Source organism: Somniosus microcephalus, chromosome 9 (assembly GCF_052327205.1).
Source record: "Somniosus microcephalus isolate GS21.2 chromosome 9, FLI_Smic_1.0, whole genome shotgun sequence".
In the NCBI taxonomy this organism is placed as follows: domain Eukaryota; kingdom Metazoa; phylum Chordata; class Chondrichthyes; order Squaliformes; family Somniosidae; genus Somniosus; species Somniosus microcephalus.
The window spans coordinates 34,805,149-34,949,327 of NC_140995.1; the positions used below are offsets into that span (position 1 = coordinate 34,805,149).

Below are 144,179 nucleotides of genomic sequence, written 5' to 3' on the forward strand. Positions count from 1 at the left end.
ACTGTTTCATCTGGAAAGGGTGTTGGGGGTGATAGAGGAGTGGACCAACGTGTCACGGAGGGAGCGGTCCCTTCGGAATGCTGAAAGGCGGTGAGGGGAAGATGTGTTTGGTGGTGGGGTCATGCTGGAGGTGGCGGAAATGGTGGAGGATGATCCGTTGAATGTGGAGGCTGGTGGGGTGAAAGGTGAGGACAAGGGGAAGCCTGTCATGGTTCCGGGAGGGAGGGGAAGGGGTGAGAGCAGAAGTGCGGGAAATAGAAGGGACATGGTCAATGGCCATGTCAACCACAGTAGAGGGGAATCCTCGATTGAGGATAAAGGAAGATATGTCGGAAGCACTAGTATGGAAGGTAGCATCATCAGAGCAGATGCGGCGGAGACGGAGAAACTGGGAGAATGGAATCAAGTCCTTACAGGAAGCGGGTTGGGAGGAAGTGTAGTCCAGGTAGCTGTGGGAGTCAGTGGGCTTGTAGTGAATGTTTGTCAATAGCCTATTCCCAGAGATGGAGACAGAGAAGTCGAGAAAAGGAAGGGAAGAGTTGGAGATGGACCATGTGAAGGTGAGAGAAGGGTGGAAATTGGAAGCAAAGTGAATGAAATTTTCTAGTGCAGGGCGAGAGCAGGAAACAGCACCAATACAGTCATCAATGTACCGGAAAAAGAGGTGAGGGAGGGGACTTGAGTAGGACTGAAACAAATAATGTTCCACACATTTTAATGGCTATAAATATAGATATACTGTTAACACCATGATTACATTGCTTACAAATACTAGCAGATTTCCCGTGGTGTTGCTGATGGGTGGCTTGTCCTGGGTAGCCTAGCCTGCACATAGCTGATGTTAAACTACTAAAATGGAGCTGTGTTTAAACTGTCCTGTCCCTTTAAAGCCACTGCTCAAGTACTCCCTGTGGGAAAGTGATCTAAATAGGCAAGTCCAGGTAAAGGTAGCTGCCTGTAAACACCTCAGGTCACTTAGTGGTTAATTAGTAACAGTTTGTACATTTCTGGCAGAGGGCCAGCATTCAATGACCGGCTTTCTTTCTCCTTTTTACAGTATGATATTTCAAAGGCCGTTTGGAGCTGGACAGACTGCAAGATGCAAGGTATTTTTACATATCCCAGTGGCTCTCCTGCGGTATTGCTCACAGTGAATTGTAGGATACAAGTATAGGAGGATTATAACATGTAACAGAATGCATCGTGGTGGCATGTGTTTGGTGATGGTGGTCCAAAATGAAGAAATGAATGTTTTTTTTTATTCGTTCACGGGATGTGGGCGTCGCTGGCAAAGTCAGCATTCATTGCCCATCCCTGATTGCCCTTTTGATGGTGGTGGTGAGACGTCTTCTTGAACCGCTGCAGCCCTTGTGGTGAAGGTACTCCCACAGTGCTGTTAGGGAGGGAGTTCCAGGGTTTTGACCCAGCGACGATGACGGAATGGTGATATATTTCCAAGTCAGGATGGTGCGTGACTTGGAGGGGAACTTGCAGGTGATGGTGTTCCATGCTCCTGCTGCCTATGTCCTTCCAGGTGTTAGAGGTCACGGGTTTGGGAGGTGCTGTCGAAGAAGCCTTGGCAAGTTGCTGCAGTGCATCTTGTAGATGTAAGAAGTCACACAACACCAGGTTATAGCCCAACAGTTTTATTTGAAATCACAAGCTTTCAGAGCGCTGCTCCTTCGTCAGGTGAAGTGGATACCATCTTGTAGATGGTATACACTGCAGCCATGATGAGTCAGGATGTGAGTCACTCACCGCAGAATACCCAGCTTCTGACCTGCTCTTGTAGCCACAGTATTTAAGTGGTTGGTCAGTTAAGTACCTGGTCAATGGCGACCCCCCCAGGATGTTGACGGTGGGGGATTTGGCGATGGTTATGCCATTGAATGTCAAGGGGCGGTAGTTAGACTCTCTCTTGTTGAAGATAGTCATTGCCTGGCACTTGTGTGGCACGAATGTTACTTGCCACTTACCAGCCCAAGCCTGAACGTCGTCCAGGTCTTGCTGCATGCGAGCATGGTCTACTTCATTATCTGAGGGGTTGCGAATGGCACTGAACACTGTGCAATCATCAGCAAACATCCCCACTTCTGACCTTATGATGGAGGAGAGGTCATTGATGAAGTAACTGAAGATGGTTGGGCCTAGGACGCTGCTTTGTGAAATTGATGAAGTTATATGCAAATTGAAATGAAATATGATTAATTTAAATATTATTAATGCTTTGGAAATAAACAGAATGTGAATTAAAAATAAATTAATTCATAGAGAGTAGATTAAATTGTATATTAATTCGGAGTTATTGTATATATTTTATATTATTTTTATAGAGTATACATTTTCGTGTAATCTGCATATGTCTTTCAGTTGAGACATTAAACCAAAGCCCTTTCTGCCCTCTCAGGTGGGTGCAAAAGGTCCCATGGCATAATTTCGAAGAGGAGCAGGGGTGATTGATCTGTCTGTTGAGACAAGGCGCAACTTCTAACCAACAATTGCTTTGTTTTACATAAAGTATATGAATGAACAGTATACCTTTCTCTCAAGTTTCCTACACTCCTTGGTTACGAAAAATAATAAAGCTGCCACTTTTCTATCTCTCTAAATGTAGGCCAGGTAGTCAAAGTTGAGCTGGTTCAGACTTTTAAGATGTAGGTAATTGGTGCCTGCTAGAACAGCTCACTCTATGGGCCTAACCCACCCAACGGGAAACTGATGGGATCGGATCAGCTGCCCCTTTTATATCCCACCCAATTTTATTTTCCATTGGAAAGTAAAATCAAGCGGGGAGGAGAACTATCTTGAGTAGATGCCTACAGTTTGATATGGGAGCAGGAGGCCAATGGAATGAAATGACACCGTCCCCCCTCAGATGTGATAAGGAAACCATCTTCTCACAATGGCACAAAATGCTTGCGATTGTAAATAACAACTGTACCTTATTTACCAATTAAAACTCCTAAATCACTACTGTTGGGGCGAGATACAGGCTGGTGTCCTGGTGAACAGAAAAAATGTTGCATGTGACCTGGGGAAGTAACTCCTGATGAGCTGAATCCAGTGTTACAGAAATATTACAAGTTAAAAACTCCAGCTCAGGCAACCCAGGTAAAATCCAAATCTCTGGAAGTGAAAGACGGGTTAGTGTGTCAGTGGGACTCGCCAGCAGAACTCAGAATAGTATTTGATAAAAAAAGGCAATTCATTCTGGCAGTGGAGGAAAAGTGTCCAAATTTTGACAGAAGCAATGGTTTCCACACTAGAGCAGAGGAAATGATATCTTGCAAAACACACCTGAACCAGTGCTTGTGGGACTGGGGGATGGTGAATATATAGCACCTGCTGAACAGAAACTGGTCTAAATCTAGTAAATTGCTCTTGTGTATTGCAGCACTCTGATACACAGAAGGCAGGTATCAGATTTCAGGCGCTCCAACTATACAGTCCCACCAATGATTCACTAATTGCGTGGGAAGTAAAACTGGGCAAATATTACTTGATATAACTTGGTATAAAGCTTTATCTCATGAACTGTTTGGCTTCAAGTATCGATTCCCATTCTTACCTGATCATTTCGGAAAATACCTTCATAGCCCTTGGCTTCAATGAAAAAGAAGGGTGGTTCACAGAATGGAGCAGGTTTTGCGTAATATTTGGCCCAGCATTAGGTACTGGTTGACACACACAGGCACATTGACATACGGTTGCATGTTGGAACTGGTTTCCACGCCCTGTACTCCAGTGCCGTTCCCTGCTTACGTAGCTGCTAAATCTTTCAGCTTGCAGCCCGCCACTGAGCACACTTACACAGCAAGGTTGGACTGGTTGTTTCAACATCCTGAAGAGAGAATTAAGTAAACTGTAACCAAACTATCATTAGGGCTGTGCTCCCAAGCCTCCCGCACAAAGTAAGTAGATATTTCAACTAACTTGTTCTTTTAAACCTTTCACCTGCTAGTTCTGGTCATGTAGCTGCTCTCAGACTGGCACTTGCCACCGACTTATTTCTGAATATTGCTGTGATTAAATGACAGCTAACTTTGCTTTGATCAAATCCAAACCAAATCTCATCTATTTCATTTGCAAAATGGTGAAAGGCTCTGAAATGATATTTTAACTTGTACTAATAGGTGCATTGGTGCAAACAGATAGCCAGGATAATGCAGGCAGGACAGCAGTCTGATCAAACTCAACTCCAGTTTCTGTGCGGCTGGAAGCGTGGGTGTGGAACAAGACATTTCTTGTGTCGCAGTACATCTGCTCTGTTTAAACAGTATCGTATTATTACAGATAATTGTTCAAAATAGGTCGTTTGGTTAACGATTGTTTTAGTATAATGAGAGATCTTTGTACAGTGTAACCAGCTTATAGCAAGGTCACTGGAGCCACAGACAGTATTACTTTATATGCAGTTTTTGCTAAATCAGGATTACTTTACTTTTTTGTCGTTTGACAGCACTTTGCTGTTCCCCAGCCCACCTACCCAGCGCTGCGATGGCCATCTGTATCCCAATGATCTGTATGAAGCTATTAGCTGGTACACTCATTGACTGACGAATATTAAACATACACTCCTCTGACTGAAATGCCAAGTATGTTTCAAACAGGTACTGAAACTTCAAACATGCTTTAACAAGTAGTCCCTGAATCTTTAAGATCTGAGAGCAGCCAAGTTTGTTATACTGGGTGTGAAAGGATTGTGCCAGTTGGTCCTTAATAGCTGTCATTTCACCATGATCATTTATCTCTGGTAAAACAAGAGGAGAAAAACTCATTCTTATAAAGGATTTTATAAGAGTTTTCATGATAAGGGGTTTCCACTGTATATACTTCTGGTGTATATTCCCTTGCTGTTCAGAATTATAATACTGCTTTTTCTTCCTCCAGTAGGTACAGAAATTCAACCCTGGATAGCATTTAGTATTACATTCTGCCAATATGAACTTATCTACCCGCATCTCTTCCCTGGGTGATGAATACAGATCTGAGGATTATGTTGAGCCTCACTATAAGGAATGGTACCGTTTAGCTATTGATACATTAGCAGATGAAGGAATTCTTGCCTATAAGGAATTTCTAGCAAAGGAAGGACTGTGTGAGTTCCTGGCTGAGGAAGAGCTTTATTTCATCAAGGACAACGTTAGAAAAATCTCTCCATCAATCGCAGCCTATACTCTCGAGAACGATAGAGATGGCTCATCCTCTGGCACCTACTGGCCTGTTCAATCTGATACAGATGCTCCAGATTTAGACTTGGGATGGCCTTATGTTATAAAAGGCTTAGAGACACAAAGCAAAATTGATCTATGTTTTCATCCGCCTCGAGATGACTCACCTACGATCAAGGAGATAGTAAGGAAACTAATAAAGAATGGACGGCAGGTACCAAAATAATTTAATAGTTAAATAAATGTTACACTGAAATTAAGGTATATGGTCCTTTGGAGGCAAGAACTGCACAGGCACGATGGGCCGAATGGCCTGCTTCTGTGCCGTAAATTCCTATGATTCTATGAAATGACTGCTGTGACAAGGTTACTGCTAAGGTTAGGAACGGGCTTTGGCGGAAAACATGTCAAGCTCAGAGTTTTTTTTTAAGAGAAACAGAAACATAACTGCACAATTGTAGAGATTTATGTCTTTTGCAATCGTGACAAAAAATTCCATGTGTGAAACATTTAAGGGCTGATGTTAACTCCCAGCAGGAAGCTGCTGGGACTGGATGGCAATCCCGCACTGGAGTCTTTGTCGGAGTCCTAGCAGGTTTTAACCGCTGGACCTCAGTTGAATGTTGGCCACTCAGCCGTTTCCGGTGGCAAGTGGCAGCTGTCCAGCTGGGGGGAGACGAAACTCAGGCTGCCTGCTGGCACCGAGAAAAGGCTGCTGGCAGCAAGCTAACTGCAGGACAAGGGGAGGGGTGGGGAGGTGGTGCGAGAGGGAGGGGGATTGTTGCGAGGGTCTTGCTGTTTGGAAATGAAGAAAGCTGAGGCCTGAACTTTCCTCGTGGGGCCTGGAGAAACACTCCTGCTCCTCCAGGCCCCACTAAGGAAGGTTTTTTTTAAACTTACCTCAGTGGGATCTGCTGGCTTCCCGACACGGTCACCTGACAGGGTGGCCGGTGTGGGCACCCCACTCAGGACCAGGTTAAAATTCCATCAGGGTCCCATAATAATAATAATTCAACTTTATTGTCATTGTACAATGCACAAGTACATGAACAACGAAATGTGATCTTGCAAGCTCCCATGAGTCCAGTACAAATAACATTAAACATAAATAGCACCGTCCTGGGAGAAGCAAAGCCGCTGCGTCTGTGCGTGCCGCCATTCCATTTCCACCATTCCGACAATCTTCAGTCCAACGCCTGGGCCTGCTCACCAGCCGCCCCTCGCGGGGCTCCTTCTGTGACCTTCTTACCAACTGCCCCTTCTCAGGGCTCCTTCCGTGACCTTCTGCACCTAGATCTTCCCTCCAGGTACTAACCAGGCCTGGCTCTGCTTAGCTTCCAAGCCTTGCCAGTGACCCTGTCCCTAGTCCGTCATGAGACCTCCTGATTTGCATTTATTAATGAGGTTCCTGTTGGATTCCAGCCAGTGCATTTCACACCTAATCTAGAGCCGTCTTTTGTCTCCACAAGTCCTATCACCATCTCGTCTCGTTTTGAATACCTCTTAATGTCTCTTCTTCTCTTTTGTTCTCTCCCAGCCTGGCCTCTTAATCCATTTCATTTCCTGTGCTTCTTTAGTCTTGACAAAGGGGTTTTCACCCGAAACGTTGACTCTATTTTCTCTCCACAGATGTTGCCTGGCCTGCTGAGTTTTTCCAGCATTTTCTGTTGTTATTCCTGTTGGATTCCTGCAGGCACCGCATCTGCCACCAAACAATGGGGTAGATCTTGGCTTTGTGTGATAGTGTAAAACAGGTGATAGCAAGTTGGCAGCTCATTTTTAGCTCTTTCCAGATTTTAATCTCCACTGACTTCAATGGAACGAAATGTAGCCGCTCCATTTTAACGGCTTCTCTGCAGCTTTCCTGCCGATTGGGGAGAGTTAAATTTGCACTGTTAGTTATGCGGCACAGCTGTAAGGATTGTTGGTTTTGATCTTAGTTTGAATACATGTACCCTATTTATACCTTAAATGTTCTTCTCCTAATGGAGAGCTAGGAGTGAGTGCTTAATGTAGCAAACAGCTCAACCTCCTCTGCTGATAATTGTCACGCCTCTTGTGAGGATCAGAGCGGGGTCTGCACAGGAAGAAACAGGATATCAAGGTGTGCGAATAGACAATGTGACAGCAGCCTTCAAGAAAGGGGCTGCAACTCCATTTCCTTCACACTTCTTTCCTCAGCCACCCTGTACCTTGTTAGAATTCATACCCACACCAACCCTATAGCCAACCACTGAAAAGCAACCTGCATCTAGTGCCAGGCCCTTCACCACACCCGATACCCCTCACCACAACCTGCTGACATCAGTCCTTCCCCTGCCTAGCACCCCCGCCACCAAAAATAGCAGCCTGTGACACCTCGCCATCTTCCTTTCACACAACACCTCATCACCCATCACCTCCGTACCCAAAAGCAAGCAGAAAGGAACAAAGACAAATAAGCAGCAAGGAAGAGAAAGACAGAGAGACACACACAACAGAGGCAGGCAAAGAAGCTGCAACACGGACATGACAGCGACAATTAAGGGATAGACAACAACACCAGCTTGCATTTATATAGCACCTTTTACGTATGGCGCCTAGATGATATCTTCTGACTTCCCATGAGCAATGACAATGGGAGGTCCACTAATGATTTTGTTTAAAAACTAGCCACTCTAAATAGCTGGCGGCCTGTGTCAGTGAAGACAGAGCCCAGATTGTAGCCATTTTTGTCAAGGCAGAAGGCAGTGTATTTGGGGGCTGACAGAAGTAAGGCTGGCAGTCTTTCAGCTGGTCAGAGCACTCAGCAATGCTGCCAGCACAGATCCTATTCCCCTCTTACTTTCATGAACCTCGACAGTAGCTGCTCACAGGGACGACAATAAATCGATATCCTGTGGTTCCTCTTACTGGCAGGTGGAAAAGTATTTTACTAATGGTGATTAAGAGTAAAAAGCAATGTTGCCGCATAGTGCAGCAGAGGTCAGAAGCAACCTGGTTTTAAAAAGACATTACTGAATGCAGAATAACAACAGAAAATGCTGGAAAAACTCAGCAGGCCAGGCAACATCCGTGGAGAGAGAAATAGAGTCAACGTTTCAGGTTGAAACCCTTTGTCAAGGCCTGACCTGAAATGTTGGGGTCGATTTTCAGTGTGCCGTGTGTAGTGTATGTACCCGTCCACCTTTAAGGGAACTATTGAATGTAACCGTTCACCTTTAAGAGAACTACTTTAGGTGTGGCACTATTTGTTTGGCTTCTGTATACTGTAATACCGACAGTGACCACACCAGTATATAAGTGTTGTGGCAGGATAACTGGGGCAGATTCGCCCTGACCTCTGAATAGTAAAGACCTGTTTGTTTGTTACTCCTGAAGTCTGTGTCGTTATTAACTGTACAACCCACAGACTTTACAGTGGCGACGAGTCCGATCGTACCCTGCGGCAAGACTACCAAAGCAAGAAGAGCGTCGAAGAGAGGCAACCGCCCTCGTCGTTCTGCTGGGAGAAAACACGAGGCTGCAGCAGGAGAAAGGTGGAAGACTTTAGCAACAAAAGCTTCCGTCTACAACAGGCACTGACTACCCTTCTACCACGGTACGGAGTGAGCCGATCAGCAGGGAACAAGGCGGCCGAAGAGACTGTGAGTAGGGGAAGGTGTAGAAGTATCCGGAGGATAAGGGCAGAGCACTCGACCTCGGTCGAGGGGGAGCTGAGCCGGTCAGAAGTCGGGTCCAACGGCGTCGGGTGACAGCCGGACCGCGATCGGCGGGAAAGATCCGGGCGGCGACGAAGCCGCGGAGCGCTGAAACCGAGCGTGTGGGAGAGGCAGAGCCGAGCAAAGGAGGCTGCGCGAGAGCCAGCCCAGCGGCTGAACTGTTCTCCACCAACGGGGTACCCAGAGCCGGTAGAACCGAACGTGCGGGAGTGGGAGAGAGACACAGCCGAACAAGGGGAGCGAGACTGCGCGAGAGCCAGTCCAGCGGCTGAACTGTCCTCCGTTAACGGGGTGTACCCAGCGCCGGTAGAGCCGTGCGGGCAGGAGGAAAAGACAGAGCCGAGTAAGGGGAGCTGTGCGAGAGCCAGCCCAGTGGCTGAACCTGTCCGCTGTGGGGAAAGCGTACCCCTTCCACCAGGAAGAAACGCGGAAAGCCGCCATTAGGCGGAGAAGACGACAGAGGCGGGAAACCGCCATTGAAGTGGGCGGGGAGAGAAAGGAAGAGCGGGAAACCGCCATTTTCACGGGAAAAACCGCCATCTTAACTGCCATTGAAGTGGGCAGAGAGAGAGAGAGAGAGAGAGAGAGAAGGGAAGAGCGGGAAACTGCCATTTTCGCGGGAAAACCGCCATTTTAGAAATAAACAGATAATAAATAATACTTAAAGAAATACTGTGCTGCTCCAAGGAAAGGAAGATGCCTAAGCGAGGGAATATTAACGATTTTAATTCTGAGATAGAAGACTGGGCCACGTACGTGGAACGCATCGAGATCTATTGTGAAGCCAACAAAATAGAGGAAGACGACAAGGCGATAACATTGTTAAACTCGATGGGCGCAAAGACATACGGGCTCTTGAAGGATTTACTAGCACCAGCTAAACCGGCGGATCAGTCTTTCGAAGAGATTGTGGCTGTTCTGAAGGACCACTTGAACCCCACACCGTTGATGTTGGCTGAACGATTCAAATTCTATGCAAGAACGCAACGGAAAGACGAAAGCAACGCAGAATACTTGGTCGAACTGCGTAGGCTAGCGAAATACTGCCAGTTCGGAGGGAATCTGACAGAGGCACTGCGAGACAAGTTCGTAGGCGGATTGTCCAAGGAAGGGACGCAAAAGCGCCTACTCGAAGAGAACGACCTTACACTTGACAGGGCTGTCCTTATAGCCGCATCACACGAAGCCGCAGTGAAAGGAACGGCGGAAATGCAACTAAAGGCGGCGGCACTCGGGGTGGACCAAATTACCTCGAGTACAACAAAATGCTATCGTTGTGGGAAGACAACACACGACCAGAATCAATGCTGGTTTAAGAACCAAGAATGTAGGAAATGTGGCAAACTGGGTCACATCGCTAAGGTATGCCGGTCAGGGAAGACCAACAACCAAAGGAAGCCATCACAAGAAAAGTACAACAAGGTATACAAGGGGGCTGAGAAGAGTTCAGACGAACAGAATCCAGACTCAGATCCAAACGGCCAGGAGCTGGGTCGTCTGAGTATCCACCATGTGAGTAAGGAAGCTGACCTACAAACTATCTGGGTCATGCTAAAAATAGCTGGAGTCCAAGTGAAAATGGAGTTGGACACTGGATCAGCTGTATCAGTCATAAATCGAAGGGATTACCACCGGCTATTCCCACACATACCCTTAAGAGATACCAAGTTCGTATTGCAGACATACACGGGGCATAAAGTATACCCCATGGGAAAAATAAGAGTCAAGGTGAGAGATAGGGGTAAAGTACACCCAAGAATGAACTTGTACGTACTACCTGAGGGAGGACCACCACTTCTAGGACGGGAGTGGATCAAGAAAATAGACACGGAATGGCACTACCTACAAGCAATGACGAGTGAGGACTCGGTGCAGACAAGCAGCTCAGACTCTGAGCCGGAAGACGATAAGTCCAGCCCACGTATGAAAAACAAGGTTAACATGAACTCACTGACTAAGGTTGGAAAAACGATGGCGTGCATAAAGACAGAGAATTCTGAGTCTGTTCAAGTTACAGACATATGCATTACGGAGGAACACCGGGCTCGAACTCAACGTTATTTCAAAGTACGACAACAATTAGAACAATTAAGTTACCGTCTCGTACAAGAGATGAAAACAATGAAAAAGTTCTATGACACCGAATGGGAGAGTCTGGAAAGACAACAGAACCTGCTGGCTCAAGCAGAGAGCGACCATAGAGCCATCGTGACCAATTACCGATCACATCTCCCTTATGATGTTCAGGAGTTAGAATATTTGCATGATCTAGAGATACAGCATAAAGGCAAACCACGCTACACTGAGGATTTTGTTCTGCAATTGGAGACGGAGCTAGTGCAGGCAAGGTTAAGAGAAGCTGAATCGCAGTGTGCACTTAAAGAGATGCAGAAAAAAATCTTGGACATGGAAAAGAGAAACGCTTCTTTACCTGATGTGAATAATGTGGCCATGTTGCAAGAGGAGGTTATAGGGGCGAAACTGAAAGAAGCTAAGCAAAGGATGTTGGAACTTGAAACACAGAACCAAATCAGCAGTAACCAGCTATGTCGAGCAGAGAAGGAGTGCTATGGTCTACATGAGAAGGTGCAATATCTCTCAGCCCAGAATAAGGGTCTACTCACTCAGTTAAATGAAAGTAAACGGAAAATGGCTGAGATAGACTGCAAGAATAAAGAAGATTTGATGGCAGTGAGACTTCAAGAGGCAGATAGCATAGCAGCCTTGGCTGAACTCCAACAGGAAATTGCGAAAGAAGCAAATGAAGAGGAATCTTCAGGAAGCCAGGATTTTATTCCAGTTCTTCTCTACGACTCCTTACAAGCAGAGTGTGAGAAGTTGAAAGAACAGTATGAACAGGCCCAGGCTACAATTCTGGAGGGGATTAACTCGGCAACCTCCGAAAAGCTAGTTTCAGTAGAAGCATATGAACAACTAAAGGTTGAACATGAGCAAGAAGTCCAAAGGCTGCAGGAAATTCTTGATGAGCTCAAGGCCAAGACAGACTCATCGGTAGAAGTTCCATCCATAGATGAGAATTTAGAGGTGAAAGACATGGCAGAACATGAAAGACAAGATGTCCAAGAACTCATAAAAATATTGAAGGAAACCCAAGTCAAATGTGAGGCGGCAATGACCGAGGTTCAACGACTTGAAGAACAAATTCAACTGGGAATCCTTTCAGTGGAAGGAAAGGAAACTGTAAGAAACACAGAGACTGTAAGAATGGGCCCTGAACATGAGCTAGGGAGCATCAAGGCGCAACTTCTTCGAGCGCTTGAAACCAAAGTACAAGAGGAAAGGAAGGTGAAAGCATTGGAGGGAAAGGTGGATGAAATGGAGAAGACTCTGATCCACAGAGTCCCCGTGGAAGAGTTAACGGTCAGCCAACTCCTTCACATGCTGAGAGACAAGACTCCACAATGGGAACACGAGCTTCAATCTTCAAAGGGAAGGAATTCGGAGCTCCCAAAAGTTACGGAAATAACTGAGGTGGCAACACAGATTTTGTATTACAGTTTACTCTATGAAGAGTTCGTTGAATCACGTCAATGTGAACAGAAGAATGTTGAAACAGCTGCTTCAGTAGAAGGATTAAATAGCCTGATAACGCAATCCCCGATGGAAGGGAAGGTATTGAACTCACAAATGAGGTCAGTAGTGAAGGAATGGCAGACAACCCAGGAAGAGCGGGATGAATATGAATGTTTGAAGAAGTCTTTTCAAGAAAGATGGTTAGGGAAGGAACCACCGTCGGCTAACGTCCAGATGGATAAGAAGGAAGTAGAAGGGCCTCTCACTGGCCTAACTCAGGATGACCCCGAATATTACCATGACCTGCTGAGTGACACTGAATATTACGAGGATCTGGTCTGCTCAGTTTGTGATGAAAACTCCCAAAGTGCTGAAATCCGGATGAAGCACTTAAGGTCTAAGGAACATAGAGAGTTGGTGGCGCTACAGCTGGCAGCCGAGAAAGGAGCTCCGAGAGTTTCGAAAAGGCAGAAAAGAAAAAGAAGAAGCAGAAGATAATAACCGTCTAAAATATTATCACTTCTACCATCTCAGGCGGGACACTACGAAAGGAGCTAAATTAGTTGAAAAACCGGAAATTATCAAGACAGCCAGTTGATTGTAAAAGTCCGCACTGCTGGTTCAACAGGACGAAAGTTCAAGCTGTTACATCAAGAAAAAGGCTATGGAGGAGTCACGCTAGCCATGTGAACCGGCTACACCAAAGAGATGCTGTTTGGAACGAGTCAAGATCAGAGACTGAATCTATGAACTGTTCCCACCGAGATTATATCTGTAAATTGTTTTATATGAAGTTGAAGATATGTATGTTTAACGGGGACTCTGTAAGTAATAAGCTAAAAAGGGAGGATTGTAGTGTATGTACCCGTCTACCTTTAAGGGAACTATTGAATGTAACCGTTCACCTTTAAGAGAACTACTTTAGGTGTGGCACTATTTGTTTGGCTTCTGTATACTGTAATACCGACAGTGACCACACCAGTATATAAGTGTTGTGGCAGGATAACTGGGGCAGATTCGCCCTGACCTCTGAATAGTAAAGACCTGTTTGTTTGTTACTCCTGAAGTCTGTGTCGTTATTAACTGTACAACCCACAGACTCTACACCGTGAAGCGGGCTTTTAGGCGTGCGGGGGGCTAAAGTCCCAAATTCGGGGGTCCCGACACCATCCCGTCCAAAACCCACCTCCACGTAAGTTTCAAAGGAGGCGGGTACCCGCCCCGCACTGGGACCCGCCGACGCGATGCGGGAAGGGATTAGTGCAAATTAACTGCCTGTTAACAGGTAGTTAACAGGCAGTTTTTAGCCTAATCCTTATTTTGAGGGGTGTCATGTGGGATTCCTGACGGCTCCAAACCACGCCAGGTTAGTGCAGGCGGGTCGTCAGGTTGAAGGACTTGGAGGGGTCGCGATGTTGGTGTTCAGGTGAGTGATGGGTGCATGAGTGCAAAGGTAAGTGTGTTTGGTGTGTGTAATGAAGTTTAAATTACCTGTACTTACCTTAACAGCCTTTCTTCCTCTAGGTTTCGGGAGTCCATCACTCAGCCGGCACTGAAAACAAAATGGCTGCGAGCTGTCAAAAGTGACAGCCTTCAACTTTCATTGCCGGTGACAGTTCTAACTGAGTCTGTGTAGAAGGACTCAGGTTAGAAGTCAGACTGTCAGTGTTTGACAGCTTCAAACAACTGTGAAACGCTGATATTTCATCTGTCAAGACCTCTTGACAGATGAAATTTCAGTCTGTGATGTCACCTGTTGCCAGGTGACCCTTAATTGGCCTGCTGAGCCCGCTGGGCAGGCTCAACAAGGTCAATCAAGGGAAAATCGCGTGGATTGGCCGGATGTCGATGTAGGTGGGACTAAAACCCGAAAGTTGTAGTCCCGCCTCCTTCCTGACAGCTTAATGAAAATCGACCCTGTTGACTCTATTTCTCTCTCCACGGAAGTTGCCTGGCCTGCTGAGTTTTTCCAGCATTTTCTGTTGTTATTTCGGATTTCCAGCATCTGCAGTATTTTGCTATCGCATTACTGAATGCTGATTCTTTTCATGATTATTATTTATTTCCTTATCAAGATTTAAGTTAAAATACGTCAACACTTGGTGCCTTTTTGTCACAAATACCACAAGAGGGGATTTCAAGCGGTGCAGTATCAGCACCACCTGATCTCTTTGATGGTATTACCCACTGTCTCTCTTTTCTCTGGACGTCCATATAAGCGACAGCACCTTATAGTCGGTATTTAAATATTACCTTAATGGAGGCCAGGCCAACAGTGGTTGACATCTCCACCTACTCCCCTGTTTAAAAAGCGGTGTGCTGATCAGGGCTAAAAGGAGCCCAGATTTAAAATATAATTGTGCTCTTTGTGTTGGTGAATGAATTGTTCTCACACTCCAACTTTGTACGCAGGGAATTCATTGTAATCGAGGCCAGTTTCAATCTTATGCAATAGTGCCTGTCCTGTATCGCTATACTAGGCCCGCGTTTCTTCCTCTCCTACCTCGATCCACCAGCTGAATAACACACTTCAGATAAGATTGCAACTGAATACCATCACCCACATCTTTTAAAAGAAATCTGCCTTCTTTGTAGGCTAAATGCTAATTATATTGGAGAGTGCAGGGGCATTAAAAGGCAGTTCCATTCAATAGTGTACAAATTAGAGTCTTTTGTTGGTTCCCTCAGTGGCTTGGCTGCTAAAAGTCGATGTACATCTCTTTCCAAAAGACCAGCAGGTTGTAGGTCCAAAGCCCAGTTTGCTGATTTTGGCTTGGGTGGTAGTAGGTGTACTGCAAATAGACTTAATGACCCTGGACTAGGGAGGATGGATCCAATCAACCATAATTCCCATTCTGCTTGTTAACCAGAGACTCCCGCTGGAAAGTGAGGATAGAATCAGGCTTGGCTGTGATTTCCCCCTCCCTCCCCACCACAGTAAACTGGCTGTCAATATTCACACGTGAATTCACACATGGGCTTCTGAGCAAGGTGTCAGAGGTCACTCAGCACCCATGGTACTTTACCTTAGCATCAGCTTTACCTTTAGGAAGGTGGAAAATTGAAGGAGTTTTTTTTTTGCTACCAATTTTCTACCCCCTTCTGAAAGTCTTAACTGGGAAAAGGATCCATTAGTGCCATGGAGCCTCCGGTGCCTCGCTCCGGCCCCAGTCTTCATCTGTGAACCTTGATGGTGAGTGTCTGCAGGCTCTTCAGGCACAAGAGACATCAAAGCCAAACCTAATCCTGCCCTCACTTGATGTCCACACATCCATCAGGGGTCATGATCAGGAGTAGGAATTGTGGCCCATTTTTCCAATGCAGGAGCATTGAGGCTAACACTCCCTAGACTGAGACCTTCTTCTTCTTCTTAGGCAGTCCCTCGGAACCGAGGATGACTTGCTTCCACGTTAAAAATGAGCTCGCAGGTGACTGATTAGTCCAATGCGGGACCTACAGTCTCTGTCACAGGCGGGGCAGATGGCAAATCCAGCACAGACCAAGGATTGAACTTGTGACCTGTATGGCTCAACTAGTCACTGGATGAACTCGCTGAACCATCCTTGGAATGGATCTTTTTTTTTTTAAAGTCGTTAAAAAATTGGAATTCTGAACCACCATATTAATATTATAATTGGAATTTGAATACTTACACTGTCAGTTTGTAGTCTGGAATTGCTTCAGAAGGTGGGCGAAGGTACCACACAATTTTTGCTTAACTAGTTCTCAGGATGTATACGATGCTGGCATCAGAGGTTCTAAGGCGGCCTGGCATCAGGGTGAAGAGGACCCACAAGGTAAGTTTGCAATGTCCTTTTCTTTGGGCCTTGAGGCCTTCTCCAGCAGCAGACAGAAGGCCCCGTGTAAGACTGTCAAGCAAACAGCAGCAGGCGTCTCAGGTCTGCAGCTGCACCTGTGTTCCTATCATTAATTCTCAGAGCCAGGCCCTGCCCGGGGGTGGGCCTCCACTGTGGGTATGACCTTTGCCACACTAGTGGCACAAAGCACCAAATTCGATCACACTACAGCCTGGAAAGGCAGAGTGCACTTCTGTTGCCTGGGCAAGGGGAAACATACTGGGGGTGAAGGCTCAAAAGGGTTAGTATTCGGAAAGAAAGTACGATAAAAATATGAGGAAAAGGCAGGAAATCGACCTAGCATAAATAGCTCCAGCTGAAGAATTAGCACTGGCACAGGCTCAATGGAATGAATGGGCTCCTTTACTGCTGTAATTTCTAAGATTCTATGAATACACAGGTGCCATTAATTATTTTTCTATAGTTCAGGCCTGTTTGCTTTTGGAGTACAGGTGACTTTTAGTTTAATAGTAAAATTGAAGCACTCATTTAACTGTATATCGGGGGCGTCTGAATGTCCTGTGGAGAGGCGGGATGTTTAATTAGCATATTTAAATCAGACTGCCACAGCGCAATTGGAATCCCGATTTAAAATGTACCGCTGCCGCTCCAGTTTTCCCAGGGTCTGGAAACTCGGCCGTGAAAGGGAGCCGGGAGCTGTTGGAACCACAAGGTAAGTGCCTCTTTCAGCACTCCTTGTGGGTCAGGAGGAACAGGAGTGCTCCCCCCCAGGCTCCTCATGGAGGCCTTCGGCCTCCCCCTGCGCTGATTGCCAGCCTCCCCCTATCCCCAATTGCTGAACTCCCCACTCCAGCCCCGATTGCCGACCACCCCCACCTGATCTCGCTCCTCTCCCCCCTTCTGATTGCCGGGGACTGTCCTCGTCATCCGCCCATCGGCCACGCTGTCCATTTGGCCGGCTGCCGGCCGGGGGACAGACCTACAAAATGTTAATGAGGTCCTGCTGCTAAGATCAGCAGGACCTCCGTGTCCCCGGCCTTGCCGGGTTCTTCAGGCGTCTTCAGCCTCACCCGCACCCTCCAGGCCTCACCGTAAATATCAGGGCCAATGTTTCTGCATAATGGCTCCGTATGTGTTATATGTACAACTTAGTGAATATACTAGTAACATACCCCAAACAGCTTCCCTGTATTTTTACATTTTCCTATATCACATGTAATAATGTAATAATGACACCACATCTTAGCTAAATTCAATCATTCTTGTATTCTAAAATATATTGCTGGAAAAATGATATAATGATTGACAGTTCTAGTGCCAAAGACTAACTAATTTTCTTTATTTTAAATTTCAAACAGGTCATTGCTATTGTTATGGACATGTTCACTGATGTGGACATCTTCAGGGATGTGCTTGAGGCTGCAGCAAGAGGAGTTCCAGTCTACCTAGTGCTCGATGACTCCAACTTCAATCACTTTACCAATATGTGTGAGAAACAAGGAGTTCACCTTCAGAGGCTCATGGTAAGGGTTTCTTGCTTTGGAGGACCTTAGTCCTTACTCACCTGAAGTGAGTATATCCTGGGTTAGAAATTTGTTGCCGCCTGGTTTTGTTTGCAATGGCGGCGATGCAGCTGCAAAGCTTGCCCAATACAGGAGGTGCAAGGCCAGTCAGAACTTGGGCCTCGGGCCTCAGCTGAATAATCTGGGTGAGCTGCTGGCACCTGTCGGCCCTCCACAGGCTGTTCACCTGAATCTTGCCTTGCTGGCAGCCGCCCGGAGAAATATCCTGGGGGGGGGCGGGGGGTGATCGTAGGGTGGCAGTGGCCCTCAGGAGGGCTGCATTTGAGCCAGTGATGATGAAGGAACAGCGATATATGGTGTATGACTTGGAAGGGAACTTGGAGGTGGCAGGGTTTCCATGTTTCAGGTCAATGGCTAGGACGTTGACGGTAGGGGACTTGGCGATGGTAATGCCATTGTATGTCAATGTAGTGTCAGCTGTGGCTCAGTGGGTAGCACACGTGCCTGTGAGTCTAGAAGGTTGTGGGTTCAAGTCCCACTCCAGGGACTTGAGCACATAAATCTAGGCTGACACTCCAGTGCAATGCTGAGGAGTGCTGCACTGTTGGAGGTGCTGCCTTTCGGATGAGATGTTAAACCAAGGCCCCGTCTGCTCTCTCAGGTGGACGTAAAAAATCCCATGGCACAATTTCGAAGAAGAGCAGGGGAGTTACCCTGGTATCCTGGCCAATATTTATCCCTCAATCAACATCACTAAAACAGATTATCTGGTCATTATCACGTTGCTCTTTGTGGGAGCTTGCTGTGTGTAAATTGGCTGCCGCGTATCCCAAATTACAACAGTGGCTACACTCCAAAAGTGCTTCATTGGCTGTAAAGCGCTTTGAGATGTCCGGTGGTTGTGAAAGGCGCTATATAAATGCAAGTCTTTCTTTCTTTTTAATGGAAGATGGTTATGCACTCTCTTGTTGGAGATGGTTATTGCCTGGCACTCGTGTGGCGCAAACATTATTTGCCACTTATCAGCCCAAGCCTGGATGTTGTCCAGATCTTGCTGCAGCAGGTATGGACTGTTTCATTTTCTGAGGAAGTGCAAATGAAACTGAACATTGAAATCATCAGCGAACATCCCCATTTCTGACGTTTTGTGGAGGGAAGTTCATTAATGAAGCAGCTGAAGATAGTTGGACTTAGGACACTGCCCTGAGGAACTCCTACAGCAATGTCCTGGGACTGAGATGATTGGCTTCCAACAACCACAACCATCTTCCTTTATACTAGGTATGACTCCAGCCACTGGAGAGTTTTCCCCTGATGCACTGACTTCAGTTTTACTAGGACTCCTTGCTGCTACACTTGGTCAAATGCTGCCTTGGTGTTAAGGACAATCACCTCACCTCACCTCTGGAATTCAGCTCTTGTGTCCATGTTTGGACCAAAGCTGTAATGAAGCCTGGAACCGAGTGGTCCTGGCAGAACCCAACCTGAGCATTGGCAAGCAGGTCATTTGTGAGTAAGTGCTGCTTTAAAGCACTGTCTATGACACCTTCTATCACTTTGCTGATGATTGGGTGTAGGCTGACGGGCGGTAATTGGCTGGGTTGGATTTGTCCTGCTTTTTGTGGTCCGAACATACCTGGGAAATTTTTCACATTGTCGGGTAAATGCCAGTGTTGTAGCTATACTGGAACAGCTTTGCTAGAGGCATAGCTAGTTCTGGAGCACAGGTCTTCAGCCCGACAGCTGGGATATTTTCAGGGCCCATAGACTTTGCTGTGTCTAGTGCACTTAGCTGATTCTTGATGTCACATGGAGTGAATTGAATTGGCTGAAGACTGTGATGGTGTGAACCTCAGGAGGAAGCCAAGAAGGATCATTCACTCTGTCTGGAGGTGGTTGCAAATGCTTCAGCCTTGTCTTTAGCACTCACGTGCTGGGCTCGTCCAGCATTGAGAATGGGGATGTTTATGTTGCCTCCTCCTCCCATTTTGTTTTTTGATTGTCCACCATCATTCGCGACTGGATGTGGCAGGACTGGAGTGCTTTGACCTGATCCATTGGTTGTGGAATCGCTTAGTTCTATCTATAGCATGCTTGTTTTGCTGTATAACATGCATGTAGCTCTGTGTTGTAGATTTATTTTCAGGTACGCTTGATCCTGCTCAAACATGTTATGGAGACATGAGTAAAGGAAATATATTGGGTAATACTGGGGAAAAAAAACTAGCTTCCAATTTGCCCTTTGAGTTTCAGTGATTTGAAAGCTGTGTAGTTCAGTTCAATTTTTTTAAAATTTGTTCTTGGAATATGGGTGTCACAGGCAAAGCCAGTATTTATTGCCCATCCCTAATTGCCTTTAAGAAGGTAGTGGTGAGCCGCTTTCTTGAACCCCTGCAGTCTGTGTGGTAAAGTTACTCCCATAGTGCTGTTAGGAAGGGAGTTCCAGGGCTTTGACCCAGGAACTGCGACATATTTCCAAGTCAGGATGGTGTGTGGCTTGGAGGGGAACTTGCAGGTGGTGGTGTTCCCATGCGCCTGCTGCCCTTGTCCTTCGAGGTGGTAGAGGTCATAGGTTTGAGAGGTGCTGTTCAATATTCTATGAGAGTGGAAACACATCCTGAAATATTGTTAGCGTGGACAAGTCAACACATTCTATTCTACTGGCTAATAATACATATGCATCATATTTACAATACAGAAACCAAAGCTGCTAATCAAACATCTCTGCCCAGTGTAATTCTGAGTAGACTGCTTAACATATTTGGACAGCTTGTAAGGCGCAATTAGACTTTCTATTGATGATAAAGAGCAATCTCAGTAATTTGTTTTATTTCATACATTGTTGTCACAAACTACAATAAAGTGATGAATGTTGAGTACGGCACAGTGAGAACTGCTCAAAGTTCCTGGTATATGGCACCAAACCACATAGCTTCATCTTTGTTATAGGACAACGGCATAGAAGATACCGTAACTGAAAGTGGCTTCATTCCAGAAATAATGACCTCATCAGGTTAATAACACCGAGGGCTTGTTTTCTCCCAGAGTTAGTGTCAGCATGCGTTTTAACTCTCTGTTTCATTGGATGGATGGCAGAGGTTTTAGGCAACATTTCAAAGATCCGATTGTAAGAACTGCATTACTAGCTCACACATTACTTCCCAACCAACAAATAGCTTTCTTCCAGGAATAACAAGATTAGTAAGTACCTGGATGTAAAAAAAAACAGACCAGCATTAAAGCAAATTCTGTATTGAGACCTCTTCAGAGAGTCTGAATGGAAGGTACCTTAATGTTAATCAGTAAAACTCAAATATATTAGTACACTGAAGGCAGCAGACCTCCAGCAAAAGTGTTATTTAACCGTAAAAATGTGACATTTTGCCCGAGAAGCTTCTGATAATTAACTTTTCTCGAGATCATCTGTTGAGGCATCTGTGCCCACTGTTGCTGTAACATTGCCTTCTGGTCTAGACAACCAGGTGCCACACTATGTAATGTATTGACTCAGTATGCCATTTCAACTCGCTTGGTAATCAAAAAGAAAGACTAGCATTTATACAGGGCCTTTCACGACCACCGGACGTCCCAAAGCGCTTTACAGCCAATGAAGTAATTTTTTTTCTGAAGTGTAGTCACTGTTGCAATGTAGGAAATGTAATGTGAAATCTTAGGCCATCATTAGAGCAATGTCAGTGACACATAACTATAAGAATAGAAATGTGTTTATTGTCAAAACAGCAGCATTCAGAAACAAATGACTGGGAAAACTCTGCTAAACTGTGCACTGGGGAATCATATATTCCATGTGTACATATCTGAGCTACAGGGGAGTCAAGGGTTATGGGGAGCGGGCGGGAAAGTGGAGTTGAGGCCAAGATCAGATCAGCCATGATCTTATTGAATGGCAGAGCAGGCTCGAGGGGCCAAATGGCCTACTCCTGCTCCTATTTCTTATGTTCTTATGTGTACTGACATTTCTAAGAACATGTGCAGGGAGGAGATGTAATAAATTTTCTGCAACAGTTCCTTTATCAACATTTCCTAATTATTGGGGGAAGAATTTCCATGGGATTCTCCAGATCTCTTGCCTTGCATTCAGCCGTTTTTAGCCTTCTACATTGTTTCTCTGGGGGTTCTGCAGAAGCTATGGAAATTCTTGGCACAGGGTTTGAAGAGGGTGTGGAACAGAATTGTTAGATCCGTGTGTTAATGGAGACACGGAATGCAGAAGTTGATTTAACAAATGTTTACTGAACAAAGTCTGGAGGTGAACTAACTACACAAGACGCTACACAGGCTTATATACCCGAGTGGTCACTACTGGTACTACAGTATACAGGGGCTTCAAAAACATAGTTCCTCTTAAAGGTACATACACTACAGTTCCTCCTTTTAGATAAATAGTACATAACATTTTAAGTAATCATTAAATAACATTTTTACAAGAACAATAATATACACATTTGCTGAAGTTAATCAATTACAAATTCAGTCTCTCTGGAGGCTTCCTGACTCGGTCCGGATAATGCCTCGGTGGTGTAGTAGGTTCTTTTGACAAGGTCGATTCGGCATCAATGCCAGTGTCGGGTTCATCTGGTTCCAGTATCACCGGATCGGAGGTAGATACTATGGGTATCTCTGCTTCATCACTAGGCGTATAGAGTTGTGGTGTAGGTTGTCCTTTTTCGGATGACTCTATGATCTGGTCAGCATGGCGCCTTATTATGCTTTCTCCAATGTCCACGGTATACATCAGCGGTCCTAGTCATGTGCAAATAGTTCCAGGCTGCCATTTCTCGGTACGGTAGTCCCGGGCCAAAACTGGTTGACCTATCGGGAAGGTTCTAGTTGGCCTTTCATTCATGCTTTGAAATTGCTGGTTCTCTACGTCCCTTCTGACGTTTGGCTTGACTAAATCCAGCCGGCATCTTAGGCTTCTATTGAAAAACATCATGGCGGGGGTTTGGTTTGTAACCACATGTGTTGCATTCCTGTACGCAAACAAGAAGTTATCTACCTTATGTTGTAGATTTATGTCTTCATTACCCAACGCCTTTATGGCCTTCTTGAAGGTCTGGACAAACCTTTCAGCCAATCCATTGGTGGCGGGATGGTATGGGGCGGACGTGTAGTGCTTAACCCCATTGTTTTTTAAGAACTTCCTGAATTCTTCGGATACAAATTGCAGTCCATTATCAGAACAGATCTGTTCAGGCAGCCCATTCCTGGCGAATATGGTCCTTAATACTGTGATGGTTTTTTCCGTGGTGGTGGAGGACATCTTTATTACCTCCGGCCACTTGGAGTGTGCATCCACCGCGATTAAGAACATTGAGACCATAAATGGACCAGCAAAGTCGATATGTACCCTTTGCCATGGAGATGAGAGCCACTCCCATGGATGTAGAGGGGCTTGTGGTGGGGCGTTTTGGACCTTCTGGCATCCTAGACAGCTCTTGGTCATTTCTTCGATGTCTCCATCGATACCTGGTCACCACACAAACGCTCTGGCTAAGTTCTTCATTTTCACTCCACCCAGATGCCCCTCGTGAAGCTCCTTTAGCACTCTATCCTTGAGTTTGGGTGGAATCACCACTCTGGATCCACACATCAAAGTTCCTCGGCACACTGACAGCTGTTCTCTTCTTTGCGAGAATGCTGGCAACAGTGGTTCGCCATGTGCTGGCTATCCCTTCACCGTTAAATCGTAGACTCGTGAGAGAGTCGGGTCATTTTGCGTTTCCTTTTCAATGGTAGAATTTGTCACCGGTAGACATTCCACTATGGTCGAGTGGAACATCTCCACTGGGTCCACTGTAGGCGCCTCTTCCACCGTTGGTAACGGTAGGCGCGATAACCCATCAGCATTCCCATGCTGTTTTGTTCCTTTGCATTCTATGTCATATTGGTGTGCCCCTAGGAAAAGGGACCACCTCTGTAGCCTTGCGCTGTCATAATGGGAACGCCCTTTTTAGGGTTGAATATGGAGACGAGGGGTTGATGGTCAGTCAACAAGGTAAATTTTTGTCCGTGTAGGTAATGGTTGAATTTGTTCACCCCCCACACCAGGCTGAGTGCCTCCCTGTCGATCTGGGCATAGTTACGCTCAGCTGAGTTCAATGAGCGTGACGCAAAAGCTATCGGCCGCTCCGAGCCATCAGGGAATCTATGCGATAATACCGCTCCCACGCCGTAAGGGGATGCATCGCACGCCAGTCTGATTGGCAGTGATGGGTTGTAATGAGCCAACACTTCCCTGGACGTGATTAAGCCTTTGCATTTATGGAAGGCACGTTTACAGTCTTCGCTCCATTTCCAAACTACTCCCGTTTGTAGCAGTGCGTTAAGAGGGTGCAGAACCGTCGACAAGTTTGGTAAAAATTTATGATAGTAATTTACTAATCCCAGGAACGACCTTAATTGTGAGACATTTTCAGGCGCTGGGGCCTTTACGACCGCTTCAATTTTTTTCAGGTGACTTATGCAACCCTTCTTCGTTAATGACATGGCCACAATATGATATTTGTTTCTGGAAAAATTCGCACTTGGGGCGATTTGCTTGTAGGCCCCGTTCTCTCAGCCTTGTGAGCACCTGCTCCAAGTTGGCAAGGTGCTCGTTGTCGTTTTCTCCTGTTACAAGGATGTCGTCTAGGTAGCATTGAGTCCCCGGAATCCCTTGCAGGACTTGCTCCATAGCTCTTTGCCAGATAGCCGGAGCTGATGCCACTCCGAAAACCAGTTGATTGTACTGGTACAGACCTTTGTGTGTGTTTATCATGAGATACTTTTTAGAGGTCTCCTCAACCTCCATCTGTAGATATGCTTGTGCTAAGTCAATTTTGGTGAAACGTTTCCCTCCGGATAGTGAGGCAAAAATATCTACTATCCTCGGAAGAGGATACTGTACCGTGTGAAGAACCGGGTTTACAGTCACCTTGAAGTCCCCACAGATGCGAACTTTTCTCTGTTCTTCAGATTTATCATTATTCAACGTTTTCTTCATGACCGGGACGATGGGTGTTGCCCACTCGCTCCAATCTACCTTGGGTAACACGCCTGCTTTTTCCAAATTCTCCAGCTCTGCCTCGACGGCTGGACGAATTGCGTATGGCACTGGCCTTGCCTTAAAAAACTTGGGAATTGCCGCATCTTCCACTTTTATTGAGGCGGTGGCGCCTTTCAGGGTTCCTAGTTCCTGTTGAAACACTTCTTTGGCGTTAGCCAAGATTTCTTTTAATCGTCCAGGTATGACGTCATCATCGTTTTTTTTCTTACTGGTTACCGTCAGTGCCTGAATGGAGTGCCAGTCTAAACGTATCTTTCTGATCCATTCACGTCCCAACAACGGTGGACCACCATCTTGCAGAACGTATAAATACAACTTCTGTATTTCCTTGCCGTTGTATACAACAGGCACCCTTATTTTCCCTCTGGAGTATACTTTCTGTCCCGTATATGTCTTCAAGATAATGGATGTGTCTTTCAAAGGTATATGCGGAAATAGCCGCTCGTAATCCCATCGACTCATGACGGTCAGAGCTGATCCTGTATCTAGCTCCATTTTGACTGGGCACCCCGCTATCGTGAGGGTAACCCAAATGGTCTGGTAATCTTCTTTGGCAATTACATTATGTAATTTGAGACAGCTTAGTCTCTTGTTTCCGGAGTCGCTATCGCTCTTCTGGTCTTCGGAGCTACTGTCCGTCATCATTTGTACCTTTCTGTACTTTTCCTTATTGACCTTTTTACTGTCAGCGGATTTCTTTCCAGATCTGTATACACGTGCAATGTGTCCCATCTTTCTGCATTGCCTGCATGCTTTGTCCTTGAACCAGCAGTCCTTCTGGTCATGGGTGGATCTGCCGCAGCGATTACATCTCTCGAAACCCCGTGTCATTTCATGGGTGCCGAAGTCCTGTGGCTTTTGCTGTATCTCTGCAGCTCCTCTTGCTGCTGCTTCGTATGATACAGCCACACTGAAAGCCTTGTCCAGTGTCAAATCTTTCTCAGAAAGTAGTCTTTTCTATGTTCCTTCACTTAGGAGACCGCAGACGAATTTGTCTCATAGAGAATCTGCCAGTCCTGCCCCGAATTGACAGTGCTTTGACAGCTTTCTTAATTTGGTGAGGTAATCAGCGTTACTTTCATTCTTGTGCTGATTCCTCCTGAAGAATTTGAATCGTTCCGCTATCAGCAGCGGTGTTGGGTTTAAGTGCTCCTGTAAGGTATCAACAATCTCCTTAAAATTCTTGTCCATCAGTTTGGCTGGAGTGATCAAGTTTCGTAACAGCCCGTATGTCCTTGCGCCCATCAGATTTAGAAGTACCGATGCCTTTTTATCATCCGCTACTTCATTCGCCTTGCAATATACCTCCACTCTTTCCACATATGTGGTCCAACCTTCTATATCACTATCGAAAGCAGTAATATTGCCAGTCTTCGGCATCTTGAAAATCTAAAATGGCGCTTCCCGCGCTTTTCCTCCGTCCCCGATGGATCAACATGGCACCTCCTGCACTTTTCTTTCTTCCCCGCCGAGTTAAGATGGCACCTCCCGCGCTTTCCCGCCGCTGCCGCTGCTGCCAACGCTGTTCTCCGCAGTTCCCGTTGCGACCTGCAGCTTTTCGCGGTATTTCTATTTTTTTTTTTATATATCGCTTCAATAGTTTCTCCGTTACTTGGAGAACCGTTCCCGTTGTGGAGCGGACCCTCTGGGACTTTCCCCTCCCTCTGCTTGGTCCGAACGCCGACCTGCTTTGCAGCTTCTGCTTCCTGACTCGCTGCCCGGCCCCGTTGCAGAGCCATTCGATCGAGCTCTAGCCCGTCGCAGCCCAGGAAGGATCAGTGCACTACCTGCCACCAGCCCGTTCAGCTGGTGAAACCACAGTTTTTTTTTTTTCTGGCTTCGACCTTCGTCTGAGGAATCGATCCCCTTGAGGTGCTGCCGAATTGCAGGTAAGTTCGTTTCTAACTCGTCGCCACTGTTAGATCCGTGTGTTAATGGAGACACGGAATGCAGGAGTTGATTTAACAAGTGTTTACTGAACAAAGTCTGGAGGTGAACTAACTACACAAGACGCTACACAGGCTTATATACCCGAGTGGTCACTACTGGTACGACAGTATACAGGGGCTTCAAAAACATAGTTCCTCTTAAAGGTACATACACTACAAGAATGTTGTTCTTCTGAAACTGAAGACTGGCAGATAATTAGTGCTAGCACTCCTCTCAAGTCAGAAGGTTGTAAGTTTGCTTCAATAAACTAGGGTGACACTTCCAGTGCAGTACTAACAGAATGCTTCATTGTCAGAGGGGCTGTCTCAAATGTATCAAACAGCTATAGCATTGTGAGAGCACTGTTACCACATGGGCTGCAGTGGTTCAAGAAAGCCCATTATACTGGTAGGGAAAATAATGGAATCCCTCCTAAAGGAGAAAATAGAAGAACAGAAACCAAAAATATAATAATGAATAGTCAGCATGGATTTCAAAAGGGAAAGTCTTGCTTAACCAACCTTACTAAATTTTTTGAAGAGGTAACAGAGAGAGTGGACAATGGTAATGCAGTAGATGTCATTTATCTGGATTTTCAAAAGGCCTTTGATAAGGTACCCCATAATAGACGGATGAACAAGGTCAGAGAATGCGGAGTCAGGGGACAAGTAGCAGAATGGATTGCTGGCTGGCTTCAGGATAGAAAGCAGAGGGTAGGTGTAATGGGTAGCTATTCACAGTGGCAGAAGGTGGGTAGTGGTGTTCCACAAGGATCAGTGCTGGGACCACTGCTGTTCACAATTTACATTAACAATTTAGACTTTGGAATCAAAAACACAATTTCTAAATTTGCAGATGACACCAAATTGGGGGGGGGGGGGCGGGGGGGGAGTCAATACTGAGGAGGACTGCAACAAGTTACAGGAGGACATTAATAAACTTGCAGAATGGGCATATAATTGGCAAATGAAAAGGAAGGCTTGAAAGACTTGCATTTATATAGCGCCTTTCATGACCACCGGATGTCTCAAAGCACTTTACAGCCAATGAAGTACTTTTTGAAGTAGAGTCACTGTTGTAATGTGGGTTCAACACAGATAAATGTGAGGTATTACATTTTGGTAGGAAGAATAGGGCGGTCACCTTGGACCACACTTGGAGTACTACGTACAGTTCTGGTCGCCATATTATAAAAAGGATATAGAGGCACTGGAGAGGGTTCAGAGAAGATTTACAAGGATGATACCAGAAATGCGAGGGTATACACATCAGGAAAGGATAAACAGGCTGGGTCTCTTTTCTCTTGAAAAAGGGTGACCTAATAGAGGTCTTTAAAGTTATGAAAAATTTTGATAGAGTGGATACAGAGAGAATGTTTCCCCTTGTGGGGAATAGCATAACTAGAGGCCATCAATATAAGATAGTCACCTAGAAATCCAATAGGGAATTCAGAAGAAACTTCTTTACCCAAAGAGTGGTGAGAATGTGGAACTCGCTACCACAGGGAGTGGTTGAAGCGAATAGTATAGATGCATTTAAGGAGCGATTAGATAAGCATATGAGGGAGAAGGGAATAGAGGGTTATACTGATAGATTTAGATGAGGAAAGACGAGAGGAGGCTCGTGTGAAGCATAAACACTGGCATGGACTGGTTGGGCCGAATGGCCTGTTTCTGTGCCGTATAGCCTATGTAATTCTCTGCCCTCATTCACAATAACAAAATAGTATATAGTTGTAAATCTCTTGTTATAGTAATCATGGGTAGTCCAAGACCTGGGGTATGGCTTCCAATGTTTCCCGTGGCCCTGCTACAACATAACATTACAACGCTACAAGGTAACCTGCTACACAGGTCCGTCCTATGCTGTAATAGAACAAACTTACTAAAGTAATATGTCCCATGACTAATGTGAAGTAAAAATGTTACACACATCACTGATGCTGAAAGAAAGGGTCACTTTTATTTCTAACACCAGATCTCCGATTGCTCACCTCGGAGGACAAGACTTGATTTCAGATTGGTCCCCTTGGAGGACAAGACACATCCAGCAGTTTCTCTGGAATGTGTAATTAGATCCTGCCTGCCTAAGTAATCACTTACTTTGCAAAGTGTAATTTGAGCCATTCTGACTGTCAGGCTCCAGACAGAACAGAGCTCACATAGAACAGACAGGGCTCACCCTCATGGGTTAAGACCTTCTCCCACCCCCCCCAAACAAGTTCCTGCCCCCACCCCAACAAGTTCCTAACCTTCCTCCCACCCCTGAGTTTCTGACCTTTACCCTCCCCAACAAGTTCGTGTCACTGACCTTACCCCCAAGATCCTGACCTTCTCCCCCTGCTCAAATTCCTGACCTGCTCTCCCCCCCAAGATCTTGTCCTTCTACCCCTGCCCGAGTTCCTGACCTCCCCAAAAAGTTTCTGACCTCCTCCACCCCACCCAAGCTCCTGACTTCCCTAGCCAAGATCCTGACCACCTCCCCCCCGCTTCGTCCAGTCCAATGGTGTCACTTGGCACACAGGCACTGAGCTTTCTATGAAATCAACCAGGTCTAGGGGAGAACGTGGTGCGGATGTAAAGGGGGTGGTGTTGGAAGAACGTGATCTGTCTTACCATCTGGATCATGTTCTCGTTCTCATTCCTCCCCCTTTAGACCTGGATCACATTCTTCCCCCACCCCCACTGTGCTCTCCATGCTCTTTCCACCCCCCAAGTTCCTGACTTTCTCTCCCCACCGCCCCCCACCGAGTTCCTGACCTCCTCTCCCCCCGATTCTCTCTCTCCCCCCGATTCTCTCTCTCCCCCTGATTCTCTCTCTCCCCCTCCTCTCTCTCCCCCTCCTCTCTCTCCCCCTCCTCTCTCTCTCCCCCCCCTCTGATTCTCTCTCTCCCCCTCCTGTCTCTCTCCCTCTACCCCTCCTCTCTCTCCTCCTCCGATCCTCTCTCTCTCCCTCTCTCTCTCTCTCTCTCCCCCTCCTCTCTCTGGCTCCCTCTCCCCCTCCTCTCTCTGGCTCCCTCTTCCCCTCCTCTCTCTCCCCTCTCTGATTCTCTTTCTCTCTCCCCCTCCTCTCTACCCCCTCCAATCCTCTCTCTCCCTCTCCTCTCTCTGGCTCCCTCTCCCCCTCCTCTCTCTCCCCCCTCTGATCTCTCTCTCTCCCCCTCCTCTCTACCCCCTCCGATCCTCTCTCCCCCTCCTCTCTCTCCCCTCCTCTCCTCTCTCTCCCCCTCCTCTCCTCTCTCTCCCCCCCTCCTCTCCTCTCTCTCCCCCTCCTCTCCTCTCTCTCCCCCTCCTCTCCTCTCTCTCCCCCTCCTCTCTCTCTCCCCCTCCTCTCTCTCTCCCCTCCTCTCTCTCTCCCCCTCCTCTCTCTCTCCCCCTCCTCTCTCTCTCCCCCTCCTCTCTCTCTCCCCCTCCCCTCTCTCTCCCCCTCCTCTCCTCTCTCTCCCCCTCCTCTCCTCTCTCTCCCCCTCCTCTCCTCTCTCTCCCCTCCTCTCCTCTCTCTCTCCCCTCCTCTCCTCTCTCTCCCCCTCCTCTCCTCTCTCTCCCCCTCCTCTCTCTACCCCCTCTGATCCTCTCTCTCCCCCTCCTCTCTCTCCCCCCTCCTCTCCTCTCTCTCCCCCTCCTCTCCTCTCTCTCCCCCTCCTCTCTCTACCCCCTCTGATCCTCTCTCTCCCCCTCCTCTCTCTCCCCCTCCTCTCTCTCTCCCCCTCCTCTCTCTCTCCCCCTCCTCTCTCTCTCCCCCTCCTCCGATTCCCTCTCTCTCTCCTTTTGATCCTCTCTCCTCCCCCCGCCACCAACGGATCCAGTAACCTTCTCCTTATGGAGCTGAGGAAAGCGTGGCCCACCGTGCAGGCCACAACTGTTGGGTACTGCGCCTGCGCAACTTCAGTAAACAGCGCGCATGTGCAGAAGGTGATCGGGTGCACATGTGCGGCTCCGGGATACTGTACAGTGCACATGCGCAGAAGGCCGCAAAAGTGTTCATGCAGATAATCACTTCAGAAAGAAATAGGGCCCATACTCTAGGGGGTGGTGGTGTGTGTCAGCTTCACCTCTGACTTATGAGTGGTTTGAATCGCTCCCACTCCCTTGGTTCTAGACCTTGGACTTATTTGGGGGTTGTGACAAAAGTGCAGCAGACAACTGATTTTGGTGCAAGAAACTTTGATCTTTATTCAACAATCTTAACACTCTAATAAAATGGGGAACACTTCGATACACACGAGGGAATTACAGTAGAAAAATACCTCACCCCTCCCAATCCCACTTTACTAGCTAAGTTGGGCTCTAGAGGACCAGGGATAATGCTCACCAAACGAATCCTTGACAGTTGAGCTGGTTCGTGGTTTCGGGGTTCACTGGATATGTTGGTTGGGGCTTGCCATACCCCGGATGCAGTAAAGGACTTCACCTGCATATCTGGTCAGTCTTCGCGAGTCCGCTGATGCGGTAGGATGCGTATTGGATTTATCAGGTGAGTACCCAATTTTCTTCCGTTAGAAATAGGGCTTAGAGTCTTTTTGAGTAAAATCTTACCCAGGAGTAAGTCAGGAATAGTTTGTAGAATGGAAAAACTTGCGAATCTTCGGTTTTCTTCCGAGCTGGTTTTCTTTGGTTGCGGTGCCCCAATATTACCCGGTTGACTGATGGTAATGTTCGGTTGGTTGTTTCGTAAGGCCCTTGTTGCCGCGAGGTGTCCGATGGTCACTGAAACTGTTGCTCTGGTTTCTTCTTGTGTGTTACTACTTCGTCGTCTTCTTCTTGAGAGAGAGAGAGAGAGTGGGAGAGATAGATAGATAGAGAGAGAGAGAGAGCGAACTGCCTCGAGATGCTTGAACTGCTCTGAACTCGAACTTGGAACTCCTCTTTACTTCTTGAACTCCCACCTTGCTGAACTGTACTGTTTGAACTGTCCTCTTGAGAAAACAGGCCTTCAATTATACTAATTGGGGGCCTCCTAATCTGCATGCCAAATCAGTCTAGGTTTATTGTTAGATTTTGGCGGGCTTGTTAATATTAAGTTGTTTAAAGCGGTTTCGGGATGGTTCCATGGGCTGTTGAAGTTTTAAGAATGTGTGAAGTGGTTTCAGGATGGTTTCCTGAGCTGTTGAACTCTTACTTGATTGTAGTGAATTGTCCTCAAGCTTTGAGTTTCCTGTGGGGCCTGACATTCTTTGAAGGTTGGCAAAGTGATTTGTTTTATGCATGTTTTTGGATGGGCCCTGTATTTTGGGTGTGGCTATTCTTCTGTGGGTCTATTGTTAGAATGTAAATTGTCTGATAGGGGCTGAGTGACGTTTAGACAGTTCCCCAGACAGCTTGATTAACTGATTAACTCCAGTATCCAAATTGTCTTTACAGAGGTTGATCCCATTTCCTGTTGCAGCCTTTTCTTTCTTTACAAGCCCAAAACATGCCTTTAAAAATTTCAAATCTTGGTTTTCGACCTTGAATCTCCCTCTGTTAGGCTCAATATTTTATCACCCTGAAAATGGTTAGAAAAAAAGCCCCAAGTCCTTTTCTTTAGGGTTTTTCTCCGAGTTTTGGGGGACCTGTGAATTTTGAGAATCTTACAATACAGGCCTAGAAACTCGATGGTGCTACACCCATTTTTTGAGTGTCATCTCATCCTCCAATATGGCAGGCAGGAAGGATGGGCACGTTTCCAGCTGGAAGTGCGTTGCCTGCCATATTGGATTGGGCTTTTCCATTGGCATCAGGCGAGCTTGGCAGCTCTATTTCAAAAATGAATGTCATTCAAATTTGGGTCCTATGCTTCTGGTAGGACCCTTTTACAATTTTGGTCTGCCCCAGTGCCCGACTCGCCACGTGCTGAACTCACCCAGCAACATGTGGAGCTAACTGGCATGAAGGACCCCTCACCAGCTCTATTTAAAGGCATCATGCAAAACTTACAGGTTAATTGCTGGTTTGTCATTTCAGGTTGCTGGTTAACTTCAGGTTGTATTTTAATGTGTTCTTGGATTCTGGATAGGCCAATTTGACTGCTGAAAATTTTTTGCTGGTATTGCACTGTTGTTGCTGTTAGGTAGTTTGACTGCAGTCATGGGTGGGCTGGTAGGGCTGCTTTTGGGGCTGGAGGATGAGGGGGAGCAGCAAGGAAGAGAGAAGAGAGCAGGAGCAACTTTCACAAGAGGGAGGAGGGCACTGCGCAGGAGGCTACACTCACAGGGGTCTTCAGGGAACACTTCACCTACATGAACGTCACTGGGGAGCAATGTATGAGGCACCTTCATTTCACAAAGGAGGCTGTCATCGAGCTAGGTCACCTGCAGCAGCCACGTCTCGAGCCTCGAACCATGACTTGGACAGCACTGCCTGTGGTTGTCAAGGTCACCGTGGCCCTCAACTTTTATGCAACAGGCTCCTTTCAAGCTGCAGCAGGTGACATCAGTGACATATCCCAGTTCACAATACACTGATATATCAGGGAGGTCACCGAGGCTCTCTACACCAGGAGAAACACCTACATCGCCTGCCCCACGGACAGAGCGAAGCAGAACGAGAGAGCACTCGGCTTCACCCACATGGCAGGCTTCCCCAGGGTACAAGGTGTCATTGCCTGCTCACACATTGCCTTGCGTGCTCCCCATCCTGGCATCTATATCAATCATAAGGGATTCCACTCCCTCAACGTCCAGCTGGTTTGTGACCACAGGCAGTGCATCATACAGGTCTGTGCCCAGTATCTTGGCAGCAGTCACGACTCATTCATTCTGTGCCAGTCCTCTGTGTCACCTTTATTCCAACCAGACCGTAATGTTACAGGCTGGCTATTGGGTGACAAGGGATATCCTCTACACACATTGGGGGAAGAATTGGGTGGCGGGGCGCTAACATCGCCGGGGCACCCCTCCACCGTAAATTCAGTAGTAGCGGCCCAAGCAGGAGGTGGACCACTACTGGAAAGTGCTCCACCTCCTGCCTGGGGCACTACTACTCAATGTCGTGGTGCTACATGCAGCCGCGCCACGACATTGCAGGCCTCCTCCCCTGATTAAAGGGGAGGGGCCTAGCGCTGCACGCACCGGGGTCCTGCCGGACCACCGGGGCGTGAGGTGCCGGGCTGAGCGATCGCGGCCGGCACCCCGCATAGAAATGTTAAAGGGGGTAGGTGCTGGCAGTCGGCCAAAATAAAAATGGCCGCCCGACACCTGGCCCTTTAACTTGCGCCGCAAAACCGCCCCCCTGATCCTGTCATGCATATTGTCCGCTAACCTCCCGCTGAATTTCACGGGAAGCGTTAGTGGCGCTACGCCCGGGTGCTAGGGGATTTACGCCCTGTTAGCGCCCCCGGGGGCGCTAATGAGAGGTGCAAAACAACCCAATTTTTCCCCCGTTGGCTCCTGACTCCTGTCAGGAACTTGGATATAGCTGGCCTACAACAAGAGCTGTGCCTCTACAAGAAATGTCATTGACCAAACAATCAGTGTGCTCAGGCATTGCTTCTCCTGCTGCACTGTTCCAGTGGAGCTTTGCAGTACAGCCCTGAGCAGGTATCCAGATTTGTGGTCATCTGCTGCATGCAATGTAACTTTGCAGTAATGAGGGACCAGCCCTTACCATCACCTGGGTAAGGAAAAGTGCAGCAGGAGCAAGAGAAGGGCAAGGAGCATGAAGAGGAGGAAGAGACAGAGAGGCAGCGACCACCAGTGCCCCTAGTTGCCAGAGCTCTCAGAGAGTAGCTCTCGAAGAGTGCTTCACCTAAATCATCCCTCCTTTCCCCAATACACCAACAGTCCCACAATTCTTAGCACCGTACTTACTATCACCATCCAATTGCCTTCATTCAATCCAGACTTATGGGTCTTCCCTCACTTCACTAAAATATAAACACCAAAAGCAAACCTAGAGCAATAAACAAATTTATCAAACAATTCAATTCCATCGCTATCTAACATAATAATTACGGATCACCCTTGTGCAAGCCCTTAGTGCCTGTCTTTTGTGGTCATTTACATATCCTCGTGCTCCTACAAAGTGTTTCCCCAGTGGCTACAGCTTGGGAGGTGGAGCTTCCATTGAGGACACTTCAAATGGCCGTGGTAGGCGACCTCGAGCACCTCTGGACTTTGAGGGCCCAGCTGCAGACGGCAGCATCTCAGTGTGAGCTGGGCCGGCTGGCTGTGTGGCACCAACAAGGGCACTGGCAGAGTGGGTGGTGGGGTAGCAGGCATTCTGTCATTCTGAGAGAGGACAGCAGGCACCTCTCTCCTGGAGCCAGGGCCACTCTCCTGGGACTGCGCTTCAGCGCTCTTGCGGCTCTGCGTGAGAACAGAGTGCAGAACTGATGCGATGTTTTAGAGACTTCTGTCATCACTGGCCCCCAGAGCCAAGATGGCAGCTGTCTGAGCTTCAATGGCAGCTGTGTGGGCTCCATTATGGATGGCACCAGTGTTGTGTTAATGGAGCTGACCTTTTGGTCCATGTTGGATAGAATGATCTCCATACTCTGCGTAAAAGCCTCCATGCTCTGTGACATAGTGCACAAGCTCGCTGGCAGGCTGCCCAGTGCATCCAGCATTTCCTGGTGTATTATCCATCAGCCTTCATCTGTAGACTGGACTCTTGGGAGTCAACATTTGAGTCCTCTGCAGCAGAACTAGTACGTGATCTTGCCCTCCGGTGAGCTGGCACCCATCCTCCTGCCCTAGCTCCTGAACACTTGTGCCCCGTGATTCACCACCTGAAGACATCTCCTCTAGCCTTGCCTCTAACATACGCATGATGCCAGTTTCTGAGCTGGTGCTTGTGAGGGTGAGATTGAGTAATGCTGCATCTTCAGGAAACCTGGCTTTCTATTCCTCCACTGGCATCTTCAGCATCTGAAATAAGAAAGAGGGGGACAAGGGTTACCTTTAAGTGTGAAGGGAGAGCAGAAAGAGAAGTGGCTGGTGAAAGCAGCTGCAGTTTGTCATTCAGAGTGTGTAGAGTGAGATAGAAGTAAGAAGGGAAAAAGAGGATAAGTTGTGAAGAAAATATATGCAATGTCTCCTCCCCTGTTGCCACTCGCTACCGTCATGACTCTGCCCCTGCCCATGATGGCCGACACATTTTCTTCAAAGGTGTGCAGGCAGGCTCGGCCTCCTCCGGTGGCAGTTTCCTGTCTGGAGTTCTGGGCGACCTTCTCCTGTTTGAAAGAAGGGAGTCTGTTTGTGAAAGTTTTGTGAGGTGTGTCAGATGTGAGGTATGGGGAAGGGAAGGTTGCAATAGTGGTGTGTGTGTGGAGGTTGAGAAGCAGGTGTAGTGAAGTGTGATGCAGTGATTGTGGAAAAGTTAGGGAAAGCAGGTGAGGGGAGTATTGTGAGTAGTGAGGCTGGAGTTGGTGGAGGTATCAGCAGAGAGTAAGAAAGCAATATTCTTACCTTGATAACTCTGTTGAGGTCTTTGAATTTTTTCCGGCATTGCAGCCTTGTCCAGAATGTAATATTCTTACCTTGATAACTCTGTTGAGGCCTTTGAACTTTTTCCGGCATTGCAGCCTTGTCCTTGGAGCTAAGCTCCAGGCATTGACTTGCTCTGCCACCTTTTCCTATGGCTGACAGGGGTATTGTCTCGGGGGTTTTCTACCCCGGGGTGGGGGTGGGGATGGAGAAGTGGATCTACCTCCTCCTATCCACTGCCTGCTCCAAGTGTTCAGGAGCTAGGGCAGTGGGATAGGTGCCAGCTCACCAGAGGGCAAGATCACATACTAGTTCTGTGGCAGAGGACTCAGACATACCACATTATTACTAGGTACCCTCTCAATACTTGCTGTAATCATTTCTCTCCTTCCAAGAATCTCCTTCCTTCTGCAACCAGGAAGCATCTTCCCTTATAGTGGCATCAGAGAGGTCCGATATCTGCTCCTCCATCTCAAACAGGCGTGTCGACAATGAATAGCATTGGCAATTCTATTATCAGAGAACCTACTCTCAAATCTTAACTTCGCTACAGTTTTACAGTTCTTAGTTTTCTACAGGATATCCACCAAAATCAAATACAGTACCTTTGATCCCCGAGGTAGAAAGAGTTGGAGACTTACAGAGCTGCCTCTGAAGTTGAGAAACGCTTGGCCCCTTTAAAGCGAGTCTACTATCCCATTTGAGAGTTCAATATTTATACCCTTTTCCAGTGGTATTTCCTTTAAGGTTTTCTGCTGATGTAAGCTAATTATCTCTAGTCATTTTTCTGCTGACCCCTGCAATTCTTACAGTCACCTCAGCTGGTAGCACTACAGAACCATGTCTCTCCTCTAGGTGTTCTAAGTTTATCATAAAAAACGGTGTAACATTAGGTGCGTTTTACTTGGTATCATTTTTACGAAGGCAGATGTTTGTTACTTTTATGTGCTTCTTTACGAGGTGTAAATTAGAACACCTTGTACAGGGTGAACTATTGTCTTGTTCCCAAAGGTTCAGCCTGCCGGAGCCTTTAACCTTCTGTTTCAATAAGGTTATTGATTCAGTGTCAACAACTTATCTTATCTCAATAGCCCGAATGCTTTCACAGCTTTTTCATTGTTAGGTTTCTAGATTTCCAGACCCAGTTTGTCATGTTTTAATAAGCCCAGAATTCTTTCATAGAATGGTATATTTTTCTGAATAGGTTATATGGCTCATTCCTTCACAAACTTTCATTTAACAAAAATTACTTCAGTCACAGGAACTTTGTTTCTTCCACCCCAATGTTGTCATGTTTGTAATCTTGTAAACGTTGGGGTAGAAATTAATGCACGGGTTGTCCCGATCTGCTGCCATAAGTTCCGTGAAAGATGGGTGGAGACCCTGGAGGCACAATGGCATTTTTCCAGCGTTTCCGCTGAGGTTACAGTGAAAGATTGGAAAAACTCCCACGGAAATGTTACCACATTATTACTGAGCACTTGAGCAAATAAGAGCTGATCAGAGAGAGCCAGTATGGATATGGTACGGGTAAGTCATGTTTGATTAATCCAGTTGAATGTTTTGTGGAGTTCACTAGAGTAATAAGGTATATAAGGAAGTGTCTATGGATGTCATCTATATGGATTTCCAGAACGATTCAATAAGGTTCCAATAAACAGATTATTAGCAAAAATGAGAGCGTACGGTGTTGGAGGTGGCCTTTTGACTTGGGTTGGATATTGGTTGGGAGGTAGGAGACAGACAGTGGTGTTACATAGAAACATAGAAGATAGGAGCAGGAGTAGGCCATTCAGCCCCTCGAGCCTGCTCCGCCATTCAATGAGATCATGGCTGATCATCCAAACTCAGTACCCTGTCCCTGCCTTCTCCCCATATACCTTGATCCCTTTAGCCTTAAGAAATATATCCAACTCCTTCTTGAATATATTCAATGACCTGGCCTCCACCGCCCTCTGGCAGAGAATTCCACAGGTTCACCACTCTCTGGGTGAAGAAATTCCTCCTCATCTCAGTCGTAAATGGCTTACCCCTTATCCTTAGACTGTGACCCCTGGTTCTGGACTCCCCGGCCACCAGGAACATCCTTCCTGCATCTAGTCTGTCCAGGCCTGACAGAATTTTATAGGTTTCGATGAGATCCCCTCTCACTCTTCTAAACTCCAGTGAGTATAAGCCCAATCGACACAATCTCTCCTCATACGTCATTCCTGCCATCCCAGGTATTAGCCTGGTGAATCTTCGCTGCACTCCTTCCATGGCAAGAACATCCTTCCTCAGATAAGGCGACCAAAACTGCACACAATACTCAAGGTGCGGTCTCACCAAGGCCCTGTACAATTGTAGCAAGACATCCTTGTTCCTGTACTCGAACCCTCTTGCTACGAAGGCCAACATACCATTTGCCTTCTTAACCGCCTGCTGCACCTGCATGCTTACCTTCAGCGACTGGTGCACAAGAACACCCAGGTCTCTTTGCACTTCCCCTTCTCCCAATCTATTGCCTTTCAAATAATAATCTGCCTTCCTGTTTTTGCCACCAAAGTGGATAACCTCACATTTATCCACATTATGGTGCATTTGCCATGTTTCTGCCAAATCACCCAACCTGTCCAAATCATACTGGAGTTTCACGACACCCTCCTCACAGCATACCCTCCCACCCAGCTTTGTGTCATCTGCAAATTTGGAGATATTACATCCAATTCCCTCGTCCAGATCATTAATATATATTGTGAATAGCTGGGGTCCTAGGACCGATCCTTGCAGTACCCCACTAGTCACTGCCTGCCAGTCGGAAAATGACCCGTTTATTCCAACTCTTTGCTTTCTATCTGTCAACCAGTTCTCTATCCAAGTCAATACCTTGCCCCCAATCCCATTTGCCTTAACTTTACACGCTAATCTCTTATGCGGGACCTTATTGAAAGCCTTCTGAAAGTCCAAATACACCACATCCACTGGTTCTCCCTTATCTATTTTACCAGTTACATCCTCAAAAAATTCCGGTAGATTAGTCAAGCAAGATTTACCTTTTGTAAATCCATGTTGACTTTGTCCGATCCTGTCACTGTTTTCCAAGTGCTCTGCTATTACATCTTTTATGATGGACTCTAGCATTTTCCCCACTATGTCAGGCTTACCAGTCTATAATTCCCCGCTTTTTCTCTACCACCTTTTTTGAATAGTGGGGTAACATTAGCTACCCTCCAATCCATGGGTACTGTACCAGAATCTATCGAGTTCTGGAAGATGACCAGCAATGCATCTACTATCTCCAGGGCCACTTCCTTAAGTACCCTAGGATGTAGATTATCAGGCCCTGGGGATTTATTGGCCTTCAATCCCGTCAATTCCCTACAAATACTGATTTCTTTCAGTTCCTCCCTCTCATTAGTCCCTATGTTCCCCGACCTCTCTGGGAGGTTATTTGTGTCCTCCTTTGTGAAGACAGAACCAAAATATGTATTTAATTGGTCTGCTATTTCTTTGTTCCCCATTATAAATTCCCCTGATTCTGACTGTAAGGGACCTACGCTTGACTTCACCAATCTTTTTCTCTTCACATATCTATAAAAGCTTTTACAGTCAGTTTTTATGTTCCCTGCCAGCTTACTTTCATAATCTATTTTCCCCCTCTTAATTAATCCCTTTGTCCTCCTTTGCTGAATCCTAAACTGCTCCCAATCCTCAGGTTTGCTGCTTTTCTTGGCCAATTTATATGTCCTCTCCTTGGATCTTTTGTTATCCCTAATTTCCCTTGTTAGCCACAGTTGAGTTACCTTTTTTGATTTATTTTTATGCCAAACTGGGATAAACAAATTCTGTAGTTCATCCATGCGATCTTTGAATGTTTGCCATTGCCTTTCCACCGTCAACCCTTTGAGTGACATTACCCAATCAATCCTACCCAACTCATACCATCACAGTTCCCTTTATTTAAATTCAGGACCGTAGTCTCTGAGTCAACTACTTCTCTCTCCATCTTAATGAAGAATTCTATCATATTATGATCGCTCCGACCCAAGGGGCCTCGCACAACAAGATTGCTAATTAATCCTTTCTCATTGCATAATACCCAGTCTCAGATGGCCTGATCCCTAGTTGGTTCCTCGACATATTGGTCCAGGAAACCATCCCGTATACACTCCAGGAATTCCTCCTCCATAGTATTGCTACTAATTTGTTAAAGGGAATGTACTCTGATTAGCAGGATGTGACATGTGGTGTTCCCCAGGGATCTGTTCTGGGTTCTCAACTTTTCACCATATTTATTAATGACTTGGTTGAATGAATAGAGTCATATATCCAAGTTTACAAATGACACTAAGTTAGGAGGGACAGTAAGCACTGCAGATTGGAGCAAAGGGACATAAACAGATTGAGTGAGTGTGCCAAATTATGGCGGATGGCGTTCAATGTGGGAAAGTGTGAGCTTATCCACTTTGGTCCCAAGAAAGATAAATCAGAGTATCTTCTAAATGGTGAGAAACTAGGAACTGTAGAGGAGCAAAGAGATTTGGGAGGCCAAGTGCACAAATCATTAAAAGCCAGTAAGCAGGCACAAAAAGCAATCAAAAAAGCTAATGGAATGCTGGCCTTTATTTCAAGGGGGCTGTAATACAAAGGGATTGAAGTTATGTTACAGTTACATAAAGCTCTAGTTAGACCCCATCTGAAGTACTGGGCTCAGTTCTGGTCACTGCATCTCAGGAAGGATATATTGGCCTTGGAGTGGGTGCAGCGCAGATTCACCAGAATGATACCGGGTCTAAAATGGTTAAATTATGAGGACAGCTTGCATAGTCTAGGCTTGTTTTCCCTTGAATATACAAGATTAAGGGGTGATCTGTTGAGGTGTTTAAGATGATTAAAGGATTTGATAGGGTAGAGAGAGAGAAACAATTGCCTCTGGTGGGGGAGACCAGAATAAGGGGTCATAGTCTTTAAATTAGAGCTAGGCTGTTTAGGTGTGAAGTCAGGAAGTGTTTACTCACAGAGTGTAATGGAAATCTGGAACTCACTCCCCAAAAATCTATTGAGATTAGGTCAATTGAAAATTTCAAAACTGAGATTGATAGATTTTTGTTAGGTAAAAGTATGAAAGGATATGGAACCAAGGCGGGTAAATGGAGTTAAGGTACAGATCAGCCATGATCTAATTGAATGGCGGAGCAGGCGCGAGGGGCTGAATGGCCAATGTTCCCATGCAGTACTCCATTCATTTTTGCACACCGCACTTCAGGAAGGACATGGTTCTGGAGGGGGTGCAGTGACGATTTATCAGAATGATACCAGGCTAAGAGGATTACATTCTGAAGGCAGGTTGCATAATCTTGGCTTGTATTCCCTTGAGCACAGAAGATTGAGGGGTGATCTGATTGAGGTGTTCGAAATGTTAAAAGGATTTGATAGGCTAGATACGGGTAAACAATTTCATTTGGTGGGGTAATCAAGAACAAAAGGATACAATCTAAAAATTAGATCTAATCCATTCAGGAGCTAAATCAGGAAGCACTTTTTCACACAACGGGTAGCAGCAATTTGGAACTCTCTCCCCCCAAAAGGCAGTGGATGTTAGGACAGTTGGAGCTTTCAAGACTGACTTTGGTAGATTTTTGTTAGGCAACGGTATCAAGGGATATGGAGCAAAGGAAGGAAAATGGGGTTCAGGTGCAGCTCAGCCATGATCTAATTGAATGGCAGAGCAGGCCCGAGGAAACCAAAACTGCACACAATACTCCAGGTGTGGTCGCTCCAGGGCCCTATATAATTGCAGTAAGATGCCTTTACTCATATTCAAATCCTCTTATAATAAAGGCCAACATATCATTTGCTTTCTTAATTGCTTGCTGTACCTGCATGTTAACTTTCAGTGATTCATGTACAAGAACACCAACATTTTCCAATTTCTCACCATTTAAAAATTATTCTGCTTTCTATTTTTCCTACCAAAGTGGATAACTTCACATTTCTCCACATTATATTCCATTTGCCATGTTCTTGCCCACTCACTTAGCCTGTCTATATCCCCTTGAAGCCTCCTTGCATCCTCCTCACAACTTACATTCCCACCTAGCTTTGTATCATCAGCAAACTTGGATATATTACATTTGATCCCCTCATCCAAATCACTGATATAGATTGTGAATAGCTGAGTCCCAAGCCTGATCCATGCGGTACCCCACTAGTTACAGCCTGCCAATCCGAAAATTACCCGTTTATTCCTACCCACTGTTTTCTGTCTGACAACCAATCCTCAATCCATGCTAGTATACTACCTCGACTTTCGAGGCAGCCTTTGTTTCCCCCAGGCAGTTTGAATTCTTCAGCCAACAGATGTGCTAATTGGAAAAGCAAAATACTGTGGATGCTGGAAATCTGAAATAAAAGCAGATGCTGCCTGACCTGCTGAGTATTTTCAGCATTTTCTGTTTTTATTTCAGAGTTGGCCTGAGAAAGTGAAATGTAACCCTGATGCCAGAATTCTGATTTTCAAAAGTAAGGTCCAATTTTCCCCACGTTTTATGTTATTAAGGTTTTTTTTATCAACATTCATCAGAAACAAGACTAAAACCGTAAATCCACCCCTGGTGGAATATTGGACTTCGTAAAAAGTAGCTAATAAAAGTAAGTTAAACTTTGTGTCAATCACTCTTCTTCGCTCTGCTAAAATGCTTCCTTGCCTCACCTAATGATTCAAAGACTGATCTTACAAACTCATCTGCAGTAGGATCATTTTATTTTAAAATGCAGATTCGGGTACAGCTCAAAATTCACACAAACTCTCATTTCTCATTTCCTCTCTTAAAACATGCCACAACCATCTGACAGCAACAAAGTACCTTCTTACTCACCTGTTGCGGGTTAAACTCGGCAACTCACTCACCTGTAATAGGTGTAATAAGATGAAGTACACTTGATATCTACCGATCTCTCCCACCGATTTGAAAGTTTCGTCCAGCCCCATAGTGGTGGCCGGTTAGACTGTTCTGGCCCGCTCAGATTTGTTCGGGGGTTACCGTGGAGCTTCCAGCCCCCGGAACCGTAGCAACAAAGGTGAAGTGGGGACACGCTACCCTCGTCACCATGGGAACCGGCTGAGCTCAGCTCCTTGACGGCTTCTGCCTGCAGCACGCGGCACTTCTCAGAGGGCCGACACGTCACTCACTCCCTTAACACTTTGCCGCTGCCCCAACACTTTTGTTAAGCTAACAGTGCGCATGCATGAGGAGGCCTACCCTCCTCACCGCCTTTTAACGTCCCCAGCTTTTCAGACCACTGCCTTTGATGCGCATGAGCTCTGCTCGGCTGGCTTCCTGTGACGCATGTTCTCGATGGCAGGCATGTCCAAGGCCCGAAAGCTATGGGACAAACCAAGTCACAGATCCGCTGATATCTTCCCTCCCACCTGCAGCAGTGGGTGTCAACCATGTCCCAAATCCCAGGGACGGGGTCATTCGCATTTCCGGGGCAGGAGCATCGCATCTGTAAGAGTGCATTATCAATGCGCCCCCTGATCTTCTGGCAGGAAAAGAGAGCGGCACACAGTTACTCCCAGATGTCCTTTCCAGTCTGAAGAAAAGGTGGTTCCAAGGGATCTTCAGCTCCACAGGAGCTAGGGTTCAACCTAAGGCAATGGCTGCAGAGGGAGATAGAATCAATGGCAACGCTACAGAGTCTGTGGTGGGGGCCAAAGACGATGACTTCAGTCTTCCCAGTGTTTAACTGGAGGAAATTGCAGCGCAGCAGGCTGACAGCACAGAAGCAGAAGAAGGGTCGAGCGAGGTGTTGGCGAGGTAGAGCTGAGTGGCGTTTGTGCACCCAAGGAAGCTGACCCCATGTCGTTGGATGATGTTGCCAAGGCACAGCATGTACTTGAGGAAGAGCCCAAGCATAGATCAGCAATGGAGAATGCCAAGAGAGGCAGAGAGGGTAGCTGTGAGCTTATCGGAGAAATATTCAAGCCTGGGCTAACAGTAGGAGAGTTAGAAGGCAGTGACGGGTTGTCTTAGAGATGGGGGTGCCAAGTACCCAAGAGGAGGGAAATGAAAGATGGCATGACTGGATGACAGAAAGTGGAGGAGACAGGAGAGAAAGGCCAGAGAGGGACCAAGAGAAAAAAAAAGGAGTTAGAAGTAATAGGCTCAGATCCAGAACGGTAGCCAAAATGTGAACACAATAAACACAGAGGGATTCAGGTTGCACAGGTATGGTAGGAATTATGAGAGACATGTCCTGGTTGCAAACAGTGAGGAGACAATACAAGAGTCCACAGTTAAAATTCTGAGGTTCAGTGGTGGGATGAAATTAATTTCTAGTCAGCTTGGAGCATTGACAAACCAATGTCCAGGTGCGGAGGCAGTCACGGAGAGGGAATGCATGCAGGAGCTGTTGGAGCGGCAGGCTGTATTGTTGGTTGGAAGCTGTCCAGTGGGCACAGAGAGCTGAGGAGGTGAGATCGTGCTGCATTTACAGTACATCATTGCTGCAACCAATAGTAGCGCAGCTTCAACAGTAGGTGTTTGAGTATAAATGAGGTGCTCTTTTCCCTAGAATGTAAATGTGTGATGATGTCAAACGTGAGCAGCAGCTGGCTCCTGTTTTGCTGCTGGCTGGCAGGCTCAGGGTTCCATCCATACAGGCCAGGAATGCAGTTTCCCCATTGCTGATCCATAGACATCTTTCCCAGCCATTGGGGAAGACTCATGTCTAGAAAATGGAAAGTTCCAATTTTTAATTTGCAACAACTGCACGTGCACAGTTTAAAGATGGGCTTAGAGGGAGTGGTACAAGTGATACCAAAATACGAGGTATAATTAATTATTTAGGCGATCAAAGGAAACTGCAAAGGGATATTGATAAGGTGGGGAATGGGATGAAAAGTGGCAGATGGAGTTCAACGAGCTGATACATTTTGGTTAAAAAAAAAAGCAGTAATTATACTCTGAATGGAAGTAGGCTCAGTGCTGTGGAAGAGTAGAGGACTTGGGTTACAGGTTTGCCAGCAATGTCAACATCCAACATCGGATTGGATAGGAACTTAGGAACAGGAATAGGCCATTCAGCCCCTCGAGCGTGTGCTGCCATTCAATTAGATGATGGCTGATTTGTATCTTCATCTATCCGCCTTGGGTCCATAACCCTTAATACCCTTGCCAATAATAGTCTATCAATATCAGTTTTGAAATTTTCAATTGACCCCCAACCTCAATTGCTTTTTGGGGGAGAGAGTTCCAGATTTCCACTAGCCTTTGTGTGAAGAAATGCTTCCTGACATCACCCCTGAATGTCCTAACATTAATTTTAAGGTTATGCCCCTTTGTTCTGGACTCCTCTACCAGAGGAAATGGTTTCTCACTACCTATCCTATCAATTCCTTGAATTGCCTTAAACACTTCAGGTGGATGAAGGAAACAAAGTTGAAACGATATGGGAACAGGGTGGGTAAATGTGATTAGAACTACAATATTTGCTCATGTGAAGGGTAAACATGGACACAGACTGGCAAGACCAAGTGGGCTGTTTCCATCTTGTAACTTTTAACTTCTATGCATGTTCTTGTCAGTGCTCTGAAATCTGCCTCACAGTATAAGTGGCGGGGATTCCTGCACACCAGCTGCCAAGACAAACAAAACTACCTCTATTTAGAAAAAATTTGCATAATAGAAAGATAATGATCAGTCTGTGAAGTGACTCACGAAAAACATAACAAATTTTGCATAATTGCTGTCGACTGTTGGATAATCTCTCAAGGAAGCAGTTATATCAGCTTGCGTTAGAAATACAATTTTTTTTATTTGTTTCTGGGATGTGGGCAGCGCCGGCAAGGCCAGCATTTAGTGCCCATCCATAATTGCCCATGAAAAGGTGGTGGTGAGCTGCCTTCTTGAACCGCTGCAGTCCGTGTGGTGAAGGTACTCCCACAGTGCTGTTAAGGAGGGAGTTCCAGGATTTTGACCCAGCGACGATGAAGCAATGGCAATATATTTCCAAGTCAGGATGGTGTGTGACTTGGAGGGGAACATGCAGGTGATGGTGTTCCCATGCGCCTGTTGCCCTTGACCTTCTAGGTGGTAGAGGTCGCGGGTTTGTGAGGTGCTGTCGAAGAAGCCTGGGTGAGTTGCTGCAGTGCATCTTGTATATTGTACACACTGCAGCCATGGTGCACAGGTGGTGGAGGGAGTGAATGTTTAAGGTGGTGGATGGGGTGCCGATCAAGTGGGTTGCTTTGTCCTGGATGGTGTTGAGCTTCTTGAGTGTTGTTGGAGCTGCACTCATCCAAGCAAGTGGAGAGTATTCCATCACACTCCTTAATTGTCCCTTGTAGATGGTGGAAAGGCTTTGGGGAGTTAGGAGGTGAGACACTCGCCGCAGAATACCCAGCCTCTGACCTGCTCTTGTAGCCACAGTATTTATGTGGCTGGTCCAGTTAAGTTTCTGGTCAATAGTAACCCCCAGGATGTTGATGGTGGGAGATTCAAAGATGGTAATGCCGTTGAATGTCCATGGGCGGTGGTTAGACTCTCTCTTATTGAAGATAGTTATTGCCTGGCAGTTGTAGTGCATGAATGTTACTTGCCACTTATCAGCCCAAGCCTGAATGTCGTCCAGGTCTTGCTGCATGCGGGCATGAACTGCTTCATTATCTGGGGAGTTGCGAATGGAACTGAACACTGTGCAATCATCAGCAAGCATCCCCACTTCTGACCTTATGATGGAGGGAAGGTCATTGATGAAGCAGCTGAAGATAGTTGGGCCCAGGACACTGCCCTGAGAACTCCTGCAGTGATGTCCTGGGGCTGAGGTGATTGGCCTCCAACAACCACAGGCATCTTCCTTTGTGCTAGGTATGACTCCAGCCAGTGAGAGTTTTCCCCCTGATTCCCATTGACTTCAATTTTACTAGGGCTCCTTGATGCCACACTCGGGCAAATGCTGCCTTGATGTTAAGGGCAGTCACTCTCACCTCACCTCTGGAATTCAGCTCCTTTGTTCATGTTTGAATGAAGGCTGTAGTGAGGTCTGGTGCCGAGTGGTCTCGGTGGAACTCAAACTGTGCATTGGTGAGCAGGTTATTGATAGCACTGTCGACGACACCTTCCATCACTTTGCTGATGATTGAGAGTAGACTGATGGGGTGGTAATTGGTCAGATTGGATTTGAATGCTTTTTGTAGACAGGATATACCTGGGCAGTTCTCCACATTGTTGGGTAGATGCCAGTGTTGTAATGTACTGGAACAGCTTGGCTAGACGCGCGGCTAGTTCTGGAGCACAAGTCTTCAGCACGACAGCCGGGATGTTGTCAGGGCCCATAGCTTTTGCTGTATCCACTGAATCGAATAGGTTGAGGACTAGCTTCTGTGATGATGAGAACCTCAGGAGGAGGCCGATGTGGATCATTCACTCAGCACTTCTGGTTGAAGATGGTTGGAAACGCTTCAGCCTTGTCTTTTGCACTCACACGCTGGGCTCCGCCATCATTGAGGATGTGGATATTCATGGAGCCGCCTCCTCCTGTTAGTTGTTTAATTGTCCACCACCATTCCTGACTGGATGTTGCAGGACTGCAGAGCTTTGATCTGATCCGTTGATTATGGGATCGCTTAGCTCTGTCTATAGCATGCAGCTTTCGCTGTTTAGCATGCATGTAGTCCTGTGTTGCAGCTTCCTCAGGTTGTTACCTCATTTTTAGGTATGCCTGGTGCTGCTCATGGCATGCTCTTCTGCACTCCTCATTGAACCAGGGTTGGTTGCCTGGTTTGATGTTCATGGTATTGTGAGGAATAAGCCGGGCCATTAGGCTACAAATTGTGGCGGAGTACAATTCTGCTGCTGCTGTTGGCCCACAGCACCCCATGGATGCCCAGTTTTGAGCTGCTAGATCGGTTCTGAATCTATCCCATCTAGCATGGTTTTAGTGCCACACAACATGATGGAGGGTGCCCTCAGTGTGAAAATGGGTCTTCGTCTCCACAAGGACTGTGCGGTGGTGACTGCTACCAATGCTGTCATGGACAGATGCATCTGCAACAGGTAGATTGGTGAGGACGAGGTCAAGTAGGTTTTTCCCTCATGTTGGTTCTCTCACCACCTGCCGCAGGTCCAGTTTGGTAGCTATGTCCTTCAGGACTCGGCCAGCTCAGTCAGTCGTTGTGCTCCCAAGCCACTCTTGGTGATGGATGTTGAAGTCCCCTACCCAGAGTACATTCTGTGCCCTTGCTACTCTCAGTGCTTCTTCCAAGTGGTGTTCAACATGGAGGAGTACTGATTCATAAGCTGAGGGAGGGTGGTAGGTGGTAATCAGCAGGAGCTTTCCTTGCCCATGCTTGACTTGAAGCCATGATGTGGTCCAGAGTCAATGTGGAGGGCTCCCAGGGCCACTCCCTCCCGACTGTATACCACTGTACCTCCACTTCTGGTGGGTCTGTCCTGCCGGTGGGACAGGACATACCCAAGGATGGTGATGGATGATTTGGGATGTTGGCTGCAAGTTATGATTCTGTGAGTATGACTATGTCAGGCTATTGCTTTGACTAGTCTGTGTGACAGCTCTCCCAATTTTGACACAAGTGCCCAGATGTTATGAGGAGGACTTTGCAGGGTCGACTGGGCTGGGTGTGCCATTGTCGTGTCCGAAGTCGGTGCTGAGGTCGGTGCCGGGTGGTCTGTCCAGTATTATTCTTATTATTGTTTTCTGTAGCAGTTTGTTACAACTGAGTGGCTTGCTCGGCCATATCAGAGGATAGTTAAGAGTCAACCACACTGCTGTGGGTCTGGAGTCACATATAGGCCAGACCAGGTTAAGACAGCAGATTTCCTTCCCTAAAGGACATTAGTGAACCAGATAGGTTTTTATGACAATCCGATAGTCCAGGCCTCTGGATTACTAGTCCAGCAACATAACCACTATGCTACCGTTCCCGCGACCGGCACTTCATTGACTAACTGGAGTCACCATATTGTTGGACCAGTGTAGAGAGAATGGTCTGTTCTTGGAATGTTTAATGCATAATATATTTCATTGCTGGCACAATTACAAAGAGGAAGAATTTGTGAAACTCGTCCCAGCTGCGCGTTTTGGAGCCATTTTGATTGCATGGTTAGCATTTGTATATTGTAATGTAATTGAGCTGCTCATTTCACCAAACCTCAAACAGGGGCAAGTATTCAGATGTCTTGTCTTTCGAGCCATATATCTGGGTTTTCAGGAAGCCACAGATATTCTGATAAGTCACAGACCCTGCCAGTGAAATGGAATCTCAGAAAATTTACTCCAATATTTACAGCTGTGAAACAAAGCTACTCTCATACAGGGAGTGATAGCTTCCCCCTCCCTGGTGGGTCCACAATCCCAAACAATTCGCTCTATCTCTATTTTACAGCACAGTAATCAATGCTAACACCTGGGTGAACTTTGCATCTAACTTTTGCTAAGCAGACCACTGAGACAGAGGTGAGCTGTCTGTCTTTGATGGCAGCCTGCATCCCCGTCAGCAATGTGGATTCCTTTCAATCAAGAGAAATTAAGTCAGCAGAGCATTTCCTCAAAATGCAATTGATAGAAACCATTGTAAAGTGCCTCAAGGCCACAGATCTTTGCTCAAAGTACATCAAATAAAGGGGCCGTTAATGCGATTTCTAGCTCAGAGACAGAACTCCCTCTCCTGAGGTGCTGGCACCTTGAATGAGCTTACTTTGCTCTGTAATCGGCTCATTTACATTATTTGACATTAGTTTGCATAGTGATCATAGTAACTGGACTAGCAACACAGACGTCATGAATTCAAATTGCATCACGGCAAGCTGTGAAATTGAATTCAACATGCTGCTAGTTCGTGGGCTGGAACGAGAAAGAATGAGGAAACAGGCCAGATTGTCATCGAAACCCAAGTAATTTACTAATGTCCTTCAGGGATGGGAGTCTACCCAGTCTGCCCGACACCTGACTCCAGTCACACACTACGTGGTTGACTTCTAGTGAGCCAATCGCTACAAAGTTACAAATGACAAAAAATTGGTAACGATGCAGATATCATATCAAGCATAGAATCATGGAATAACCTCCCTCAGGAGCTGGCGTCTCACAAATTGAGCCGTCTCTCGGGAATTCCCTCCATGCCATTCCAGTCTGCGTGGAGAGTTTTCCTGTATGGGCTGCTCCTGCACACTCTCCACTTCCTCACCCTCACCCGCCGTCCGAACATGCCCTGGTGTACCGTCTTACCGTCCGGAGAAGACGGGGGTCCCCAGTGGGAGGCTCTCTACGCAGGAGTCCTCCACTTTTCCATTGGGGATCAGGGGTGGAGAGTGTTACACAGAGCAGTCCCGTGCAAGAAATTTTTAAGTAGATTGACGGATTCCCAGGGCGCCTGCAATTTCTGAGGCCCGGAGGAATCCGTGTTCCATGTATACAGTGAGTGTGAGAGGTTGCAATCCCTGTTCCACGATTTGAAGGGGCTGCTCCTCAATTTTTGGCTGCACGTCAGTGTCACGCTCCTGTTCTTTGGCCACCCAGTGCAGAGGGCAGTGGGAAAATCAGAGGACCTCCTCACAGGACTGCTCCTGGGCCTGGCCAAGGTGGCTATAAACAGGTCCAGGCAGCAGGCAGTCGAGGGGGTCGTTCGGCCTGACAGCCAGCCTCTCTTCCGCGGCTACGTTCGTGCCTGGGTGTCCCTGGAGATGGAGTGCGCGGTGTCCGCCGGCAAGCTTGAGGCCTTCCGCAATTGGTGGGCACCGCAGGGACTGGAGTGCTTCATCAACCCCCAGAATAGGATTTTCATTTGATTTTGTTAAGTTTCCTTTAAACTTTTGTTTAATTTACAGTTTATGGGGAGTGCCCCTTTAAGAAGGGGCACTTGCTGCCTTTATAATTGGTGATGACATCAGTCACCAGTTAAGTAATTAACATAAAAAATAGAATCATGAACAAGTGTAGCACAGAAGGAGGCCTTTTGACTCATCATCGTGCCTGTGCCGGCTCTTTGAAAGAGCTATCCAATGAGTCCGATTTCCATGCTCTTTCCCTATAGCCCTGCAAATTATTCCCATTCAAGTATTTATACCACTTCCCTTATGAAAGTTATTATACGCTGTGTTAAAAAAAATTTCCTCATCTCACTTCTGGTTCTTTTGCCAATTATCTTAAATCTGTGTCCTCTAGTTACTAGCCTTTCTGCACTGGAAATAGTTCCTCCTTATTTACTCTATCAAAACCCTTCTTGATTTTGAGCAAATCTATTAAGTCTCCCCTTATCCTTCTCTCTCTGAAGAGAACAACCTCAGCTTTTCCAGTCTCTCCAAATAACTGAAGTCCCTTAGCCCTGGTACCATTCTAGTAAATCTCCTCTGCACCCTCTCGAAGGCCTTGACATCTTTCCTGAACTGTGGTGCCAAGAATTAGCCACACTACTCCAGCTGGGACCTAACCAGTGATTAATAAAAGTTTAACATAATTTCCTTGCTTTTGTACTCTATGGGCTCGATTTTGCCAGGCCCGAGGAGGGGGGAATGGAGGCATGTGGGGTGTTAAAATTGCAAAAAGTGGCAGGCGGGCCTGACCCCGCTTTCATCCCGCCTCCAAGCAATTTTCCCAAATGCGTGGTTTCTGATCCCGTCTCCGTCCTGCCTCCAAGATGCACGCCTCCTCTGAAACACGACGGTGAAACCTGGTGGGAGCACAATTGGATTGCTGGCTTTCAGCTGCAGCTCCACCATTAAATAGGAGATTTGATCAGTCATCATTTGCAGGTGGCAGGACTTTGTTGTCTCAGGTCTGGGGGAACTTTTAGCAGGAATAACCACAGCTGTGGAAGTTTGGAGCCTGACACCCATCTCCAGTGTGACCCCCCGGGAAACCCCTCTTGCCACCTTGACTGAGCGCATCCTCAACTGAGTCTTATATCAGAAGCATGGGAACCATTTATTTCCTTTCCTCCTGGACATCAGGTTCGGACGAAGACCAGCCGCGGCAGCAGCAGAACCATGAACAACAGCACCACCAACAGCAACAGCAACAGCAACAACAGGAGTGCCAAGTTGCTGCTCACCCACCTGAAACTGCACAGGCCAGAAGGCAGCAGCGCATGACTACATTGCTGCCCGGGATGCAAGGGACGCACTCATCTTAACCAGATTTGCTTAGCCTGCACAATCAAACAATTTTGTCCCGCACCTTCTTATCAGACCATCGACAATGGCTAAGAACCTGCGGATTCCTAGCACTCTGACCACCATACTGACAATTGCAAGTAATGCTAAGCCCTCAATGTGGAAGTCCCATTAGCGAAATGACACACGCCACAACTGCAACAGTTGCCATCAAAATTTTTATTTACAATAACCAACTGATGGCTTTTCAACATTAAACATCACATTTCACCCAAGTGACTACCCTTGTGACTATTTGTGCAGTATCTTTCTCTTATGCGTGCTCCTACGTGGTGGTTCACCCTTGGCATCAGCAGAGTGGAGGCCCCGTGCTCACTTCCTTGCTGCTCGTGTCTCGACAACTTTGGTGGGCATCCTCTGGGGTTGCAAACCTGTGAGGGCTCGGCAACAGTCTGCTGCTCCTGCGGCTGTGCAGGGGTTGAGACGCCGATCTCAGTTGGGTGGGGATTCTGGTGGGGCTCTGACCGAGGACTTGGCAGTGGCATGGAAGTGTGAGCACTTGGAGAGGAGCCCCTAGTTCCTTGTTCTCTGCCACCAACATCCCTCTCATGGGTTAGGTCCACCTCAGCTTGCAAGTGGCTTGAGAGCACCTTGCTGCACATAGAAACATAGAAACATAGAAGATAGGAGCAGGAGTAGGCCATTCGGCCCCTCGAGCCTGCTCTGCCATTTAATGAGATCATGGCTGATCATCCAAACTCAGTACCCTGTCCCTGCCTTCTCCCCATATCCCTTGACCCCTTTAGCCTTAAGAAATATATCTAACTCCATCTTGAATATATTTAATGAATTGGCCTCAACTGCCTTCTGTGGTAGTGAATTCCACAGGCTCACCACTCTCTGGGTGAAGAAATTCCTCCTTATCTCTGTCCTAAATGGCTTACCCCTTATCTTTAGACTGTGACTCCTGGTTCTGGACTCCCCCGCCATCGGGAACATCCTTCCTGCATCTAGTCTGTCTAGCCCTGTTAGAATTTTATAAGTTTCAATGAGATCCCCTCTCATTCTTCTAAACTCCAGCGAGTATAAGCCCAATCGACCCAATCTCTCCTCACGTCATTCCTGCCATCCCAGGTATCAGTCTGGTGAATCTTCGCTGCACTCCCTCCATGGCAAAAACATCCTTCCTCAGATAAGGCGAGCAAAACTGCACACAATACGCAAGGTGTGGTCTCACCAAGGCCCTGTACAACTGCAGCAAGACATCCTTGTGCATGTACTCGAATCCTCTCGCTACGAAGGCCAACATATCATTTGCCTTCTTAACCGCCTGCTGCATTTGCATGCTTACCTTCAGCGACTGGTGCACAAGGACACCCAGGGGGGCCATGTGGACCTGTATCTGCACTGGCCGTCCTACTCGGAAGGACTTCCATGAAGGTCTGGTTTCTCTGTTCAAAAGCTGACCATCGCTCCTCCAGAGATGTCAGTCTATTCTGAACACTCACCATGTTTTCTACATTCTGGCGACTTAGCTGCTCCATGGCCGTAGCCATCCTCTCGTCTACTGTAGCCACCCTTTCCACGGCGGTTGCCATCCTTTCCGTGGTGCTGCATTCATGTGCCAGTGACTCCACAAAGGCTCTGCTCATGTTCGCTATGGACTCCTCCATTCGCTCCACGCTCGCAGCGACCCTGGAGACAAAACCTGCCAGCGACTCCTGCACCTGTTCCTGGAGTTCCAGCACATCTGTTCTTCTGGATGGACCCAGAGGCAAAGGGTCGACATGCAGCTGAGCCGAGCTGGCAGAGTCCTGCACCCTCCGACTAGGACTCTCCACTGCTGTCCCTGTCTCCACAATTTGCTGATGCTCACTTGTGAGCTGTGATACACCAGGCGACAACACTACTCTATCTCGCGATGGTCCCACCGAGGTGTGAGTGTCTGCGCTGGTGCTGGGTTGGCTGAATTCTGCTGACGCTGCGCCCTCAGAGGTTGCAGCTTCCTCTGAGGAGTCTGGAGGCTCAGGTTGTTCCCCCTGGATAATGGGGACGGGTGCTTGCGATTGTCCTGTGGCGGAGTAAAGGAAAGAGTCAGAGATGTGAGGCCAAGGTTACATGCACATTGCATTTTGCAAATGATCATAAGTCCATCTGTTAGAGCTTTAGAATCATTATCAGCGACTCATGCAATGTCAATGAGAGAGATGAAAAACTATTCTGTCACCAGCTTTCTCTGGTGCACCCGTCTGTCCGTCCCCCACTTGTGCATCATCCTCGAGTCCCACAATCTCCTGGACCGCCTCCTCCCAAGGGGTGAGGTGGGCTACTGAGGGTGGAACTCCTCCTGTCCTCGCTCTTTCCCTCTTATTGTGAGCTCTCTTTTCCTGCAATGAGGGAGACAAGTGGAGTTTGAGTGAGAATGAAGGAGTGAGTGTAGAGATTCCATAGCATAGATACTTAGAAGGAGACAGAGATGGAGTGAGGTGGCAAGACCAAGGGACCTCCCTGTGTTTTGTAAGTTGTTTTCATAGCATCACAGTGATAGGGAGTGTGAGGGCTGCATAGTCGAATAGTTAGGTGAATGTGACCATAGAGAGAGAGTGAATGGGTAAGGGTGCAGGGATGTTAGTGTCAAGTGGGATGTGGAGGAAGAGGTTGCTAAAGCTGAGTGCTGGTGAGGAGAGGCAATGAGGATCAGATTGAGGGTGATGGGAAATTCATACTCACTTTTCCAGTGCGCAGAAGGTCATGAAACCGCTTCCTGCACTGAAGCCAGGTTCTGCGGGTTATTGACAAAGAGTTGACCTCCTGGGCCACCTGGATCCACACAGCCTTCGTTTGCTGGGGAGGCTTCTTCCTCCCTGGAGGAGGGAAGAGTACTTCCTTATTAACTCTTGCTCCCTCCACCAAAGCTTGCAGGGTGACATCATCAAATCTGGGAGCAGACTTAGGTCTCCCGCTGTTCATATTGCCTCCAAGTCCCTCTCACAGCAAAGGTCAAAAGGTTGGCAGTCTGCAGAAGAAGCAAGGCTTCTTTCAGACCTTAAATGCAGCAGCAATGATGACGTCATAGGAGGCGAGTTTCAGACTGAAAAAACGAATTTGGCCATGGGTTCCCACACGCTGGAACTCAATTGCCCAATTAGGTGAAAATCGCATCATTCTCCCACATCGATTTGGAATTGGGTGGATAACACGAAAAGCGGATGACACGCCCCCAGCCCGCCCCAATGACAAAATCCAGCCCTATGCCTGTTTATAAAGCCAAGAATCCCGTATTGTTTTTTTAACAGCCTTCTCAACTTGTCCGGCCACCGTCAAAGATTTGTGTACATACACCCCCAGTTGTCTCTGATTCTGCACCTCCTTTAAAATTGTACCATTTAATTTATATTGCCTCTCCTCATTCTACCAAAATGAATCACTTCACAGTTCTCTGCATTGAATTTCATCTGCCATGTGCCTGCCCATTTCATCAGTCTGTCTATGTCCTCCTGAATTCTGTTACTATCCTTCTCACTGTTTACTACATTTCTGAGTTTGTTGTGATTTGTAAACTTTGAAATCATGCCCTGTATACCCAAGTCCGGGTAACTAATATATATCAAAAAGAGCAGTGGTTTTATTACCGAATAAGCGACAACACTAAATTAGGTGACACAGTAAGTAATGCAGATGGATAGGTACAAAAAATAATTTAAAAGTGTTATCTCAAGGGGGCTGGAATATAAAGGGGTGGAACATGCGCTACAGTTATATATAGTTCTGGTCAGACTGCATCTGGAATACTGCATTCAGTTCTGGGAACCGCACATCACGGGGAGTGGAGGGCTGCGCAGATTTACCAGAACGATAATGGGGCTGAAAGGGCTCAATTATGAGGACAGATTGCATAGACTTGGCTTGTAGTCCCTTGAGTATAGAAGATTAAGGGGTGATCTAATTGAGGTGTTTAAGGTGGTTAAAGAAGTTGATAGGGTAGGGAATCCAGATCAAGGGGGCATAAACTTAAAATTAGAACTAGGCCGTTCAGGGGTGAAATCAGGAAGCAGTTCTTCATGCAAAGGGTAGTGGAAATCTGAAACGCTCTCCCCCAAAAAGTTGTTGAGGCTGGAGGTCAGTTGAAAATTTCAAAGCTGAGATCGATAGATTTTTGTTAGGCAACAGTATTAAGGGTTATGGAACCAAGTTGGGTAGATGGAGTTAAGGTACAGATCAGCCATGATCTAACTGAATGGCAGAACAGACTCAAGGGGCTGAATGGCCTATTCCTGTTCCTATGCTCCATCTCCCTCCAGCTAGGACACCTGGTTCAATGAATAGTGTAGAAAGACATGTCAGACACAGTACCAGGCATATCTTAGAATAAAGCACAATCCTAGCAAAGCTACAACACAGGGCTACTTGCATGCTAAATGTTAAAAACAGCAGGCTATAGACAGAGCTAAGCGATCCCACAAACGATGAATCTGAGCAATGCTTGTAGCCCTGTCACATCCAGTTGAGAATGGCGGTGGACAATCTGGCAACTAATGGGAGAAGGATGCTCGATAAATATCCCCGTTCTTAACCATGGTGGAGCCCTGTATGTGAGTGCAAGACACAAGGCTGAAGTATTTGCCAGCACCTTCAGATAAAAATGCTGAGCGAATGATTGTACAGTATTGACCTCTCAAGGTCCCCACCATCATTGATGTCTGTGTCTAGCCAATTTGGTTCACTCCACATGACATTGAGAAGTGGCTGAGTTCATTGAACACAACGGAGACTGTGAAAATATCTCAGCAGTAGTGCTGAAAATCTGCACACCAGAATTAATTGAGCTGTTCCAGGGCAGCTATTTTTTTGTTATTCATTCATGGGAAGTGAGCATCACTGGCAAGGCAAGCATTTATTGCCCATCCCTAATTGTCCTTGAGAAGGTGGTGGTGAGCAGCCTTCATGAACCAACGCAGTCTGTGTGGTGAATGTACTCCCATGGTGCTGTAGGTAGGGAGTTCCAGGATTTTGATCCAGTGACGATAAAGGAATGGTGATATATTTCTAAGTCAGGGTGGTATGTGACTTGGAGGGTGTGATATCCGAGTGGTAAGGTCAGAAACTGAGAAAAGCGAGATATTAGGAATGAAACCCAACTGTTTATTTACACGGTGTAGCCAAGAGACATAGCTCTTACAAGCTGGAGGCAAGCACACAATTCTTACTGCATAAGCCAAGATGGAGGATGAACCTCTGAGTCATACCCATAATGCAATGCCACATTACCATATAAACTGGTGTACCAGGACATTGAATACATGACCTATTACCTTAAATACTGGTGAATGTGAATCCTTAATATTTGGCTCCATCTGGTGGATAACTTAAACATTACATCCCAGATTACTATATTCCTCCCCTCTTAAGTTGAACATTAATTTCTTAACAACATTCTTAAAAAGTCCCATAAGGAAACTCCTTTAACGATAGTCCATACTGAACAAATCTAGCAGGTCGTTATCAATCTCTCTGGCGGCTTGTGAGGCCTTTGTGAACGTCTTACAGTCAAGCCCCTGCTTGGTTGTGGTAGAGCCACCTGCTGCTCCTGAGCAGTACTCAGAGTATCTGACTCTGCTACGATGGTTTCCTCTTGACGAAGGGGTCCAGGTGGAACTGGCTCTGTTCGTGGTGGTGGTACCACCGATGCATTTGGATAACTGGGGGCAAACTTGTCCTCCGACATCTCCTCTGGAACCTGCAGTTCGATTTCCCCTTGTCTGGTCAGTATCTGATCTACATGTTGGCGTACTACCTGACCAGTTCCCACCATGACCGTATATGATACTGGACCGGTCATTGAGTCTATGATGCCAGGAATCCATTTTGGACCATAACTGAAATTCCTGGTAAGGACCGCATCTCCTTCTCCAAAACTGCAGCTCTTTGTCCTTCTGTCATGGTGCTCCTTTTGGTGGATTTGTCGGTTTTCCACCTTCCTTTTTAGGTCTGGGTGAACCAGGTCAAGAGTGGAGCGTAGCCGACGTCCTAACAACAGCTCAGCAGGAGAGAGTCCTGTAGTAGATTGAGGTGTTATTCTGTAGCTGAACAGAACTCGTGACACCTTGGCTGCCAAACTCCCTTCTGCACTTTTTTTTCATCATCTCCTTAAATGTTTGTACGGCTCTCTCCACAAGGCCATTTGAAGATGGATGATATGGAGCTGAGGTCACGTGCGCTATGCCATTGTTTCTCATGAACTCGTTTGTTTCTGTGCTCACAAAACACGTGGCATTGTCACTTACTATGATCTCCGGTAGCCCTTGATTACTAAAACTCCTACACAGGCAGTCTATAGTAACAGTAGATGAAGCAGAATTTACAGGATAAACATCCATCCATTTGGAATGGGCATCAATGATTATGAGGAACATCTTTCCCATGAATGGACCCGCATAATCTACATGTAATCTTCTCCATGGTTTATCCGGCCACTCCCAGGGGTGGAGAGGAGACGCTGCTGGTGCCTTCCTGTGTACTTGACAAGTGCTGCATGTCTTGACTAGATTTTCTATCTCCTCATCTAGCTTTGGCCACCACAAGTAACTCCTTGCCAAGGCTTTCATATGTGAAACTCCAGGATGACACTGATGTAGTTGCCCTAGGATAGACTGTCGTGCTGGCTGTGGAATAATCACTCGTGCTCCCCACAACACGCAACCATCCTGCACACCTAGCTCTGTCTTGCTGACACTATAAGGTATGAAATCAGTCCCTTCCGGATGCTGTGGCCAACCCCTCATCACATATTCTCGGCTCTAGACAGTACTGGATCTTTACTGGTCCATGTCCTTACTTGTTCTGCGGTCACAATTGCCGTGTCCGTGTCCTCCAACATCAAAACTCTGTCCTCTGGAGCTGCACGGATAGGTGTACCTGGCAGTGGAAGACGGCTCAAGGCATCTGCGTTCCCATGGTACTTGCCCACCTTGTAAACGATGACATACTCATATGCCCTCAACGTCACTGCCCACCTCTGGATCCGGGGTGACACCATCTGTGGTACTGCTTTCATTTCATTAAAAAGAGATAGAAGAGGGTTATGATCGGTGCATATGGTGAATTTCCTGCCATATATGTACTTGTGAAACATCTGTAACCCAAAAATTACTGCTAACCCCTCTTTATCTAACTGGGAATAGTTTTTTTCCGCTGGTGTCAGAGTTCGAGACATGAACCCTATTGGTCTTTCTGTTCCATCTTCCAAGCTGTGTGAAAGAACCACCCCCACCCTGTAAGGTGAAGCATCACAAGAGAGAATGATGTCTTTCTCTGCATTGTAGTGAACCAGCACATCTGAGGACAGCATCAGTTTCTTGGACTGTTCAAATGAAATCCTCTGTTCCTCTTCCCACTGCCACTGTGTCTCCTTACGCAGAAGTTTGTGAAGAGGTGCTAACACTGTTGCCAAGTTTGGTAAAAATCTGTTATAATAGTTTAGCAGTCCCAGGTAAGCTTTTAACTCAGTCACATTGGTAGGAGCTGGGGCCTCCTGCAGTGCTTGTACCTTCTCCTTGATTGAATGGAGCACGGTGGCATCCACTCTGTGTCCCAGGAACACGGCCTCATTCCCCAGGAAAGTGTACTTACTCCTCTTGAGCCGTAACCCAGCCTTATCCAATCTTTGTAGTACCTCTCTCAGAGTGCTCAGATGCTCCTGGTCGGTTCTTCCCGTCACCAGAATGTCATCCAGATAGATTGAAACATGTGCGATCCCTTGCAGTACACCCTCGATAGTCCTCTGGAAAATAGCTGGACTAGATGAGACACCGAATGGTAAGCGGTTATAGGTAAACAAACCCTTGTGTGTATTTATGGTTACATACCTCTTGGATTCCTCATCTAGTGTAATCTGCAAGTATACATGACTCATATCCAGCTTCGTGAATTTCTTCCCTCCAGCCAGGTTTGCAAAGAGGTCCTCTGTTTTGGGAATAGGATACTGTTCTAATTTAGACACCCTATTTACTGTCAATTTATAATCTCCACAGAGTCTTACCGAATTGTCCGGTTTTAAAACAGGTACAATGGGAGCTGCCCATTCTGAACATTTCACGGGTTCCAGTATGTTCTCTCTCAAAAGACGGTCAAGCTCAGCCTCTACCTTCGGTTTCATGGCATACGGCACAGTTCGTTGTTTAAAAAACCTTGGCAGTGCCTCTTTGTCTACATAAATCATAGCTGGGGGGCCATTAAATGTGCCAAGTTCTTCCTTGAACACGTTCTCATGTTCAATCAACACTTCTTGCAAAGACAACTGTTTGCCTCCCTCTATTTGATTTATTGCTCCCCAATCTAATTTAAGTTCTTGTATCCAGCCCCGACCTAACAGGTTTGGCCTAACAGGTAGCTGTTCCACGGTGTCCCTGTGTTGCACAGTTACAGTAGCTGTACCCAATGTCGCCACTCGCTCACCGGTATATGTTTTAAGCTGCATAGAGCAAGACTTTAACTCTGGAAATTTTGCACGGTTCCACAATTTTTAATACTCCTCCCTGTTCATTATGGTCACACCGCATCCTGTATCCACTTCAAAGTTGACGTTAGAGCCATTTACTGTCAGTTGCAAAGTGATAGGATCCACTTTTGAAATGTTCTCTAGCATACTGTGCATTATGAACATGTCGTCTTCTTTCTCAGCTTCTCCGCTGATGTGATGTGCTCCCTGTTTTTTCACTTCTCTTCCTAGGTTTTGCTTTCCTCCCCCATTTGGTTTATATTCCTCCACGGTTGCTTTTGCCCTGCATGCACATTTTATGTGTCCTTTTTTCCCACACTTGTGGCACTTTTCCTCCAGATACCTGCATTCCCTCGCCAGGTGATCACCATTGCATCTATAACATGCCTTTACATGCTCACGTTGTGGTTTCTGACGCATATTTAACTTGTGCACAACAACCTGACCTGCAACTTGCTTTATAGTAGGCCAGTCGGAACCTTGTAATTCTTTTACATCTCGGTTCGCTGTCTCTATGGCTTGAGCAAGTTCCAATGCTTTTTCATACGTAAGCCCAGTCTCAGACAATAATCTCTGCTGCATTCGATCATCCATTATCCCGCAAACTAGCCTATCTCTCAGCATGTCTTTCAGGTTGTTGCCGTAATTGCAATCGTGTGCCAATTTTCTCAACACCGCTACATAATCCAATACAGTCTCTCCCGGTTTTCTGTTCCGTGAATTAAATTTGAAACGCAGTAAAATCTCACTCAGTCTGGGATTGAAATGGTCCTTTAGCAAGGCCACTAAGTCAGCAAATGATCTGTCTCCGGGCTTTTCAGGACTGCATAAGTTTCTCATTAAACTATACGTCTGACTTCCCACGGAAGTGAGCAAAATAGCTCTCCTTTTTCCAACATCATTTATATCATTTGCTTTAAAGAAATGCATCAACACCTCACAGTATTCATCCCAGGTCTGTGTCTGAACATCAAAAGCAGAGATCATTCCTACCGTAGCAGCCATGATCCATTATTCAGTGTTCCTTTTCTTTTTTTTCTTCGTCAAGATGTGATCTGTTGATCCTCGTCGCCAATATGTGATATCCGAGTGGTAAGGTCAGAAACTGAGAAAAGTGAGATATTAGGAACAAAACCCAACTGTTTATTTACACGGTGTAGCCGAGAGACATAGCTCTTACAAGCTGGAGGCAAGCACATAATTCTTACTGCACGAGCCAAGATGGAGGATGAACCTCTGAGTCATACCCATAATGCAATGCCACATTACCGTATAAACTGGTGTACCAGGACATTGAATACATGACCTATTACCTTAAATACTGGTGAATGTGAACCCTTAATATTTGGCTCCATCTGGTGGATAACTTAAACATTACATCCCAGATTACTATAGAAGGGAAGTTGGAGGTGGCAGTGCTTCCATGCACCTGCTCCCCTTGTCCTTCTAGGTGGAAGAGGTTGTGGGTTTAGGAGGCTCTGTTGAAGAAGCCTTGCAAGTTGCTGCAGTGTATCTTGTAGATGGTACACACTGCAGCTGCGGTGCGCCAGTGGTGGGGGGAGTGAATGTTTAAGGTGGTAGATGGGGTGGCAGTCAAGTGGACTGCTTCGTCCTGGATGATGTCGAGCTTCTTGAGTGTAATTGGAGCTGTATCCAGGCAAGTGGAGAGTATTCCATCATACTCCTGACTTGTGCTTTGTAGGTTGTGGAAAGGCTTTGGGACGTCAGGAGGTGAGTCACTTTCCATAGAATACTCAGCCTCTGACATGCTCTTGTAGCCACAGTTTTTATGTGGCTGGTCCAGTTAAGTTTCTCATCAATTGTGACTCCCAGGATGTTGAAGGTGGGTGATTTGACGATCGTAATTCCCTTGAATGTCAACCGAGAAGTGGTTAGAATCTCTCTTATTGGAGATGGCCATTGCCTGGCACTTGTGTGGCGCAAATGTTATTTGCCACTTATCAGCCCAGGCCTGACTGTTGTTCAGGTCTTGGTGTATGTAAGCACGGACTGCATCAATATCTGAGGAATTGTGAATTGAACTGAACACTGTGCAATCATCAGCGATCATCTCCATTTCGGACCCTATGATGGAGGGAAGGTCATTGATGAAGCAGCTGAAGATGGTTGGGCCGACAACACTGCCTTAAGGAACTCTTGCAGTCCTGGGGCTGAAATGATTGGTCTCCAACAATCACAACCATCTTCCTTTGTGCTAGGTATTACTCCAGCCAGTGGAGCGTTCCCCTGATCCCCATTGACTTCATTTTTACTAGGGCTCCTTGGTGCCACACTCGGTCAAATGCTGCCTCGATGTCAAGGGCAGTCACTCTCATCTCACCTCTGGAATTCAGCTGCTTTGTCCATGTTTATACCAAGGCTGTAATGAGGTATGGAACCGAGTGACCTTGAAGGAATCCAAACTGAGCATCTGTGAGCAGGTTATTGGTGAGTAAGTGTCATGATACCACTGTCAACGACACCTTCTATCACTTTGCTGATGATTGAGAGTAAACTGATGGGGCGGTAATTGGCTGCATTGGATTTATCCTGCTTTTTGTGGACAGGACATACCTGGGCAATTTTCCACTTTGTTGGACAGGCGCCAGTGTTGTAGCTGTAATGGAACAGCTTGGCTAAAGTCGCGGCTAGTTCTGGAGCACAAGTCTTCAGTACTACAGCTGGGATGTTGTTGGGACCCATAGAATTTTCTGTATCCAGTGCGCTCGGCACTTCTGGCTGAAGATGGTTGTGAAAGCTTCAGCCTCGTCTTCTGCACTCGTGCTGGGCTCCGCCATCATTGAGGATGGGGATGTTCATCGAACCTCCTCCTCCCGTTAATTGTTTAATTGTCCACCACCATTTATGACTGGAAGTGGCAGGACTGCAGAGCATTGATCTGATCCATTGGTTGTGGGATCACTTAGCTCTGTTTATTGCATGCTGTTTCTGCAGTTTAGCATGCATGTAGTCCTGGTTTGTTGCTTCACCAGCTTGACACCTCATTTTTAGGTACGCCTGCTGCTGCTCCTGGCATGCTTTTCTAAACTCCTCATTGTACCAGGTTTGGTTGCCTGGCTTGATGGTAATGGTAGAGTGATGGATACGCCAGGCCTGAGGTTACAGATTGCAGTGGAATACAAGTCTGCTGTTGCTGATGGCCCACAGCACCTCATGGATGCCCAGTTTTGAGCTGCTCCATCTGTTCTGAATCTATCCCATTTAGCACGGTGGTTATGCCACACATCATGCTGGAGAGTGTCCTCAGTATGAAGACGGGATGTTGTCTCCACAAGGACTGTGCGGTGGTCACTGCTACCAATATTGTTCTTCAGCTATGTCCTTGGCCAGCTTGGTCAGTGGTGGTGCTACCAAGCCACTCTTGGTGATGGACATTGAAGTCCTCCATCCAGAGTGTATTCTGTGCCTTGCTACCCCCAGTGCTTCTTCCAAGTGGTGTTCGACATGGTGGAGTACTGATTCATTAGCTGAGTGAGGGCGGTAGGTGGTAATCAGCAGGAGGTTTCCTTGCCCATGTTTGACCTGATGCCAAGAGACTTCATGGGGTCGGGAGTCAATTTTGAGGACTCCCAGGGCAATTCCGTCCCTGTATACCACTGTGCCACCACCTCTGTTGGGTCTGCCTGCTGGTGGGACAGGACCTATCCAGGGATGGCGATGGAGGAGCCTGGGACATTGGCTGATAGGTATGATTCAGTGAATAAAGACAGAAAGAAAGCAAGTCTTGCATTTATATAGCGCCTTTCATGACCACCAGACGTCTCAAAGTGCTTTACCGCCAATGAAGTACTTTTTGAAGTGGAGTCACTGTTGTAATATGAGTATATCAGGCTATTGCTTGACTAATCTATGGGATAGCACTCTCAATTTTGGCACAAGTTCCCTGATGTTAGTGAAGAGGAGTTTGCAGGGTCGATTGGGCTGGGTGTGTCTTTGTCGTGTCCGAAACCAATGCCTAGGTCGATGCCGGGTGGTCCATCCTGTTTTATTCTTATACTTTTTTATAGCAGTTTGATACAACTTAGTGGCTTGCTAGATGATTTCAGAGGGCAGTTAAGAGTCAACCACAATGCTGTGGGTCTGGAATCACATAGCCTGACCGGGTAAGGATGACAGGTTTCCTTCCCTAAAGGACATTAGTGAACCAGTTGGGTTTTTACGACAATCCGATAGCTTCATAGTCACCATTACTGACACTAGCTTTTTGTTCCAGATTTATTTAATTAACTGAATTTAAAATCACAAACTGCCATGGTGGGATTTGAACTCACGTCTCTGAATACTCATCCAATAACATAACCACTATACTACCGTAACCATACTTTTAGTATAACATTCTATCTGCATATCAGTGCAATATTGTATCTTGGTTGATGACATTTAATATTTAATATGTCTAACTGATTTTAGTTACTTTTATTACAACAGCACCAACAACAACACCAACTTGCAGTTATATAGCACCTTTAGCATAGTAAAACATCCCAAGGTGCAGCACTGGAGCGTTATCAAACAACATTTGACACTGAGCCACATAAGGAGATATTGGCCCAGAAATTCGGGTCAGGGGCTTCCTGCGGGTGTAAGCCCCCGACCTGCACTTACCTTGCGCGCCGGCCAGTGAGCTGTGGGCCCCTGTGGAATTCCGATCTGGAGCCTGCTCCAGCTGCCGGCACGCAGTGCTTGCATATCCCAGGGGCGCAGTTAGTTCGATGCGTCCCATGGGATCACGTGGGCCATGGGGAGCCAATCGGAGCAGGGAATGCTCCATTCATAAGTCTGACAGGAAGACCTGTCAAAACTTAGAAATACTATGGGCCCCATAACATCACTAAATCTTCAAATAAATTTAATAAAAACCATCACATTTTTAAAATAAACTATAAATTACATGAAATAACTATTTTAAACAATAATTTAAATTTTTGAAAAAATAATTTTATTTTCTAACGGGGCTAAAAATAAACTTACCTTGCTTTAAAGTATTTAAAAATAATAAACCTGTGGAAAAAATGTTTTAATTTTAATTAATTCACCACTTACCTTGTAAAAAACAGGCCTTACGCCTGCTTTTTACATGTCTAACTTCTGGAGACTTACCCTCCCGGGAAAACCTGCAAATAAACCCAAGTTCGATGCGCACGCGCAGCCTCTCCCGCGCACGCGTTCGACCTCTGAACCCCTTCGTTCAGAGGAACGGAAGTGCCGGTTTCCCATGCATGCGCAGTGCATGCAGGAAACCGGCACTTCCATTGGGCCTAACGGGTGAGTACCCCGTGTGTACTCACCCGTGGAGACCCGAATTTCTGGGCCATTAGGACAGATGCCTAAAAGCTTGGTTACAGAGGTAGGTTTTAAGGAAATTCTTAAAGGCGGAGAAAAAGAGGTAGAGAGGCAGAGAGGCTTAGGGAGGGAATTCCAGAGTTTAGGGCCTAGGCAGCTGAAGGCACGACCGCCAATGGTGGAGCAATTAAAATAGGTGATGTGCAAGAGGCCAGAATTGGAGGGGCGCAGAGATCTCGGAGGTTTGTAGGGCTGGAGGAGGTTACAGAGATAGTGAGGTGCGAGGCCATGGAGGGATTTGAAAACAAGGATGAGACTTTTAAAATCGAGGTGTTGCTGGACTGGGAGCCAATGTAGGTCAGTGAGCACAGGGGTGATGGGTGAACGGGACTCGGTGCGAGTTAGGACACGGGGCAGTGAGCACAGGGGTGATGGGTGAACGGGACTTGGTGCGAGTTAGGAGACGGGCAGCAGAGTTTTGGATGAGCTCAAGTTTACGGAGGGTGGAAGGTGGGAGGCCGACCAGGAGAGTGTTGGAATAGTCAAGTTTGTTTTGATTATTACCAGTTCCAATCAGGGTGAAATAATGCTGACGTTAAAAGGAATGCTTGTTTCCTTCAATTCATTTATTCATAGAATAATGGAAGCTCTTTAATAATGTATGATGATTCACAAATAGGCACCATCAATGTACTTACAAATACCTAAATAATATTAATTAAAATATTTCTCTTCTATATGATAATAGGTTTAATAGCTGGACTAACATGCAGTTTCATTTCAATCTGTTGATATCCTATGTCTAGTACTGTTGGCTTTAAGCAACTTCTTCTAATTCCAACCAACCTTCTTTTAACAGAACATTAGAATTCGAACTGTCAAGGGATTAGATTACCTTTGCAGATCAGGAAGCAAGTTCCATGGAAAGATGATGGAGAAGTTTCTTCTGGTTGACTGTAAGACAGTGGTATATGGAACATACAGGTAACTTTTCTATTTCAGTACGTACTTTCTACGTATATATACATACAACACTTGTGGGAGAGACCAAATCTAGGGGCCATGGATATAAGATAGTCATTAATAAACCCAATAAAGCATTCAGGAGAAACTTCTTTACCCAAAGAATGGTTAGAATGTGGAACTTGCTACCACAAGGAGAAGTTGAAGAGAATAGCATAGATGCATTTAAGGAGGAGCTAGATAAGTACATTAAGGTGAAAGGCATAGAAGGATATGCAGATAGGGCTGGATAGTGGAGGGTGGGAGGAGGCTCGTGTGGAGCATAAACACCGGCACAAAGCAATTGGGCAGAATGGCCGGTATCTGTGCTGTAAATTCCATGTAGCCCTATGTCATATATATGTATTTCTATTAATAGTTAATATTGGTAACAAAGATGAACGCCAGTGATGCTCAAGCAACCTAATATCACTAAAATAACCCACATCCTGCCCTTGTTACAAAGATTAAGAAATAGCTGGGCATATGTTTAGGCTATTAATACAGTTTCAGAGTTCAAATGGTATCCTTAAACAACATGAGCTTTGCCTTCAAGAGACATGTCACCTGCACTTGTGAGCAAGTCACAGCCATGCAACTCACTCTCAGCGATCTGAGATTTATTTTAAATACAACTGTGTTACTAAAAGCAAGAATAAAGTGTGGCAACTCATTTCGGAATCAATTTTGAAAGTTCAATGTGTGACTTATTTATCTTTTTGCAACTAAATAGATGAATTATTGGTTTTCAGCTTTATGTGGTCCTTTGAAAAGATAAACCTTAGTATGGTACAAGTGATCTCTGGACATCTAGTAGAATCCTATGATGAAGAATTTCGGACAATCTACGCTCGATCAGATATCCCCAGCATGTTTTCAACAGAAAACTCTGGATTATTGGGAGAAAGAAAACATTCATTATTGTGGCAAAATGGTATTAACACCGGTATTAACCAACATTCAGTATCTTCGTTTGCTTCATCTTCTAGCCAGCGGCAGCCATTCAGTAGGAGGAATCCCACAAGGCATACACTTGACACATTGTATCAAAAGTTTCACGGAAGGCAAAGCTCGCATCTAAATGACAATATTGGTAATAAATTGAATCCACAGAATTTGCATATTAGACCTCACATTGCAAATGGTTTGGATGCAACAAACAGAATCAGTCGTCTACAGACTTACGCGAAAAATGATTACTGGAAGAGACATAGTTATGCTGGGGAGCAGCCAGAAACATCACCATACCTTTTGCTCAATAAGGCAACAAACCGCAGACCCTTATTTCAAAGAAGTGACCAGAATTTACTGGAAGAAAATGAAAGTGTTTCTTCTTCATCCAGAGGTGAATTTATGTCCAGAGCCATTAGAAATACATTTGAGCACCTGAAACATAACCGAATAACACCAAGCTTTGAACGGAGCTCAAATATTCGGAATACATATCATGGGCCGAAAACTCTGCACCTGTCTACCACCCAAAAACTGCCAACCCTAGAAAATATGAAAAAGACAGGCTTACGAAATTGGAGAATTGAAACCTACCTAAATGATAATGTTGGACTGCCAATGAATTCTATCACTGACCAACTTGACAACACTACTCCGAACACAATGGACAGGTTTGACAACCCAGTAGACCCCAGGATGCAAGGAAATTCAGAATTAATGAGCAGAACGGAAATTAAAACCAACCCTAATTTGTCACATTCTCGGTTGCGTTCTTCACTGGTTTTCAAGACATCTGTGATAGGACAGAATGATTTCAGCAGCCATAACTCTGAATCAACAGCTTCAACTATTGGTACAACTTCAGGCTCAACGACTCCCCGAGACCATTCACTGAGCAGTATTGGACATTCACTGTTTAATGCAGATAAGCAGCATTCATATGATTTGAAGACTCCATCTCAGGCAGGTATCGAGCAGTTATCTAAATATTCATCTTCTTTTCACAATGACACTGAGCTGATTCAAAGTCCTAACCTCCAACATCAACACAATTATAGTCAGAGATTCCAAACACATCTGACTGATCAAAAATCAACGCTAGATTACAATGACAGGCAAGAATCAGGACACTCCACACTACCTAAACCAAGATTTAATTCCTCTTCAGGCAGGGCTTTGTCAATCCACTCTCCAACTGAGACAAAGGGAAATGAATCTCCCAAGATGTGGTATTTGGAGAAAGACGCCAAAGCACTTGAGCAACATTCAAATTTCATTAGAAAAAGCTCAGAGAAAATCAAATCTCTACTCACCATCTCACACGATAAAAGAGATCATGGTTCTAGAAGTAGAGGGTCAGCCTCATCCGATAAAAAGACGAGCAGTACTGATACTTTGACCTCTGAGGATGATCATCGGGAAAGGATAAAATTAAGAAAGTACACATGGAATGAGCAAAAGGGCAAGACAGCAAGCATGTCTTCAAATTCCACAAACACTCCAAAATTTGCTCGAGCCAATAAGCAAGGACAATCAAATTCAGATGTTTATTTGCTTGAGAAGGATATCAGGAGTGGGGGAGATGCATCAGCTCCGAGATTTGCCACAGAAGAACTGGACATGGGCAACAGAGAAGAGAAACTGAGTTCCAGTTCCTCTGTAGCATCTTCCTCTTCTCTTGTGAAGAACGCCAAACCTGACGAGTCGAAAGACAAGATCAATACCACAAAAACGCATTACCAACCTAAAGAACGGAGAGTTTTCAGTCGTTTTGAAAAAGTGTGCACAACACAAAGCAGTAAATTGAAACCAGAAGAAACAGTCCAAACTCCATCGCTAACAAAAGTGACTGATAGCAACAACACTTTTATCCGTAGTCAGTCACGCCATAGTTCAAAATTCTTCTTGCTTCAAGGAAATCATGCACGCCAAGCACCCTCCCACAATGAAAACAAGTTTGAAAGATTTATGCAAAAGTTTGTGGGGTCATTCAAAACTAAAAAGTAAGGAATTATAGCCTTGAAATTACATTGTGAAATAATACTATATGAGTGCATTCCTCTGAAATTCCTTATGCCGCTATTTTAGCAAATGTTAACAAGTTTAATATAACATAACACCTGCACTAAAATAGTGCTAAGAATGCATTAAGCATCAGTACGCCATAATCCCATGTAATTTCAAGGCCTATGTGTAAAATGCAATGATGATGCTGTATGAGATATAGTGAAAGTCAAATTCTTTTGTTTGAATGGTGCTATATTTTTAGATTGCTTTAAAATAAGTAACTTGAGAAGTTTAGGATTATCAAATTTAATTTTATAGCTTTAGAATGCAGGATTTAGAGTGCTTCTTACAGTGCTGGACATGTGAACTCCTTTAAATACTGGATGTCTTTATTACATTCGAACCTCTTACCTTTCACATGGCATGCTGCTTTTTGTATATCTCCAATGCTTTGTATTGTAAATTAGTATGAATGGAATGTACAGTCATAGAGAATTCTCCTGCTGATAGTTTTCTTGAAAAGCTGAAAATTGTTATTTTTGGGACAGGACTATTGCTAGAATTTTCAATGGGTACAACCACTGAGATTTTTAATATGTTATTGTATAAATGTTTCCAGCTTGTAAAATAGTAGTAAATCGAAGGCACATATAAAGTAGAAATGTTTTTGAATTACAGCTACCGATTCCATATTTTGTACAGTGGGAGTTGTGAAAAGTGGGGTTGCTATATTAAACTTTGGGGATTTTTATTAAAATCAGAAATGTCCTGGTATCATTTAATACAAAATTGAACAACATTTTGCTTCCCAATCCTTGCAGACCTAAGCTTTTGTTTTAGTTTCCTATCCCTCCAACTTTATGCTCCGCTCTCCTAAAGGTGCTGACTCATCCTGGGGCACAGTTCTATGTGTTCTGGCTGCCCTCAAGTAAGTGATTCTTTTTTTTGACCGAGTGTGGCTTCTTGATGCCACACTTGGTCAAATGCTGGCTTGATGGCGGAACCCAAACTGGGCATCAGTGAGCAGGTTATTGGTGAGTAAGTGTCGCTTGATAGCACTGTCGATGACACCTTCCATCATTTTGCTGATGATTGAGAGTAGACTGATGGGGTGGTAATTGGTCAGATTGGATTTGTCCTGCTTTTTGTGGACAGGCCATACCTGGGCAGTTTTCCACATTGTCGGATAGATGCCAATGTTATAGCTGTACTGGAACAGCTTGGCTAGAGGCGTGGCTAGTTCTGGAGCATAAGTCTTCAGCACGATAGCTGGGATGTTGTCGGGGCCCATAGCCTTTGCTGTATCCAGTGCGCTCAGCCATTTCTTGATATCACGTGGAGTGAACCGAATTGGCTGAAGGCTGGCTTCTGTGTTGGTGGGGACCTCGGGAGGAGGCCGATATGGATCATCCACTCGGCACTTCTGGCTGAAGATGGTTGCAAACGCTTCAGCTTTGTCTTTCGCACTCACGTGCTGGGCTCCACCATCATTGAGGATGAGGATATTCATGGAGCCTCCTCCTCCCATTAGTTGTTTACTTGTCCACCACCATTTACGACTGGGTGTGGCAGGACTGCAGAGCTTTGATCTGATCGGTTGATTGTGGGACCGCTTAGCTCTGTCAATAGCATGCTGCTCCTGCTTTTTAGCATGCATGTAGTTCAGTGTTGCTGCACCTCATTTTTAGGTACGCCTGCTGCTCCTGGCATGCTCTTCTACACTCCTTGTTGAACCAGGGTTGGTCCCCTGGCTTGATGGTAATGGTAGAATGAGGGATATGCCGGGCCTGAGGTTACAGATTGTGCTGGAATACAAGTCTGCTGCTGCTGATGGCCCACAGTGCCTCATAGATGCCCAGTTTTGAGCTGCTAGATCTGTTCTGAATCTATCCCATTTAGCACGGTGGTAGTGCCACACAACACAATGGAGGGTGTCCTCAGTGTGAAGATGGGACTTCGTCTCCACAATGACTGTGCGGTGGTCACCACTACCAACGCTGTCACGGACATATGTATCTGCGACAGGTAAATTGGTGAGGACGAGGTCAAGTAGGTTTTTCCCTCATATTGGTTCTCTTCCCACCTGTCACAGACAGGCAGCTATGTCCTTCAGGACTCTGCCAGCTCGGTCAGTAGTGGTGCTTCTTGGTGATGGACATTGAAATCCCCCACCCAGAGTACATTCTGTGCCCTTGCTACTCTCAGTGCTTCTTCCAAGTGGTGTTCAACATGGAGGAGCACTGATTCATCCACTGAGGGAGGGCGGTAGGTGGTAATCAGCAGGACGTTTCCTTGCCCATGCTTGACCTGAAGCCATGAGACTTCATGGGGTCTGGAGTCAATGTTGAGGTCTCTCCTCAAGTGCCACTTCCTTCCCGACTGTATACCATTGTGCTGCCATCCCGGGTGGGTCTGTGTCCTGCTTGTGGGACAGGACATACCCAGGCATGGTGATGGAGGATTTTGGGAATTTGCTGAAAGGTTCTGTGAATTTTCTTTAATTCATAGTGGGTGTCGCTGGCAAGGTGCTATTTTCCCTTGAGAGGGTGGTAGCAAGCCGCCATTTCAGAGGGCAGTTAAGAGTCAACTGTGGGTCTGGAGTCACATATAGGCCAGACTGGGTAAGGATGGCAGATTTCCTTCCCTAAAGGACATTAGTGAACCAGATGGGGTTTTTACAACAATCTGATAGTTTCATTACTGATACTAGCTGTTTTCCCAGATTTATTTAATTAACTGAATTTAAATTCCCCAGCTGCCATTAGTCCAGGCCTCTGAATTATTAGTCCAGTAACATAACCACTATGCTACCGTTCCTGCTCATACTGGGGTGCAACTCTATGGGTTTTGGGTGCCCTCAAGTACTTTGCCAAACTAACCATTCTTCATGGGTGAGCCTAGACAGTGAGTCTCAACAGGCTTACTGATCATGAGCAGGCATTGCTGCTGCGCCTAATCTCGTCTTCACCAAACGTTCAGCAAGAGAAGTTGGACAGTGATCGAGTGAAGAATCCTAATATTTGAAGGTTAGGGACCAATCCCATGCAGATGAATTGTGTTCTCCGTGGCACAAAGTTAGAAACATTAAAGGAAAACTTTCCACTTCTTGAAGCCATTAATGGCCCAGAAATTCGGGTCTCCACGGGTGAGTACGCACGGGGTACTCACCCGTAGGCCCAATGGAAGTGCTGGTTTCGTGCATGCACTGCGCATGTGCGGGAAACCGGAACTTCCGTTCCCTTAAAGGAAGGGGTTCAGAGGTCGAACGTGTACGCCAGAGAGGCAGCGCGTGCGCATTGAACTTACGTTTTTTTTGCAGGTTTCTCCGGGAGGGTAAGTCTCCAGCAGTTACACTTTTAAAAAGCAGGCGCAAGGCCTGCTTTTAACAAGGTAAGTGGTGAATTAATTAAAATTAAAACATTTTTTCCACAGGTTTATTATTTTAAAATACTTTAAAGAAAGCTAAGTTTTTTTTGGCCCCGTTAGAAAATGTAATTAATTTTTTCAAAAATTTAAATTATTGTTTAAAATAGTTATTTCTTGTAATTTATAGTTATTTTAAAAATGTGATGTTTTTTAAAAAATGTATTTGAAGTTTTCGTGATTTTTGGGGCTTACAGTATTTATAGGTTTGACAGCTCTTCCTGTCAAACTTATGAATAAAGCATTCCCTGCTACCATTGGCTCTCCATGGCCCACGTGATCCCAGGGGACGCATCGAATTAACTGCGCCCCTGGGATACGCAAGCACTGCGCGCCGGCAGTTGGAGGAGGCCCAGGATCGGAATCCCACGCGGGCCCACAGCTCAACAGCCGGCACGCTAGGTAAGTGCAGGTCGGGGGCTTGCACCCGCGGGAAGCCTCCGACCCGAATTTCTGGGCCATTGTGTATATTTAATTGAATACATTAGTGAGAGCTAAACTAGGTTTAATAGATATCAAAGGCACAAAGCACACAGATTGTCAGAGCCAGTTTTGAAAAAGGAAGAATATGGCCAAATTTGTCTTGGTGAGATCCCCTTACCCTGTTGGTGTGACTGTTTAATACAAGCCTCAGATCCAGGAGCAGCCAGATACAGTCTATTCTGAGAGTAACACCACTGCTTCGCTGAGTTAAAGTAAGTTATGGGAAGTTTATGTTACAGCAGGCACTGTACCCTCTATATAACAAACATTTACAGTTCACTCTTTGCGTTGTACCTCTTTATTAAGACAATGGAAGCAATTTTAACTCGACTCACCCTGCAGAAACTGAGGGGGAAAGGAAGGGCACCCAGAGCTAGAGCTCCCTGGATGATTAAAGATGGGGAAAAATTCGTTAGCGACCACTTTGGGTCGTTAACATCGCCTGGGCGCTAAATTTAGCGCCTGGCAAAAAAATAGCGCCGGCGATCGCTAAATTCAGTTTTAGCGCCCCAAGAGGGAGGTGGAGCACTAATTCAAGCACTCCACTTCCTTCTTAGAGCGCTAACCCCGAATATCGGGACGGTGCGTTCTGCAGCACTACACACTGGGCCATGTAGCGCTGGCGCATGAAAGGGCTCTTCCCTTCATTAAAGGGGAGGGCCCAAGCCCACAACTCTACGGGGCCCTACCTGGATGACTGGGGAGCGGCGTGCTGTGCCGGGCTGCCAGATCGCGGCATGACCCCGTGTTGAAAGACACAATGGGCTGCGACAAGTAAGTCGGATGATTTTTTTCCCCCCCCACCTGCTGCCTCCCCTTTACTTAGTGTCCCGCGAGCCTCCTACTGCTCCATTCCCGCCTTCTGAATCGGTCGCTGTCATCACCTGGCGCAGATTATGGGGGTGCGGTGCCAGTTTTGCAGACGAGGTAAAAACGGGGCGATGTGCACGGTGATGACATTGTCATCGCCTGCACAGCAGAGCGAACCGCTGCCGGTTACCGCTGCCGTTAAACTCCAGCTGAATTCAGTGGGAGTCATTAGTGGCGGTGCGGCCAGGTGAAAAATCATTAGTGCCTCCAGGGGGCACTAATGGGGCGCAAACGGGAGGCGCAAATGCACCAAATTTCTAGCCCATAGAGATTAAAATGAGACAGAAAATTGTAAGGTTCATCACACAGTAGATAACCAAGCTGAATATAGCAAGTGCAGAGGAGATCCAAAAAACGAAATAAGAGGGGCAAAGAGAGAGTATGAGAATAGATTAGCAGCTAACATAAAAGGGAACCCAGAAGTCTTTTATAAACATATACAAATAGTAAAAGGATAGTCAAAGGAAGGGTGGGGCCGAGTAGGGACCAAAAAAGAGATCTTCTTGTGGAGGCAGAGGGCATGGCTGAGGTACTAAATGAGTACTTTCCATCTGTCTTCACTGGAGAAGAGGATGCTGCCAATGTACCAGTAAAGGAGGAGGCAGTAGCGATATTGGACAGTGTGGTATCTTGAGGTGGCCATAGATGGAGATGGACACCGGTTAACTCCGTAACATGGTTTAATCAACTCTTGCACATAAAAGCTTCTGCCATGAGGCAGCAAAAACAAAGAGTACAACAGTACAGATCAGACTTAACTAAAGAGAGCAATTGCCACAGCACCACCTGGTGGATCAGGTTACTCATAACCTCCCAGGTTACTACACTCCTCCCCCCTTAAGATTGCCGTATGCAATTCTTAAACAATAACCCTTACTAGGTACTACGTTTTAATTAACCAGTATGCTCTAACCATGGTTAACCCCTGACTAATTTAACAGGTTTGTATAAGTCTTTCTGGTTGCTTGCGAATCCTTTGTGAATGTCTTAATTCCACTTGTGGTGGATTCTCAGATTCATTCGCACTTGAGATTGGAGTAGTCTCTGATGTTGGTTTTACTCTGTCCTGCTGTGGCCTGGCAGTACCAGTGTCCACTGGCACATTATAAGCTGTGCTGGGTCCTGGAACAGCCTCCTCTACTGCCCTTTGTTCCATCTGAGGTAGTTCCCCCTGCTGCCGGCTGAAAAGCTGATCCACATGCCGACAAACCCCTCGACCATCCCCTAGTAACACGGAGTACGACACAGGTCCTGTAATGTCCTGGATTAGTCCTGGTATCCATTTAGGTCCATAACCGAAGTCCTGGGTGTACACAGAGTCCCCTATGGCGAAATGGCGAGCTTTAGTATGTTTGTCATGGTACGCTTTTTGGTTTGTTTGTTTTGTCTCAACCTTGCTTTTGAGATCTGGGTGTATCAGGTCTAACGTGCACCACAACTTTCTCCCCATCATCAACTCAGCCGGAGAAAGCCCCGTGGTAGCTTGGGGTGTTATACGATAACTAAACAAGGCTCTATTGAGCTTGGTCTCCAGGGTGTCACCTGAGCTCTTCCTCATGAGCTCCTTAAAAGTCTGCACGGCTCGCTCGGCTAACCCATTTGAGGCTGGGTGATATGGAGCCGAGGTGACATGTGTGATTCCATTCCTTACCATGAATTCTTTGCTCCCTTCACTAACAAAACACAGTGCATTGTCGGATACAATCATTTCTGGAATACCATGCATGCTGAAGCTGTTCCTGAGACAATTCAGTGTGGCATCAGTCGTTGCAGAGCTCACTGGATAAACGTCGATCCACTTTGAGTGAGCGTCAACCAGCACCAAAAACATTTTGCCCATAAAAGGTCCCGCATAGTCTATGTGAATTCTCCTCCAGGGTTTGCTGGGCCACTCCCAGGGATGGAGTGGTGCCCCAGCAGGTGCTTTCCTCTGTTCCTGACATATAGTGCATGACTTTACCTTTGACTCAATTTCAGCATCCAAGTTAGGCCACCACAGGTAGCTCCTAGCCAGTCCTTTCATTCTAGTCATTCCTGGGTGCGATTGATGCAACTGTTCCATCAAAGTAGAGCGTCCCCGCTCTGGGACTATGATGCGTGCTCCCCATGGCACACATCCATCTTGGACACTGAGCTCGTGCTGTCTCTGTACGGCGTGAACTCCGGTCCCTCACGGTGATCTGGCCAGCCTTTCAACACATACTCACGGACCCTTGACAGAACGGGGTCCTTGGCTGTCCAGCCCTGGATTTGCACTGAAGTCATCAGGGGACTGATCTCCTGATCCAGCATCAGGGCGTGCTCCTCAGGGGAAGTACTGCGAGGAGATTTTGAGAGGGGCAGGCGGCTGAGAGCATCCGCGTTCCCGTTTTCCTTGCTGGCTCTGTACGTGATCACATATTCATAGGCTCTTAGTATTACTGTCCATCTCATTATTCTCTGTGATGCCATTTGAGGCACCGCTTTCATCTCATTCAGTAAGCTAATAAGAGGCTTGTGGTCAGTACTGATTACAAACTTCCTCCCATATATGTACTTATGGAATTTCTTTACTCCAAATATAATGGCCAACCCCTCTTTATCAAGCTGTGAATAGTTCTTTTCCGCAGCTGTGAGCGTGCGTGAAACAAACCCGATGGGCCTTTCTGCTCCATCTGGCATGCGGTGGGCCAACACTGCCCCCACTCCATAGGGTGATGCGTCGCAGGACATTATCAGCTCCTTCTTCTCGTCGTAATGCACTAACACCCTGCTGGACTGAAGTAGCTCCTTTGACTGCTGAAATGCTTTCGCTTGCTCTTGCCCCCAACGCCATGGCTCCTCCTTTCTCAGCAGTTTGTGCAGGGGTGCCAGCAGCATCGATAAGTTTGGAAGAAACCGGTTATAATAATTCAGGAGCCCTAGATAGGCTTTCAGTTCAGTCACTGAGGTGGGTGCAGGTGCATCCTGCACTGCCCGCACTTTCCCTGGTAATGGATGGAGGCCTGTGGCATCCACCCGATGTCCCAGGAATGTAACTTCCTTCTCCATGAAACTACACTTACTCCGTTTCAGGCATAGCCCCGCCTCTTCCAGCCGCTGTAGCACTTTGTCCAGTGTTTTTAAGTGGTCCTGATCGTCACTTCCTGTTAGCAGAATATCATCTAAGTACACGGCCACCTTTGGAATGCCCTGCAGAATGCCCTCCATAGTCCGTTGGAATATTGCTGGGCTAGAACTGACACCAAATGGTAACCTGGCATACGTGAACAGCCCCTTGTGCGTGTTCACCGTGACAAACTTTTTTGATTCTTCATCTAGCAATATCTGCTGATACGCATGACTCATGTCCAGTTTGCTGAATCTTTCTCCCCCAGCGAGCGATGTTAACATGTCCTCCATTCTCGGAATGGGGTACTGTTCCAGTGATGATACTCTGTTCACTGTTAACTTATAGTTACCACACACCCTTACGTTACCGTCGGGCTTCAATACCGGGACTATTGGTGCCGCCCAGTCTGAAAATTTCACTGGTTCTATTACTTTGTCCCTTAGCAGGCGACCTAGTTCCGCCTCAACCTTGGTTTTCATTGCAAAAGGTACCGACCTTGGTTTAAAGAAACGAGGCGTGGCATCACTGGCTGCATGAATCTTGGCTGTGGCTCCCCTTAAGGTGCCCTGTTCATCCTTGAACACTAACTCATGCTTCATCAGCACTTCTTGCAGTGCCTCTGTACTGTCCTCCATTTTATTCATTGCCTGCCAGTACACACTCAACTCACTGATCCACCCTCGCCCTAACAGGTTTGGCCCTGACCCTGCTACCACTACCACTCTTTGGTGACTCCTTTGTGTTCCACTTGTACTTCGGCCACCCCCAAAATGTCCACCTTCTGTCCTGTGTAGGTTTTGAGACTAATGGGGCATGTACCTAGCTCTGGTACTTTTGCTTCCCCCCATAGCTTGGCGTACTCAGTCTGCGACATTATGGTTACACTACATCCGGTGTCAATCTCAAACTTTACTTGACCTCCGTTCACTATCAAATACTGAGTGAGAGGGGGTACGCTGGGCCTTGAAGTGTCTATACTGTATACAGTGAAAACCTCCTCACTAGACTCACTAGACTCTTCCTCCTCTTGTATGTAATTTGCCCGCTTTGTGTACTTCTCCCTCCCCCCTTTTGCATGCTTTGCCCCTTTAGCACTGCTTCTCTCACTCACTGCCCTTTTACAGTCTTTCTTTAAGTGCCCTATTTTTCCACAATTGTGGCACTTTGCCTTTGCAAACCTGCAGTCCTTTGCATAATGGCTCGTCCCGCCACATCGGTAGCAATCCCCAACCCCGACTGGTGGACTTTTCGCGCCAGCTTCCATCTTGAAAACAGCTCCTCCCACTGGTTTACTCCATTTCTCCTTGCTCATACTGTTTAAGTTCTTAATGTCCTTGTTAGCCGTCTCCATGGCTTGTGCTTTTTTAAGTGCCGTCTCAAACGTTAATCCTTCTTCTGACAGCAACCTTTGCTGTATACTGTCGTCGTTAACTCCACATACTAGTCTGTCCCTTAACATGACTGTGAGCGCATTTCCAAAATTACAGTCCTGTGCGAGCTTCCGAAGCTCCTCCACATACTCAGTAACGCTTTCTTCCGGCCTCCTAATCCTCGAATTGAATTTCCATCTCTGTACTATTTCACTAGGTTTCGGATTGAAATGATTCTTTAGTAGACTCACCAACTCGTCAAAAGATTTTTCTCCTGGCCGCTCCGTCTCAGCAGATTCCTCATCCGTGTATAGGTTTGCGCTCCCACACAACTCAGCAAAATGGCCCTTTTCTTTCCAGCACTGTCCACCTCGTTTGCCATAAAGAAATGGCTCAGTATTTCAATATACTCCTCCCAAGACTGCGACTTGCTGTCAAAAGGTGCCACGGAGCCTACCGTTCCTGCCATCCTTGGAGTCCGGTCACTTCAGCCAAAAAATCAAACTCCGTTTCGACTCCCGCGGCCTAGCCTCGTGCTTTTCCGACTAGTTTGCTAACCAACCCGAGCACCTCTTCTGAATACTCCCTAACTATGACTGATCCACCAAAACTTTTCCATCCTTTATCCTCGTCACCATATGTGGTATCTTGAGGTGGCCATAGATGGAGACGGACACCGGTTAACTCCGTAACATGGTTTAATCAACTCTTGCACATAAAAGCTTCTGCCATGAGGCAGCAAAAACAAAGAGTACAACAGTACAGATCAGACTTAACTCAAGAGAGCAATTGCCACAGCACCACCTGGTGGATCAGGTTACTTATAACCTCCCAGGTTACTACAGACAGGATAACAATAGATAAAGAGGATGTGCTTAAAAGGTTGCCAGTCCTCAAAGTAGAAATGTCACTTGTTCTGGACAGAATGCATCCTAGGTTACTGAGGGAAGAAAGGGTGGAAATTGTGGAGGCTTTGGCCACAATCTTCCAATCCTCCTTCGATATGGGGGTGGAACCAGAGGACTGGAGAATTACAGGGGAGAGGGTTAAACCTGGCGACTACAGGTCAGTCAGCATAACATGGTGGGGAGACATTTAGGGCTGGATTTTCCAAGCCCGGAAGAGGTGGGCATGGAGGCGGGACAGCCAGTAAATTCTGAGAAAGTGGGGGTGGATGGCAAACCCACCTCCATGCCCTTTTGCCAGGAGGCGGAAAGATGTGCAGCTTCGGGTCTCGTCTCCTGCTGGTGGGAAAGGCATTTAATCCTTTTAACTGCCTGTTAACAGGCAGAAAACAGGATTAGTGCCATTTTACCTTCACAGGTGAAGGCTTCCCAACCTTGGAGAACCCCATCAAGTTGGAGGGGACAGGAAGGAGCTCTGCGGCGGTCGGAGGCACCTGGAAGTAAGATGTAGAGGTGAGTGATGGGTGCAAGTGTGGAGTGGTAAGTATGCAAGGTGAGTGATATGTTTTAAAAAATGTTCACTTACCTTGTTTTCTTCCTACAGCCTTCAGTCGCGCTGGATCAGGAGAGCGGACATCCTCCTTGTCAATTTCACAGACTGGCTGTTGGAACCTCCGAACCAACAGCCATGTGAAATTTACAAAGCTGAAAGGTTTGATGAGTCCTGAACACAAGGACTCATCAAACTAAAGAGAATGTCAGTGTTTGACAGCTTTACAGAGCTATCAAACGCTGACATTTCTTCTTAAAAGAAGTCTTGACAGATAACATGTCTAATGTTGATGTGCTCTGTCAGTGACTTCCTCCCTCATTGGCCTGCTGAGCCCGCAGGGCAGGCTTAACAAGGTCAATCAGGGGAAAGTCCCTCTGGTTGGTCAGACGAGGATGGAGGCGGGACATTGACACAACAAGCAGCAGTCCCGCCTCCAACTCGCCTCCATTCACAAAATCCAGCCCTTAGAGACAATAAGCCGGGACAAAATTAACTGACATTTAGAAAATTATGGGCTAATAAATGAAAGTCAGCATGGATTTGTTAAAGGCAAATCGTGTTTGACTAACTTGATCGCGTTCTTTGATGAAGTAATGGAAAGGGTTGATGAGGGTAGTGTGGTTGATGTTGTGTATATAAACTTTCTAAAGGCGTTTGACAAAGTACTTCATAATAGACTTGTTAGCAAGATTAAAGCCCATGCGATTAAAGGGACAATGGCAACATAGATACAAAACTGGCTAAGGGTCAGCAAGTAGCGAGTAGTGGTGAATAGTTGTTTATCAGACTTGAAGGAAGTATACAGTGGTGTTCCCCCAGGGGTCAGTATTAGGACCACTGCTCTTTTTGATCTTTATATTAATGGCCTGGATTTGGGTATACAGCGCATGATTTCAAAAAGATAGAACGACTTGCATTTATATAGCACCTTTCCTGACCTCAGGACATCCCAAAGTGCATTATAGCCAATTAAGTACTTTTGAAGTATAGTCACTGTTGTAATGTAAAGTTTGCAGATGATACGAAACTCGGAAATGTAGTAAACAGGAGGTTGTGTGTTCAAGTCCCGCTCCAGGGACTTGAACACAAAGATCTAGGCTGACACTCCAGTGCAGTGCTGAGGGAGTGCTGCACTGTCGGAGGTGCCGTCTTTCAGATGAGATGTTAAACCGAGGCCCCGTCTGCTCTCTCAGGTGGATGTAAAAGATCCCATAGCACAATTTCAAAGAAGAGCAGGGGAGTTATCCCTGGTATCCTGACCAATATTTATCCCTTAATCAACAACACTAAAACAGATTATCTGGCCATTATCACATTGCTGTTTGTGGGAGCTTACTGTGTGCAATTGTTTCCTACATTACAACAGTGACTACACTTCAAAAAGTACTCCATTGGCTGTAAGCTCTGGAATTCCCTGCCTAAACCTCTCTGCCTCTCTACCTCTCTTTCCTCTTTTAAGATGCTCCTTAAAACCTACCTCTTTGACCAAGGTTTTGGTCACCTGCCCTAATTTCTCCTTAATTGGCTCGGTGTCAATTTTTTTGTCTTATAACACTCCTGTGAAGCACCTTGGGACGTTTTATTATGTTAAAGCCACTATATAAATACAATTTGTTGTTGTTGTAAAGCACTTTGGGACATCCTGAGGCCATGAAAGGCGCTATATAAATGCAAGTCTTTCTTTTATGTGTTTCATCCAGCAATGTAATTTTGAGCTCTTTTCTTCTGTGTCCTCACAATGCCTGTGGGGACCTCTTCCAGGTCCTCCACCTGAAGACCTGCTTTAAAAATGCCACAAAATCACACACAAGCCATCCATTGCACTCATCTGACAGCTAACTCACTGTAACTCACTGCGCCAAACATTTTCCTGTGTACTTGCTGTTGCAATCTTCAGCCGCTCTTGGCTTTTTAAAGGCAGCATTTCCTAATTTGCAAGCTCCCCTCTCCCAGTATATTTCTCTCTTGTTACACCAGATTGGCGCTAATGGATATTTAATTGAGTTGACCCAGCCATGTACTACAGAGTCATCACTGAACAGCAGTGGTGACAGGTAGTCCCAGCTCAGTGGTGCAACACTGCCATAAATGGCCGATTGAAATTTCAGGGTCAAAATCTTGCAAACACTTAATACTACAGTATCACCGCCCATTTTAATAAATTCAGCATATCATAGAATCATAGAATGATACAACACGGAACTGGCCCATCGCGCCTTTGCCGGCACTTTGGTAGAGCTATCCAATTAATCCCACTCCCTTGCTCTTTGCACATAGCCCTGCAATCTTTTCCTTTTCCAGTATTTATCGAATTCCCTTTTGAAAGTTATTATTGAATCTGTTTTCACCGCCCTTTCAGGCAGCACATTCCAGATCATAACAACTCACTGCATAAAAAATTCTCCTTATCTTGACTCACTGGCAGCAGCAGCGAGAGCAGCCCTGGGTGGAGACTGAGCATGGAGATCGAGGAGTTCAGGAGCGAGGAGAGAGAGAGCGGCCCAGACTCACCGGCGGCAGTAGTGAGAGTGGCCCTGGGTGGAGACTGAGCGTGGAGACCGAGGAGTTCAGGAGCGAGGAGAGAGAGAGCGGCCCAGACTCACCGGCGGCAGTAGTGAGAGTGGCCCTGGGTGGAGACTGAGCGTGGAGACCGAGGAGTTAAGGAGTAGGGAGAGAGAGAGCGGCCCAGACTCACCGGCGGCAGTAGCGAGAGCAGCCCTGGGTGAAGACTGAGCACGGAGATGGAGGAGTTAAGGAGCGGGGAGAGAGAGAGTGGCCCAGACTCACCGGCGGCAGCAGTGAGAGCGGCCCTGGGTGGAGACTGAGTGCGGAGACCGAGGAGTTAAGGAGCAGGGAGAGAGAGAGCGGCCCAGACTCACTGGCGGCAGTAGTGCGAGCGGCCCTGGGTGGAGATTGAACGTGGAGACCGAGGAGTTAAGGAGTAGGGAGAGAGAGAGCGGCCCAGACTCATCGGCGGCAGTAGCGAGAGCGGCCCTGGGTGAAGACTGAGCACGGAGATGGAGGAGTTAAGGAGCGGGGAGAGAGAGAGCGGCCCAGACTCACCGGCGGCAGCAGCGAGAGCGGCCCTGGGTGGAGGCTGAGTGCAGAGACCGAGGAGTTAGAGTGGGGTAAGAGAGTGGCCCAGACTCACCGGCGGCAGCAGCGAGAAGTAAAAAGTAATCGAAGTGTGACATCACCAGAAAGCAGGTAAGTGATTCGTTGGTGAGAATTTCTCTCTTTCTTGCTTTTTTCCAAACTTAATTTTTGTGCTTTATAGTTTCTAGGGTCTCTGTTGTGTAGTGGGGAGTGCTAGTAAACAAGGGCCCTTGATTATATCATTTAATTGTAGTGTAATTAGTGGTATTGATTTGATTTAATTTAATTTGAATTAATTAAAGGGTAAGTCATGGCAGCACAGCTCGGCCCCGTGGCATGCTCCTCTTGCACTATGTGGGAAATCAGGGACACTTCTTATGTCCCTGACGACCGTGTGTGTGGGAAGTGTATCCAGCTGCAACTACTGACAGACCGCATTGCGGCGCTGGAGCTGCGAATGGATACATACTGGAGCATTCACAATGCTGAGGACATCGTGGATAGCACGTTTAGGGAGATGGTCACACCGCAGGTAAAGGCTGCACAGCCAGGAAGGGAATGGGTGACCACCAGGCAGAGTAGTAGGCACAGGCAGGTAGTGCAGGGGTCCCCTGTAGCCATCCCCCTTTCAATATACCGATTTGGATATTGTTGAGGGAGATGGCTTATCGGGGGAAAGCAGCAGCAGCCAACTTCCTGACACCATGGGTCGTCCTGTTGCACAGGACGGGAGGAAAAAGAGCAGGAGAGCTATAGTGATAGGGGATTCAATTGTAAGGGGAATAGATAGGCGTTTTTGCGGCTGCAAACGAGACTACAGGATGGTATGTTGCCTCCCTGGTGCAAGGGTCAAGTATGTCTCGGGGCGGCTGCAGGGCATTCTGGAGGGGGAGGGTGAACAGCCAGTTGTCGTGGTGCATATAGGAACCAACGATATAGCTAAAAAACAGGATGAGGTCCTAAAAGCTGAATATAGGGAGTTAGGAGGTAAATTAAAAAATAGGACCTCAAAGGTAGTAATCTTTGGATTGCTACCAGTGCCATGTGCCAGTCAGAGTAGAAATAGAAGGATATTTCAGATGAATATGTGGCTAGAGGAATGGTGCAAGTGGGAGGGATCAAATTCCTAGGACATTGGAACCGGTTCTGGGGGAGTTGGGACCAGTACAAACTGGATGGTTTGCAACTGGGTGGGACCGGAACTGATGTCCTAGGGGGAGTGTTTGCTAGTGCTGTTGGGGAGGGATTAAACTAAAATGGCAGAGGGTTGGGAACCTGTGCAGGGAGACAGTGGAAAGGGAAGCAAGGATAGAAACAAAAGGCAGGAAGGAGAAAAGCAAAAGTGGAAGGCAGAGAAATCAAGGGTGTAAATCAAACAGGGCCACAGTAAATAATAATTCTAAAAGGACTAGGAGGGGTAAAAAATCAAGCCTGAATGCTTTGTGTCTTAATGCGAGGAGCATTTGTAATAAGGTGGATGAATTAGCTGCACAAATAGATGTAAACGGATATGATATAATTGGGATTATGGAGACATGGCTCCAGGGTGACCAAGACTGGGAATTCAACATCCAGGGGTATTCAATATTCAGGAAGGACAGGAAAAAAGTAAAAGCAGGTGGGGTAGCATTGCTGGTTAAAGAGGAGATTAACACAATAATAAGGAAGGATATTAGTTCTGATGATGTGGAATCTGTATGGGCAGTGCTGAGAAATACCGAGGGGCAGAAAACGTTAGTGGGAGTTGTATACAGACCCCCAAACAGTACTGCTGAGGTTGGGGATGGCATTAAATGGAAAATTAGAGACGCATGCAATAAGGGCACAGCAGTTATCATGGGTGACTTTAATCTACATATAGATTGGGCTAAGCAAATTAGTAACAATACTGTGGAGGAGGAATTCCTAGGGTGTATACGGGATGGTTTCCTGGACCAAAATGTCGAGGAACCAACTAGAGATCAGGTCACCTTAGACTGGGTATTATGTAATGAGAAAGGATTAATTAGCAATCTTGTTGTGCGAGGCCCCTTGGGGAGGAGCGATCATAATATGATAGAATTCTTCATTAAAATGGAGAGTGAAGTAGTTGACTCAGAGACTAGGGTCCTGAATTTAAATAAAGGAAACTATGATGGTATGAGGCACGACTTGGCTAGGATGGATTGGGGAATGTTACTTAAAGGGTTCACGGTGGATAGGCAAAGGCAAACATTAAAAGATCGCATGGATGAACTACAGAATTTGTTCATCCCTGTTTGGCATAAAAATAAAACAAAAAAGGTGACTCAACCATGGCTAACAAGGGAAATTAGCGATAGCATAAGATCCAAGGAGAGGTCATATAATTTGGCCAGAAAAAGCAGCATACCTGAGGATTGGGAGCAGTTTAGGATTCAGCAAAAGAGGACAAAGGGATTAATTAAGAGGGGGAAAAAGATTATGAGAGTAAGCTTACAGGGAACATAAAAACTGACTGTAAAAGCTTCTATAGATATGTGAAGAGAAAAAGGTTGGTGAAGTCAAGCGTAGGTCCCTTGCAGTCAGAATCAGGGGAAATTATAATGGGGAACAAAGAAATTGCTGACCAATTAAATACATACTTTGGTTCTGTCTTCACAAAGGAGGACACAAATAACCTCCCAGAGATGTCAGGGAACATGGGGTCTAATGAGAGGGAGGAATTGAATGAAATCAGTATTTGTAAGGAAATGGTGTTAGGGAAATTGACGGGATTGAAGGCCGAAAAATCCCCAGGGCCCAATAATCTACATCCTAGGGTACTTAAGGAAGTGGCCCTAGAAATAGTAGATGCATTGCTGGTCATCTTCCAAAATTCTATAGACTCTGGAACAGTTCCCATGGATTGGAGGATAGCTAATTTAACCCCACTATTTAAAAAAGGTGGTAGAGAGAAAATGGGGAATTATAGACCGGTAAGCCTGACATCGGTAGTGGGGAAAATGCTAGAGTCCATTATAAAAGATGTAATAACAGAGCACTTGGAAAACAGTGACAGGATCGGACAAAGTCAACATGGATTTACAAAAGGTAAATCATGCTTGACTAATCTACTGCAGTTTTTTGAGGATGTAACTCGTAGAATTGATAAGGAAGCACCAGTGGATGTGGTGTATTTCGACTTTCAGAAGGCTTTCGATAAGGTCCCGCATAAGAGATTAGCATGCAAAGTTAATGCACGCGGGATTGGGGGTTAGGTACTGTCTTGGATAGAGAACTGGTTGGCAGACAGGAAGCAAAGAGTTGGAATAAACGGGTCTTTTTCCGAGTGGCAGGCAGTGACTAGTGGGGTACCGCAGGGATCGGTGCTTGGACCCCAGCTATTCACAATATATATAAAAGATCTAGATGAGGGGACTAGATGTAATATCTCCAAGTTTGGAGACAACACAAATCTGGGTGGGCGTGTGTGCTGTGAGGAGGATGCCGAGAAACTCCAGTATGATTTGGACAGGTTGGGTGATTGAGCAGATGCATGGCAAATGCAATATAATGTGGATACTTGTGAGGTTTTCCACTTCGGTGGCAAAAACAGGAAGACAGATTATTATCTGAACGGCAATAGATTGGGAAAAGGGGAAGTGCAACGAGACCTGGGTGTCCTTGTGCACCAGTTGCTGAAGGTAAGCATGCAGGTGCAGCAAGCGGTTAAGAAGGTAAATGGTATGTTGGCCTTCATAGGGAGAGGATTTGTGTACAGGAGCAAGGATGTCTTGTTGCAGTTGTACAGGGCCTTGGTGAGACCACACCTTGAGTATTGTGTGCAGTTTTGGTCACCTTATCTGAGGAAGGATGTTCTTGCCATGGAGAGATTGCAGCGAAGATTCACCAGACTGATACCTGGGATGGCAGTAATGACGTATGAGGAGAGATTGTGTCGATTAGGCTTATATTCTCTAGAGATTAGTAGAATGAGAGGGGATCTCATTGAAACTTATAAAATTCTAACAGGACTAGACAGGCTAGATGCAGGAAGGATGATCCCGATGGCGGGGGAGTCCAGAACTAGGGGTCACAGTCTAAGGATAAGGGGTAAGCCATTTAGGTCTGAGATGAGGATGAATTTCTTCACCCCGAGAGTGGTGAACCTGTGGAATTCTTTACCACAGAAGGCAGTTGAGGCCAATTCATTAAACATATTCAAGAAGGAGTTTGATATATTTCTTAAGGCTAAAGGGATCAAGGGATATGGGGAGAAAGCAGTGACAGGGTACTGAATTTGGATGATCAGCCATGATCTCACTAAATGGCGGAACAGACTCGAGGGGCTGAATGGCCTACTCCTGCTGCTATCTTCTATGTCTATGTTTCTATGTTCTTTTGCCAATTACCTTAAATCTGTGTCCTCTAGTTACCGACCCTTTTTTTATTATTTGTTTATGGGATCTGGGCATCGCTGGCAAAGCCAGCATTTATTGCCCACCCCTAATTGCCCTTGAGAAGGTGGTGGTGGTCTGTGTGGTGAAGGTACTCACCCTGTTAGTTAGGGAGTTCCAGGATTTTGATCCAGCAACGATGAAGGAACTTCATATACTTCTAAGTCAGGATGGTGTGAGACTTGGGGAGGAACTTGGAGGTGGTGGTGTTCCCATGCACCTGCTGCCCTTGTCCTTCTAGGTGGTAGAGGTCACGGGTTTCGGAGGTGCTTCCGAAGAAGCCTTGGCGAGTTGCTGCAGTGCATCTTATAGATGGTATACACTGCAGCCCCGGTACGCCGGTGGTGGAGGGAATGGATGTTTAAGGTGGTAGATGGGGTACCAATCAAGCGGGCTACTTTGTTCTGGATGGTGTCGAGCTTCTTGAGTTTTGTTGGAGTTGCACTCATCCAGGCAAGTGGCGAGTATTCCATCACACTCCTTACTTGTGCCTTGTAGATGGTGGAAAAGCTTTGGGGAGTCAGGAGGTGAGACACTCGCCACAGAATACCTAGCCTCTGACCTGCTCTTGTTGCCACAGTATTTATGTGGCTGGTCCAGTTCTGGTCAATGGTGACCCCCAGGATGTTGATTGCGGGGGGAGGATTCGGCGATGGTAATGCCATTGAATATCAAGGGGTGGTGGTTAGACTCTCGCTTGTTGGAGATAGTCATTGCCTGGCACTTATGTGGCGCAAATGTTACCTGCCACTTATCAGCCCAAGCCTAAATGTCATCCAGATCTTGTTGCATGTGGGCATGGACTGCTTCATTATCTGAGGAGTTGTGAATGGCACTGAACACTGTGCAGTCATCAGCGAACATCCCCATTTCTGACCTTATGTTGGAGAGAAGGTCATTGATGAAGCAGCTGAAGATGGTTGGGCCTAGGACACTGCCCTGAGGAACTCCTGCGGTGATGTCCTGGGGCTGTGATGATTGACCTACAATCACCACAACCATCTTTCATTGTGTTAGGTATGACTCCAGCCAGTGGACCTTTTCCCCCTGATTCCCATTGACTTCAGTTTTACTAGGGCTCCTTTATGCCACACTCGGTCAAATGCTGCCTGGATGTCAAGGGCAGTCACTCTCACTTCTCCTCTGCAATTCAGCGCCTTTGTCCATGTTTGGACCAAGACTGTAATGAGGTCAGGAGCTGAGTGGTGTTGGCAGAACCCAAAGTGGGCATCACTGAGTAGGTCATTGGTGAGTAAGTGCTGCTTGATAGCACTGTTGATGCAACCTTCCATCACTTTGGTGATTATTGAGAGTAGACTGATGGGGCGGTAATTGGCTGGATTGGAAACAGCCTCTTATTTACTGTATCAAAACCCTTCATGATTTTGAACACCTCTATTAAATCTCCTGTTAACCTTCTCTGCTCTAAGTAGAACAACCCCATCTTCTCCAGTCTCTCCACATAACTGAAGTCCTGCATCCCTGGTACTGTTCTAGTAAATCTCCTCTACACCCTCTATAATGCCTTGACAGCCTTCCTAATGTATGGTGCCCAGAATTGGACACAATATTCCAGCTGGTGCCTAACTAGTGATTAATAAAGGTTTAGCATAACTCCCTTGCTTTTGTACTCTATGGGCTGGATTTTCCCTGCGGAGGCGGGATGGCGGTGGGAGAGCTGGATGGCAGATTCCAGTCCCACTCCCGCCTGCAGCTGCTCTCTGAAAAAGATTTTCCATAGATTGGCCTTGTTAAGCCCGCCCTGCATGGTTCCTGGCCAATTAACAGGAAGTGGGTCTGATGACGTAATTTGATGATGCATCATCAGCCTGTTTCCTTAAAGGGACCACGGCCACATTGATTTTGACAGTTGTGCTGTCAGTGTTCTACAGCACTGAGGTGTTGCAAACACTGACAAGCACTGCACAGAGGTGCACGGCTGCACCCAGGCTCTCCAATGACTCCCTTCATATGCTTATAGAGGGAGTCACAGCACGCAGGGCTGTTCTCTTCCCTTCCCATGGGCGGGAGAGACCTCCCCAGAAGATCAACGCAGTCTGGTTGCACATTGCACAGGAGGACACAAGCAGGGTGTCGTCAGGAGGACCAGGCTGCAGTGGCACCAACCTTTCAATGATCTCGGTAGATCACGAAACGTTACTGCAAAGCCACACTCAAACTCACCCTGCTGTGCTACTCATCGCATCCCTATCACTCTGCCTTCCATACCCTACTCCTGCACATCATTACTCACACCAATTTACCTTGCACCTCCACCCATTCCTCTCTATCTGCATTATCACTTCTCCATCTCTCTAGCCACCCCGCACACTCACCCTCATCCTAATGCAAGCATACCAACTAACAACACATAAGGGTAGGCACTTGAGAGGTTTAGCCAATGTTCGTGTGAAGTTTCTGGTAATGTGTTGTCATACAGTGAAATCTTTATTTTCAACACTTCACCTTATTGGACAGATCTGTGCGCACCTTGAGAAGTGTCTGGTGCGGGATAGTGTCAACCTGGCACATCATGTGACAGCCAGGGTTTACAGCGTCAAGTGAAGTTAGTCTGGCCATGGTGATGCCATCACTGGCCTCCCGGGCAGCAATGTTGTCAGGGGCTGATGCCCTGTGTCCTGTGCAGCATCAGGTGATGGCGAAGAAGGTTGGTGATATTGTTGGTGATGTTGGTGTTGGGGCTGATTGTGGAAGGATTCAGAGGACCAAGGTCTGATTTTTTTCAAGGGCACTGATGTTGTTGCAATAGATGGCAGCTTCTGAGATGACAGAAGCGATCTGTCAATGGTGAGAGAGGTTGTTCCAATGAGGTGGCACTGTTTATACAGTTGGATCTAAACACTTGCAGGCTAAAGAAATCTCTATATGTATTACAAATGCAGTAACCAACAGTTTCTGAGCTCTGAAACTAACCATCTGCAACATGGCATCCTTTACACCACTTCTGCAGCTGTCAGCTTATCAGATACATCCAAGCAGACTCAAATTACGCCAGGGTGAGCTGGTGTATTCCCTGAGCAGTGGGTACCCCGTGGGGAGCACGTAAAATTGCAAGGTAGCTTCAAAATAGCATTAAATTGGATGTTAACAAGCCATTTAATTATATAAATTGTCTCCCCCGCTGCTTGGTGTCGGGTCAGTTCTCCACTGACAGACCTGACACCTGGGAGACTCACGTGGAGGCGGGTTGACAGCGAGTTTCCTACCCGCTGTTTATCTTTGCTATTTTGACAGCGGACTCGCCTTCAAACCCACCCTCTGAGTGCTGGCAAAATCCAGCCCTATGCCTCTGTTTATAAAGCCAAGGATCCCGTATGCTTTTTTAACAGCCTTCTCAACTTGTCCTGCAACCTTCAAAGATTTGTGTACATACACCCCCACTCTGTGTTCTTGCACCCCTTTTAGAATAGGACCATTTAATTGATGTTGCCTCTCCTCATTCTTCCTGCCATAATGGACCACTTCAGACTCACGTTAAATTTTATCTGCCATGTGTCTGCCCATTTCACCAGTCTATCTATGTCCTCCAAAAGTCTGCTACTGTCCTCCTCACTATTTACGACATTTCTGAGTTCTGTGTCTTCTGCAAACTTTGAAATTATGCCCTGTACACCCAAGTTCATGTCTTTAGTATGTAGCAAAAAGAGCAGTGGTCCTAATACCGACCCATGGGAACACCACTGTATAATCCCCTCCAGACTGAAAGACAACTGTTCACCAATACTCTCTGCTTTCTGTCCCTTAGCCTACATATGTGTTGAAGTATTCGACTGTTCCAGGAACTTGCATTTGTAACCGAAGATGTATGAATAGTAAGGCTCTCCCACTGCATGAGCTGGCAACAATATATGAACTACACTGATTAGGGTTGACCACAGTATTGACAATACTGAGTTATTTTGTGACTCACCATCCAAGTAAACCTCAACATTTTGTGAGACAGCATCACAGCCTTAATTTCCATGAGGTCCCTCGTTATTTTGCCTCTCGTTATTTTGCCTCATAACCATTTATTTTTGCATAATGCCTAAACGTTCCTTGAGCCCCCCGATCTATTCACATCATGACTGGTCCTGCATCATTTTGAGTTGCTAACTTGATCACTGGGACATCTTGTCTCATTCTACATAATCTGATGGTGGAGCTGGCAAAATAGCAGCAGCTGAAGTAAGCTTTTTAATAAATCATTTAATTTAAAAATATGAGTTGGGCAGCAGAGGATAATTAGCCAAAGTTAGGATTCCAATACCTCTAAAACGTCAGAGCTTGGCTTTAATGGTTTGTGATCGAGGCCACTGATTTGCAGTTTTAATGGGAAATGGAATGCAAGTACAGAGTGTGATCCTAAAACAAGCAAAAATCTCATAGAATCCTCTAATCCCATTTAGTAAGAACAGAATTTATATTCAGTTACTGTAATCCAGTGGCCTTGATTATAACATCATCGGAAAGCCTTGATTGAATAATTGCCTTCTAATTCATTATTGTCTGTTTTGTGTTCTCTCTATGTAGCATAAGCCTAAGTTTTAGCTGGTCTTTTGTTTACGCACGTATTTCCAGCATTTTCTGTTGTTATTTCAGATTTCCAGCATCCGCAGTATTGTGCAATTATATTGACTGAGTTCCATCTTGTTCTCCTCCTTGATTGACATAAACATGCTGGTGACCAATAACCGCTCACCTCTGACCTGCTTTCAAACGTGACTTGACTCCTAGAAGAAGTAACACTTTAGTGGATCTATTCACCACTATGACCTGGATTCTTTCAACACATTTTGTAATTTCTGGTACTTTTCCTGCACTGTTTGTATCTGAGAATGTAAACATTTTAACAATTGTTGCATTTGCGTTTTTCACACTCAAGTTCGGAACAGTTTTATTGAAACTACAAGCCTAGCAATTGGCAACTCAAATTTAGGATAAAACATATTTTGCCTTATGCTTGTACATGAGAAATCAAGAAATCTACTGGCGGTACAGGGAGCGTCATCCATTCATAGCAAAGCAATTATCTCTGGTAATTGTAAAAGCTCATTGTTTAAAAATATAATTATTCGCCCTCGATCTTAATGTTTATCTCATTCCAGTGCACCTCCTTGTGTATGTTTCAATAACATGAATATAGAATGTTATGCTCTAACTCTCTTAAAAATGTCCAGTAGCACAATTAATTTTATTATAGAGCCGAATATAGAAATTGCATTCACGCCTTGTAACTAAACAAAGAGATTAATTTATGGCTATAGCCTTAAGGCTAGGAGTCACTGGATTACTCGTGACTGCTTTTCAAACAGCTCAGCAAGATTTACATTTCAGGTTCCACCAGGTTTGTTTTGTTGCTAGGATACCATGTATCGCAATGCACTTGAGGTAATTTAATATAAGTCCACAATAAGGAGTGAATGAACAAACTGAGTGAAATTCATTAGCTCAGTTCTGTTTGAATTGAACAGAGTCTAAACCTACGTTGCCCCCCACCAGCTTATCACTGCCACCTTGACGGTTCTAATTAATGAGGATTTCTGCTGCTTACCCTAATGTGATACATCATGGGATCTCACCTGTACAATAACCACTTTCTTCTTCTCTACATTTCCCCCCCGCCACCCCATTTCCTTTTTCTCCCAGTACCTCATGTTAAGCTCAGCTGAGAGGTTGGGTAGGTTACTTTATCCCATGTTTTTGCCAATGTTGCTCTAAAACCAGCCATGAGAAAGTGCACAATATTGGCATGGGGCAGGGGGTGGGGTGTGGTGGTGCGGGGGGATTTTCTCTTTGGCTCTCACTTCCTCGCCTCTCCCAAATGCCCAGAGCTTCGAGTCTGAGCATGTGCAGTATACCGAACTTCCCAGAAAGCATCAGTACCATTTAGACAGCTGAACTGCTGCAATACTTTTAATTAGCTTCTGGTTAGAGGACACAGGAGATCCCAACATAGGGAGTTCTTGCCCTCAGCCCCATCCCCTCTGTATCAGTGAACTTGTTTGGGGAGAGTGGAAGCTCCTGTTCTTTCCCATTCACTTAGCCTGTCTATATCCCCTTGCATCCTCTTGGAGTTTAGAAGAATGAGAGGTGATCTTATTGAAATGTATAAAATTCTTAGAGGGCTTGAGAGGGTAGAGGGCTTGAGAGGGTAGATGCTGAGAGGTTGTTTCCGCTGGCAGGAGGGCCTGAAACTAGGGGACATAGTCTCAGGATAAGGGGTCTGCCATTTAGGACTGAGATGCATAGCTCAGTTGGTAGCTCTCTCACCTCTGAGTCAGAAGGTTGTGGGTTCAAGTCCTGCTCTGGAGACTTGAGCACAAAAATCTAGGGTGACACTCCAGTGCAGTGCTGAGGGAGTGCTGCACTGTCAGAGGTGCCGTCTTTCAGATGAGATGTTAAACCAAGGCCCTGACTGCTCTCTCAAGTGGACATAAAAGATCCCATGGCACTATTTCAAAGAAGAGCAGGGGAGTAATCCCCGGTGTCCTGGCTGATATTTATCCCTCAATCAACTTAACAAAAAAAAACAGATTATCGCATTGCTGTTTGTGGGAGCTAACTATGCGCAAATTGGCTGCTGCGTGTCCTACATTACAACAGTGACTACACTTCAAAAGTATTTCATTGGCTGTAAAATAGTTTGGGACGTATGGTGGTTATGAAAGGTGCTATATGAATGCAAGACTTATAAAATTCTGGCAGGACTGGACAGATTAGATGCAGGGAGGATGTTCCCGATGGTCGGGGAGTCCAGAACCAGGGGTCACAGTCTAAGGATAAGGGGTAAGCCTTTTAGGGCAGAAATGAGGAGGAATTTCTTCACCCAGAGAGTGGTGAACCTGTGGAATTCTCTACAACAGAAGGCAGTAGAGGCCAATACATCTTCTATCTATATATATAAAAGGATCGATCTGTCTGTCTGTCTATCTGTCTGTCTGTCCTTCGGTGTGCGTCTGTCCAGCTATGCACTCGAAGGTTATAGAGCGTACCTACGCGTGCGTTACCTCCAAAGAAAGCTTACGGTTCCAGGACGGTCGTAAGCATATTTACTTTTCGGTCGGACGAAAATTGTTCGCGCCTTATGCAAAAACCTTCAAAATTAAACTCATTATCTGCTAATTAGCATTGATTGACTGACATCAAGGTTCGACCAAGCCGTCACGATTGACCAATCCTACAGTTCAGTCGCCTGATGGTTGGCCAATCGCTGCGTCTGTGGGCGGGACTAATCGTTTTCATCTCAGGGATCTGGCAGCCATTGCCTCAAGCTAAAAACCCCATTTACTTCCAGCTCAAAATCTGCTAATCCAGCTTCGAAAAAGTTAGTATCTCTTTTAAAAATAACATAAGATTTACCAAAAACGTTTTATAAGTACTTTCACTTTCATCTTTCAAGATATTGAAAGGTAGAAATGTTGCCCGGCAGCAGATTGAGAGAGGGACACAGAGACAGGGCCCAAAAGCCTGGGACTCGATTTAAAATGTTGCCCGGCAGCAGATTCACAGAGGGACACAGAGAGGCCCCAAAGCCTGGGACTCGATTTAAACCGCCCGGCCCAAAACAGCCCTGGCAAAGCCGGGCTCCCCCAGCTAGTTAAATATATTCAAGAAGGAGTTGGATATATTTCTTAAGGCTAAAGGGATCAAGGGGTAAGGGGAGAAAGCAGGGACAGGGTACTGAACTTGGATGATCAGCCATGATCGCATTGAATGGCGGAGCAAGCTCGAGGGGCCGAATGGCCTACTCCTGCTCCTATTTCTTACGTTCTTAGGTTCTTATATAAATGCAAGGTATTTCTTTCGAAGGAGGTTTTCAATCTTCACCAAAACCAGATTGCACTGTTTAGAATTCAAAGGCATTGCTAAGTGCATATACATTACCAGTTAATTTACTTTTTTCTTGTTCAACGGTGTGAAATTTAAACACTTGTTCAATTAGTCACTCATCTGATCTGTGTAATCTAAGCAGTGCCGTGAAGTTTCCATGTTGCTTAACTCACAGAGATCAATGGGAAGGAAAACTTGTTCTTCTACTTGGAAAACACAGAGCAACAATAAATCCCTTGCAGTAATTTTTAATGTGTAGTCCAATTTTAACCCATTGAGTAGCTAGTGTCAATAAGTGATACCTAGGATACAAAGTAATGTGTCTTGTTTTAGAAACAAAAAGCTACTTTAAAGCTGGGAAAGCATATTGAGCCCTTGTTTTAAAAGGTATCTAACAGCCTGATGGGTAGTGCTGTCTGAACTATCAGTTTATTCATCACTCCTTGCTGTTACTTACACACTCGCTACCACAGATACTTCATAACAGAGAAAGTTAATCCTTGCACTGCCCGGGACATGTTTTCTGATCAGGGCACGGTTAGGGCGTAGGGTGGTGCAAAGGGAAACAAAGCTAAAATCTCACCATGTCAATATTTGTACTGTTGAGCCTTGGATGGCTAGCAGAACTGTCTTTGGAGCTGGTTTTCAGCCAGATAGAGACAAATATCACAATGTGGGTTCCCACCTGTACAGTTAATAGTGGCACCATGGAGACAGAGAAAAACAGATAAATGAAAAATTTGAAAAAAAATGCAGAAAATTTGGAAAATAGTATATCTATCTATCTATATATATATAAAAGAATATGTCTCTCTGTCTGTCTCACTGTCCGGCTATACAATCAAAAGTTATAGAGCGTACCTACACATATATTATATCAAAAGAAAGCTCATCATTAGGGGACTCTTGTAGGCATATTTACTTTTGGTCGGACAAAAATTGTGCCGACGGTATCCAAAAAACGTTCAAAATTCCGCTCATTATGCGCTCATTTGCATCGAGTGGGGGCGGGTTCATTGTGCGTGTGGGCGGGCCACCCTACAGTCGAGTGACAGGACCATTGACCAATCCTACACTTCAGTGACCTGACGGTTGACCAATCGGTGCGTGTGTGGGCGGGCCTTATCATTCTGAACCGAGGTGAGTGTCAGCCATCTTGATTCCTAACTAGTAACTATTGATTTATTTTTCTCACTTTCTGTGTGTGTGGAGGGGATTTTATCCAGCACAAATTTGGTACTTAGGATCCCAACTAGCTCATTATATAATTTGCGTGTAATAAATGAGTCTAGTATGTGATTTATTTCTCGGGGCCATGTCAGTGCGGGGGCCCGGGGCCTAGGCTTCTCCAACCGCCAGCAGCGCAACTCCAGTCCCAGGCTCCCAGCCTAGACAGGGACCAACACTGGCAGAGGGGAGAGGGTCTGCTGCCTCCGCTCCATTCCCGGGGTCGGTAGGTGGGGAGGCTTCATAAGCAACTGGGGTAGGTCGCAAGCCCCAAATAATTATCTGAAGGTCCCGTGTTTGCAGCTGAGGGGATTTCTTCTGCTGACAGCCCCAGGTTAATGGCAGCCATCTTTGTCAAGGAGGATGAAAAGTTTCAGTGCAACGCCATTTTGATTCCGTGTGTAACAGAGTGCATGCGCGGCCATCTTAGTACAGGAACATAGAGTGGGTGGGGCTTCAGTGCTCCCAATCGGGTCCTGGAGAGACAATCGAGTATGTGGGCGGGGCCTAATCTTTCCAACTGAACAGCAAGCAGCGGCCATTGTTGTTTGTGATACAACACACTGACAGGTGAGGACCCCCTTTTTTAATAAAAAGATTGGTGAGGTTGTAAAGTGTATGTTATAGAAAGATTTACCAAAAATGTTTTATAGGTACTTTAAGTTTCATGTTTCAAGGTATTAAAAGGTAGGCTGGGCCATGTCAGTGCAGGGGCCCGAGGCCTAGGCTTCTCCAACGGCCAGCAGCGTAGCTCCAGTCCCAGGCTTCCGGCCCAGACAGGGACCAACACTGGCAGAGGGGAGAGGGTCTGCTGGCTCCCCCTCTCCCTTTCCCCCCCTTCCCCACCCCCTCCCACACACCCACATCCCCCCCCCACACACCCCCTTCACCCCCGCTCCCACACCCGCCCTTCCCACACACTCCCTTCGCCCCCCTCCCACACACCCCCTTTGCCCCCCTCCCACACACTCCCTTCACCCCCGCTCCCACACCCCCTTCCCCCCTCCCACACACCCCCTTCCCCCCTCCCACACACCCACTTCCCCCCCCACACACCCACTTCCCCCCCTCCCACACACCCACTTCCCCCCCCACACACCCACTTCCCCCCGACACACCCACTTCCCCTCCCCCTCCACACTTCCCCTCCACCCTCCCACACACCTCCTTCCCCCCTCCCACACACCCCCTTCCCCCCCACACACCCCTCCCCCTCCCACACACACCCTTCCCCCCACACCCCCTTCCCCTCCCACACACCCCCTACCCCTCCCACACCCCCCCACCCCCCTCCCACACCCCCCTTCCACCCTTCCCACACCCCCCTTCCCCCCAGCCCCCCCACCCCTCCCACACCCCCCTTCCCCCTTCCCCCCTCCCGCACACCCCTTTCCCCCCACACACACACACCCTTCCCCCCTCCCACATGCCCCCTTCCCCCCTTCCCACACCCCCCCTTCCCCCCTCCCACACCCTCCCTTCCCCCCCAACACACCCTCCCTTCCTCCCCAACACACCTCCCCTTACCCCAACACCCCCCCCTTCCCCCCACACACCCCCTTCCCCCCCACACCCCCTCCCCCTCACACCTCCTCCCCCCCACACCCTCCCCCCACACCCCCTTCCACCCCCCTTTCCCCCCCCTCCCACCCCTCCCACCCCCCTTTCCCACCTCCCACCACCCCTTTCCCCCACCACCCCTTTCCCCCACCCCTTTCCCCTTTCTCTCCTTCCCTCTCTCTCTCCTTCCTTCTCTCTCTCCTTCCCTCTCTCTCTCTCTCCTTCCTTCTCTGTCTCTCTCTTTCCCTCTGTCTCTCTCTCCCTCTCTCTCTCTGTCTCTCTCTCCCTCTCTCACACACTCCCTCTCTCTCTCTCACACACTCCCACTCTCTCTCCCCCACTCTCTCTCTCTCCCCCACTCTCTCTCTCTCCCCCCACTCTCTCTCTCCCCCCCACTCTCTCTCCCTCCCCCACTCTCTCTCTCTCTCTCTCCCCCACTCTCTCTCTCTCCCCCACTCTCTCCCCCACTCTCTCTCTCTCCCCCACTCTCTCTCTCTCCCCCACTCTCTCTCTCTCTCCCCCACTCTCTCTCTCTCTCTCCCACTCTCTCCCCCCCACTCTCTCTCTCTCTCCCCCATTCTCTCTCTCTCCCCAGTCTCTCTCTCCCTCCCCAGTCTCTCTCTCTCTCCCCCAGTCTCTCTCTCTCTCCCCAGTCTCTCTCTCTCTCCCCCAGTCTCTCTCTCTCTCCCCCAGTCTCTCTCTCTCTCTCTCCCCCCAGTCTCTCTCTCTCTCTCTCCCCCAGTCTCTCTCTCTCTCCCCAGTCTCTCTCTCTCTCCCCAGTCTCTCTCTCTCTCCCCCAGTCTCTCTCTCTCTCCCCAGTCACTCTCTCTCTCCCCAGTCACTCTCTCTCTCCCCCAGTCATTCCCTCTCTCCCCCAGTCTCTCTCTCTCTCCCAGTCTCTCTCTCTCCCCCAGTCTCTCTCTCTCTTTCCCCAGTCTCTCTCTCTCTTTCCCCCAGTCTCTCTCTCTTCCCCCCAGTCTCGCTCTCTCTCTTCCCCCAGTCGCTCTCTCTTCCCCCCAGCTGCTCTCTCTCTCTCTTCCAACAACAACATGCCCTCAAAAAACCCTCAGCACCACTGGGCACTTCAGCTAGTCTAGCTATCTATCTATATCTATATATATAAATCGGTACATCTGTCTGTCTGTCTGTCTGTCTGTCATTCTGTCATTCTGTCTGTCATTCTGACTGTCATCGCCTGTGCGTCTGTCGGGCTATGCGCTCGAAGTTACAGGGCGTACCTACGCGCGCGTTACCTCCAAAGAAAGCTTACGCTTCCGAGACGGTTTTAAGCGTATTTACGTTTCGGCCGGGCTAAAATCGCGCCCGCGGTATTCCAAAAACCTTCAACATTCCGCTCATTAGCATCTCATTATCCGCTCATTAGCGACAGAGTGACCTCGAGGTCGACCAATCGTACGGCGGCTTGCTGCCGCGTGTGGCCAGGCCCTCCTGCGGTCGAGTGACGGGACGATTGACCAATCCTACGCTTTGGTGACCTGAAGGTCGACCAATCGGTGCGTGTGTGGGCGGGCCTTATCGTTCTGAACCGAGGTGAGTCGACGCCACCTTGCTTCCATTCTTTTTCCTGCTTTCTGCTTCTTTCTTTTCAAATATACATTTCCAGCAAAATAAAATTCAATTTATTAAATTCTTTTAAAACAAATCACTCATTTGTAAATATTTTATCTAACCTGAACATTCTTTTTCCTACCTTTGCCCGTTTTTTTCATAGGCCTGAAAGCCTGGGCCTTTCTTGCCCAGCCAGGCCCGAGCTAGGTAACTGGGCTGCTGCTAAGCTCCTCACCACCGCCCCCCGGTGTCACGTTACCCGGGGCAACGGCGTCAGCCACGAGGGTCAGGGTGCGCGCGCAGCAGGAGCAGGTGAGACTCTGTTCCGCGCTCGGATCGGGCGGGGGGGGCGGGGCTCTCGAGAGTGCGGATCGGGTTACCCCGGCAACGGGAGTGCGGGCCGGCCGGGGCTTGGAGAGCGCGGCTCTCAGCCGGGGGGGGGCGGGGCTTGGAGAGCGCGGCTCTCGGCCGGGGGGGGCCGGGCTTGGAGAGCGCGGCTCTCGGCCGGGGGGGGGCGGGGCTCGGAGAGCGCGGCTCTCGGCCGGGGGGGTGCGGGGCTCGGAGAGCTGGGCTCTCGGCAGTGCGGGGCGGCGCGGCAGGGTTACCACGGCAACCGGGCGTGGCCGTGCCTGTCTCTCAGCCTCAAGCCCTCCCTTCCTCCCCCCCCGCCCTCCCTCCCTCCCCCTTCCTTCCCCCCTCCCTTCCCCCCCGCCCTTCCCCCCCGCCCCCCTTCCCCCTTCCCTTCCCCCCTGCCCTCCCTTCCACCCCGCCCCCCCCTTCCCCCCCGCCCTCCCTTCCCCCCCTCCCTTCCCCCCCGCCCTCCTTCCCCCCACCCGCGCTCTCTCTCTACCCCCCAGTCGCTCTCTCTCTGCCCCCCAGTCGCTCTCTCTCTTCCCCCCCCAGTCACGCTCTCTCTCTCTCTCTCCCCGCCCCCCCCCCAGTCGCTCTCTCTCGCTCTCTTCCAACAACAACATGCCCTCGAAAAAGCCTCGGCACCGCCGGGCACTTCAGCGAGTATATATATAAACTAGTCGATCTGTCTGTCTGTCCTTCTGTTCTTGGGTGTACGTCTGTCCGGCTATGTGCTCGAAAGTTATAGAGCGTACCTACGCGCGCGTTACCTCCGAAGAAAGCTTACGCTTCCGGGACGGTCGTAAGCATATTTACTTTTCGGTTGGACCAAAATTGTTTGCGCCATTTGCAAAAAACCTTCAAAATTAAACTCATTATCTGCTACTTAGCATTGATTGACTGACGTCAAGGTTCGACCAATCCTGTGCCGTCACGATTGACCAATCCTACAGTACGGTCCCCTGATGGTTGGCCAATCGGTGTGTGTGTGTGGGCGGGACTAATCGTTTTCATCTCAGGCATCGGGCAGCCATTGTTTCACTACCAGCTCAAACTACTCTGCTCATCCACCTTCGAAAAAGTTAGTATCTCTTACGTTATTTTTAAAAGATTTACCAAAAACGTTTTATAAGTACTTTCACTTTCATCTTTCAAGGTATTAAAAGGTAGAAATGTTGCCTGGCAGCAGATTGAGAGAGGGACACAGACAGGGCCCAAAAGCCTGGGACTCGATTTAAAATGTTGCCCGGCAGCAGATTCACAGAGGGACACAGAGAGGCCCCAAAGCCTCGCACTCGATTTAAACCGCCCGGCCCAAAACAGCCCTGGCAAAGCCGGGCTCCCCCCAGCTTCTATATATATAAAAGGATATGTCTCTCTGTCTGCCTCTCTGTCCGGCTATACAATCAAAAGTTATAGAGCGTACCTACACATATGTTATATCAAAAGAAAGTTCATCATTAGGGGACTCTTGTAGGCGTATTTACTTTTTAGTCACACAAAAATTGTTTGGACAGTGTACAAAAAACGTTCAAAATTACTCAAAAATCCACTCATTAGCGCTTGACCAATCCTACCTCTCATTAGCGTTGAGTGACGTGCTGCTTGACCAATCCTGCAGTTCACTCACCTGATGCTTGACCAATCGGTGCTTCACAGGTGGGACCTAATGCTCCAGTCTCCCTAAACTTCTCCGCCATTTTTTTCATCCCCACAGGGACACCACCAGCCAAACAAACCCCCACATTCTGACTTCGGCAGCGGCAGGTGAGTGTCCATGCAGCGGGTGGGTCATCGGCAGTGGCCGACCGTCAACCGCGCCACCCGTGGGGCAGCTCCATCCCCACAGCAACCCCCACATTGCGGCTCCCGATCCCGCTCCTGCCCCGTCGCACCGGCAGGTAAGCTGGGCTCACTCGGGCCGTGCCTCGCAACCTCTCGGCACGACACACACAGCAGTCGGGGGAGCGGCAGCGGCCGCCAGTCAGCCGCGCGATCCGCGAGGGAGCTCAGCTCCGGTCTGTAGTGTCCGAGTATCAATAATACATGGACTGCAGGAGAACAATAAAACAGGTATTTACTGAACAGAGGGTAAACTTAAGACTGACGTACAGAAGCCTGCTATGGCTTTTTATACAGGTGTGGTCACTGCCGGTACTGCAGTATGAAATCAGTTCTTCTCTTAAAGGTACATACACAACAATTCCTCCCCTTTTAGATAAACAGTACATAACATTCATTTAACAACTAAATAATAACTAATTACAATTACAGTTGTCTCTGTACTATATACATCAACTGAAATAATTATTTATCAGTTCAGTCTTTGAGGAGGCTTCCTGATCCTGACTGGATAGCGCCTTTCTCAAGTATCCTGTTCTTGCGGTGGAGTCGATTCTGGCTCATTGTCATTGGTTGGTTCGTCAGCTTCCAATACCACTGCTTCTGAGGTAGACGCAATCTGTACTTCGGGTTCATTACCAGGTGCACATGCTCGTGGTATAGGTTTGGCTTGTTCCTGTGACTCTAGAATCTGGTCAGCATGGCATCTCACGATGCTCTCTCCAACGTCCACTGTGTACATTAGGGGTCCCTGCTGTGTGCATATCGTTCCTGGCTGCCATTTTTCTGTTCGGTAGTCGCGGGCCAAGACTGGTTGTCCTATCTTCAAGCTCCTGGTTGGCTTTTCGTTGATGTGCTGGAATTGCTTATCCTCAACATCTCGTCTTATGTTTCGTTTGAGCAAATCCAGGCGACATCTTAGCCTTCGGTTGAAGAACATGGCTGGAGCTTGGTTGGTGACTGTGATGTGCCTCAATAATTCCGAGACTCGAAGGTAGCAGAACAAAACAAGGCTTTTATTAACTTAGAATGAAACACGTAAGCGAGAGAGATGTCGTCCTTCTGGAGACTGTGGCTAGACTGAAGCTAGCTTACAAACGGGGCCAGGTATGGGCGGAGCCCTACACACAGCACATTCCAGTATACAATACAGCACATTCCAGTACACAATACAATGAGGTCTGGGGGAAGGGAAATGACACTGAAACCGATCTCAGTCACAGGCAGTGATGAATGGAAATATTTCATCACAGACTGCATGTGTCGCATTCCGGTAAGCAAACAAGAAATTATCTACCTTGTGTTGTAGTGGTATGTCGTCGTTATACATCGCCTTTATTGCCTTTTTGAAGGTCTGAACAAACCTCTCAGCCAATCCATTTGTGGCTGAATGATATGGGGCAGATGTGTAATGTTTCACCCCATTATTCCTCAGAAACCTTCGGAAATCCTCGGACACAAACTGTGGCCCATTGTTGGAGCAAATCTGTTCTGGCAAGCCATTCCTGGTGAAGATGGTCCGTAGGACTGCAATAGTTTTCTCCGTGGTGGTGGAGGACATTTTGATGACCTCTGGCCGTTTCGAATGGGCATCCACGGCGATTAGAAACATTGAGTCCATAAATGGACCAGCAAAATCAATGTGTACCCATTGCCATGGAGATGAGGGCCACGCCCATGAGTGTAGAGGGGCCTGTGGTGGTGCATTTTGGACTTTCTGGCATCCTGAGCAGCTCTTGGTCAGGTCCTCAATTTCTTTATCGATTCCCGGCCACCACACATAAGCCCTGGCTAGGCTTTTCATTTTTACCCCTTCCAGATGACCCTCATGAAGCTCATTGAGCACTCTGTCTCTCAACTTGGGTGGAATTACCACTCGGGATCCACACATCAAGGTCCCCCGGCACATTGACAGCTGTTCTCTCCTTGGCGAGAATGCTGGCAACAGTGAGTCGCCATGTGCTGGCCATCCCTTCACCGTCAAATCATAGACCCGAGAGAGTGTCGGGTCATTTCGGGTTTCCTTCTCTATACTTGAGTTTGTAACAGGTAGACATTCGACTATGGTCGCATGGAATATCTCAACAGGGTCCACTGCAGGTGCTTCCTCTACCGTAGCCAACAGTAGGCGCGACAGCCCATCAGCATTACTATGCTGTTTCGTACCCTTGTACTCTATGTCGTACTGATGTGCCCCTAGAAAACGTGACCATCTTTGCAGCCGTTGCGCCATCATCACCGGAATGCCCTTCTTTGGGTTAAAAATGGAGACCAGGGGCTGATGAACAGTCAGTATGGTGAATTTCTGCCCGTGCAGATAGTGATTGAACTTCTTCACCCCCCACACCAGGCTGAGGGCCTCCTTGTCAATCTGGGCGTAGTTACGCTCGGCTGAGGTTAACGAGCGCGACGCCAAGGCTATTGGCCTCTCTGAACCGTCAAGGAATTTGTGTGACAGCACCGCTCCAATGCTGTAGGGAGACGCATCACATGCCAGCCGAATCGGTAGTGTTGGGTTGTAGTGAGCCAATACTTCTTTTGAAGTGATTAGGCATTTACATTTCTGAATTGCACGCTTACACTCATCACTCCATTTCCATGTTACTCCAGTTTGCAGCAGGGCATTCAGTGGGTGCAGAATTGTAGATAAATTCGGCAAGAACTTATGGTAGTAGTTCACCAACCCGAGAAACAACCTCAGTTGCGACACATTTTCCGGTGCTGGAGCCTTGACTACAGCCTCAATCTTGTCTGGCGACTTATGCAACCCTTCCTCATCAATCATGTGGCCACAATACGAGATTTGTCTCCTGAAGAACTCGCATTTGGGGCGGTTGGCTCGTAGCCCATATTCCTGCAATCTAGTGAGCACCTGCTCCAGGTTGGCAAGGTGTTCACTGTCATTTTCGCCCGTAACCAGGATGTCGTCCAAATAACACTGGGTCCCCGGGATCCCTTGCAGGACTTGTTCCATCGCCCTCTGCCAAATAGCCGGGGCTGATGCTACCCCGAATACCAGTCGATTGTACTGGTAAAGGCCTTTGTGAGTGTTTATCATGAGGTATTTCCTAGACGCTTATTCCACCTCCATTTGTAGATACGCTTGGGCCAGATCAATCTTTGTAAAGCGTTTCCCTCCAGATAGTGAGGCGAAAATATCTTCTATCCGTGGAAGTGGATATTGTACTGTGTGCAGGACTGGGTTCACAGTTACCTTGAAGTCCCCACAGATGCGAACCTTCTTCGGCTCCCCAGGCGTGCTGCTCAATGATTTCTTCATTACAGGAATGATGGGTGTGGCCCACTCGCTCCAGTCCACCTTGGACAGCACACCCGAATGCTCCAGACTCTCCAGTTCTGCTTCAACGGCTGGGCGGATCGCGTACAGTACCGGTCTGGCCTTAAAAAATTTTGGGTTTGCATTATCTTCGATTTTTATCATTGCCTTTGCTCCTTTTAGAGTCCCAAGTCCTTGTTGGAACACCTCTTTCGCATCAGTTAGAATTTTTGACAGTCGTCCAGGTGTGACGTCATCATCCTTTTTGTCAGTCACAGTTAGCGCCTGAATGGAATGCCAATCGAATTGTGTTTTTCGGATCCATTCACGTCCCAATAATGGTGGTCCTCCATCTTGTAGTATATATAGATACAGTTTCTGTGTTTCCTTGCCGTTGTATTTAACTGGCACCCTTATTTTTCCTCTGGGGTAGACTTTTTGCCCCGTGTATGTCTTCAATACAATGGACGTGTCCTTTAAGGGTATGTGTGAGAATAGCCGCTCATAGTCTCGTCGATTCATGACAGTTAGGGCTGATCCTGTATCCAATTCTATCTTTACTTGGGACCCTGCTATCATGAGGGTGACCCAAATGGTTCGGTGATCCTCCTTTGCGATCACGTTGTGTAACTTTAGACAACTTAGTCTCCTGCTCCCAGAGTCATTATCACTCTCCTGATCTTCCGAACTACTGTCTGTCATTTTTTTACTTTCTTGTACTTTTCCTTAGTAGTTATTGTAGTGTTGGTTTTCTTTCCCGACCTGCAGACTCTTGCTATATGTCCCATTTTCCCGCATTGCCTGCATACTTTGTCCTTAAACCAGCAGTCCTTCTGATCATGGGTTGTTCTGCTGTAGCGATAGCACTTTTCTGCTCCATACGCCATTTCGTTAGCGCTGTATTCTTGTGGTTTCTGTTGTATTTCCGCAGCTCCCCGTGCTGCTGCTTCGTAGGATACTGCCACGCTGAAAGCCTGTTCTAGCGTCAGGTCCTTTTCCGAAAGTAGTCGTTTCTGGGTTCCTTCACTCTGGAGCCCGCAGACAAACTTATCCCGTAAGGTGTCTGCCAGTCCTGCTCCGAACTGGCAGTGCTTCGATAACTTGCGTAGTTCCGTAAGATAGTCAGCATTGTTCTCATCTTTGTGCTGGTTTCTTTGATGGAACTTGAATCTTTCTGCTATCAGCAGCGGTGTAGGGTTTAGGTGTTCCTGTAAGATATTAACAATCTCTTCAAAACTTTTCTCCATTGGTTTAGCTGGGGTAATTAAATTCCGCAATAGGCCGTACGTTCTCGCGCCCATCAAATTTAATAATAGCGACGCCTTCCTTCCATCGGCCACCTCATTGGCATTGCAGTACACTTCAATTCTTTCCACATACGTGGTCCAGTCTTCTACCTCGTTGTCGAAAGCAGTGATACTGCCACTCTTCGGCATCTTGGGTGATTTAAAATGGTGCCTCCCGCGCTTTTTCTTCTTCCCCAATTGGATAAAATGGCGCCTCCCGCGCTTTTCCTTCTTCCCCAATGGAATAAAATGGCACCTCCCACGCTTTTCCTTCTTCCCCTTGCTGCTATGCTGCTCCTAGCATTCTACAGGGTAATGGCGGCAACCCGCGGCTTTGGTGCCTCTCACTTTTCCTTCCCCTCGTTTTATTTTCTCTACGCTGCCCGGTTCTTGAGCACCGACCGCGCCCTGTGCGCTCCACCCTCTCTCGCTCTCTTTCCTCCCGACGACGCTGCGCAGCCCCTTTGCAGAGCCGCTCGATTGAGCTCGAGCCTGCCGCAGTCCGGAAGGGTCAGCGCACTACCTGCTACCAGCACGATTTGCTGGAACACCTTGACTGGGGAGCCAAGCCCAGCTCTCCACAGCCTCTCCTGCAATTCTCCGAACACCGATGGATCCTTGGGCGGTTGCCCATGGTCGACGCCCGTTGCTCTGACTTCGACCTCCAAGAAGCTTCTTCTCAGGGAAAGATCCCCGTGAGGTGATGCAGTACTGCAGGTGAGTTCGAACCTGCTCGTCGCCAGTGTAGTGTCCGAGTATCAATAATACACGGACTGCAGGAGAACAATAAAACAGGTATTTACTGAACAGAGGGTAAACTTAAGACTGACGTACAGAAGCCTGCTATGGCTTTTTATACAGGTGTGGTCACTGCCGGTACTGCAGTATGAAATCAGTTCTTCTCTTAAGGGTACATACACAACACGGTCCATCTCCGCCCAACAGCCCGGCCGCGCCTCAAGCACTAGGCCCCGCACGGCCGCTATCACAATGGCACCGGGCCTCAAGCGCTAGGCAGGGAGAGGGGAGAGGGTGAGGGAGAGGTGAGGGGAGGGGGGAAGGGGGAGGTGAGGGGGGGAGGGGGAGGTGAGAGGGGGAGGGAGGGAGGCACGGAGAGGACATCACAGGGAGAGGGGGAGAGGGACAGAGAGGGGGGACACACAGGGGCACGGAGACCGCGCGGCCCAAAATTGCCCTGGCAACACCGGGCTCCCCTGCTAGTTATCTATAATTAAATTAAAAACACAGTTATTAAAAAGAGGTCATGGGAATAGAGAGACAAATTGTGACAAATCAGAACATGGCAAGCAGAGTAAAACATGTAATTTTTATTTAAAATTAATAGTTGATCTCCCAAAGCACCGTTGACAAAGGTTATTAAAAACGGCTCAAAAATCTGTGCGGTGTTTAAATTTGTCATCCTTTCTACACACCCATTCTTATCTTGTTGCCTCTTCTTCTGCAGGACTAGCACATTGTGACGTGTAGGCAGAGAAGGAAGATAATGATGATTAGGACAGTAGGGAAGGATAGCAGTATTTTTGGAAGACTATGACAATGATGATGGTGATGATGGCCTTGTACTTCTGCTGCCACTGCCCCTTCGATTTCCTTCTTTGTCACCCACCTTTCCTGTCCCATGCACCATTTTAGAGACTATCCGGAGGGAACAAGAAAATGGGGATAATAGTGAGTCACTGAGTATAAGGGAGACAGAGGAAGTGGATAAGTACTCAGCTGTTCCTCAGCAGAGGCTGTAGATACGTTTCCCTTGGCTAAGAAGATGGTAGACTCGGATCTTATGGGTCCTGCTGTAAAAAGGATGTTCAATGAACATCACACTATGTGCAAGCTCTGCGAGTCTCTTTGCACGATCTACACCAGATGACAGGGGTTGCATTGGAGTCCACTCTCCTCTTATGCTGCAGCATCAGGGAAGCAATCAATGTGGTATGTGGCACCTCCATTAGGGTCTGTGACTACCCCGGCAGCAGCGTGCCAGGATAAGTTGATTCCTTTTCATCGAAAGCTGGGTGTCCTTGTACACGAATCACTGAAACATGTCGGTAGAGCAAGCAATTAGGAAAGCAAATGGTATGTTGGCCTTTATTATAAGAGGATTTGAGTATAAGAGTAAAGACATCTTACTGCAATTATATAGGGTCCTGGTGAGACCACACCTGAAATATTGTGTACAGTTTTCATCTCCTTACCTAAGGAAGGATATACTTGCCATCGAGGGAGTGCAACGAAGGTTCACCAGACTGATTCATGGGATGGGGGGATTGTCCTATGAGGAGAGATTGAGTAGACTAAGCCTATATTCTCTAGAGTTTTGAAGAATGAGAGGTGATCTCATTGAAACATACAACATTCTTATAGGGCTTGACAGGGTAGATGCAGGGAGGATGTTTCCCCTGGATGGGGAGTCTAAAACCAGGGGTCACAGTCTCAGAATAAGGGGTCGGCCATTTAGGACTCAGAGGGTGGTGAATCTTGGAATTCTCTACCCCAGATGGCTGTTGAGGCTCAGTTGTTGAGTATATTCAAGATGGAGATCGATAGATTTTTGAATATTAAGGGAATCAAGGGATATGAGGATAGTGCAGGAAAGTGGAGATGAGGTAGTAGGTCAGCCATGATCTTACTGAATGGCGGAGCAGGCTCGAAGGGCCAAATGGCCTACTCTTGCTCCTATTTCTTATGTTCTTATGTTCTTATCCCAAGAATCACCTCTCATCCCAAGAATCAATCTAGTGAACCTTCGATGCAACCCCTCTGAGGCATGTTTATCCTTCCTTAGGTACGGAGACCAAAACTGTACACAGTACTCCAGGTGTGGTCTCACCATAGCTTATATAATTGCAGCAAGACTTCCTTACTCTTATACTCCAATCCCCTTGCAATAAAGGCTAACATACTATTTGCCTTCCTAACTGCTTGCTGTACCTGCATGTTAACTTTCTGTGATTCATGTACAAATCTCTCTGAATATCAACATTTACTAGCCTCTCACCGTCAATAAAAATTCTGTTTTTCCTTTCTTCCTACCAAAGTGGATAATTTCACACTTCCTCACATTATACTCCATCTGCCACCTTATTGCCAAATCAGTTAACCTGTCTATATCCCTTTGCTTCCTCTTTGCTTCCTCCTCACAGTTTACTTCCTCACCTAGCTTTGTATCATCAGCAACCTTGGATATATTACACTTAGTCCCGTCATCTAAGTCATTGATATAGTTTGTGTAGTGTATGTACCTTTAAGGGGAGAACTACTTTTTACAGCTCCTGTATACTGTAGTACCGGCAGTGACCACACCTGTATATAAACCCTGAGTAGGGATCTGTACAGTTCGTTTTAGAGTAACCCTCATCCAGTAAACACCTGTTGATTGTTCCCTGCAGCCTCTTGTCTAATTATTGAAGGACACACAACATCAAGATACACGAATCTAACATTGGCGACGAGAAGATTAAAACCTACCTGCAACTCTGCATCACCTCCCAGGGATTCGCTCCTGGAGAACAGTGAAAGAAGAAGGCCGAATCCAGAAGCACGGGCGTCGACCATCCAGCGGAGACTCCAGCGAAACGGGCTGGCAACAGGTACGGCGCAGACCCTTCCCGGACAGCGGCAGCTAGAGCCGACCGACAGCACAGAAAAAGGCCGAGCAGCGTCGACGGGAGAAGAGAGAGGGTAGAGAGCACAGGGCGCAGCCGGTGTTCAGGACCGAGCGGCGTCGACGGGAGAAGAGAGAGGGTAGAGCACACAGGGTGCAGCTGGTGTTCAGGGCCGAGCAGCGTCAATGAGAGAGAGAGGCGTGCAGGAAAACGCGCAGAGCACAGCCGGTGTTCAAGGGCTGAGCAGCGTCAGCGGGGAAGAAAGGAAAGTGCGGGAGACGCCATCTTGAGCCGCAGCGGAGAAGAAGGGAGAGCGCGGGAGACGCCATTTTGAGCCGCAGCGGAGAAGAAGGGAGAGCGCGGGAGACGCCATTTTGAGCCAGTCTAACCACACCCAGGGATGCCGAAGAGTGGCAGTGTCACAGCGTTCGACAATGAAGTCGAAGATTGGACGACATATGTCGAACGCATAGAAATGCACTGCAAGGCGAATGAAGTGCCAGATGACAGGAAAGCGCTGGTATTGTTGAATCCAATGGGTGCAAAAACATATGGCTTACTGCGAAACCTAGTAACCCCAGAGAAGCCAGTGGAAAAGGATTTTGAAAACATAGTGTCAATCCTACAGGACCATTTAGACCCCACACCGCTGCTGATAGCGGAAAGATTTAAGTTTCACAAAAGGAACCAGCATAAAGATGAAAGTAATGCTGAGTTTTTAACGGAACTGCGCAAGCTATCGAAACACTGCCAGTTTGGAACGGGACTAGCAGATACTTTAAGGGACAAGTTTGTGTGTGGGCTTCAAAGTAAAGGAACCCAGAAACGGCTTCTATCAGAAAAGGATCTTACGCTGGACAAGGCTTTCAGCATGGCAGTATCACATGAAGCAGCAGCATGGGGCGCAGCAGAGATACAACGGAAACCACAAGAATATGGCACAAATGAAATGTCATACGGAACAGTGAAGTGCTATCGCTGCGGCAGAACAACACACGACCATAAGGATTGCTGGTTCAAGGACCAAGTGTGCAGACAGTGTGGAAAAGTAGGACACATAGCAAGAGTCTGCAGGTCAGAAAAGAAAACCAGCAGCAAGAAATCCCCACAGGAGAAGTACAAGAAGGTACATAAGGTGACGGAGAGTAGTGCAGACAAACAGAAGAGTGATACAGACTCTGGAAGCAAGGAGCTGGGTTGTCTGAAACTATATAATGTGATCAAAATGGAGGATCACCAAACTATCTGGGTCACGCTCAAGATAGCTGGAGTCCAAGTGAAAATGGAATTGGACACAGGATCAGCCCTAACAGTCATAAACCGAAGGGACTACAACCGGCTATTCTCACATATGCCCTTGAGAGATACAGAGATTGTCTTGAAGACGTACACGGGGCAAAAAGTCTACCCCAAAGGAAAAATAAGGGTGAACGTTATATATAACAGCAAGGAAACACCAAAGATTGACCTATATGTATTGCCAGATGGAGGACCACCACTACTAGGACATGAATGGATCCAGAAGATACAGCTAGATTGGCATTCCATAGAAGCACTGACTGTAGATGCCAAAAAGGATGACGACGTCACACCTGGTCGACTGTCAAAAATGCTAACTGACGCACAAGAAGTGTTCCAGGAGGGACTCGGAACACTAAAAGGCATAACAGCGACGATCAAAATAGAGGAAATGCAAGCCCAAAGTTTTTTTAAGGCCAGACCGGTACCTTATGCGATCCGCCCAGCCGTCGAAGCAGAGCTGGAAGGTTTGGAACGTTCAGGATTACTGTCCAAAGTGGACTGGAGTGAGTGGGCTACACCCATCGTTCCTGTAATGAAGAGGTCGTTGAGTAATACGCCTGGGGAACCAAAGAAGGTTCGCATCTGTGGGGACTTTAAGGTGACAGTGAACCCAGTCCTTCACACTGTACAATATCCGCTTCCGCGGATTGAAGATATTTTCGCCTTGCTATCTGGAGGGAAATGCTTCACTAAGATTGATCTGGCCCAGGCGTACCTGCAAATGGAGGTAGAAGAAGCCTCGAAACAGTACCTCACGATCAACACTCATGAAGGTCTCTACAATTACAACCAGCTGGTGTTCGGGGTAGCATCAGCTCCGGCTATTTGGCAAAGGGAAATGGATCATGTCCTGCAAGGGATTCCAGGGACCCAGTGTTATTTGGACGACATCCTGGTCATGGGCGAAAATGACAGTGATCACCTCGCCAACCTGGAGCAGGTGCTCACTAGATTGAAGGAATAAGGGCTCCGAGCTAATCGCCACAAATGCGAGTTTTTCCAGAAGCAGATCTCGTATTGTGGCCACGTTATTGATGAAGAGGGGTTACATAAGTCCCCTGAAAAGATTGAGGCTGTAGTCAAGGCTCCAGCACCGGAAAATGTGTCACAACTGAGGTCGTTCCTCGGGCTGGTCAACTACTACCATAAGTTCTTGCCGAATTTGTCTACAGTACTACACCCACGGAACACCTTACTGCAAACGGGGGTACCATGGAAGTGGAATGACGAATGTAAACGAGCTTTCCAGAAGTGCAAAGAATTGATCACATCAAAAGAGGTGTTGGCTCATTTCAACCCAGCACTACCCATTCGGTTGGCGTGTGAAGCATCACCCTATGGCATTGGAGCGGTGCTGTCGCACAATTTCCCGGACAGCTCGGAGAGGCCAGTAGCTTTTGCGTCTCGGTCACTAACCTCAGCCGAACATAACTATGCCCAGATTGACAGGGAGGCCCTCAGCCTAGTGTGGGGAGTGAAAAAGTTCAACCACTATCTGCATGGGCAGAAGTTCACCTAGCTGACTGACCACCAACCACTTGTCTCCATCTTTAATCCAAAGAAGGGCGTTCCGGTGATGACTGCGCAACGGCTACAAAGATGGTCCCTTTTTCTAGGGGCGAGCCAATATGAAATCGAGTATAAGGGCACGAAACAGCATGGAAACGCTGATGGGCTATCACGCCTGCCACTGCCTACTGCGGAGGAAGCACCAGCAGTGGACCCTGTCGAAATATTTTATTCGACTATAATTGAATGCTTGCCAGTAACTAACGCTGATATAGAAAAGGAGACCCGAAATGACCCGACACTCTCTCGGGTATATGATTTGATGGTGAAGGGATGGCCAACACATGGCGACTCACTGTTGCCAGCATTCTCATCCAGAAGAGAACAGCTGTCAGTATGCCAGGGAACCTTGATGTGTGGATCCCGAGTGGTAATTCCACCCAAGTGAAGGGAGAGAGTGCTCAATGAGCTTCACGACAGCCATCTGGGATGGGTGAGAATGAAAAGCCTTGCTAGGGCTTATGTGTGGTGGCCGGGGATCGATCAGCAAATCGAGGACCTGACAAAGAGCTGCTCAGGATGCCAGAAGGTCCAAAATGCACCACCACATGCCCCTCTATACCCATGGGAGTGGCCCTCATCTCATGGCAACGGGTGCATATTGATTTTGCTGGTTCTTTCATGGACTCAATGTTGTTAATAGCAGTAGATGCGCATTCAAAATGGCCTGAGGTGATCAAAATGTGCTCCACCACTACGGAGAAAACGATTGCAGTCCTACGGACCATATTTGCCAGGAACGGCTTGCCAGAGCAGATTTGCTCTGATAACGGACCACAGTTTGTGTCCGAAGAGTTTCGAAGATTTATGAAAAGGAATGGGGTAAGGCATTACACATCCGCCCCGTATCATCCAGCCAGAAATGGATTGGCTGAGAGGTCCGTACAAACCTTTAAGAAAGCAGTAAGGGCCATGTGCGATGACGACATTCCAGTGCAGCATAAGGTGGACAATTTCCTGTTAGCCTACAGAAATGCGACACATGCAGTCACCAACCAGACCCCGGCCATGATGTTCTTTAACCGAAGGTTGAGATCTCGTCTGGATTTGCTCAGACCAAATGTACGAAGAGATGTTGAGAATAAGCAATTCCAGCACATCAATGAGAAGCCGACAAGGAGCTTCAATGTAGGGCAACCAGTCTTGGCCCGCGACTACTGAGCAGAGAAATGGCAACCAGGAACGATATGCACACGGTAGGGCCCACTAATGTACACAGTGGATGTTGGGGAGAACATTGTGAGACGCCATGTTGACCAGATCCTAGAGTCACAGGATCGAGTCAACTCCATGTCTCGCATACCTGGTGATGAACCCGACATACCGGTAGCATCTACCCCAGAAACAGTAGCATCGGAAGCTGATGAACCAACCGACGACAGGGGGCCAGAATTGCCTCTGCACCAAGAGCAAGACACTCAGGAAAGGCGCTATCCAGAAAGGATCAGGAAGCCTCCCCAAAGACTGAATTTATAAATAGACTATTTTCAGTTAATGTTGCATGTTAAAAGTGTTAATTGTAATTAGTTGATATTTAATTGTTAAATGAATGTTATGGTACTGTTAATCTAAAAGGGGAGGAATTGTAGTGTATGTACCTTTAATGGGAGAACTACTTTTTACAGCTCCTGTATACTGTAGTACCGGCAGTGACCACACCTGTATATATACCCTGAGTAACCCTCATCCAGTAAACACCTGTTGATTGTTCCCTGCAGTCTCTTGTCTAATTATTGAAGGACACACAACATCAAGATACACGGATCTAACAGTTTGTAAATAGCTGAAGCCCAAGCACTGATCCTTGCAGCACCCCACTAGTTTCACTCTACCACAGAGGATCCTTTACTATAAGATTATTAATTAACCCTGTCTTATTACACAATACTAGATTTAAAATAACTTGTTTCCTAGTTGGTTATAGTACCTTTCACATCCCCAGGATGCTACTTAGTGCTTCACAGCCAATGCATTGCTTTTGATACATAGTGATTTTGTTTTTTGTAAACATAACCGGCAACCAATTTGCATAGAGCAAGGTTCCACAAACAGCAATCGCACAAATGGCATGTTAATCTGTTTTTTTTGTTGGCATTAGTTGAGGGATACATGTTGGCCAGGAATCCTTTACGTCCACCTGAGCAGATAGGACCTAGGCTTAACATCTCATCTGAAAGACAACGCCTTTGACCATGCAGCAGTCCCTTGGTACTGCACTGAAGTGTCAGCCTAGATCATCTGTGCAAGTTCTGAGGAAGAATTTAATTTCCTCAGAGCTGCTCCCACTCTGCCACCGTAACTTCGTCAGAAGTGCAGCAGAAACCCCACTTAGGCAGTTTCCACTATACTTCTGGCCAAGTTACAGTAGCAGTACGGGAGCAGCTCCAAGGACACGCCTGGCCTTGGAGTGTGGCTTAAACCTGCAATCTTCTGACTCAGACGTGAGAGGGCAACAACTGAGACAAAGTTGACTACGATTGTTCTCGTTACGCATCTGTCTAACTCAACTAATGTCTGCAGTAAATTATAGTGACAGCTTTCATCTGTCCAAATATTGCGAGTGGATGGTGGGGAACCAGTGTTGCAATCAGGAACCTAGCCCAACATATCCCAAAGAATCATCATCAAGTCTCTGTGCCAGAAAGAGGGGCATAGATTTACCATTAAATGTAAGAGGTTGAGAACAGAGAGAAGAAGGAACCTATTTACACAGTGGTCTGTGAAGCTGTGGCATTCACTGCCAGAGTGAGTGACTGAAGCAGAGACTGAGGCCGGAATGTTACCGCCGCTCAGAGTGCGGGTTTGGAGGTGGGTCTGCTATCAAAATCACAAAGATTGACAGCGGGTCGGTATCCCGCTGTAAACCCGCCTCCATGTCAGTTTCCCAAGTGTCGGGTCTGTCATCCCTGAACAGACCCAACACCAAGTGGCGGGTCAGCCAATTTAGATACTTCAAAGCTTGTTAAGAGGTTAAGCACCATTTTCCCATGTACTTACCATTTTACCAGGTTTATATCCAGGTTCTCGGCGAGCGGGTATCACGTCAGGTAAGTATGTCGTATTCTCAATGACTCTCCATTGCTGTGAATAGGTGACGGATGCAAAAGTGGTATAAAACCTACTATTTCACGGCTGTTCATTTCCCAATCTTAGAAGCTGGAGCCTTCATGATTTGGAACCCACTTTTGAGCTTTATGCAGTTTGGAAGTGTTTGGAGTAAACTCTCTATCCACTGTCACCTCCTTGGAGCAACCTCTCTCACCAGTCATCTCAACTTCAGCTGCCATCTATTCCAGCAGCACAGTACCCTTGAAAAAATCTCACCTTGCTCCTCAGAATCCCACCACGATCAGCCCCAACACCAACATCACCAGGCACACCAGCATTACCCAACAAGAACACCAAGCATCTCCACAATCACCTGATGCTGCACAGGACACAGGGCATCAGCACCTGACCACATTGCTGCCCGGGAGGCCAGGGATGGCCTCACCATGGCCAGATTTACTTCACTTGACGCTGTACACCCTGGATGCCAGATGATGCACCAGGGTGGCACCACCCCACACCAGCATCATAAAGCATCCCTACAATGCCCAAGCCATTCCTTTCACACTCATCACCATTGCAGGGGGTAACGTTATGTCTCACCATTCACTGCAACTCACTAAGCCACTTCCAAAGGTACACACAAATCTGTCCAAAATAAAGATTTCAATGTTTGGCAACACATCAACAGAAACTTTACATGAACATTGGATAAAACACCCAAGTGCCTACCCTTGTGTGTCCCTTTTGCCTCTTAATCTCTCCTGCCTTCCATCCTATCACAGACCTTCCCTTTTGTTCTTTCCTCCCCTCCCCCCTTTCCCTGCCCCTACACTTGCTTAAAAACCTGTTCCATCTCCAACTTTTTCCGGTTCTGCCGAAGGGTCATCGATCTGAAACGTTGACTCTGTTTCTCTCTCGACAGATGCTGCCTGAACTGCTGAGTATTTCCAGCATTTTCTGTTTTTATTTCAGATTTCCAGCATCCGCAGTATTTTGCTTTTGTATTGTGTGTTGTTAGTTGGTATGATTGGACAAGGATGAGGCTGAGTGTGAGGGGTGGCTAGTGAGATGTGGAAGTGATAATGCAGATAGAGAGGGATGGGTGGAAGTGCAAGGTAAGTTGGTGTGAATAAGGATGTGCAGGAGTAGGGTAGGGAAGGCAGAGTGATGGGGCTGTGATGAGAGGCACAGCAGGATGAAGTTGAGTGTGGCTTTGCAGTAATGTTTCATGATCTAATGGGATCATTGAAAGGTTTATGCCACTGTAGCCAGGTCCTCCTGACCACATCCCTGCTTGTGCCCTCCTGTGCAATGTGCAACCAGGCTGCGTTGGTCTCCTGTGGAGGTCTCTTCTGCCCATTGGAAGTGAAGAGAACCTCCCTGCGTGCTGTGACTCCCTTTATAAGCATATGGAGGGAGTCATGGGAGAGCCTGGGTGCAGCCGGGCACTTCGGTGCAGTGCTTGTCAGTGATTGCAGCACCTCAATGCTGTAGAACACTGACAGCACAACTGTCAAAATGAACGTGGACATGGTCCCTTTAAGGACGCCAATTAGACCTGCTTCTTTTTAATTGGCCAGGAATCTCCCAGGGCAGGCTTAACAAGCCCAATCAACGGAAAATTCTTCTCACACAGCGGGATGGAACCGAGAGCAGGTCACCATCCACCACCTACCTCAGCTGCACTTAGCCCGCCTCGGTAGGCGAAATTGCTGCCTATGTCAACATTTAATAATAGGTTAGATAGGTGGCTGAAGGAATGAAGAATAATAGGATCTGGGAGTAGAGCAGGCACATAGGATTAGGACCACTGCTCGTGTGGAGCATAAACAGCAGTATTGACTGGTTGGCCGAGTGGCTTTTTTCCATGTTGTAACTTCTATGTAATTTTATTTATAATTTAGCTGTGTTAAAAATGAATGATAGCTGCCCTGATTCCACAGTCAGTAAATGCACTATGTGGTACTGAGCCAGAGTCATCTCCTGGTCTGTGCTAAGTTTGCTGTTTTCAGCCTGGGCAGAGGTATGTGTAATGATATCAGCAAATAGAGATGGTATTTGCCTGTTCGATTATGATGCCTTAACAGCATGTTTGCAGGTATTGATTGCTTGTGCCTGACCAGCAGAGGGCATGTGACCGAGACAAGCAAGGCAGTTTAGTTTGGTTTCAGTTTCGTTCTAGATGCATCACAAGCATCGTGTCTCCTGTAAAGCTGTATAAAGAGTTGAACAAGCTTTAAATTAAAAGTCATTCTCTTTCATAAATGTCTCGTCATTGAACCCACAAAGAAATCAATACATGGTGTCAGAAGTGATTGAAAGAGATGAAGAGAAAAAATCTGAAGTTAAATCAGCTCTCCACAAATTAGCAAGCCAAAAGAGAACATCGTTGCTTACCATTGGAGAATAGCTAACTGTGGTAAACCACTGTTGTTGTTGTTGTTGTTGTTGTTGTTGTTACACACTGTTGTACCTATGCATGCCTCAACATGTCTCGGCTGGCTCCACCCACACAGGCCCAGGTATAAAGGTGATTGACCTGCAGCCCCCTGCCTTCTTGGAACCCAGTCAACCACGAGAGGCATGCTCTGTTCTTTGCTAATAAAAGCCTTTAGTTACTCTCTTAACTCTCAGTCTTTTATGAGTAATTGATAGCGCATCAATTTTATTAGCAAAAACAAAATGTCGACATTTGCTGAACAGCAGGCTGCTGCACCAAATGCTGAACAGCAGGCTGCTGCACCAAACGCTGAACAGCAGACTGCTGCACCAAACGCTGAGCAACAGGAGCTGCTGCGAGCCCTCAGACCAACATGCCTGGACCTAGACCCCCAAGAGGCGGGTTCGGCTACCAAATTCGCGCATTGGCTGCGTTGCTTCGAGGCCTACCTGCAAGCCTCAACTGTGACCCTGGACGAAAACAAGTTGGAAATCCTGGCCTCAAAGGTGAGCCACCAAGTTTATACAATAATCCAGGACGCGACGACCTACGTGGCGGCTATCAGTCTGCTAAAAGGGCAATACGCACGCCCGGTAAATACGGTCTATGCCCGGCACCTCTTAAGATCCCGCAGACAGCAGCCCGGGGAATCGGTGGAGGCCTTCCTACGGGCACTACGGATACTCGGCCGAGACTGCGACTGCAAAGAAGCATCAGCTGCAGCACACACGGCGGGACTGATCCGAGATGCTTTCGTTGCGGGTCTAAGGTCCGACTACTCCCGGCAGAGACTGTTGGAAAAGGGAGAAATGGACCTGAGAAAGGCAGTGTCCCTCGCGCTCTCGCTCGACGCGGCCCACAGGAATATGGACGCCTTCTCCCCTAACTGCTCCGCAACGTGGACGCCACAACCTTGGGTCATGGGACCGCCACCTTCAACTGCTGCTGCGATGTCCAAGGCACAGAAATGTTATTTTTGTGGCCAGGCAAAACACCCCAGAGCACGCTGCCCGGCGAGAAACGCTACCTGCTCCGGCTGCGGGAAGAAAGGACACTATGTCAGCGCCTGCAAAGGTAAAACCGCTAACGCCAGCAGCGCCGCGTGCGAACCGTGGGGGCAGCCATCTTGTCCGCCACCTTGGGCTCCCCCAGCCGCGTGGGGATCGGGACCATGGGTGCCGCCATTTTGTCCGCCATCTCGGACGTCTCCAACTTCAACCCCCTGCCTTCTTGGAACCCAGTCAACCACGAGAGGCATGCTCTGTTCTTTGCTAATAAAAGCCTTTAGTTACTCTCTTAACTCTCAGTCTTTTATGAGTAATTGATAGCGCATCAATAACGAAGTGAAAAAATGGAAGGTTTACACCCACCGGCGACGCTTCAGTTGACAGGTAATGTGGCTGAAAACTGGAGGAGATTCAAACAACGTGTAGAGTTGTATTTAGCGGCAATCGGAGCTGACGAGAAAAGTAATAAAAATAAATCGTCACTGTTCTTACATGTCGTGGGTGATGAGGCGCTGGAGGTGTATAATAATTTCACATTCGCTGCTAATGGAGACAAAATGAAGCTAGATAAAATAATGGAACAGTTTGAGGCCTACTGCATACCTAAACGTAACGTGATGTTTGAGAGGCACAGATTTTTCACGTGTACAGAAAACGGGTGAGACTATTGATCAGTATGTGACTGAACTGAGAAACAGAAGCAAATCGTGTGAATTTGCGGGACTGACAGACTCGCTGATAAAAGACAGACTGGTGTGTGGTATTCCAGATAATGGTCTAAGGGAAAGACTGCTAAGAGGGCAAGATCTAGACCTGGGAAAAGCCATAGCACTGTGTAGGGCTACAGAGACTGTGAAGTTGCAGGCAAAGGAGCTGTTCAGTTACAGTAGCTGCAACATGGATGCAGTGAGGAAGAACGGACACAAACCGTTTAACAAAAAGCGCGCCAAAGTGAAAAAAGAGGCATGGCCAGCGAACGAAAATGAAAGGGACAATCGAAAGTCATGTAGTCGATGCGGTACACAGCATCCACCAAAAAAGTGTCCAGCATATGGTAAAACATGCAATAGTTGCAACAAAAACAACCATTATGCCCGTTGCTGCAAGAACCAAGTGCAACAAAGCAAGGTCCATGCAGTAGATGAAAGCGACATAGAGGAGTTCAATGTAGATGTTGTGTCTGAAAACAAAAAAGAAGAAAGAGACTGGATGTTGACACTAAAAGTGAATGACATACACATTCCATTTAAATTGGATACTGGAGCACAAGTTAATGTGATATCAGAGACTGATTTTAAGAAAATTAGACCCAGACCAAAGATACATGGAATCAAAGTGAAAGTGACAGGATACACAGGTACTGATATACCAGTGAAAGGAAGATGCATTGTCAAAGTAACACACAAGGACAGAGAGCACACGCTAGCATTAATCGTGGTGCCAAAGGATGTGCAAGCCATACTAGGTTTAAAAGCCTGTGAGAGACTGAACCTGGTAAAGAGAGTCCTCGTTGTGGAAAGCGAAGGAGAGACAGTCTATGATGAACTGAATGTTGCGTACACACCGGGTAAGCTGATGTATACAGCAGACACGTTGTCCAGAGCTGTTGGCCCAGGAGAGCCTGCAAACACAGTGAAAAGACTGATGTACAAGGCAAAAGACAGTGGAACTGACTTCTACCAGAGCATGCTTGTATACCGCACAACGCCGCTCGAGTGTGGTATGTCACCAGCCCAACTCCTTATGGGACGTCGGCTAAGGTCAAACCTACCCATCCCGGAGAACCTTCTGAAAACAAAAGAGGGGGAGAAAGTGAGGAAGTTCAAAGAACAACAGAAAGAAAAGCAAAAGTACTACTATGACAGAGGAACACAAAACCTACCTGAACTCCACACTGGTGACCAAGTAAGGTTGAAAGACAAAACAAACACATGGACTCAGAAGGGAACTGTCCTGAGTGAAATTCAACCAAGATCATACACCATTCAGACAGATGAGGGTGCTGTTCTGAGAAGAAATCGTCGAGATCTTCTCATGGGACCAGCCACAGCAGGTCAAGAGACTGATACTGTTGAACAACCTGATCACACAGCTGAGAACACATCATCTGAGGCAACAACTCAGATTCAAGGACAATCAATCAGAAAATCCTCAAGACACGTGAAGCCTCCTGAGAGACTCATTGAGCAAATTTAAGGACTATTGTTATAGAAGGAAGTAATGTTATCTTATTCTTTCTTCAAGTTCTAGTGTATTGACATATTTCATGTGAACACTCAAAGCAAGGTTAAAAAACCTTGATCATGATAATGATAATGTAAGTTCATTAAGTGTTACAGTTAAAATGCAGATTAATACAAAGAAAACATGTTGTTAGTTAAAAGTAAAATACTTTTGTTTTAAGAAAAGGAGATGTAATGATATCAGCAAATAGAGATGGTATTTGCCTGTTCGATTATGATGCCTTAACAGCATGTTTGCAGGTATTGATTGCTTGTGCCTGACCAGCAGAGGGCATGTGACTGAGACAAGCAAGGCAGTTTAGTTTGGTTTCAGTTTCGTTCTAGATGCATCACAAGCATCGTGTCTCCTGTAAAGCTGTATAAAGAGTTGAACAAGCTTTAGATTAAAAGTCATTCTCTTTCATAAATGTCTCGTCATTGAACCCCCAAAGAAATCAATACAGTATGGCGATAAAATGGGCCTCTTTCAGTGGGAAATGGAGGGGAAAAATTCAGCTTGGGTTCGCATTCACCTTTGCTGTTCAATGAATCCTGGAATCATAGAATCATAGAATGATACAACACAGAAGGAGGCTACAAAGTAGAGCTATCCAATAATCCCATTACCCCACTCTTGCCCCATAGCACTGCAATTCTTTTCCTTTTCCAGTATTTATCGAATTCCCTTTTGAAAGTTATTATTGAATCTGCTTCCACTACCCTTTAAATCAGTGCATTCCAGATCAAATCAACTCACTGTGTAAAAAAATGATTCCTCATGTCGCCTCTGGTTCTTTTGCCAATCACTTTAATTCCGTGTCCTCTGGTTGCCGACCCTGGAAACAGTTTGTCGTTATTTACTCTATTAGAACCATTCATGATTTTGAACACCTCTCTCAAATCTCCTCTTAACCTTCTCTGCTCCACGGAGAACAAACCCAGCTTCTCGTCTCTCAACATAACTGAAGTCCCACATCCCTGGTACCATTCAAGTAAATCTCTTCTGCACCCTCTCCAAGGCCTTGCCATCCTTCCTAAAGTGTGGTGCCCAGAACTGGACACAATACTCCAGCTGAAGCCTAACCAGAGATTTATAAAGGTTCGGCATAAATTCCTTGCTTTTGTACTCTATGGGGGAAAAATTTGGTATCGACCATCTTGGGGCGCTAACCCGGCGCTAAGAACGTAAAAGCCCCAAGAGGGAAGTGGAGTGCTAAATCAAGTGCTACACACTTTTCTTAGGGAGCTAACGTCGCAGAGCGGGGCGCTACCTTCAGAGCGCTGCTCAAGTTCCGGCGCTGTCAATTAAAGAGTCCTCAGACATACTGGTGCCTTCCAGTTCTTAAAGGGGTGCTTCAATCATGCTGCACAGCCTCACTCTGATCATTGCTGCTTGTGAACTGGGCCTGCAAGGAGCCTTCATTCAAGCAACTGACAGCTGATCAGAGGCCCAGAGAGAGAGCTCGCCGGTTCAGCGGCCACACCTTGGAGGCTCTGGTCGCGGCCATGGAACGCTGACGGGCAGTGCTCTTCCCGGACACTGGCAGGTGGTCATTGCCACAGGCCTCTAGGAGGATGTGGAGGGAAGTCGTCCAGCATGTGTCGGCCAGAAGTGTGGTCCCCAGAACTCCCACCCAGTGACGGAAGAAATCCAATGACTTCACTCAGATGGTCAGGGTGAGTACATGCTTCAAAAACCTCTACATGCCACCATCTCAACCTCACTCTGTGCACACACTGTGCAAACCGCGACATACCCATCACTCACCCATCAACTATGCCCACCTACTAAAAGTGACATGTACGTCTCACACCTTGCATACATTAACAGTCATTCAACTATGGTAGGCACATATGCCAAACACATAGCTGACCGCTCACTCACACGCTTCCCTTTTTCTTGCAGGCCAAGCTTGCTCACAACAGGAGGGAGCAGGTACGAACAGGAGGAGGTGAGGCAGACCTGCACCCCCTTACAGACCTGGAGGAGCAAGTGGGCCGTATCATTGCCACCCAGGTCGTGGGCGCTGTGGCCGTCGGAGATGTTGACCCCCTTGTGGACAACAACGGTATGTTCATCACCTCGCCCTCTTCTCTCATACCACTTCCCCTCACACCACAAGCCTTTTCCACTTTCCATCTAAGTATACTGTCTCCATTCCTTGCTTCCTTCTTGCCCTCTCCCCTGACCTTAACCCACTCTTGTGCCTTTATGCTTTCCGATAATCAGCCACCACATGATCAGCTTATCTCTCAGCCCCCAAGTGCCAGCAACGCGGGAGAGGAGGAGGAAGAACAAGCCAGAGCTTCACTGCCTGTGTCTCCCGAAGGCACTACGTCCGATAATGGGGTGACGCGGTCGCTGGAGGGGAGCCTAGTACATGGGTCTGATGTGGATGAAGCCCCGGGACACAGTGGGCTGCAGCAACACCCCGGGGAAAGGGAAGCTCGGGGCCCATCTCCTCGGAGGGTGAGTTCGTGTGCGAGTTCTGCTGCACAGGACTCAGATGAGGACCTCGATGTGGAGGCGATGACCTCACGGGCTTGGGCATGCACACCGAATTCATGGGTGCAATAGCAAGGGTGCCCGAGAGCATGAATGCACTGGCTAGGAGCATGGAGGAGTCCACCTCCAGCATTGTACTCATCTCTGTGCACACCATCGGGCCCATCCTTAGCAGTTTGCAAAGGATGGTCGACTCGCAGAGAGACCGTGGGGAGCCAGACCTCATGCCACATGTCATGGGCGAGGTGGCAGCAGCTATTGCAGCACAGGCCAAAGCAACACAATGGCTTAGTGATGGAGTCAGTGGTTGCTGGCATCCAATGTCAGACTGCTCTCATGCAGTCTCAGATTGATGCCACGCAAGCGCTGACTGCTGCCATCCTCGCTGGGTCATCCACAGTCCACTGGGGATCTCACAGTGCTGCAGCAGGCCAGCAATCTGTGCTTGAGCAGATTGCTCCGGATGCTGAGGTTCTGCCCCAGGGGAGTGGCGGTGTGTCGGTGGAACAGGAAGGTGCTGTCCTCTTTCAGGATGACAGCATTCCTGCTCCCACCACTGCCAATCCGCCATTGCACTTGCCGCAGCCTGTTACCCAGTCATCCCAGACTGCTGCCGTCAATGCTGAGGTGGTGCAGTCTGCAACCGGGCCTTCCAGGCCCAGAGGTGGCCAAGGGTGCCCTGCAAGGCCATCTGCAGTCTTTGGCTCCCAGGCACAGCAGCCTTCCACCAGCCTTGCTGCAGCCACTGGGGCCACATTATGGAGGAGCAGTGGGGTTGGGAGGGGGAACTCCAAAGGGGAGGGAACTCATTGAAGAAGGGGGAATAAAGAATACTTTATCAGCAAATGGTGGTAGTGTGTGTTAATAAATTGATCTGTTTGTAAATATATTGTTGTGTTTCTTTGTGAATAGTTGTATTTCATAAGAGAGAGTTGTGTTCGATAATAAATTGTTAATTTGACGTTGCACATTTGTGATGTTTCTCATTTGACCTTTGCCCGGTGATAGGGGCTGCGAGCTGGATGTAATGATGTGGTTGTGCTGCGCAAACGCCATGTGATATATCGTTTATTGGAAGTGCTGTCTAATGAGGCAATCACGAATGACCCTTGCAGCAGCAAGATTGAGTGGCTCCCTCCTCCGTTGCTGCTGCTCCTCCTCCTCTTCATCTTCCTCCTCCACCTCCTCCTCCTGTCCCTCTTCCTCCTCCTGAGGTGGACCTGCAATCCCTGGTGGCAATGGCTGGGTCCTCAGAATGGCCAGGTTGTGCAGCATGCAGCACACAACAATGAAAAGGGAGACTCGATCAGGGGAGTACAGCAGGGCTCCTCCAGAGCGGTCAAGGCAGCGGAACCGTTACTTTACCACCCCAATCGTCTGTTCAATCAGGTTCCTGGTGGCGCTATGGCTGTTATTGTATGCGTGCTGAGCAGGAGTGTTGGGGTTGCGGAGGGGTGTTATCAGCCAGGAGGCGAGTGGATAATCCTTGTCTCCGAGCATCCAGCCGCGAGTTTCATGTGGTGGGTGGAACAGTGCTGGGACAGTCTGTCTCAGGATGAATGCATCGTGGCTGCTGCCAGGATAGCGGGCATTGACAGCGAGGATGTGCTGTCTGTGCTCACACACCAACTGAACGTTCAGAGAGTGGTAGCCTTTGTGGTTACGGAACACCTCTGCATTGTGATGATATGCCCGCAATGCCACGTGGGTGCAGTCAATGGTGCCCTGACCCATGGGGAAGCCCGCTATCCTTGCAAAGCCACATGAGCATTCTGGTCATGGGGAATGAGATGTACTCCCTTCTCTTTTTGTAGAAAGCGTCTGTTACCTCCCGGATGCAGCAATGGATGACAGACTGCGAAATTTTTGCAATATCCCCTGTTGAACCCTGGAAGGAGCCACTGGCATAGAAATTGAGAGCAGCTGTGATCTTCACTGTCACTGAGAGAGACGTCCTGGTCCTGATCTGAGGTTGGAGGTCTAGCTGCAGGAGGTGGCAAAGCTCTGTGACCACCTCCTTGCTGAAGCAGAGACTTTTAAGGCACTGCTCCTCTGAGAGGTGAATGTAGGAGAAGTGCTCCCGGAATACCCTGGGAGGGTAAGGTCTCCTGTTGAGAGCCCTGTTGGCCCTCCTCCCTCTGGCGACGTTTTGCAATCTTTCTCTCTGCCTCTGCTGCCTCCAACAGTGAAGCTGGAGGGCGAGGTCCAGTGCCAGTACAGCCCCCATTAAATGATGGAAATGTTGCTCTATCAAATGTAACCCAAATTAAAGTGATAAATGTTTCTCAGCCAGAATACTCCTTCAAGTTGAAAATGGTCAAATGGGTCAAAACGCCTGTCTACTTGTGTCAAACTGACAAGGCAGCGGTGTTTGCCGACAAAAAAACACCCAGAATTTGACCTCTTTATATAGCGCTCCTCCAGCATGTAGGGGGTGGTGGTGTGTGTCAGCTTCACCTCTGACTTATGAGCGGTTCGAATCGCTCCCACTCCCTTGGTTCTAGACATTGGACTTATTTGGGGGTTGTGACAAATGTGCAGCAGACAACTGGTTTTGGTGCAAGAAACTTTGATCTTTATTCAAGAGAGAAAATATAACACAACAATCTTAACACTCTAATAAAATGGGGAACACTTCAATACACACGAGGGAAATTACAGTAGAAAAAGACCTCACCCCTCCCAATCCCACTTTACTAGCTAAGTTGGGCTCTAGAGGACCAGGGATAATGCTCACCAAACGAATCCTTGACAGTTGAGCTGGTTCGCTGTTTCGGGGTTCGCTGGATGTGTTGGTTGGTGCCTGCCATACCCCGAATGCGGTAGAGGACTTCGACTGCATGTCTGGTCAGTCTTCGCGAGTCCGTTGATGTGGTAGGGTGCGTATTGGATTTATCGGGCGAGTACCCACTTTTCTTCTGTTAGAGATAGGGTTTAGAGTCTTTTTAAGTAAAAATCTTGCCCAGGGGTACGTCAGGAATAGATTGCAGAGTGGAGAACTTGTGAATCTTTGGTTTTCTCCCGAGTTGGCTTTCTTTGGTCACGGTTCGTTGGTGGTAATATTCAGTTGGTTGTTTCGTAAGGCCATTGTTGCCACGAGGTGCCTGATGGTCTCTGAAACTGTTGCTCTGGTTTCTTCTTGTGTGTTGACCTGCTTCCAGAACTGTGAACTTATTCGAACTCTATGAACTCCTGAGAACTGCTGAGAACTTGTTGTACTGTGTAACTGCTGCACTCTGTAACTGCTGAACTTTACTGCCTTCTTGAGAAAACAGGCCTTCAATTATACTAATTGGGGCCTCCTAATCTGTGCGCCAAATCAATCCCGGTTTATTGTAACATTTTGGCGGGCTCGTTAATAGTAAGTTGTTTAAAGTGGTTTTGGGATGGTTCCATGAGCTGTTGAAGTTTTAAGAATGTGTGAAGTGGTTTCGGGATGGTTTCATGAGCTGTTGAACTCTTACTTGATTGTGGTGAATTGTCCTCAGGCTTTGAGCTTCCTGTGGGGCCTGAGATTCTTTGTAGGTTGGCAAAGTGATCTGTTTTATGCATGTTTTTGGATGGGTCCTGTATTTTGGGTGAGGCTGTTCTTCCATGGGTCCATTGTTAGAATGTAAATTGTCTGATAGGGGCTGAGTGACGTTAGACAGTTCCCCAGACAGTTTGATTAATTGATTAACTCCAATACTCAAACTGTCTATTATAGAGGTTGATCCCATTTCCTGTTACAGCCTTTTCTTTCTTTACAAGCCAAAACATGCCTTTAAAAATGTCAAATCTTGGTTCTTGACCTTGAACCCCCCTCTGTTAGGCCCAATATTTTATCACCCTGAAATGGTTAGAAAAGAGTCCAAAGTCCTTTGCTTTAGGGGTTTTCTCCGAGCTTTGGGGGATCTGTGAATTTTGAGAATCTTACAAGCGCTCATCCGACTGCAAACTGCCTCCCTGTACCTGTCATTGTTAACGGCAGGCGCTCGGGAAGGGGGCGAGAGTGAATTTCTGAGCAGGGGCTCTGCACACCCGGATGACACCATGATTTCCGGGCGCAAGAGATCGTGGCACTAGTGGTTACGGCCACCACAAACCTCCAGCTGAATCTCGTGGCCGCACCATGCCCAGTCGCAAAGCTGGTAGCGCCCCCTTGACGTCCCCCGGAGGCGCTATTGGGAGGTGCAAAGGCACCCAATTTCTCCCCCTATGTCTCCATTAATAAAGCCGAGGATCTCATATCCTTTTTTAACAGCCTTCTCAACTTGTCCTGCTACCTTCAAAGATTTGGGTACATACACCCAAAGGTCTCTGTGTTTCTGCGCCTGCTTGAAAATTGTACCATTTAGTTCATACTGCCTCTTCTCATTCTTCCTATCAAAATGTATCACTACACACTTCTCTGCATTCAACTTTATCTGCCATGTGTCTGCCCATTTCACCAGTCTGTCTACATCCTTCTGAAATCTATTACTTTCCGCCTCATTGTTTACTACATTTCTGAGTTTCGTGTCATCTGCAAACTTTAAAATTATGCCCTGTATACCCAAGTCCAGGTCATTAATATATATCAAAAAGAGCAGTGGTCCTAATACCGACCCCTGAGGAACACAACTGTATACTGCCCTCCAGTCTGAAAACAACCATTCACCACAACTCTCTGTTTTCTGTCTCTTAGGCAATTTTGTATCCATGCTTTAATCCCATAGGTTTTAATTTTGCTAACAAGTCTATTATGTGGTACTTTGTCAAATGCCTTTTGCACACATCAACCGCACCAGCCTTATCAACCCTCTCCATTTCTTCATCAAAGAACTTGGTCAAGTTAGTCAAACACGATTTGCCTTTAACAAATCTGTGCTGACTTTCATTTACTAGCCCATACTTTTCTCAATTCCAATTAATTTTGTCCCGAATTATTGGCCCAGATATTCCAATCCCTACGGGTGTGTACGTGCTGTGTACCCACCCATAGGGACATCGGAAATGCTGGTTTCAGGCATGCACTGTGCATGTGCTGAAAACCAGCATTTCCGATCTGTCAAGAATGGTTTTGACAGATCCTCCAGCTGCCCTGGAGAAGGGCCTCTGCGGGCAGATAGTTCCGCTTTTTGGAGACCCTTCGCCTGCAGAAAACCCTTACAATTCTTACGCCTGGTAAAAGCAGGTTAAGAGTTGAAAAAAGTTTTAAATTTTTTTTTTAATTTCTCTGATTTATCATTTAAAAATACTTTTAAAAAGGTAAGTTTATTTTTAGCCCTGTAAAAAACTTTAATAAATTTTTTCTTTAAAATTTTTTCTTTAATTTATTGTAATTGCAAGTCATTTTAAAAATGTGATTTAAAAAAAAAGTTATTTAAAGTTTTACGATGTTTTTTCATTGATCTCCAATCATATATTTGACAGGTCTTCCTGTCAAGTGTATGAAGGGAGATTCCCTTCTTTGATTGGCTCCCCATGGCCCACGTGATCCCAGGGATGCTGTGAACTGCCTGCGCCTCTGGGATACGTGCACAGCCCTGCGCACCGGCAGTTTGGAGAGGCCCAGGATCGGAAGTGTGTGCATCCCGGGAGCCCTCAGGTAAAGACGTAGATTTTTCCAGATCGCAGGCCTCCGCATCGGAAAATACGGGCCATTGTCTCTAAAAGTTTTCCCGCCACTGCCGTTAGCCTGACTGGCTTGTAGTCGTTGGGTTTATCCCTCTCCTCTGTTTTAAACAGGGGTCTAACATTTGCAATCCTCCAGTCCTATGGTACCACCCCCATATCCAAGGAGGATTGGAAGATTATGGCCAGAGCGTAAGCAATTTCCACCCTTACTTCCCTAGGATACATCCCATCTGGACTAGGTGACTATTCTACTTTGAGGACTGCCAACCTTTTAAGTACATCCTTTTTTACCCTATCCAATTTTGCTACTGCCTCCTCCTCTACTGCTACATTGTTAACATCCTCTTCTCTAATGATGCAAAATACTCATTTAGTACCTCAGCCATGCCTTCTACTTCCACAAGAAGACCCTCTTTATGGTCCCTAATTGGCCCCACCCTTCCTTTGACTACTCTTTTAATATGTACATGTTTATAACAGACTTTTGGGTTCCATTTAAATCAGCCGCTAATCTATTCTCATACTCTCTCTTTGCCCCTCTCATTCCCTTTTTTAGATCTCCTCTGTACTTTCTATATTCAGCTTGTTTCTCTACTGCATTATGAACCTTAAATTGTCATGAGCCTCCCTTTTCTAGGTACTCACGTGTAGGCCCAACGAGTATTCTACTTTGAGGGTACTCACGTGTAGGCCCAACGAAAGTGCCGGTTTCGTGCATGCACTGCGCATGCGCGGGAAACCGGAACTTCCGTTCCCTTGAAGGAAGGGGTTCACAGGTTGAACGCGTGCACCGGAGAGGCAGTGCGTACGCCTGGAACTTCCTTTTTTTGCAAGTTTCTCCGGGAGGGTAAGTCTCCAGTAGCTACGCTTTTAAAAAGCAGTTGCAAGGCCTGCTTTTAACAAGGTAAGTGGTGAATTAAGTAAAATTAAAACATTTTTTCCACAGGTTTAATATTTTTAAATACTTTAAAAGAAAGGTAAGTTTATTTTTAGCCCCGTTAAAAACTGTAATTAATTTTTTTCAAAAATTTAAATTATTGTTTAAAATAGTTATTTTATGTAATTTATAGTTATTTTAAAAATGTGATAAAAAAAAATGTATTTGAAGTTTTAGTTTTGCTACGATTGGCTCTCCATGGTCCACATGATCCCAGGGGACGCTTCGAACTAACTGTGCCCCTGGGATACGCAAGCACTGCGCGCCGGCACGCTAGGTAAGTGCAGGTCGGGGGCTTGCACCCGCGGGAAGCCTCCGACCCGAATTTCTGGCCCATAACCTTTAGGCATCGAGGGAGCTCAAGCTTTGGATGTCCTTCCATTCCCCCTCGTAGGAATGTGTCTATTCTGTACACAAACCATCTCTTGTTTGAAGGCCTCCCATTGTTCAATTACTGTTTTGCCGACCAATTTTAGATTCCAACTCACCTGGACTAGGTCCCAGTCATGCTGAAAAGTATCTCAATGTGTGCCCATCAGGTGATTGGGCTTGGCTATGTGTCCCTCACTACTGAATACATTGCCAGCACTTACTGTTAAGTGCACACTAGAAGAATGGATACGTTGGTAAGGTTCCAGAGGATGCCAGTGCCAGTAAAACTGCACCCCTAACGGGTTGGGGGGTGGGGGGGTGGCGGGTAGACACATCTACTTGACAGATTCTATTTTGTTGAATTTTAAAGAGAAAGGACAAGGCAATACTGCAGGGTAGCGATAGGGCTATTGATAACCAGAGTGTGACAGGAAGGGAAAGAGCATACAAGCATAAGGGTGCACCAGCAAATAGGGTCAGAGTAGGGAAAAATGGTGAAAAGACAAAATTAAAGGATCTTTATCTGAATGCATACCGCATTCATAACAAGTTAGATGAATTGACGGCACAAATAGAAATAAATAGGTATGATCTGATAGTCATTACAGAGACATGGTTGCAAGGTGACCAATGCTGGGGACTGATTATTCAGGGGTATTTGACATTTTGATGGATAGTCAGAAAGGAAAAGGAGGTGGAGTAGCTCTGTTAATAAAGGATGAGATCAGTACAGTAGTGAGAAATGATCTTGGCTTGGAAGATCAAGATGTAGAATCAGTTTGGGTGGAGATAAGAAATAATAAGGGAAAGGAGTCACTGGTGGGAGTAGTCTATAGGCCCCCTAACAGTAGCTACACTGTATCAGACAGTTTGACAGAGTATAAACCAAGAAATAATGGGGGCTTGTAAGAAAGGTACTGCAATAATCGTGGGCTTTTTAAATCTTCATATAGATTAGACAAATCAAATTGGCAAAGGCAGCCTTGAGGATGAGTTCATAGAGTGTATGCAGGACAGTTTCTTAGAACAATACGTTGTGGAACCAACCAGGGAACAGGCTATTTTTAGATCTGGTAATGTGTAATGAGACAGAATTAATTAATGATCTCATAGTAAAGGATCCTCGAGGGAAGAGTGATCATAACATGATAGATTTCACATTCAGTTTGAGGGTGAGAAACTTGGGTCTGAAACTAGTGTCTTAAATTTAAATAAAGGCAATTACAAGGGTATGAAGACAGAGTTGGCTAAAGTGGACTGGGAAAATAGATTAATAGGTATGTTGGTAAATAAGCAGTGGCAGACTTTTAAGGAGATATTTCATAACTCTCAACAAAGATATATTCCAGTGAGAAAGAAAGACTCTACGAGAAGGATGAACCATCTGTGGTTAACTAAGGGAGTTAAGGAGGGTATCAATTTGAAAGAAAAGGCATACAATGTTGTGAAAATTAGTGGTAGGCCAGAAGATTGGGACATTTTTAGAAACTAGCAAAGGATGACTAAAAAAATAATAAAGAGGGAGAAAATTGATTGAGAGTATACTAGCAAGAAATATAAAAACAGACAGTAAGAGCTTATACAAGTATATAAAGAGGAAAAGAGTGGCTAAAGTAAACATTGGTCCCTTAGAGGATGAAACTGGAGAATTAATAATGGGAGACAAGGAAACGGCAGAGACTTTGAACAAATATTTTGTATCTGTCTTCACAGTAGAAGACACTAAAAGCATGCCAATAATAGTGGAAAATCAAGGGGAAAAAAGGAGGGGGGAACTTAAAACAATCATTATCACTAGAGAAAAAGTACTAGGCAAACCAATGGACTAAAGGCTGACAAGTCCCCTGGACCCGATGGCCTGCATCCTAGGGGCTTAAAAGAAGTGGCTGCAGAGATAGTGGATGCATTGGTTGTAAAATTCCCTAGACTCTGGAAAGGTCCCAGCGGATTGGAAAACTGCAAATGTAACGCCCCCTACTCAAGAAAGGAGAGAGACAGAAAGCTAAAAACTATAAGCCAGTTAGCCTAACATCTATCATTGGGAAGATGCTGGAATCCATTATTAAGGAAGTAATAGCAGGCCATTTAGAAAATCAGAATATAATCAAGCAGAGTCAACATGGTTTTACAAAATCGTGTTTGACAAATTTATTAGAGTTCTTTGAGGATGTAATGAGCAGGGTGGATAAAGGGGAACCAGTAGATGTCGTGTATTTGGATTTCCAAAAGGCATTCGATAAGGTGCCACATAAAAGGTTACTGCACAAGGTAAGAGCTCATGGTATTGGGGGTAATATATTAGCATGGATAGAGGATTGGCTAACTAACAGAAAACAGAGAGTCGGGATAAATGGGTCATTTTCAGGTTGGCAAACTGTAACTAGTGGGGTGCAACAGGGATCAGTGCTGGGGCCTCAATTATTTACAATCTGTATTAATGACTTGGATGAAAGGACCGAGTGTACTGTAGCCAAATTTGCTGACGATACAATTGTCAGTATGGTAGTCAGACTGATAGAAATCTGCAGGTTCTTGGCCATTGTTGATGCTCTGGTAAGAAGGTGTGAGGCAAAAGTGTTTGGTTGGGCAGGCTATGCAAATCTGGCCAAGATGAATGCGTCCCTTGCATCCCAGGCAGCAATGTGCTCGCGTGCTGCTGCCGCTGGTTGATGCGCCTACGCAAGCTGTTCTTTGTTGCTCTCCTCCTCCTCCTCCTCCTCATCATCATCATCCTCATCCTCATCTGAGGGGGCTACGCAATGAGCCACTTGTACCTCAGGCATCTGCAAGCCACGATGCTGTGCAATGTTGTGAATTGCACAGCAGACCACGACGAATCCGGAGACCCTGGCTGCTGAGTACTGCAGGGCTCCACCTGATCTATCAAGGCATCTGAATCACATCTTCAGCAAGCTGATGGTTTACTTGATAATGGATCTGGTGGAAATGTGGCTGGAGCTGTAGTGTTCCTCAGCTTCGTTGGATGGCCTCCTCAATGGCGTCATTAGCCATGTCTTCAGGGGATAGCCCTTGTCTCCAAGTAGCCACCCAAAAAGTTGGTCTGGTGGAGACACACTGGTGCAGGATGAAGGAGTCATGGCAACTGCCAGGGTACTTGGCACAAACATACAAAATTTCCTTCTTGTGGTCACACATCAGCTACACGTTGAGGGAGTGGAAGCCCTTGCGGTTGACAAAAATATGGGGTGCCTTAAGGGCCACATGTGTGCAGTCAACGATGCCCTGCACCCTTGGAGAGCCTGCCAGATTAGCAAATCCAACCGCATGCGCGGTTACACTTGCTTGATCCTTGGAGAAGTTGATGTAATTGTGCACAACTCTGTTTTGGGAATATTTGCTGTGGCGACATGCTTCCATGCGCTGGTGCCTTCCGGCCTGTGCAACTTCAGGTGGGTGAGCAGCAGCTTGGCGCTCCTGTTGTTGCTCCTGCTGTTGGTGCTTCTGTTGTTCCAGGTGATGCTGCTGCCACGGCTGGTCTTCGTCCAAATCTGATGTCCAGGAGGAAAGAAAATAAATGGTTCCCATGCTTCTGCTATATACCTCAGTTGAGGAAGCGCTCAGTCAAGGTGGGGAAAGGGGTTTCCCAGGAGGTCACACTGGAGATGGATCTCAGCCTCAGAACTTCCACAATGAGTAGGTCTGCTAAAAGTTCTCCCAGACCTGAGAAAACAAAGTTCTGCCACCTGCAAATGATCATTGTTGAAAATTCCTTTTTAATGCTGGAGCTGGAGCCGCAGCTGTTAGTAAGCCATCCACTTGTGAGGCCGCCAGGATTAACTGGCGTGTTCCAGAGGAGACGTGCAGCACGGGGGAAATGAGTTAAAGTTAGAAAGGCCTCTCAAAATGGCATTATAGAGGCAAATAAGTGCTTGTTAAGGGCCTTAGGGGCCTATCCCACCTCTTGCTGCTTTTGGGAAAATTGATCAGAGGCGGGCTGGAGGTGGGATCTGAGCCGCCCGCCATTTTTTGCAATTTTAGCACCTCACACGCCTCCAAACCCCCCTCCTCGGGCCTGGCAAAATCCAGCCCAAAGAGTCTGCAAAGGGATATAGATAGGTTAAATGAGTGGTCAAAAATTTGGCAGGTTGAGTATAATGTGGGAAAATGTGAGGTTATCCACTTTGGTAGGAAGAATAGAAAAGCAAAATATTATTTAAATGGAGATCGACTACAGAATGCTGCAGTACAGAGGAATCTGGGTGTTCTCGTACATGAAACACAAAAAGTTAGCATGCAGGTACAGCAAGTAATTAGGAAGGCAAATGGAATGTTGGCCTTTATTGCAAGGGGGATGGAGTATAAAAGTACAGAAGTCTTGCTACAACTGTGGTCTTGTGGTCTCCTTATTTAGGAGGGATATAATTGCATTGGAAGCAGCACAGAGAAGGTTCACTAGGTTAATTCCTGGGATGAAGGGGTTGTCTTATGAGGAAAGGTTGAGCAGGTTAGGCCAACACACATTGGAGTTTAGAAGAATGAAAGGTGATCTTATTGAAACATATAGGGGGAGAAATTCAGTTGTTTGCGCCACCAGTTAGCGCCTTAAGAGGGTGATAAGTGGGGCACTAGGCGGATCGTGCCCGGGCGCGGCGAGACCTGTGCCTCTCGCGAAATTGAGCGGACATTTAGCGGCGGCGCAAAACCACAACGCCCGCTCAGCTGTGTGCGCAGCTCCTGACATCATTTCATGGTGCAACGCCCTTGGGGCGCCCCGAACCGGAAATTCAGTGGCGCCCCCCTCCTTTCCGCCTGTCGCTCCCAGCGACTGGTTGACTGGAACGGTTCCCAGTCGCTGTGGGGCTGGGGGGGCGCTATTTAAAGGGGGCTCTTCCTGGCTTCTTTGTGGTAGCCATTTTTGGACCACTCCATCTGTGAGAGAGAGAGAGATTTACAGAGAGACAAAGGGAGAGAGCTTTCTGCATTGAGTCAGCGCTCGCAGAGGTACTTTTGGCTTGGGCCCAGAACTTTGTAGTTGGTTTGCTTTTTCACTGGCATAACCTTGAGTGGCCACATACTATGGGGGCTGCAATGGGTGGAAACGTTGGGCTTCTCCATTACATTGAGAGGGCTCAGAGACGCCGAGAGAGAGTGCCAATCATGGCCAGACGGAGGAGGGCCAACAGGAGTTGGCACACGAGACCTTACCATCCCAGGGTTTTCTGCCAACAGTTCTCATACCTCAACATGTCTGAGGAGCAGTGTTTTCGGAGGCTGCAATTCAGCAGGGAGGTGGTCACTGAGCTCTGCCACCTGCTTCAGCCAGATCTGCAGCCTTAACTGAGGAGCTGGACGTCTCTGTCGGTGGCAGTGAAGGTCACAGTGGCTCTAAACTTCTATGCCACCGGCTCCTTCCAATCCACTACTGGGGACATTGCCAATATCTCCCAGTCTGCGGTGCATTGCTGCATCCGTCAAGTCACGAATGCCCTCTTTAAGGAGACGTCAGTACATTTCCTTCCCCTTGACCCTGGACAAGCAGCAAGAGCGCACAATGGGATTTGCAAGAATAGCGGGCTTCCCCATGGTCCAGGGCGCCATTGACTGCACGCATGTGGCTTTGCGGGCGCCGCAAGAGAATGCTGAAGATTACCGCAACCGGAAGGGGTTCCATTCATTGAACGTCCAGTTGGTCTGTGACCACAGACAGCTGATACTAGCTGTCAATGCCCGCTTTCCAGGCAGCAGCCACGACGCCTTCATCCTGCGCCAGACTTCTGTGGCAGACCTTTTCGAAGCCCCGGCTCACCCAGGAGGCTGGCTTCTCGGGGACAAGGGCTATCCTCTGCACCTGGCTGATGACCCCGCTCCATGCGCCCAGCACCCCTGCTGAAGAATGATAAAATGAGAGCCATCAAGCGACCAGGAACATAATTGAGCACACAATTGGCGTGCCCAAGCAATGGGTCCGCTGTCTGGACCATTCCGGGGGAGCCCTTCAGTACTCACCTGAGTGTGTCTCCCATTTCGTTGTAGTGTGCTGCATGCTGCATAATCTGGCAATCCTCAGGACTCAGCCACTGCCACCAGACATTGGAGCACCAGCAGAGGAGGAGGAGGAGGAGGAGGAGGAGCACCAAGACGGGAGGGAGGCACAAAGTGCAAGGGCCATCCGTCAGCGGCTTATTGCAAGTTGGTTCTAGGCCCCCTCTGAGGGAATGGCTTGTGCCATTGAAAGAACATGAATGGAACTGTTCCGCAACCCCTAAGCCGGTCAAGGCAACAAATAGTTCAAAGAGCAAACATGCACAATCTGAATAAAGACACTTCTTTATTTAACAAACTGTGTGGCCTTCCCGCATGACAAAGTAATAGAGAGAAACCCCAAAAAAAGCAGTCAGACACATAACTCTCACAACCTGGAGACAATGAACAAAACAGTAACCAAAATATGACCACGATACTCGGCCTTCAATAAAACATTTAACAGCATTTTGCCACACCTCCTACTTTTTCCCCTTCGAGGGTGATCTGCTTCAATTGCGAGATTCGCCCCTTCCCACCCTGCAGCTCCTCCGCAATGGGACCCCCAGTGGCTGCAGCAAGGCTGGGGGAAGGCTGCTGAGTGTCAGAAACTGAGACTGCAGATGCCCTTGAGGGACGGCCTGGACCAGCTCTGGGCCTGGAGGGCCCGGCTGCTGACTGCTCCAACTCTGCATGGGCGACAGCAGTGTGTCCTACAGGTGGTGGCAGCTGCAGTGGAGAAGTGACAGTGTTGGCAGCAGGAATGCTGCCATCCTGACAGAGGACAGCAACTCCCTGGTCGGACGACACACTGGCACTCCCATGGGGCAGCACTGCAGCATGCGGAACAATCTGCTGAAGCACAGACTGCTGGCCTGCTGCGGCGCGGCAAGGGCCCCGGCGATTCGTGCCCGATCCAGCGAGGGTGGCAGCAGTCAGTGCTCGTGTGGCCTCAATCTGCGTCTGCATCAGACCAGCCACTGACTGCATTACACCACTGAGCACTTACGTGGAAGCCGCCTGTGCTGCGCCGAAGTCCTGGAGACTCCTTGCCTGTGCTGTGCCGAAGTCCTGCAGACTCCTTGCCAGTGCTGCACCAAAGTCCTGGACACTCCTTGCCAGTGACTCAATGGATTTGGGCATCCTTGCCACTGCAGCCATGAGCTCAGTGTGCCTGTGCTCTGCCTGGACGCTCATTTCAGCGAGGAACCACACCTCTTCTGCGTCCACTGTAGCAGGACTCGAGGCCAGACTCTCCCTCCGGGGAGAAGGCCGCCGAGCTTCCCTACACCCCCCGCGTTGCTGCAGCCCGCTGGGCCCCGGAGCTTCACCCTCCTCAGACAATTCCCCCCTGCTCCCCTCCAGGGAAGACGTGTCCCCATTATGGCCATGGGCTGCCTCGGCTGAGGGTGGCACTGATGGTCCGGCTTCCTCCTCGTCATCGCCTTCAGAGTCACTCACAGTGGCAGCTTGAGGGCCTGCCTCCTCACCTGGCGAATCAGCATCTGAAAGCAGGGAGGTACAAGAGTGGCTTTAGCGTGAGGACAGGGCGGCAGCGAGGGAGGCATGAGTGCTGCAATGCACTGTATTGGTTCGATAGTGGCAAAGGATGCTGGTGTGAGGCACAAGTGGAAGGAGAGAGGTCAAAAAGGTGATCACCTTACCATTGCTGTCCAGAACGGGGTCGGCATCTCCAGTGGCGACGGGGCCAATCATCCGGCCTGCCATAATCCGCTGGACTCACTGCTCCAGATCGGTGAGGGCTTGAAGGTGAGGCTGGCCTCCCCCGGTCCGTTGCTGCTGCCTTCTATTGTGGGCCAGCGCGCCCTGCAAGAGAAAGGATGGGCTCTGAGTACAGCGTGAAGCCCTGATCTTGGCTGCACTGCCTCCCATGGTGGAATAGCCCTTACAGTGTGAAGCCCTGATCTTGGCTGCACTGCCTCCCATGGTGGAATAGCCCTTACAGTGTGAAGCCCTGATCTTGGCTGCACTGCCTTCCATGGTGGAATAGCCCTTACAGTGTGAAGCCCTGATCTTGGTTGCACAGCCTCCCATGGTGGAATAGCCCTTACAGTGTGAAGCCCTGATCTTGGCTGCACTGCCTCCCATGGTGGAATAGCCCTTACAGTGTGAAGCCCTGATCTTGGCTGCACTGCCTCCCATGGTGGAATAGCCCTTACCGTGTGTAAAGTGCTGAATGTGCGTGTGAGTTTCATGAAAGGCCCATAGGTGTTGGATGAGGGCTGGGCATTGGGGCTTTCAGGACCCTTTGGCCATAAAGTGAGGTGGACATGCAGGGATGAAGAGGATACTGAACAGGGTACTCACCCTGACGACCCGAGTGAGGTCGTTGAACTTCTTCCTGCATTGCACAGGGGTCTTAGGCACCATGCTGCTGGAGGTCATTCTGTGAGCCACCTCCCTCCAAGCTTTGCGATAGTCGTTGGGCAGCGGCCTCCTGCCACTGTCCGGGAACAGGATAGATCGCCTGCGCTCCACCGTGCACACCAGAACCTGCAAGGCCCCCTCACTGAACCGCTGCGCTTGCTCCCTGGCCCTCTCCATGGTCCTAGGCGTTAGAATGTGGCAGCAGGTCTGTCCAGGCCGAGAATCAGGGCTCCGATGCACAGGGTGTGGCTGCAATCCAAGATCGAACCTCCCCTTTAAGAGCTGACCGGTGCCAGCGTGTCTGCGTGCAATCGCTAACTGGCCGCACCTGCGCTGCGCCCGCCCTCGGTGGTAGCGCCTCGCTTCTCCGGCTTAGTGCCTTAAGACAGTCGTGCAGCGCCTGTTTTAGCACTCCAAGCACCTACTGGAGCGAAGCAGGTCAATTTAGCAGTAGGTGGTGATAATTTGCGCCGGGCGCTAAATTTCGCGCCCGCTCGATACTTACGCCCCAAACGGGGCGATACTGAATTTCTCCCCCATAAGATTCTGAGGGGGCTTGACAGGGTAGATGCTGAGAGGATTTTTCCCCTCGTGGGGGCATCTAGAACTAGGGGGCATAGTCTCAGAATAAGGGGTCGCCCATTTAAGACGGAGATGAGGAGGAATTTCTTCTCTCAGAGGGTCGTGAATCTTTGGAATTCTCTACCCCAGAGCGCTGTGGAGGCGGAGTTATTGAATATATTCAAGGCGGAGATACAGATTTTTGAACTACAGGGGAGTCAAGGGTTATGGGGAACAGGCAGAAAAGTGGAGTGGAGGCCAAGATCAGATCAGCCATGATCTTATTGAATGGCGGAGCAGGCTCGAGGGGCCGAATGGCCTACTCCTGCCCCTATTTATTATGTTCTTACGTTCTTATGTTAATACCACACCACAGCACTGAATCCCTTTCTCCCTATTCTGTTCCATTTCATCCATGGCTTCATTGGGTCAAGCTTTTAGGTGTTGTGGAAAGCACTGGAATTCTTGATTTGGCCTCAATCTTGCAGTCGTTACTGGATCGAGAAATGTGACCACTACAGAAATGGATACCGCAGACATTTATAGCAATATTCCCACACGTGACAGCCTTTGGAACTAACAAAAGCTGACTAACTTCTTGAAACAGCTGACAACTGAAAAACAGACCTGACTATAGGCCTATGACATGGATTAATTACATAGAAATTATAACATGGAAACATGCAGTTTGGCTCAACCAGTCCATGCTGGTGTCTATCCTCCACACGAGCAGTAGTCCTAATTCTATGGGGCCGATTTTCCTGGAGCCGTCAGGCAGGCTTTCAGGCGTGTGGGGGGGGGGGGGAAATCACAAAAATAGGGGGTCGCGACCCCCCCTGCCTGATTCCCCGCCCTGTCCGATTTTCACCCAGGCGTTTCTGTCCGACCCGAATCAGTCCCGCCCGCAGCAGGCGGGAGTGGTCTTCAGGCACCTTAATCACCAATAATTGGCATCTATAATGCCATTTTAAGGGGCCCTTGCTATTTTCAGCCTTTTCCCACATTAAACACGCCTGGTGGGAACCCCGCTGATGAAACCTGGCGTGAACAATATCAGATTGCTGACTATCAGCTGCAGGTCAATCAGGAAAGAAGAGATTTAATCAGACATCATTTGTAGGTTGCAGGACCTTGTTGTTTCAGGCTTGGGGCAACTTGTTCCAGGCTTAGGCACAGCTGTGGGAGGTTGGAGCCTCACGCACTTCTCCAGTGTGAGCTCCTGGGAAGCCCCTCTCGCCACCCTAACTCAGCGCTTCCTCAACTGAAGCACCTACCAGAAGAATAGGAGGCCTTTTTTTCCTTCCCCTCTTGGCATTAGAGGACCTCCAGCCCCATTTGCGAAATGACACACACCACAACTGCAGAGGTTGCCATCAGAAATTTCATTTACAATAACCAGCTGATGGCGTTTTTCAAATAAACACAACATTTCACCCAAGTGACTACCCTTGTGACTATTAGTGCTTTATTTTCCTCTTACGCGTGCTCCTACGTACTGGTTCCCCTGTGGCTTCAGCAGATGTGGAGGCCCCTTGTTCACTTTCCTGCTGCTCCTGTCTCGACACCTTTGGTGGGCGTCCTCTGGGATGGCGAGCCTGTGAGGGCTCGCCAGCAGTCTGCTGCTCCTGCGGCTGCGCAGGGGTTGAGACCTCTATCTCCGTTGGGTGTGGACTCCGGTGGGGCTCTGACCGAGGGCTCTGCAGTGGCATGGAAGTGTGAGCGCTTGGAGAGGAGCCCCCACTTCCTTGAGGTCTGCCACCAACCTCCCTCTCATGGGTCAGGTCCCCCTCAGTGCCTGCAAGTGGCTTGAGAGCAGCTTGCTGCACATCAGGGGGGCCATGGGGACCCGTTTCTACAATGGCAGTCCTACTCAGAGGGCCTGCCATGAAGGTTTGGTTTCTCTGCTCAATAGCTGACCATCGCTCCTCCAGAGATGTCAGTCTATTCTGAACACTTGTAGGGGGTGGCGTGTGCCCAGTCAGCTTCACATCTGACTGTCTCTGAGCGGTTCAAATCGCTCCCACACCCCTGGGTTCTAGACACCGGACTTAGGTACAGACGGCGATACAGAAAATCGAGTAGACAAGTGGTTTGGTGCAAGAAAACCGTAATTTTATTGAAGGCAGAATAAAACACAATCTTACTGAGAATTACTGATATAGTTACAGGCATAAACAATTACACTTATGTGGGAATGGGGAACACACGGCACATCAAGGGAAACAAATACATTAAAAATCCCCTTATCCTTATCCCACCCCCTAATACCTAACTAGATTAAGCTATGAGGGGCCAGGAATTCATGCTCACCAATTCTAAATCTGTTGAATTAACTGGTTGTGAGTTTTGGGGTTCACTCTTGTTGTCCTTTGGGGTTCGTCGTCGTCACGTGGTCACAGGGCGCGGCGATGGAGTTGTTTATGTGAATCACCCTCCTTTTCCTCAGCCAATGTTGTCGCCGAGTCGCGATGGGTCTTCTTCTTCTTCGGGCGGTTTAGTCACTGAAGGGTTTTTAAAACGGTTGGGGCTCGGTTGGCGGTTTACACTGTCAAACTGATTTTACTACCCATGCTTCGAACGCCAGTTTATTCGTCATGGACGCTGCTACCCATGCTTTGAACGCCAACTTATTCTTAAACTGGGGTATTACTGTCCATGCGTACAACGCCAACTTATTCATCAAACACCAGCTTATAACTAGGCGTTTGTCCCCCAACGCGTCTTTCCGCGGACCTTATCGGTTTACCGTATTCTTCATCTCGTCTCGTCTCGTCTGCCCATTTGTGGCCTGTGTGTCCTGTGTGTTTTCGAATTCGGGTCTCGTTCTCCTCCCGCGTTTGGCCCTTGGCGTAGTAATGGGCGTCCTTGGTGTTGAGCGGTGCGGGGAGCGAGAAGAGAGCCTGCCACGAGGCACGAGAACGAGAGGCAGGAGCCCGGAGCAGCAGGCAAGCGGCAAGAGCTGAGAGATAAGAGCTACAAGAGATAAGAGAGTGATCACTCCCGATGGGCCTACAATTATACCCGGTTCTTCACCCCTTACCTGCACGCCAAATCAGGTCAGTCCTTTGTCTAACTTTTGGCGGGCTTGTTTAAAATGATTACAGCCATTTACTTTAACGACTTCTGGAGCGGTTGTCTCCTTGTATAATAGCTTCGATATCCTGGCTGTTTGTCATTTATGAAACTTAATCGGGTTTCCTGACTTGTCAGTTACCTGTGAGCTGTTACCGATTATTTATGCAAAGAGTAGATGGCTTTCAGATTAGGGCCATCCTGGCTTGATCTGTGCCAAGGTGAAGAATGTGAATTCTGTGTTTACTTATCTGTCTGGCTTTACAAACTCTTTTCACAGATTCCTGCATGTTAGGTTTCATTTCAGGGCCTGCCTGTTTGCAGGGCCTTGCTTTTAAAATCCTGTCGGTTTTGGTCACGAGGTTACAGAAGCCATTTTGGGTACCCTTATTTTA

At 47.2% G+C, this 144,179-nt stretch overlaps 1 protein-coding gene across 1 annotated transcript; it reads left to right on the forward strand.

Moving 5' to 3' along the window:
• Positions 1-3,767: 3,767 nt before the first annotated feature.
• Positions 3,768-70,698, forward strand: sack1b (scaffolding CK1 anchoring protein B). The gene is made up of 5 exons (XM_085996515.1): positions 3,768-3,911; positions 4,891-5,385; positions 17,583-17,747; positions 66,921-67,045; positions 67,816-70,698. Exons 2-5 carry the CDS (start codon positions 4,942-4,944, stop codon positions 70,019-70,021), a joined length of 2,940 nt encoding a protein of 979 aa, XP_085852641.1. The 5' UTR covers positions 3,768-3,911; positions 4,891-4,941; the 3' UTR covers positions 70,022-70,698.
• The last annotated feature ends 73,481 nt before the right edge of the window (positions 70,699-144,179 follow it).

Bases quoted from the DNA above. Each gene is read 5' to 3' on its own strand.
- sack1b (XM_085996515.1), top strand. From the start codon at position 4,942: ATGAACTTATCTACCCGCATCTCTTCCCTGGGTGATGAATACAGATCT. The intron at 5,386-17,582 runs GTACCAAAATAA...AATTTCAAACAG, and splicing joins TAATAAAGAATGGACGGCAG to GTCATTGCTATTGTTATGGA. The intron at 67,046-67,815 runs GTAACTTTTCTA...ATTGGTTTTCAG, and splicing joins GTGGTATATGGAACATACAG to CTTTATGTGGTCCTTTGAAA.